The 144,179-nt window shown below is 40.5% G+C and overlaps 3 protein-coding genes across 4 annotated transcripts in view; all 3 read right to left on the bottom strand.

Moving 5' to 3' along the window:
* SCAF11 (SR-related CTD associated factor 11) overlaps positions 1-31,787 on the bottom strand; it is a 34,814-nt gene extending 3,027 nt beyond the window's left edge. The window contains exons 1-15 of one of the 2 annotated variants that reach the window (XM_044422897.1): positions 31,399-31,787; positions 22,891-22,970; positions 21,159-21,319; positions 18,935-19,012; positions 17,219-17,310; positions 16,636-16,703; positions 15,737-15,783; positions 11,913-12,016; positions 10,709-10,795; positions 9,460-9,566; positions 4,851-7,826; positions 3,009-3,352; positions 1,928-2,146; positions 933-1,052; positions 1-376 (exon numbers count right to left, since the gene is read on the bottom strand). The exon at positions 1-376 is cut by the window's left edge and continues 3,027 nt beyond it. In XM_044422897.1, coding sequence (XP_044278832.1) covers positions 248-376; positions 933-1,052; positions 1,928-2,146; positions 3,009-3,352; positions 4,851-7,826; positions 9,460-9,566; positions 10,709-10,795; positions 11,913-12,016; positions 15,737-15,783; positions 16,636-16,703; positions 17,219-17,310; positions 18,935-19,012; positions 21,159-21,319; positions 22,891-22,951 — 4,593 coding nt within the window. In that variant the 5' untranslated portion in view covers positions 22,952-22,970; positions 31,399-31,787 and the 3' untranslated portion in view covers positions 1-247. The remainder of the gene's footprint in view (positions 377-932; positions 1,053-1,927; positions 2,147-3,008; positions 3,353-4,850; positions 7,827-9,459; positions 9,567-10,708; positions 10,796-11,912; positions 12,017-15,736; positions 15,784-16,635; positions 16,704-17,218; positions 17,311-18,934; positions 19,013-21,158; positions 21,320-22,890; positions 22,971-31,398) is intronic. The other variant, XM_044422899.1, reaches the window with a different exon arrangement.
* Positions 31,788-60,939: 29,152 nt separating this feature from the next.
* SLC38A1 (solute carrier family 38 member 1) lies at positions 60,940-111,716 on the bottom strand. The gene is made up of 16 exons (XM_044423083.1): positions 111,395-111,716; positions 96,255-96,412; positions 90,851-90,926; positions 89,806-89,921; positions 78,561-78,634; positions 76,992-77,084; positions 75,722-75,803; positions 73,668-73,750; positions 71,428-71,486; positions 71,220-71,336; positions 69,539-69,618; positions 65,860-65,960; positions 64,295-64,413; positions 62,817-62,958; positions 62,623-62,720; positions 60,940-61,336 (listed from the first exon to the last, which is right to left on the bottom strand). The coding sequence occupies exons 2-16, from the start codon at positions 96,371-96,373 to the stop codon at positions 61,259-61,261; spliced, it is 1,437 nt and encodes a 478-aa protein (XP_044279018.1). The 5' UTR covers positions 96,374-96,412; positions 111,395-111,716; the 3' UTR covers positions 60,940-61,258.
* A 15,061-nt stretch (positions 111,717-126,777) lies between these two features.
* Positions 126,778-143,262, bottom strand: SLC38A2 (solute carrier family 38 member 2). The gene is made up of 16 exons (XM_044422937.1): positions 142,909-143,262; positions 141,699-141,938; positions 141,295-141,376; positions 141,054-141,169; positions 137,285-137,358; positions 137,094-137,186; positions 136,822-136,903; positions 136,182-136,264; positions 135,592-135,650; positions 135,283-135,453; positions 134,455-134,534; positions 134,250-134,350; positions 133,024-133,148; positions 132,437-132,581; positions 132,233-132,330; positions 126,778-131,095 (listed from the first exon to the last, which is right to left on the bottom strand). The coding sequence occupies exons 2-16, from the start codon at positions 141,815-141,817 to the stop codon at positions 130,997-130,999; spliced, it is 1,527 nt and encodes a 508-aa protein (XP_044278872.1). The 5' UTR covers positions 141,818-141,938; positions 142,909-143,262; the 3' UTR covers positions 126,778-130,996.
* Between the last annotated feature and the right edge of the window lie 917 nt (positions 143,263-144,179).

Here is a 144,179-nt window from a genome sequence, read left to right as displayed (position 1 = left end):
TTCAACACAATTGTATATTACTAGTGAGAGGGCACGCTCCTTTATTCTTTTTAGTTTCTCTTTACATATCCTTTTGCAAAAGGATAAAGAAGTTGCAGCATTAATCTATATTTATTTATAACAAAACATTATACACTATATTGAAAAATAATTTTATCAAAATCAGATTTCAACCACTATTTTTAGTTAATAGTCCATGTCAAAATTGCACTTTGCAGACATCTTGATGGCATTTTTCAGTCTACACTTATTTCCTTTCCATAGAAATAGGCTCTTCTGGATTTTTCTTCCGTGAATGTTTATATTTGTCCACATAAGCTTTTACCAAATTTGCCACTTTTGCGGAATTCACTTCCCCACTCTTGCTATGACAAACCTAAACAAAAATGTAAAAGGGTAACCATTAAAGAATTATTTCAGTCAAACTATTCTAAAAATCAGATAAAAACAGAAATATACTTGTGCAGAACCCAAACATACAATGCAAATGACCCTCAGAAGTATCTGGTCCGGAATAAGTTTCACCGTGCTTATCTAGCTCCTTAAGGAAATGAGTGTAATGGTCATTAGATAATGATGTGTAGTGCTGTAGAAGCAGGGTGGTTATGAAGGTTTCGGCATGAAGGTGGAAAGAAAATGCAGGAAATACACCTTAAGATGGAAACAGCTCAAATTTGCACACACTCTCCAGTCTAATAGCAGCTAAGAATTCTTTAAAGGCACAATCCTTTGCAAGTTTAGACAGGAAGATGTAAAACTCCTGGCCTGGCAAGCTAGGCTTAGGATTGTGCCCTAAGTGGCTTAAAAAGCTACAGCTGCTTCTTTCATGACTGATAAAAAAACCCTCCTGTGCAAAGCATTTTACAGAACATTCACTGCTAAGAGAATCCAGATCGCTAATTATTTTCAGAAGTTAATTGAATATCAATTACCTTATCTACTGCTTTTCTTACAATCTCTTTATATTCTTCTTTAGTAATGTCTTTATTTTGATAGAAAGGCTTAATAGCTAGCTTCACTTCTTGTGCGGCTTTTTCCTGAATTAACAATTTCTGGAAAATTAAAATGTGCATGTTATTTAGGAGGTCACACATACCAACCTTTTCTTGAAATCACTGAAATAAGCATAAAAACAAATAGATAAATTTACTGAAATCCACACCGACAATACAACAGCGTATTCTATTCACACAAGGACTGGCCCTGTGTGGCCTATTTCATCTGTGGGGAGTTTCGTGTTGTGCCGAGCATCACCAGACACCTGACTTGCCATGGCTTGTGGTATCATGTGAACCCAGGCAGCAAGTATTGTTTGATGGCTGGAAAACTCTCAGAAAACTCTAAAACAGGCCATGGATTGCCTGAGTCCTCTCATCCTCAAATAACCCCTCCCATTTGGGCCTGCAAAGCATGACAAGCTGCAGTAAGCCAGGAACCCACAGATGCCATGCAAAAAAATCATCCTAGGATGATCCAGCACAGGATGACTGCTCCCTATGAGTAAATCAAGTCCCAGCAGACCATTGTGGCATGTGAATAAAGCCATCAACTGATAAATGACTGCACTAAAATCGCAGTACCAGCTGCCTCCAAGCAACCTGACAAGAAATCTTATAACATGTGAGTCCTTTGTTCTTCTTTTAGGCAGCTAAGATTTAATAGAGGTATGTATGAGCAGATGGGTTAATAGCTCACAGGCTTCTTTGGAACATACTTCTAGAAATACAGAATTTTTCATATCGAGTTAGATATTGGCTAAGTCAACACAATAGTTGCCTGAAATTCTATGATTTCTTAGGAAATTTAAGTGGAGACATGCAGAGAAGCTGATAGATAGTGACAGTCTCTCCATGTCTGGGGCAAATAAGGTTCACTCTCCCTTTTAACACCCTAGAGTTATGCAAACTGCTTTTGGCTTTGAACTTGCCTGGTCTTTCTTGGAGCTATCCGCGCTGGCTTCCACTGTTACACTTACTTTGCTTTCAGCCAATTTTACAGCAGCATTAGAGGATTTGATGTTACTTGATGATGTTGCATTACCAGAACTTGGTCCCTGAAATGTTTCCATGCTTCCCAGAGTTGCTGCTGGAGCAGGCAAGAGTGTCGAACTCATGTTGTTGGCAACATGAGAAGTACTAGGAATGGCCTGTTTTAAAAAGTTATCATAAATGTGCATGTTAGTAATTGCACACAAAACTACTGCCTAGCATTTTTATCAACTATCCAAAATACACTAAGTACTTGGGGGCATCTAATGTGAAAGCACTTCCTATAGTTTTTAAGTGGAAAGAACTCTGTCACAGGTTGCCCCAACATGGGATTAACCTATTCTGGAAGATGGAAAAGGAGAGCAGCCCAGGAATAGTTCCTGCCTAATGGGCGAACAGAATTTTTGTGCAGAGCTGCGTTATCATACAGAACCCATTCAGCATGACCAATTTGTCAGTGAACATGCAGGCTCAGGTATTTTTAAAAAATATTTTTACAAGTATGTGAAGGGAAAAAAGAGACAGTTTGCAGAAGTGATGACAGAGAGACCTGAGCTTACTTGCTCTGTGAATGGAAAAAAATCAACTTTGCACCAGCTACGTCAGGACATAGCTCACCAGGTGTGAAGAAGAGGGACAGCAGTGATAGGGCACTGCTGTCCATAAAAACACTATAATAATGTGAGGAGGAAGAGGATAGTAACAGGCCAGAGACTTGCCTACACAGGAACAGAAGGAGCAGGGATTTGTAGCTGATGGAGATCCTCCAACCTGCTTTTACATCTTCTCAGCTCCTGTATTCAACAATAATTTCTTGGGCTCAAAATTCTTTACTTCTAAAGGCATACCTTTTGCACTGAGCTCTAGTTGTTGGAACTCAGGGTTCCAGCAAAAACAAAGTAGACCTCAGAAGCCTGAAGTCTTTCTTTCCTGGTCATTGTTTTAGGAAAACTTAAGATGGTTGCTTGACTTACAGTTGCTTCTAAAACACAGTACATATTTTACAACTAAACGGTATACCTGCAATGGTTTTCCATCCAACTGGGGAGCAACATAGTTAATCTGCTGGGATGGTGGCGGAGGTGGTGGAGGTGGTGGTGGTCCCTGAGACACATTGGTTGAAGCCGCTACCTGGACGAGAGGCACTCCTGTATGAAGATGCATGGGCACTGGTGGAGGAAGGTTAAATGGATTGTGTTGTATGTTCATAATTGGAGCAGGAACACCCATTGGATATGGAAAGATACTCATTGGCTGATGTTGTGTATTTACAGGTGTCATTACATTCATCTGAGGCTGCAGCACATTTATTGGTAGTTGAGAACTATCACCTTGTTGATTGGCTTGGTCTTTGAAATTTGGATCTATCAGATGGGAGAACATTTAAGAGTGTAAGTCAATAAAGCATTATAAAAACCATCCAAAGGACACATTGTTCATACATGCTATGAAGTATCAACTTTTAAATCCAGGCCTCGATTTCCTTTTCCCCACAATTGTATTAAAGTTACTAGTCACTTAGAAAGACATCTGATTTGTTAGTTATTATGTCATTCATAGTTTTTCTCAGATGGGATGGCAAATATATATGCTTGTGCGTGTGTGTGTATAAATAAAACCAATGGTAGCAGGAACAAAGCATCGGTTAGCTAACAGAACTTTTTGCTTACAAATGCTTTCAATATGCATAGCAAAGCTAACTGTATTTGCCTGAAAACAGAGGAGCAGTCCAAAGTAAACACACAACTAAATTCTCAAACACAACTATGGCTTTTGATCCTTTATTGAATCACCCCTTCTTCATACATAGCCATGAAGACTATGGATTGTGGAGCGGTTCTTTTACTTTATATGGCTTTGACTTCCTGAATCTTAAATAGAGGACAAAAGTGTGGCACTATGAAGTTTGCTTATTTTTTCATTGTTATTTATCATACACTGTACAAGTTTATGAAATGAAGTGATTTCAATTAAGGTATCTGTTAACAGAATCAGGGTGCTAATCCCACACCTACAGACCTCCTTGCCAGTTTTTCTAGAAGGATTTGGTCACAGAAGTGGCTCTGAGGAGGAAGAGTCAGCAAAAATCAGTTTCTATTCCATTTTCAAAAGATAGACGTGTCCTTTTCTTGAGTGGAATACTACTACTCACAGAATACTAAAGAATGAAGTTAAAAATAAATTGTTAAAATGCTGGGACAATAAAAAGTCTTCATCTGGCACTGAAAAGAATAAAAGGTAGGAGCTGGGTGCACCTCTTTGCGGAGCTCATTCCGTAACTGGGGTACAACAACCGAAAAGGCCCTACTCCTGGTAGCCACCAACCTCACTTCCTTTGGAAGGGGCACCTGGAAAAGAACCCCTAAACATGACCGCAGGGTCTGGGTAGGTACATATAGAATGAGGTGACCTGTCAGATAACCTGATGTCAAGCCATTTAGGGCTTTGCATGTTAGTACCAGCACTTTGAATTCACTTCAAGACTTGCTTTGCATTGACTGAATCCCAAATCTGTTAGAATCAGCCTGATTCAGTTTGGCATTCATATAAATCTTATGCATAACCTTAGTTTAAGCAACTATATAATCCATGTATAGCGTATATAATAACCTCATTATATTATGAAGTCAATTTCTGAAGAGATGCATTAAAGAACACAAAAATCCAAATCTTAATGAACACTTGACATGGAGTATGCATTAATAGGGGAAGTGAACAGGAAATTAAGCTACTTAAGTTGAAGGGTTTCACAGAAATCAAGGTTAGCCAGAGATGTCTGGTCTTCACAGAACTTCAAAAAATAAAATGGGCATTTCTGTCCACCCTCCCCTAAAACAGTAAATTAATATTTGAAGAAAATACCTTGCTCAGGCACTACTTCTTCTTGTTTTGCCCATGAAGACTGTGGGCTGGAAGAATTTCTTCCTCTCCTTGAATAATAATTCTGTACATCCGCTGGTAAAGTCTTTCTTACAGCCCAGCTTGATGCAGATGTCCATCCCGACCTATCAGCGGGTGTATCAAAAGAGATGTCTTGTTCCGCCTTACGTTTGTATGGCTGATGGTCTGGAAATCTGGAACTGTCATTTCCAGAGCTATTTGCATTCCCTGAATGGGGCTTCCTAGCTTGCCAGCGATTTTCAGCCTGGTCTCCATACATAAAGCCGCCTCTGCCACGGCCGCCTCTGCCACGGCCACCTCTGCCACGATTTGAATTCCAACCAGATCCAAAGTTTCTATTCCAAGGAGTCCCTGAATTATTGTGCCTATTTTCTTCCCACTGTTGACTTTTAAAATTGTCTCTTTCTCTGTTCCTCATTTCTGGAACTGAATTTATCCTTTCCATTACCCAGTCTGGATAATCTTTCCTATACTGCTCAGAAGAATATTGTTTGTCATTATCTTTGTTTGCACTGTCCCTCTCTTTTTTCATACTCTCTGTCAGCTTCTCCTGCTCATTTCTTTTATATCTATCATTTCCTCTGGGACTTCTCCAGTTGTCATTTGTCCACCGGTCTTTCCATCTTGGAGGTGAATAGCCATCCCTCTCATTTCTAGGAAATGAAGGGCCTTTACTTCTTGGCCTGGATCTGGACCTAGATCTCGATCTTGATCGAGACTGTGACCATCTCCTCCTCCTACTCTCTCTTTCATGATCTCTTCTTAACCCATCTTTATCACTATCTCTATCCCTGCTTTGAGATCTACATTTGTGTCTTGGAGAAGAATCTTTAGCTCGTGTCCGAGAAGATTTCCTTCCTTCTCTCAGAGGATCCCTCTTAGGAGAACTGGATGGAGATCTCTTCCCATCTTTGAGAAGATCCCTTTTAGGGGAAACAGATGGAGATCTCCTACCTTCTCTCAGGGGTTCTCTTTTAGGGGAACTGGATGGAGACCTCTTTCCTTCTGTTGCAGGATGACTGCTTTCATCATCTCTTTTTGGAGAACCAGATGGAGATCTCTGCCTTTCAGCCACAGAATCTCTTTTTGGAGACTGTGACAGAGATCTTTGCCTTTCTTTGGAAGTATCCCTTCTGGGAGACCGAGGCATCCTGCCTTCAACCACAATCTCCCTTTTGGGAGATGGAGATTGAGATCTTTTCCCCTCTCTTTTGGATGGAGACCAAGTTGTCGATGGAGAATGAAATCTTGATCTTCTAGTTCGGGTCTTTTTGTCTTTTTTATGTTCTGAGGAACCATCTGTTTCTTCTTTCTTGTCAGGACTTGAAAAGGATATAGAATTTTCAGTATGATGTGCTAAAGAGTTTGCCTCTTGCACTACACTATCACTCACTATTGGCTGATCTATCAGAAATTCATTCTGGTCACTACTAAATGAGTCACATTCCATAGCTACTATCTCATTGTCATCTTTGCTCAAATATGTACTATCTTGAGTATCTATCTTGGATGATGTACCACTTCCAGATTCCTCTCTAGCCCCTTCTAAAGATTGATTACATTTATCTTCTGATATAACATTTATTAATAAATCAGTACCTTTTAGATTTTCATTATCTGCATGGATATTTGCTTCTTTTTCAGTTTTAGTATCTTCTATCTCTAATGACACTGGAAGCTCCTGCAAATTGTCTGTGGTATTATCTAATGGCTCCTTGACTACTGTGTCAAATTCTATTCCTTCTTGCAATTCATTCTCAGAAGAATGACTAAACAATGGCTCCTCTGGCATTTCATCATTAGGACTCTCCGAAATCTCACCTATTGCCAATGATTCTGTTCCCTTTAGTAATTCATTTCTAGAACCAGACACTGGCTCATCTGCTATTACCACAGTTCTTTGTTCCTCCAGGAACACATCTCCAGGATCAGAGAATGGCTTGTCTGCTATTGCCGTGGATTCTGTTCCTTCAAGCAATTCAGTTCCAGGAACAGAGTCATCTGATATTGACATGTGCTCTGATTTCTCCAGCAATTTGTCTCCTGGACTATCCAAAGGGCTATCTTTTATTGCCACAGGTTCCACTTTCACTGGCAATTCATTAGTAGGACTATCTAATTCTTGAGGCTGATGTGCAAGTGCTATTATATTGTCAGACAATTTTTCTCTAGAAACATGTAAAGGTTGATCCACTTCTTCAACTGGATTTTTATTGTATGGCTTATTTTCAAACACAGTGCCACCTTTTACTTCACATTTTTCAGTGCCTCCCTCCAAAGTGAGCAAAGGAGGATCCTGAACATATGAAGCAGCATCTTCCTCTAGGGTGAGCAAAGGAGGATCTTCAAAACAGGAACTATTGTCTAAGATGTCTGAAGTATCTTGCTCTTCAGCGGGATCTCTTATAGGTTCTTCCTTACATTCAACAGAGTCCTTGGAGTTTTCCAAGCCATTAGCAGACTGAGTTTCCTCATCATTTTTGTGACTAAAGCCAGAGGTGCTATTTTCACTGTCTGGTAAATTGCTTTTATCTAGTAGCAGAGTTATTTTGGTTTCATCTGATTCATCAGCATCTACTAGATCACCGGATGTCTTTCCATACCGTCCAGAACTTCTGAGTTTCTTTTTAACTAAAGGTTCCTGTTGCTTAGCTCCTCTTTTACCCTTCCGTTTTGGAGGTAATTTCTCAGATTCTGTACAAGAAGCACTCACAAATGAGCTACCATCACCACTAGCATCACATCCAGAACTACTTGTTTTTGGTAAACTCTGTGATTGACTTGGTGTTTCTGTTTTAGCATTCCTGGCAGATCTTCGCCTAGGAGTAGTATCTGAAACTTTCCTTCTTGTTCCTCTTGTGCCAGCTGTACCGGAAGTCTGTTTTTTTTCTTCTCCTTCCTGGACATAGGTAACAATATGTCCCTTTTTTGAAGTTCCTAATATTAAAAAAAAAGTAATATATTGTGGTATGGTAAACACATTTTTCCATTAGAAATGCTCACAATGATAGAACACTTCTTTATTCTGGGGCTATTTCTACATTACCATGGGTCAACAGTTTTATACACATTTATTTAGCAGTTTACTCTTTCAAAAAAAGATGCTCAGGTCAAAATTTTGAACAAAATTTAGATGGCTTAGCTGCTGTTCACTGTTTTCTAAGCCCTGGAATTAACAGAAACAGAGACCAACCCTTATACATCCTCAGGGTCTGCCTGCAAAGATTATGCAAAAGTTTAAGCACTAACAGCTACTCCTATATGATGCCTGCAGAAGTTCATACCAATGTGAAGACATCTAGGGTGAAGTCACCAGTTTGCCCAACACCGAGGAATGACTAGCTGGGATCTGATTTCTAGTCCCTGCTTGGCCATGGAGCCAACTGGGTGACTTTAGGACAGTCACAAATTCTAAGCCCAGCTTATCTCACAGGGTTGTTGTGGGGTAAGTTTGAGAGCAGGATGAAGAGAATGATGTAAGCCACTTTGAGTTCTTTGTAAGAAAAAAGTGGAATATACAACTAATAAATAAATAATTGCATGTTTATACAATTCATGCTCAAAGAGGGATCCATTTTCTTATGAATCTGCTCATGTTTCCCTTATGGCTCCATGTGGCTACATTTCTAACCTCTCTTATTCATCAAGTCTAGCTCAAGAAATACTTTTTTCATGAAGAAAAAGTGTCACTTTTTTATTAACCATTCCAAAATCTCAAGAAACACTTTTTTCATAAATGAGCAAGTCCTCATCCCAAAAGGAATCAAAGCCCAAATAAGAACAAAAACATTTATCCTTATTAACATTATGACAACATAATGACTGCCTTTCTGTCTATTTCTATTTCATAGAATCTTCATTAACAGGAAAAAGATGAAGTATTTAGAAAGGATCATTTTATAGATTGAAGAAGTGATTATATGGAAGAACTGATACTGTAATTAAACAGCAGCCATTCCCTGTGTCTATGGTCTATATACCACTGCCATTAACCAGCCTACAGTGTGCCAATACGCAACTATGTTATTATGATTACAAAACAGGATATAAGTCCTGAGTAAAATTGTTTTGAAACAAACAATTTCTAATTCATGATTCCGTCTCAGTAAGTCCATAAGATAAACATAAATCTTTATGTTTGGGCACTTACTTAAAGGAAGCTCTACTTAAAGGGTTCATGTTACCCAAGTCTGTATCTACCAATTTGTTCAGCTGTGTAGTCTACACAAATGTTCAGAGTTATGTATATTTAGCATTGTTCACACCTAGCTTATCTGATTTTTTAAAATTTTACATTATGTGGCAAGGAGCAAAAATAAGAGAACTGGGACCAAACTTCAACTCTGCATATACTATCCTAACTGCTCCACATTCCATTATGTTAAAACTCTCATATCTAAACATTTCTGAAAGTTACTTTAATGTTTTACACCAATATACAAAATAAAGTCTTACAATATATAATTATTTTGGTTTTTCTATTTTAATTCTGTAGTTTTTAACAGAAAAAAATTAACAGTTTAAACATTGCTTTATATAAACTATAAATAAACTTACAAAAAAAATTTACCAAAGTTTTCCAAAGGTGTAGTACTTATTGAAAAGACAGCTCCCACCATAACAGTGGAAACCAGAAGACAGGCTGTCATTTCTGTTTCACAGGGCATGGAGGGAATTCTGTAAAATTAATTCACACATAAAAATCAGAGTTACACAAAGAATTCCATAGGAAAAAAAAAAGTCATGCATTGCTGCACACACACACATTCCTTCTGTTTAATACTGACAGTGAGATAGGACTGCCTTAATGACTTAAGGATTAACCTGACCAAACTCTTTTTGGCTCAGAGGACTTGGACTAATATGCCTGAAGTAGAGCTGGGGAAAAGGAAATAATTTTAGTTTCCCAGATTTAAAAAATACCTCTTTGCTTTTGTTTGTCTAGATTATAATACTTTCTTCTCACAAATACTTGATCCTCCCAAAATTAGGTTTATGCATGATGTCTACCAGAAAAAAAAACCAGATAGACAGACACCTATATTCAGCTCTGGCTATAAAAACTAAGACATTCCCAAGACAAAACAAAAACCCCTTTAAATATGCCAGTCAGGGTTATATTTACCTCATGAACATGACTGCCATGGTAAACCAAGGGTATGTACTTGCTTTAATGGGGTTTTGCTTTGTGCACTCCCCATCCCTTCTCTGCTTGTCCTGCAGCCAAGGAGAAGTCTAATCACAGTTTTTATGCTGTCTGGATCCACAATTGTGGTTTGTTTCAATAAGCCAGTTTCAGAAACTTTACTTGGTATTCAGTGTTTGGCCTACTTAGAGGAGATCCACAGAAATGAATAGGACTTAAGGCTATATTAACAGTGGATACAGCCCCAAGGGTTGAAGTTGGCTGATTTGAGATTAACTATGTTAGAGATAAACACACTTTTTTGCTCAAGATACAATAATCAACATTTAACCAGAAGGAACCACATCCAAACTCCTTCTCCCTGCAAAACAGAAGGAGAGGAGATGGTGTACCATTCAGCATAAAAACTTGCTACAGCTCTTACCTATTTGTGGATGTTGCATTAACTCATTGTTTAGCATACTAACATGGCCAAAATACTTTTGTATAGCAAAGGACATTTTGTGCACAGTCATACATAAATCAAAGTTAATTAAGAACAGTAAAGGTAAATTTAAACATTGGTTGATTGTTTTTAGATATTGTGACTACAAAGCATAGTTTCCTTGCTGGCTCAAAACATTTATCACTTTTTGCTTTTTTAAAAAGGTCCTAAATCAGGCGGTTGTTTTACCTTGTCACTCTAGCTAGTACAGAACATGACAGCTCCAGTTCTCTTCTCTTGTGTCCAATAATTGTGTCAATTTTGCTGTTCTCTATACTGGAATATAATTTTTAAATATAATTGAATATAATTTTAAGCCCTTCATTTTATATACATATTTTGAAAGGCTAAAAACTAAATATAAAAATGCAACAACATATACTTTCAGGATGAAAGAATACTTAGCATTCAGAGCACTTTATATTATGTTCTCAGTGAGTCTCATTAGTCCTGTATGGGGAGCTGGTATGGATCTTCCTACAGCAGAGATAGTGGTCTCACTTGGACACAAAACTAAACCATAGTTTAGCGCTGTGAAAATGATCAGCAGTGAGCCTCTGGCTTGTGTGGTCACCCCACCTCCCTCAATTATCTGTTCTTTTAAAGTACTAAGCTAGCTGGTAAAGAAGTTCTTCTTGCTGAAGAGTTCTTGGGTTTGAAGAACTTGCTTGTGTGTCATGATGCCCCAGAGCTACCCATTTCTTATCAGTTCATCTAGAATACGCAGGTGTAACATATTCTGCCTTGTGCTATAGTGCAATTTACCTAGATTCAGACGACACAGCAAGCTACAGTTAATCTGAAATGGAAGCTCCCAATGTTCTCCATGCAGTTCCGCTATAGGGGGAGAGGGTAGTCCATGAGCCATTATGTCTAAACATAGCTACTGGCTTGCTTAGGCCACCTAAAGAGTTTATAGCAGAGGTGAAATTTGAACTAAACAATTCCTGACTCTCAATTCACACATCAATAATGTGCTATGTTACACAAGTAAGAGTTTTTAAAAGAACAGATATAAAAACCATTGTATTTCCAAATGCATAAAAGTGTTCTAGAGTATTTCCAAGGATGTAAGTGCAGATTAGGATCCAACTGCAACATTCTTTTTGCAGTAGATCAATGCTAGTCTTCCCCAACCTGGTGCCATCTGTTTGTGGGACTGCAAATCCATTAATCCTCCAACTAGCACGCTGTGGGAAGGAGTGCTGCTGGGAGTTGTAGTCCATGCTTTAGGAGAACACCAGGTTGGGAAAGGTATCCTACTGCATGATGCATTGTTGTCTGTCTGCAACCAAATGAATAAATCAACTTTTACCATTTCACCAAAAATGGAGCCATATTAACATTTACAGATCTACAGTACAACAGTCAGTATAAACAGATTCATACTAACCACTCATTTTGATGGTTTGGCAATTGTCCAGGGAAACTACTATTAGGAGAAAATCTACCACAGAAGTTACTTCTGAGTCTGTTTGAGCAAGTCTGCCTTCTGGGCTATAAAATAAAAATTTACATTTAATACAACACTACAGCTGATATCTGCAAAAAGAAAGAGGAATTCTAGATTTAAGAACATTAAATGAAAAGCTGATTTGACTATTTTCTGGTCACAGAAGTGTAAAACAGCCCTGACAGTCATATAGTCTCTGCCCTGAGATGCAGACCTCCATATTCATATAATGTATTTTACTTACTGGGATCAAGATTTGCTTTATTGCTACGTCTAATAACTGAGATGGGTGACAGGAATGCAGGCCAGCAGGGAAAAAGCATAGCTCAGGGACAAAGCCTATCTTTGGCATGCTGAGGTCCAAAGTTCAATCTCTAACTAAAATGCATCATTTAACATGGGAAAGATCTTTGCCTAAGACTCTGGAGAACCCCTGCCAGTCAGAATATACGTATTGGGATAATGAATATTATTATGGATTTCCTATCTAGTTGTAAACCCAGTTTTTAAAAACTCAGTTTAAGACTCATAGTAAGAAAACATACAATTAAAAATAAAAAGTGGCAGTATTTTGAAAAACAATCACACACATCAATACCAAGATGTACTTCTGCTCCCCATAACCAGGATGCCAAATTTTAACAAGCTTTCTGTACATTGTGTTCCAGTTCTCAGCTTCAATCTCATTCCATTCAAACAGTTGTGTTATATGCCAGACATTAATGATTGATTATCTATATAAAAGAGTGTGAACATTTTCAGTCTATAACGACCTAATGTTCACAGCAGTTACCAAAACAGCTAATAACGGATTTTTAGAAAAAGCTAAAAATAACTGATGTTGTTTGTGTCCTTCTACCATTGCAAAGCTTGACTGATTAGCAAAAGAACCATAATTGGTAGAGATGAACGTCCTTTCAGTTGATTTTTTTAAAGAGAGAGCGAATCTATGGACAACTGTACAGGCATTATGTTACTGGACAACAGTTGTGTTAATGGAAGCCAAAATGCAGCATGCTGCTACATCCTAAAGTTGTATTCATTTGGCTTTTAAGGGCACAGTCTTATAGAGATGAGTATAAGGCACCAGACTCTTCACGTTCTTTTCTCCTTCTGCTCTAGATGGCTGTTTTCAGCTGTCTACTAACAGTATTTTAGAAAGGCAGGGAAAGAGGCTGGGTAGCTTAAAAGTCAAATGAGTACACCGTTAGAACAGATTTGCATTATTGAACTCAACTGTGTGTATGTTAGGAGAATTGTGGACCAAAACCAGAGATGTTATTAGGGAAGAATGCAAAAAGGCAATTCCTGTAGCAACAAAAAAGATGACAGGCAGATGACAGAAAAAATACAATTGCTAAGGACAGGTGAGAATCAAGAGCAAAAGGTGACAAAAATAGGGTCAGAATCCTGAATGAAACTTCTCAGCAACTATCATATAGAGACAAAAAGAACTATTACAATGATAGGAACAAAGTAACAGAAGAGAACACTAGAGACCTTTTCCAGAAGTTCCAAGAATTCAAAGAAAAATTCAAGTCAAGATTAGGAATGCTGAAAGACAAACGGGGGGCACACTATCTCACCAAAAGAAAGTAAAGAGAAGGTGGAAAAATATACAGAACTATATAAAAGGGATGAAAGACTCCTTCAAAGAAGAATCCCATGAGGAAAAGCCTGGAATATTAGAAACTGAAGCGCAAGCTGCTCTGTAAGTACTTGGAAGGAATAAAGTACCTGGAGTAGAAAGGATACCAACAGAGCTATTTCAAGCTGTCAAAGCTGAATTTGGACTGAATCGGTCCAAAACCTAGCAAGAATATGTTATTTATTTATTTATTTATTTATTTATTTATTAAAACATTTTTATGCCGCCCCATTCGCCGAAGCCTTGGGGCGGCTTACAACAATAAATTAAAATAACATTTTAAAATATATACATTAAAATACAAATATATGATATAAAACATACAATATAAAACAAGCCGCCCTGGCCAGATAAAATTCAATAATATTAACATTTAAAATACTGCTTAAATAAAAAGGTCTTCGCCTGGCGCCGAAAAACAAATAATGACGGCACCAGGCGGACCTCTCTGGGGAGCGCCTTCCATAACTTAGGCACCACCGCTGAGAAAGCCCTCCTCCGAGTAACCACCCTCCTAACTTCTTCCATGGAGGGCTCCCAGAGAAGGGCCTCTCCCGCCAATCTCAGGGGGCGGCTGGGCATATATGGATGTAAGTGCTCCTTCAGGTAACCAGGACCCAAGCCGTTTAGGGCTTTATAGTCAACAAATACGGAAAACAAAACAATGGCTCACAGACTGGAAACATGCAATGTACATTCCAGGGAGGATAGGAAAAAGGAGATAAAAAGTGGGCAGCAACTGCAGAACCATTGTACTAATTTTCCATGCAAGCAAATTGATGCTTAGGGTGTTGCAAGATAGATTATTATTCTCTATTGAGAGAGAAATGCCTCACATTCAAGCTGAATTCTGGGGGGGAAAGATGCACTTGTGATCATATTGCTTATATAGGTTGGCATATAGGCATATATAGAACCACATAATTTCAAAAGATCAGTCTATGCATCTTAGACTAAAGCAAAGCTTTTGACTATGTGGATCATGGAAAGCTATGGATGGTCCTGAAAGAAATGGGTGTGCCTCAGCACTTGAATGTCCTGATGGATGACCTATATTGTGAAGCTACTGATAGGACAGAATACAGAGAAACAGAACAGTTTCCTAAAGGCAAAGGCATCAGACAAGGGTCTATTTTAGCTCCCTATCAATTCAATCTGTATGTAGAGTATTTTATATGGAAAGCTAGACTAGGATCAGAGGAAGGAGTGAAAACTGCCAGAAGAAAGGTCAATAATTAATATATACAGATGCTATCAACTTACTGGCAGAAAGCAGCAATGAACTGAAAGGACTCCTGATGAAAGTGAAAGAAGAAAGTGCAAAAGCACCGCTGCAGCAGGATATACAAAAACAGAAGAATTACACAACTTTATTTTCAGCAAAGAAGACACTGACATCGTGAAAGATTTTGCATACCTTGGCTAAGCCATCAATTCAAAGGTAGACTGCAGCCAAGAAATTAGAAAACTGGGACTTGGAAGAACTACAGTGGAGGAACTAGAAAAGGTCATCCAGCGTGAGGGAATTTCAATGGGGACCAAGGACAAGAGCATCTACCCTACTGCATTCCCAGGCATTATGCATGGGTATAAAAGCTGGACATTGAAAAAAGCTGCAGGAAGAAAATTGATGTGTTTGAACCAAGGTGCTGGAGGAAAGCTTTGAGAATAATTTGAACTGACAGAAAGATGAACAAGTGGGTCCTAGATCCTATGAAGACTGAACTTTCCCTAGAAGCAAAAATGAGAACAATGAAGCTTTCACGCTTTGGGCATGTCATGACAAGGTGAGGCTCACTGGCAAAGGCAAGAATGCTAGGGAACGTTGAAGGCAAAAGAAGAAAGGGAAGGTCAAACAAGCGACAGGTTGACTCCTTAAAGCAAGCCCCAGCCTTGAATTTACTACAGCTAAGCTTGGCTGTCAAGGACAGGATATTTTGGAGGGGATTCATTCATAGGGTCATTCATCAGATAACAATTACTTCACAGCACACACCAACAACATGTAAGGGAACATAGCCACAGGAACCCAAATACATTTTAAAAGCGTTATATTCTAACTGGAAATTGTGATTATTATTTTTTACAATTTCTAAGAGTAAAATGTTGAACAAACCTTGCTTTTCTTCACAGAATGTTTATCTTCTTCCTCATTTGAAGAATCTTTATAATGAGAAAAATGCAAACTCTCACTGATCTCACTCTTTTCAGAAATGCAGTAATTAGTTAGCAATTTAAATTCATTTCAAGTTATTTTGCAAAACTTTATTACTGCAAAGCTCAAGCAGAAAACCAAAAGCTTAGGAAGACTGCCCCACATCTTTTTTGTGTTCAGGTTAATCACATGGTTGCTTGAACAAGCCAGTGTTCTGGATTCACAAGCTATACTTTGCAATCTACTAAGTATCCTTGTCTTTATTTCCCCAAGCTAAAAAAAGCCGATGACACTCTTAACATATTATCATATTGGAATTAAGCAGTTAGCTTTTGTACTACCATTCAAATATATTATCTAAAATACATTAACACAGCCATTACCCTAAACTTTGTCACTAAATATATAATCTGAGCAGCCCAGTATCTGGATCAGTGGATGGGAAACAAGAGGAAGAAATGCATTAATTTTTCTAGAAATTTGTATGAAATGAACTGAGGAATTTGGACAGGACCCACATGTGTATGCAGAAATGATGCCAAAATGTTTGCCTATTTGCTTCAAAAGACATTTGTGTGTGTATAGAGGTGTCCCAATACTGAAATATTGGATAACATGAATACACAGAGAAAAGAACTCTGTGAGTACCAGAACACTTGGAGTTATCTGGAGCAGGCCTTTGTTTCTCATCTCTTCAAACAGGCTGAAATTACAAAATGTTTTGATATGCTGAAATCTGCTCAAGATAGTTAATTTGATAGCACAGCAAATAAATACCAAATATATCTAAATCACAAGCAATACTTATTTTAAAAAAATTCAAAGGAAGGCCAAGATGACAAGAGAAAATGCCAACTTACTGCGTTTTTGGTTCCAGCCTTTACAGACAATTGCTGGTAAAGGTCTTCTGCTTACATTTTTTTGTTTTCTGAAAACACATCAGAAAACCAGTTATTTACAATTCAGTAATTTTGTACTTGTTAATTATGGCTCTTGACCCCATTAGGAAGCTTCTAAAGAGCTTTAGGCTGCAATCCTATTTTCCTAGCAGCAAGTCCCACTGAACTCAGTAGACTCCATTTCTGATAAGACAGAGTAGGACTGTATTTCCAAAGAGCTTTAAAATCTAGCATCTAGGATTATCTCTTCGTCTTCATGAAACCGAAAGAATTCTCCAGCATTTTTTTGCAACAGGCTGTACCACTCTCATCTAAAGTTCTGATCAGATCAGTATACATGCATAACATTACAAAACACATTTGTTCAATATTTATGCAACAATGTAGAGATAACTCGAACAGTAAAGGAATTGCTTAACAAATTGATTGAATAGAATACTTTGCATTTCAGACCTATGTACAAATGTAGACTAGACTCAGGTGTTGCAAACCTGAAACTGAACTTTTAAATATTGTAAGCACATTTTATATCTGCATTGCTTACCTTGTGCAGTTTTTAATATTCAAAGGGCAGTACTTGCCCTCACCACAGCTATGTAGGTCATCTTTTTTGCTTACTTGTTGCTTTATCTGAACCTACAAGGAATGTTAACATAATTAGTCTTCTCCTCAACCATTTCCTTTAATATTTATGAATTAAGTCAGAAATGTGGAAACATGTTCTCATTTGAAGAAAATGAGCAAAGCAATTTTTAAAAGTGCTCTAGAGCACAAGCTTGAATTGCCAAGAATCTGACTGAAAGAAGAGCATCCGTGGTTACTGCAGATAAACAACTTATTACCTGCGTCTGGTCATTTTAAATATCTGATTATTTTAAGGAACTCCAGTGAAATAAACAATAACATTTGGCTATACCCAACCTGCCATAGAGTACAGTCCTATGCATGTTTCAACAGAAATAAAGCTGGGAGTTGTAGAATCTATGTCTATTTAAACATAACACAAATCATGTTGCTTGTTAGTATTTATTCAGCTCTTTCTACACCTAAAAGCCAATGATTGAGTCTGACTTCATAAGCAGAAGACAGAAATTAAATCATAGAATTTAAGAGTTGGAAAAAACCATGTAGTGACTTAGTTCAAATTTCCTGCTCGATGCAAGAATCAGGGTCCCTGACAGATAGCCATCCAGCCTCTGCTTAAAATACTGCCAGTTAGTGATGTGGGCCAGAAAATTTCCCTGGGCTTTGTACAAGAGTCAATTTCTAAAAATTATTTTAATAAAAGTCATTGGCAACAAGACAAAGGAAAGCTTAGAAAGCTGGACAACATATTTTAGAAAGGAGTTCCTGAAAACCAACTTTCCCCTCTTCGCTCAGTTGTCTTTGAAGTTCTCATTATAACATCCATTTGCGGAAAAACCTTCTGTGGCATCAGTACAGTGAAGCCGCTGTGGGAAGCATGGAAGTTGGAAAATTGCAAGCAGAAGGATACTAATGCCACAATGAGAAATCTTTAACATGAAGGAACTACCTTGTAACTTACAAGAAGTTAATATGAAGAAGTAGTGGAACAACGCAATCTGAGAAAAAAATGTACTTTAAGAATTCTATAAGCAAGCAAATATGTTTTAAATATATATATTAGAATAGCATCTATATTGTTTTAAGTTTTAAAAAAATATTAAGCACTTTATCAAAGTTTTTACTGCAACTTTGGACTTTTATTTCTTATTTAAAGTATCTGTATCCTGCTTTTCTTCTTGCACTTGCACTCAGAATGGCTTACACATATAAATGTACACATATAAATGTATACTACAGATGAAATATTTAATTATGGGCCTGAGCCTACATAATGCTTCCTTTGGCAACTGTCATTTGGAGCAGCATAGTGTTCTTTCTATTAGGAAAAGAGGAAACAAGCTCACTTTTCTGGCTGTTGAAGACCCAAGACTAGAAAAGTTTTTAAAAAAAACTTAATTCCCTTTTGTAGCAGAAACTTTATGGCTCGTGAGGAGATTTGTCAAAAAATGAAGAATGACAACATTGGGTTGTCCAATCTAGGAGAAGAAGAAGCCACCAGATATACAATTCAACATTAGTACCATTTTCAGTACAGTCAAGCTGTTTACAAGCAAGAAGAATCAGATATTACTTTAGCTTATATTCTTTATGAATAATAGAATAATTTAGAATCAATACCAGAAGGAACAAAATTAACTAAGTAAAACTAAACTAAATAAAACTTGGAACTTACCTTTATACAGTCTTCCAGTGTGTTTAGCTTATATACAGCTTGAAACTGTTTTCGGTCAACTGGACATGAAGCCCTGGTCTAAAAGAATGTTTTGTTTAGTTTTCAGTATTTCATAATGAATATTTAAAAGTTTTAAAATATTTAGCATGTATAAGTTTAGGTATAGCAGATTTAACCAAACCTGGCCGGACACTACTTTGGGATCCCCTGTTCAATTAAAAATGGGCTCCAGATTAAAATTTATTTAATCAGTAAATCAATTAAAGTATCAACTGGCAATATTTCAACTGCAAGATTGCAACTTCAACAGCACATTGTTAATGTTAGGGCTAATTCAGAAATACTAAGGTTATCTTTCTTCCTAGCAAAGAGAGGTAATTTGTTGTTCTCACATAGCTATATTAGGCTTTCAGAAATATTAGATTTTAAATCTCAAACCAACTAGATCCATTAACAGAGATAAGTGATGAACTAAAAATGTTTCAATCTGTTGAAAGTACTAAGTGAAAGTGAATGCAGACAACCATGAATGAAAGAGGAAAGTATGAGCATCTGAACACACAAAATTCTAGAATGGAAAACACAAATAAAGAGCTTATTTCTACCACTGCTTCTTCCATTTTTATAAACATAGGGCTGAATCCAGATCTAGAGACATACAACTGAGCTGGCAGAAGCAGACCATCCCACTCTCCTCCTTTAAAGGAGGACTGGGAGAGGAGAAAACACTAAAAAAGTCAGGAATGCATACCTTTTGCTAGAGGGACTGTCATAAGAATAAGAAGAAGGCAAGAAGTCCAGTATAGAACATAATGAAAGCAGCAAGGCAGATAAACTTATAATTCAGGAAATGTCTGGGTTGGTGCAAGTGTGCAATTGCACCCTGATTTCCTGCATGTCAAAATCTGTAGGGTAATCCATGCTGCCTTTATTGCAGTCGTAACACAGAACTAGCCCAGGAGAAATGGAAGGACCAGGGAGAGGTACACAGGAGTGAACCCTTACAATGCCAACCTACAATACATCTTCCAGGCACTTGCATACAGGCTGGAAGTCAGCTAAGCTGATAAAAGTTACAAACATATACACATATGCTCTTTTGGATTCATCTGTCCCTGCAGCCAATCCTGATTCCCAAACTGCAGTCTGCTTCCAGACTTTTCACACAGTAAGCAAAAGCAATCTACACATAACTGCTAGCCAAAATGAATAAGGTACCATACTGACAAGCATGGGGAATTCCATGTCACAGTGCTTCTTCTACCCTTGGGGTTCATTTGATTGTACCTTTAAGTGAAAAGGGCCAAATGGTTTTATCATGACCCAAGATAATAATCTTAAAACATCTGAAGCAATGCCATTAGCACAGAGAGCAGTTACTATAGCTAATTAGAGTAAGGCAATGGAAAGCTTTTAAACTATGGGTTTTACTGTAACTATTTTAGTTCTAAACATCTAATCAATTAAATAAATTCATTGACTGATTCATGGTAGTCTCACTAGAGGTTTCCAAGAGGCCAGCTAAGCATCTATTGCAATACTGTTTATCATTATTAATGATTATTGTAAATTCTCTACAGCCCTGGATGTTACTTGATTATTCATCACAATGTTTATCTCACTGAAAGCAACCCAGACGTTTCATACCATAAGACTTGATAAACTTGAAGAAATGTGCACTGCTAGTGCAATAAGAAAACTGTGTAACAAAATTGCAAGCAGATATGCCATTGCCAAGGAACACTGTTAACAGACTGGAAAGCAACAGCAGCAAGGAATCAGGAGCAGAGTATAATGCCTTACATGTATTATGTGGGAAATAGCTAATTGTGAGAGTTGATAAGAATTACATCCCAACATCATTTGGAGTAGCACACATTTCATATCCCTATCTAGGAAGACACATGAAAGTATAACCAAATACTAGAGCAGCAAGAATGGAAGAGCACTTTTAATAAATGAAACAACATCCTAGCTTCCACTGTAGTGAAATTTGAAAGCTGAAAAACAACTTCAAGCATGCCCAAATAGATTTTTTCCCTATTTGAATATCAGAGTTCTGTCAGTATTATGATGCTTTTGAGAGTCTCCCCTTTTTTCAGAACTGGTTTGTTATGCAAGCAAAACTAGCTTCACTATTATTGGATGTCATCCAAGATAAGATGAACAAACTGAACTACATATTAAGACAAATTTTTAAAATTAAAGCTGTTTTTCAACTTACTTCAGCCCATTTAAGGATGCAGGGCATGCAAAAAATATGACTGCAGTTTTCAGGAAAACCAACTTCTTGCTCTGCCAGGCAGTTTAGACAGATGGGACACCTATCATCTTCATCTGATAAAATGCTAGAAGAACAGGAACAGTTTTCTTCATTTTCTTCACCTGTTATAAAATACAGACGTGATGAGTGGTTTGAAGCAGTAACTTTCAGCATTTTATATCACGTACGCAACTGAGTACAAAAACTTGTGATTCTAAAAAGTGAATCTTTACTTATCTGCAAAACATGTCAGAATTTGAAAACAGTAAAATCTTACTGATCCTAGCCTGGGGTACAGGATGCAGAAATCTTATTCTGATGTATCCAAACATTTGTTCTGACCAACAGCCAATCTGAAATTCATAATCAGGGTATATCTATGGTATGTATTAGCTGTGCAGTCCCTGCTTTGGCAGTGAGATGCAATCTATGCTGATAAATAGTGGTCAACGTACTTATCCACAATAAAGTTACTGAATCCTATCTAAAATACAGCAACATATATTTCCATGGGTTAATAACAAATAATTGTGTGGCTAAGAGATGAAGTTAAACATACTCAATCTCTTAGGGGGAAATCCAACCAAGACAAGACCTGTAATCATCCAATGCAGAGTGACAGGAGCAGTGGCAGCAATTTCCCCCTCCATGCTTCCCAGCTGTTTTTGCTAGACAGCTGTTTTTGACCATCTAGCTTGGGTCCTTTGGAGTGGGAGGGAAGCAGGCTGCACAGGATACATTGCAGTTTTCTCTCCTCCCTGCCCACCAGAATGACCCCTTTACTCCCTCTCCTAAAGGGGTATAGAAAGGAGGACAGAGTATGGATTCATTTCAAAAGCTAACTTAGCAAGTGGTAATAATCTCTTGCATTACAGATAACTTCTCACAAAGTTGTGATTTATAGATCCTTCCTGAGTGTGACAGGCAAAATCTCTAGCTAAAAAAACAGAGCACTCAAAGAAACTTCAAATTTTCCTCTGACAAATACTGGATACAGCAAATTCACAGTAATATTTTGGGGATCTACTAATATTCAACTTCCCGCTTGGGTTACTGTAACGCATTCTACATGGGGCTGCCCTTGAAAACGGTCCAGATACTCCAGCTGGTACAGAACAGAGCTGCCAGTCTGCTGACGGGAACCGGCTGTTACTCTCACATAATGCCGGTCCTCTATCAGCTCCACTGGCTCCCAGTTGAAGTCTGGGCCCAGTTCAAGGTGCTGGTTTTAACCTATAAAGCCCTGAATGGCTTGGAACCAGGATTCCTGAAGGAACATCTCTTCCCTTACATGCCCTCACGCCCCTTAAGATCTGCAGGAGAGGCTTTGCTCCGGGAGCCCTCTTTAAAGGAGATAAAAAGAACAACTACCTGGAGCAGGGCCTTCTCTGTGGTGGCACCCAGTTTATGGAATGCGCTCCCTGGGGAGGTGCACCTGGTGCCGAGTTTATATTCTTTTCGGTTAAAACCTTTTTATTTAATGGCTATTTTAAATATCAACTTTATCATTAACAGTCGCTTTTTTGTTTTGGTTTTTATATAATTTTACTGTTACTGTTTTATTGCTTTAATTTGATGTTGTAAGCTGTCCCGAGATGCCGAGGCATGAGGGGACGGCATATAAGTCTTAAATAAATAATATTTGGGGGTGCTCCATTTTATGATCCTATAAGAATATTTATATATTGGTTACCTTCCGAATCTTCATATTTTTCATCATCAGAATTTTGCACACATTGCTTTCTGTTCTTCATTTCTGTTATGAAATACAACCTGAAAAACATTGACATTAGTGATTAATAAAGCAGACAGACTAACATCACACTAAACTCTGTGAGACAAACCTTATTTTGGACCCTCGCCCCACACCTCCTGGCTGGGGAAAGAGAGGGGGCACTGCACCACACCCGCCTTCAGAGGAGGTTCAGCTGCCTATCACAGGACCTTTTGAGGGGCTCAGCGCATTGGGCAGCCTGCACCACCACTTTTGGCCTGTCATCATCACCATTCCCCCACCAGACATCACTTTTTTATTTTGTTGTTGTTCCTGTGCATATTTTTAAATCTGTAAACTGCCCAGGAAGTCCAGTGACTTAAGAGGCAGTATAAAAGTGTAACAACAACAACAACAGAATTATTATTGTTCTATTTTTAATGTTTGATGTTGACTTTTTAAAGACTGAAGAAATATAACTGTGTATATTAAAAATGAGTACATTTCTTTCTCTAATGCAACCTTCCCCAACCTGCTTCCCTCCAGATGTTTTGTATTACAACCTCCAGTATTTCTGCCCATTGGCCATGCTGGCTGGGTTGCTGCAGTTTGATTTCCAAAAGTCCTAAAGGGACTTGGGAAGGCTGATATCTCAACCAAGTTTTTGGAGTAGAGATGCTCTTAACAGACTAAAATCTAATTTATCGCCAGTAAAATGTTTTTTCCAGAAATTTTTCTAGCGTTTAATTTTTCTCTAGCAGTACCATTTCATAACTTGGTTAGTAAAAAGGAATTTATATCAATTACAACATTAAGCAGGCATGAAGTTTCAGAGTTGTAGCTAATGTTTTTCAGTTGGTTATACTAGCAAATATGTAAGAAAATACATATATATAAATGAAACACATCAATGTCTTAAAGTGAAATGAACTAGTAAGTAGCGACAACAAACCTGAAGGTATCTCAACAATCCTGGTGGAAGAAACTTGAACTGTACTGAAATAGATGAGTGGTTCTCAATACATTATGCACAGTTCTTTGTGATGTTAAAATTAATTAATGTGTCAAGAGTTTTCAGGATTTTTCCTTTAAATGTGAACAATATAAGAGCAACATCTTCTATTTTATTTATTTAAATATTCCAGTAACATTAGTGCCTGCTTGCCATCAGCTATGTTTTTGTGCCCACTGTGGAGTGACACAGCTCCCTACAACCCACCCCCTGCCCCATCATGGTATCCCCCCCTTGTTAAGTGATGAGAGAAATGGTGCCCGGAAGAGGAAGAAAGGGGTGGGGGGACAGCCAGTGCACTTGCATCAGAGACAAGGTGGGGCCTGTGCCAGCAGCACCTTCACAACAAGCTTGGGCAGCCTCCTGGGCAACTGCTGAAGGGTGGCTGCCCAAGGACATCACTTGTTTGGTGCCGGTTTAGGTATTGACTTTCCAACTAGAATTACTGTGGGTATACTGATGCTATTTTTGTGTAACTTTTATATTGCTCCATCATATATATATATATTTTAGTGTACTGTTTGCTATTGAGTATTTTGTAATTAAATTTGTACACTGCCTAGACAGCACATTAGGCTATGGTGTGGTATAGAAATGTAACAACAACATTTTTCTATACAATATAAGATTTAACCATAAGTTTTCCATAACGATGTCTGATCCAAAATTTTATAGACATCTATATCTGTATAGATGCAAATAACTAAACACTCTTAAAGTAACTCTCTGAGTTCCAATCCATGCATAAATAGAGAGGCGCCACTTGCTAATGAAGACAACAGGCTGAAATGTGATCTGTGGCAGATAATTTACTATAGTGCAGAGTCTGGAAGATGCAAAAACAGTGGGATCAATAATACATCATAAAAATAATAGAAGCCTCCATATTTTTTGTCATAGCATGAACAGATGGAAATACTAGTAAATAGAAGGTAGGCCCTTTTCAGAAATGGGCCTTCTGACTCTGTCCTGTATATGCCCTCCAGGTCATTAAAAACATTTCCATCACACTAACATCAAGAAAGGAAGCAAGACAAGCTGGGGGAAGCACTCTTCTCATTTTTCTATCACCTTTCCCACAAAGCACTAACATGTACTGTGTCTTCAGCAGAACAGTAAGAAAGAGCAAGGAAGGTTCTGAGACAACATGTAGATTAAACCGGTCACAATTTTACTGGCAATAGTTTACAGAGTTTAGCATAGTATAGGCCGACAATTTCACTTTCTAGCAGCTCAACTATTGTCAGAGCAATAAACTGGCCTGCACGCTGAGAAAAATATTAAAGGCTATCAGAGAAGGAAAGGTTCTCCCTCTGGTCCCCAGTGACTCAGCTTTTTGGTGTCTGAACAAACCTTGCAACACTATTCATTTCTTCATTCAATCATTCATTGTGGAAAAATAACATCCAGATTGAATAAGTGCTCAGCCTTACTGGCTACACATCTACACTCTCCCGCAGTGCAAAACAGGGGGCCAGCAAGAAACGACTCTACCTACCAATATAACATGTCCTTCTGTCCTTCAAAAAACTAATCCACAATAAATATCAGCTACCAGGTTTAACAAGAGATTACCAGCACCTTTAAAAAGGTCCCTTTATTTTCTAATTAAGAGGAGAGAGTGACTCCAAACTTTCTAAGAATTCAATTTCTTTCCTTACTGCAGAATTTCTTTCTTTTCTGTTCTTGCTTATCAAAACAAAACACACAGCCTAACTGTGGATCATGTGAAAAATTAGTTTGATTTGCACCACAGGAAGCAAGTAGGTATCTCCCACCAGAGGTTTCTAACCAACTACAAAAGAGTACTCAAAACCTTTCATGGAGAAGGTCCCTTCCTTGTTTTTTCTATGCATTCACAGGAAATAAGTTTGCATAATTCAAGAGCATACTGTGTATCTTTGTTATGACTTAGTAAAGCAAGAGAAGCAAGTGTGCACAGAAAATTAAGGAGCATTTCTTCTTTTTTTCATGCTCAAGTCCCAAGCGCAACATGACTTTCGCAGTTAAGAAGTACCCATGGCAATAAATAATTATTCCTAAATGTCAGGAATACTGTCCTCACCCTATCCTCACTAGGTGGGCAAACACATACTATTTGTCTGTGGAAAATGCTCAACATCAAAATCCCATTGCTTGAACTGGACAATATAAGAAAACACTACATGGCAATGCCTTCTTATGGTTCCTTCTCTAACCTGATGGTTCCTGGCCGCTTTACCAACTTCCCTTGCTTCTGGTGGTACTGTTCCTGAATGCCAATTTGTGCCAAAACAAAATTTCCCTCATTCATGATGGAGGAACTAGGAGAGGTTGGTCTACTCTACCTGTTCCCTACTGGGTCCTCAGTGTAGCACTTGAGGCCCAGGGAAAGGGCTTGCTTTGTTCTATAGGGATTATATCTTCCTCTCTAGGCTTCCTGATTGAGTGTTTGTACCTTGTGCTGGGTACCCAGGCCAGAATAAGGATTCTGTTGGTGTACTGCTCATCAGTCTTTGATTGAACTGATGGAAATAGTCTTGGATTTGGTGTTGGGCACCCCTAGAATTATGGTTCTGGAGCTTCCATACTGAGGTTGCAAGATCTAGGGTGGTTCAGCAATACATGACTGCCTTGACAACAATGGGGTTGTCATCTGTCCTGCATATGTAAAAGAATACATGCTTGTTTTTATTTTCTTGACCATGGTTACCTGAAAGTGGGGGAAACTAACATCTATCCCATTGTCTTGGTAGGATGACCTATCAGGGTGGGTAAAATTAATTTTTTAAAAAAATTAAAAATTGGGGTTTTGATTTAAATTGGATTTTTAAAATAAAATTATTTTGAGGAACCATTTATCTAAAGACAGTTTTCTATTAAAGATAAATTACAGTCCAACGGTTATTCATCATGAAATAAGGATTAGTTTTTAATTATGTATCTTGAGGCTGTATACTCATACAATGTTAATTTTTTTGGTAAATGAATTCCATTAATCCATTCAAAATGTCAAGCTCTGCCAGGGGTTTCTGTAAGATTACTGGGCAATTTTTTCCTATCTAGAGGATATTATCACAGATGCTTTGTTTTACAGTTCTCAAAACTGTGAATTTGTGTCTGTAGAGATCACATACCTCTTCTTCACAGCAAAAATGCTATAAAATAAACACACATAGACCTTTACCCCATTGATCCTTTGCTCTATGTACACAGAATCAATCCCTTACCTCTTTAGTGCTAAGTTTTAAAAAAATCAATGAACAGAAGAAGACTGTTGGGGTAGAATAGATATGCACAAGAAGCTAAGTGTGTGTGTGTGTGGGGGGGGGAAGCAGTAAAAATGAAAGTGAACCCCTTTGAACAGAATACTCCACAAGTCTTTGTGTTGTTTTGTGAAGTTTATTATATTCTTTCCCTGGAGAAAACCTAGAATGGCAGAAGGTTGTAACAACTACAGGGGGTAGTGCTGGCCTCGAAAGAGGTATTAATTTAGCCATTCCTGAAAAAACCTATTATGTTTGTTTTGATGACGATGTTAACAACTGTAGGTTAGTAGCCAACATTTCCTACCAAATATCCTCCTTCTTTTTGTCTAAAGAAGCACTGATCTCCTTCAGGGGATCATCACTGCATACCATGGCTTATTTAAACAGAGATGAGCCGTAGCACGTCTGGACACCAGGTTGCCAATTCAAGGTCACATCATGTTTTACACTGTCAAAGGCTGGTGTGGATGGCTCTACAGCATCCACTTTTGGCACTGTGTGGAGTTTGACCTAATATGATTCTGGTCTTAAACCAGAATCTGTTTTTAAAAATGGGAATCTACTATTATTTATTTAATAATTACATTTATTTACCACCCCCATAGCCCAGAGGACTCTCTGGGTGGTTTATAATAAAATACAGTATTACTGTATTCTAAACACACAGCCACCCACAGAGAGAGAGAGAGAGAGAGAGAGAGAGAGAGAGAGAGAGAGAGAGAGACAGAGAGAGAGCGCACGCGCGCGCTAAGTCATTAATTGAGTAGATTTGTAAATCAATCCCTGGGTGTTCAGAAAGGCTTATAGCTGAGTGAAATTGCACAGTGTTTCAGCACAGCTTTTTCCTTCCTTTCTTCATCTGTAGTCACGCAGAATGACCCCTCTGTCTCAAAAGTACCTTACTCTTGTCTCAGTTGACAGTTTCTTGCTACCCCTTCCCCACTGTGAAAATGCTGTCTGGAGAATGTGCTGGGCCAACCTGACTTACGTCAAGTATTGGAATTCTAAAATTCCGGGAATTTTCACAGATAAAGGAGGTTCTCCTTTACAGACAATTGACCCTATATGTAGAAAAATGCAAAAACACATGCAAAAACAGAAAAGGACACGAATGAAACTAGTGAACTCATTCCCAATCCCTTGCTGTATGGGTAAAACTTACACATAAGAAGAACAACCAAATAGAGCTAGACTCTCACCACCACCTTAACAACCATAGAGTCTGAGACATAATCCTTGCATACTTTTTCCTACTACACTGAAAGGAACTGTAAAGATTGGTTCTGTCACACTGCCTTTCTACAGTCAGAAAGTCAGCACTTTGGCTGCAATCCCTATATATCTTTTATTTATGTAAAGAAGATCAGGTACCGTGTGCTGCACTTCTGCTTGCCGAAAGACACTGTGAGGCTCTGATCCTTCCCTTCCACAACTTTACGCATTCTATCCCACCAAGTCCAAATTTCAAGGATCAAAGTGTGTTACCTTAAAGATGTAGCAGGTTCTTCCCCCAGCTTTCAGTAAAACTAAGTATATAGAATCTCATTTAGATTTGAAGCCAAGAATGCAGTAGGTCTGCCATTATATTCTGAATGTCTTTCACACCAGTTACAGCTTGGTTTTTACAATATGTTGTGTTTTTTCCAAGATACACAGCCCTTTCGGTGTGTGTGAAACTAATGGTACTGTTTTGGGGGGAGGAGACAATGAGTTGAAGGGAGAGGTGCTGCAAGAGGAAGTATCCTGGTAGACTTCAACTGAACAGCAGCAACTCTGAGAAGAAGATAAACCCAATCAGCCTTCAGCAGGTTTCCTGCTTCTGTCAAGCCCCCATTCCAACCGCTTCTCTCCCTGGCCTGCAAAATGAATTAGAGAACAATCAAAGCTGCTTCTCACCTTGCCCCCCTGTAAGGAACAATTAGATGTCTACTCTGAAATAAACCACATTATCTTCCATAGTGCTCACTCAGAAGTAAATCACATGGACTTCAGTGACACTTATTCTTGGAAAAATAAGCATATCAGACAGGCTTTCAGAAACTACTTTATAGTGGAGAGGAATAGGGATAATGATCCCATGGCTCCCATGGAAGGTGGAAGCATGGTGCCAAGCGGCACCACAGCCTTCTCCTACCCATCTTCTTCTCCTTCTCAGTGATTTGTTGTGAGAGAAAGGAGGAACTGTCCATTTTTTCCTTTTTAAAAAAATCTCTGATCCAATGATTGCTCGTTTGCACTTGTACACAGCTCATTCAACAGGAAAAATCCCTTTCTTTCTTTCTCTTTAGAGAGTTGTTACTTTCCAGACATCCCCTTTTCCAATTCTCCTGGAACTGCATTTGTCAGCAACACAAGATCCTGTTTTCAACACAGTGAAAGCTGTACTGTATTCATGAGCATCTACCCAAAGAGTGGTAAATACTCCTTAATAAACAGAAAGAGTTTTAGTGAAGATTCCCTTCTAGATGCTTTTTTGACAATGTTCAATGGGGACACAGGCAGAGTGATTCAGACTGGGACCCAAGTAAGGGAGACAAACACTTGAAGTGCTACAAGCAACTCACCCCCCCCCCCCACACACACACTAGGGAAACAATCTGTAAACATTTGAAAAATTCTGGCATCAGAATCAACCTAAGCATGCACAGCTTAACTTTCCCAGCACTTGTGGCCATAGGCAGGAAAACCTTAACTTTTGAAACACTGCTGAGAACTTCACCAAACCAATGGAAGCACACCTTCCTGACAACCCTGAATGAAATACATCAGCAATTTCCTTCAAAATTTGAAAGAAATGTAAGACATACTCTTCTACAAACTGGAGCAGAAAAGGTTAATATGCCTACTTTAAACACCTTCTGTACCTGTTGGACTTTTTATCAGAACAGTTTTAAATTTTGTATAATGATAGAATTCAGTAGGTATATCATGGATACCAAAGTTCTACAGGTGTCATGTTTATATTCAATAGAACTATGAGGCTTACAATGGCACTACCTTATTTTTGCAATCAAATCAGAAATCACTCATACCATATAATATCCCAAACAGCATCTTATTCTATGATCATGAGCATGTGTCATTATATTCCTAAGCCATTTGCTACCTCTGCAAATTTAGGCAAAAAAGAGGCTGACATCTCCCAGCTTATTACTGCCAACAATGTGCAGGGATTTTTTGAGGCTGAGATGCAACAATTCTAAATCATGTATTTCAGGAAACAGAAAGTGAAAGTTTTCTGTATCATACATCTGCTTTACAAGATCAACAGTTAATAAGTCCTCTGAATACATCTTCCTTTCTCCTATCTCTTTTGTATGTGTACCAATTTCAAGGAGATAAATGTGATAGCTTCAACAACTTTTAGATAATGACATTCAATCATATTTGCTGCAGTTTTCCTTCCCTGAATGTCTTTCAAAATCACAATATCCAGTTTACATCACTCTAGAGCAGTTCCCACTTTTTAAACTCACCCTTATTTGTAAAAGCATATACAGATAATTTCTCCTCCACCCCTTCTACCAACATTCTTCTCAGGGTTTTGCACAAAGTCCATTTAGAGAGACCACAGATTCATAAAGACAGTATTATAGAAAATCAGGGCCTCCAGTCAGTAGACTTTAGTGAGTTATTGTGAGTCCTTGTGTGCCAGCTAAACAAACAAAAGAATACGCAGGAGAAAGTGAATATTTCACTAGAAACAGTAATAATGTTACAACTCCGCTCCGAATTACTCCTACATATCAAGAGACCGGAGAGTTTAGTTAAATCAGCTCCTCCCCGGAATTGTGTCTGCTCGTAACTTTGTAACATGTCTTCCAGTCCAGGGGGAATGCAACTTTCGCTGCTGCAGCCAAGCGATATGATTGTTTCCGAAACACACACACGTCCTATTCAAAAGAGATTTTGCGAGTTTGCAAAAGGATCTTCCTTTCCCCTCCCCTCCCCACCCCTGTGGACAAGGCGAAGACGTTTACCGTCCCTTCGTGCCCTAGCACCCTGAGAGACCTAGACGATGCCAAGGTGTTCCTGGCCCTGTTTCCTCACATGGCCTCGCTCGGCCGAAAGAGAAGATGCCGGACAGCCTCCGTGAGGACAAGCGCAGCCGGCGGCCCCGACAGAGCGCCTGCGCCTTCCCCTTTGTCTCCCCTTCGCTCACGCACACTAACCGGCCGGCCTTTGCCTTATTTACTCCCTTCTTCCCGTACGTTGAAGTCCGCTTACCTGGCGGCACCTTACAGCGAGCGAGCGAGCGAGCAAGCGAGTGAGCGAGTAAACGAGGCAGGTCGGCCTGAGGCTCCGCTACTGCGGCCTCAACATGGAGACTCCGGCCCTCGGCGCCTCCGTGGCGCGTCTGATATCTCCGGGCTAAAGGCCTCGCGCGAAGACAGGAAGAGGAGGAAGAAACAGGCCGCTTCTCCAGTGCGTTGTACTCAGAGCCCGCTCCCCCGATCACATGTCCCTTCGCGGCAACGGTAGTCGAACAGCAGAACGCGAGAGCGCGCGCGACCCCCTTCTCCTACTCCCGCGGCGAGAGCAGCCGCGCAGCCGCGCTACCCAATCACTTCTCGCTGCAGAGGAAGAGCGTGACAGACTGGCAGGCGCGCGGCGCTGCTCGCCATCGAGACGCAACCGACCGGCTCCAACGCCACCCAGAGGAACTCTGGGAAGGTCCTCCAGTGCCCGAGTGAAGGACTGGGCGCGGGTGGTTGTAGAGCACATGCGCAAGAACCACCGTGAGCAAAAGAGCAGGCGCTGACGAAAGCGTTATGTAATGCCGCAGTATTTGGCCAATGCTTGGAGGGCGAGGGTGTTTGTCCCCGAGAGGCTGAAACCAGCGCGGAAACGGCCATTCTTCTGCTTAATACATCCACCACGTTGTTACGCGTGCAGTCCCGCAGTTATGTTATAACCTGTCGCTGGAAGGCTTTTCTCCGCGCGCACGGTAACCTCCGTCAGTCTCCCACAGTTCTTAAGGGCGCAATCCTCTGCAAGGTTAGACGGGAACAAGGCCTACAACTCCCAGCATGCCCCAGCAATGTCTAGCCTTGATAGGATCGCACCCTGTTAGTGCCTTGTTCCCGGTGGACGTCGTGGCGGCTGTCATAGGAAATAACTTCATTGCCCGACTTCCGAGCGAGAGTTATTCGAGTTAGAGCAAGTAATCAGGGTAACTGTGCAACAGGAGTTTTAGCTCTCCAACCAAAGAGACGGTAGGAGCAGCCTACCAGAGCACGCTTGGCGTGGAGAACAAGCGACAGCCCGCATCGCTAGTGAAAACGCTCGGCTTTCCCCAACCTGGTGCCCTCCAGATGTTTTGGCAATACTGGCTGAGGCCGCTGGGAGCTGAAGTCCAAAACATCTTCCGAGCACCAGATGAGGAAAAGCTGATAGTAAACGAATAGCCTCTACGGTGAAGAGCGGCTGCTACTCCAGGACGATGTTCCTTGTGTTTGACTATGAGAGGTTGACGCCCCTCGAAGAAAGGGCTTGCAGCGGCAGCTCACAGCATAATTTAGGGACCAAGGCTAGCTGTAGTCAAAACGGGAGGCTGACCTGGGATAAGATCCATGAACGAGACGAACTGCATGAATTTTATTTTTAAGTAAACGTCCATAGAATTAGATTTGAATGTTTCAGCTTCTGATAGTAATCCCACTGATATAAGCATCACTTCCTGCAGCAGATGGAGATAGGGCTTTACAGTATTACTTAGGACACAATCCTATGCAAGTTTAGGCAGACAAAAGGCCTACAACTCCCAGCTAGGTATGCTGCATGGAGTGTGTGCAACTCTGTGTGAAAGAAAGTGAATGTGATTTGGCTCTGAAACCAGGCATTTTTGGAAAACAGTTTCCATACACAAGATCAGGAAAGCATGTGAAATTGCAAGTAATTTTTTGGTTCAAGCTGAAATGTGAAGCTGAAGCAAACAACCAAACAGAAATGTGCACCATTTTCACCTTGTTAACAAAATAGCCATAAGAGGTAAGAGTTGTTAAGCATTTTTTCTAGTCTCCTTGAAAACTATGAGGACAGGCTGGGAAACCTGCCTGTAGAATAGTTTCCAAAAAGCATGCACCAGTTTTTATTTTGCTGTTTCACTGCTGAAGAGAGATCTCAACAATTTATTTTTCATATTTCTCCATGTCTTGAATGTGAGCATAGGTTGCATGGTGAAGTTTCAGTATGAAATGTTGAATAGTGTGCTGAAGGTGTGCAGCAATTTTCTTTCCAATATCTCAGTCTGGCAGACTGATACTGCTTTACAGTATGTTTAACATCCACCCTAGGAATGGTAGAAATGGGGAAGAGTCAAGCTAGGATGAAGAACTGAAAAAAAAAAAAAAAAAGATGTGCACAAGGAATTTTAAAATGCTAAACATAAGGAAACCTTAGATGTAAAGTTGTCAGAAGATATTAATCATCACAGAACATTGTTTGAAATGAAAGCTATTTTTGAAGCAGAGAAATGTCTAAGCTTAACAAAACAAAACTATTTTCAAAGAGTAATAAAACAATAAGATATTATTCTTTAATCTAAAATAAGAGCAGTCTAAAAGAACAATACCCCCAATATATTTATCTGAACTTCAGATACAGATAAAGCATTTGATAGTGTTGAACATGAGAAACACTCCATTTTGGTGATAATTTTTTAAAAGTTAGAAGAATAATTTATACAAACCCCAGAGCCAACGTAACTGTTAATTGCCAAATTCAGCATTTTTGAATTTAAAATGTGGTACAAGGCATGGTTGCCCATTATCAGCTTTATTGCTTGCTATATGTATAAAGTGTTTGGCAACATAAATTAGATTGAATGAGGAGGGCATATATGGGCGCATGCGTTCCTTTAGATATCCAGGTCCCAAGCTGTTTAGGGCTTTATAGGTCATAACCAACACCTTGAATTGGGCCCGGACTTCAATCGGGAGCCAGTGGAGCTGACAGAGAACTGGGGTTATATGAGAACAACGCCCAGTCCCTGTCAGCAGCTCTATTCTGCACCAATTGAAGTATCCGGACCGTCTTCAAGGGTAGCCCCACGTAGAGCGCGTTACAGAAGTCTAATCGGGAAGTTACCAGCGTGTATGTCACTGTCGCCAGGCAGTTGTTCTCCAGGAAGGGACGCAGCTGATACCCAAGTGAGTGCCTTTGGCCAGAGGTAAACGCCTATGTAAACAGATGAACTTAAGATTTATTGCTGAATGACCAATCAGAGTACAGATACAATACACAAATAACGTGCACACGTGATAATGAACAGACATGTTTCATAATTCAGTATGTTGTGTGTTGTAATGGATGTACTTAATGCACTCCTGTGTTGCCACTCCTGTCTCATAAGTCTTCAATTAACACTTGATTTAATGATAGATTTAAAGGGAATAATATTTTGACTCCCAGACAGGATGAGTGTAAAAAGAAAGAACTATTCCATCGAGTACAAGAAAGGAATCATGGAGGACTTTCAGGGCAGAATCTTACGGCTTTTGTAAGAAAAAATAAGACAACACCTGAAAATAAGCCCTAATGTGTTTTTGGAGCAAATATTAATTTTTGGAGCAAAAATTAATATAAGATCCAGTCTTATTTTTGGGGAAACATGGTATATCAGCTGCCTTGAAAGTCTGAGATAAATATAGGGATGTGCATTCTTGTGAAATTTCTCTGCTGCAATCTTTTCTATGTAACACCAAATTCCAACTAGCTGGAATCATATAGCAGAATAGTCTAGACATAAAATTATGGCATTTGCAGGTGTGAATTAAGGTGGCAGTCCTATACCCTTGTCTGATCTAGTACATAAAATGGGAACAAGAAGATCTTTCTTTTAATATATTAACTTACAGTAAGTTTTAACTTACATTTTAAATTTATCACTCCTTAACTCTCAGCTGTGTATTACATACTGTATATTGTGTGTTGTATATGTTATTGTATATATTGTTGTGTGTACAGGGACTGCAGGTGGCGCAGTGGTTTAAACCACTGTGCTGCTGGGCTGGTTGATCGAAAGGTCGCTGGTTTGAATCTGCACAATGGGGTGAGTTCCCGTTGCTCTGTCCCAGCTCCTGCCCACCTTGCAGTTCAAAAGCATGCAAATGCAAGTAGATAAAAAGGTACCACTTCGATGGGCAGGTAACAGCGTTCCGTGCACTTTGGTGTTTAGTCATGCCAGCCACATGACCATGGAGACTGTCTGCGGACAAATGCTGGCTCCCTTGGCTAGGAAACGGAGATGAGCACCGCCCACTAGAGTCAGGCATGACTGGACATAATGTCAAGGGAAAACCTTTACCTTTTTACATTGTTACGTATTCTATATATTACTATTTTATTGTTGCTATTTTACTCCCATATTGGTTATTTTGTTTTATTGCTGTAATCCACTTAGAGAGTCTGATGAGATTTTAAAAATGGATGCAATTTAGTATTGATATGACTTGTTTACATTGTTTGGACATTAATACATTTAGACCCTTTGCAACATTGGTGTAACATTTTTGAGAAGTTATTGGACAGCATATTGTATTTTGGAAAAATTAGGATTAATTTGCTTGTGCCATATAGGTTTTGGTGCTATATAAGTTTTATTTATAATTCTGATTCTGTGCAATTTAAGTGGTTCCATTTATCTGTATATTTATAATAAAGAAAAAAATAAAAAAAATTATCACATTTGTAACATCTTTGATAGAGGCCCAAGTATTCCCAGGAATATGCTGACCAATGCTCAGGACAGAGAGAACCTGGCTGCTCATGTTGGTAAATGTGCTCTGGTAATCTCAGGTTGGATTACTGCAATTTAATGTACATGGGGCTGCCTTTGATGCTAAGCAAATGTGCATAACTCCATCACAGCAGTTAATTTGAGATATTCTAGGGCCTAGCTGCGACTATATTTCTGAGCTCAGTTCAAGGCACTGGTATGGACCTTTAACATGGAGCTACCTTGGAAACCAGTACTTGTTGGATCATCCAGTCAGTGAGACTGTCACTTGAGGCTCTCATCTGGCACTAGAAGAAAGCCTGTTATATGTTGTCAACTTATCCATGTAACCCAGCATCATCCTCATCTCTGGAATGCTCTTTCTAGGGTAGCTTGAATGGTACCTGATGTTGATGTCCTTTGGGTGCCAAGTGGAGATTATTCTAGAGCTTTTCAACAAACCTGCTAAACCGCTATACCTACTTTCAGTTTTGCTGAAGAATTAAAAAAATGAGCACAAGCCAAACAATTTTTCCCTGCTTTTCTACTGTATCAGTCTTGGTTGTGCTGTGCTATAGCCAAATAATGCAATGACACAGGAAGGAAAAAAAGTTTTCTTTCGCTTTCAGAGATGACAAACTTTTCTATGCATGCTATTTATAGTGCACTCATCATTCTCTACTTGCAGTTGTTAAAGAACACTTTTGGCAAGGTTGTTTTTGTTTTTTTTTAGAATAGAGAAGAAAGGGATATTTCTGACTGTGAAAGAAAATTCTTTTTCCACTTGTGTATTTGTGCTGTCTGCCAAACTACAGGGACACCTCAATGTTATGCAGTGGAAAAGCAGGAAAGGAAACATTTTTCATGGAGTACTTGGCTCTCACTTGCATTATAAACAAAGGAACATAGAAACAAATGGAGCGAACACACATGTTGGCTCTGTCCACTTCTGGGGAGAGCAGTTTTTGTGGTGTCCCTGGTTAATTTCTATATTCATTTTCACAGTAGTTAAGAACTGCTTCTCACTAATGTTGGATGTATGTAACTGTAAGTCCTTGGGGACAATTCACACTCTTAGTAACAAGGATGAATAATTGCTGTGAAGAAAAGCTTTTCTGTGTTTAGGCATGGATAAAACAGGCTGCAAAATAATTATCTGTAATTTATGTTACATAAAATGCATATTTCCTGGCTTGGAAGAAATGAGATGTGTATTGATCCCCCCCTTCCACTTAGTGCAACAGGAATCAAGAATGTACACTGCTGTTCAGCAACTAGTAGGTGCCATGAGAAATGCACACTGTTGTTCGAAAGACTAGAGGTACTATGAGAAATGTGTGAACTGAACTATCTTCTTGGGTCAAAGACACTTTTCCTTCACATCTTATATAACACTGCTATTGCTCATTCCAAGCCCTTTACATAAGAACTATAATTGAGCAATCCTATATTCCACATTGGAAAGGGGAAATATGCTGTTGTTATTCTAGTGTGATGGACACCAAAGTCTATACTATATTGACCACAACCTGATGCCCTCCAGATGTTTTGGACTACATTTCCCACAATTCCTGGCCAAAGCCTTTGCTGGCTGCAGCAGACTGAAGCTGTTGTTCTAATCCCATGGAGGGGAACATGGAAAGCTGTTGTATCTGCTCAATGAAGGGTGGGTTGGGGGATGGGGGTAAACATGCCACTCAGAAAAATCACCAAATGTCAGTCACATTCACAGTATCCACTGAAATACTGCCTATCAGGTGACAGCAACAATGCCCCCATGCCACCTGGATCTAGGAGGAACCAACGGAGTCAGGTTGACAAGTCTTCAGTGCACCTTCCTGCAAGACAACAGCCATTGTTGCATGTGCAGAAAGGAAGACGCTGCAAGCTGTTAGTCCAAGGAGTCATGAAGCACTGTATTATTGCATCTGGGTCAAAGGTAAAGGAAGGAACAGGAAGTATAAGAGCAATGCGATATTGCCACTGGTAGTTATAGTAACTCCATAACATCTCCCCTCTTTTACATATGATTCAACAGTGTGTAAACAAGTAGACTCAAAACAGATCTCAAACAATCTTAAACATAACATACTGTACTATTAGTAAATAGGCTACAGATTAAGTCTATCTGGAGGTCTTGAAACTCGGCTGCTTCACAAGGCCACAGGGATTTTGCCTGGTGAAGGCTGTTTAGTTCCAGAAGGTGTTGATAAGAGACTGTCCTGTTTCCTGACTGGTGTGTTTGGTACAGAAGAACTTACTGGTATGTGCGGTCGCATTATTTCGTCCTCATTGTTTCCTTCAGATATGACAGTAGCCTTGTCTCTATATTGCTTACTTGGTCCAGCAGGACTAGGGGCATTGAACACCTCTGGAGGATCATGTGCAGGACTCTCATAAGTTTGTGAGGTGGGTTGTTCTGCCACTCGCAGATCCACTCGATTGCGATGGTAGAGACTGCCATCCACATCCACAACATAAGAGCGAGGGGCAACCCTCTGGACACAGGTACCCAGTCTCCAGCGACCAGTCCTGTCGCCAGGAAGTGGCTTCATACGGATTGGCTCTCCAATGCTTAGTTCTGGTAAATCTTTGGCAGACATGTCATATGTCAGTTTGAAGATTTGTTTCGTCCGTCGCAATTTCTCCAAAACACCTGTAACCACACAAGGTTCGAGCAGTTTGTTAGCCACAGGCAATGACGTCTTCAGTCTCCTTGACATCAAACACTGTGCAGGACTACTGTCCATGCCTTAAGTTGGGGTGTTCCTCCAATGTAGAATGGCCTTCCATGGGTCACTACCATCATACTTGGACTTCCTGAAAAGGTTCATATCCTTAGCTTATCAGGCTTCTTTACAATCACCATGTTGCTAATCCAATCAGTTGGTTCGGTAACTGGTGCGATATGACCATCAGCCTCATACCGGTCAAGCTGTGCCTTAACTGCCTGCTTCAAGGCCACTGGCACATTGCGTGGTGCACATTGGACTGGAAGGACACTCACATCAAGGTCAAAATGAACTTCCCCCGGAACTGATTCAACAGGCACTGTAAAAACATCACCAAATTCCTGTAATAACAGTTGTGTTGTCAAGGGCCGTTTAAATTGATTGTCCATCGCATTGAGCTCTGCAGGGATGGAGAAATGCATCAGCCCCAGACGCTCGCAGTTTGAGCCAGATAACAGTGGCTTTTGGGAAGCTTCCACAATTTCAAACTCTAGCTTGTGTGTCGGTCCACGTACGACACATTCTGTCCTGAACAGTCCAAGAGATTTCATAATTTCGCCTGAGTATAACTTTAGTTTGGTGTGACTTGGCAGTAGAGATACTTCCGGTGCTAACGTCATTTTGTCTCTTAAGCACATCACATCACATGTTGCTCCCGAATCGAGCTGGCAGGATTGAGGCTTACTATTTAATATTAAAGTGACACACCATTTCTTTCCTCTGGATTGCAGAGCACTGATTAATTCACTGCTGTATATCATTTCAGCAGTGTGTGGCTCCTCCTCATATGCAGGCACATCCTCCACAGCGTGTAATTTCCCAGATGACACTTGTTTTTTACTTGACAAGCAAACTTTAGCGAAATGATTTGCTCTTCCACAAGACCTACAAGACTTCCCATATGCTGGACTGCTCTTTAATTCTTTGATGCACAGTCCCACAATATTTGCATGCTGTAGAGTTGGCAGTATTTGCTCTAAGCATGTGTTGCTGTCCTTGCGGTTTGCTTATGTGCCGTCGCTGCATTGCAACGTTTATGCTGTCACTCTGTCCTGTTCCATCACTTTCAGATGTCTGTCAGTAAGCTCTGCTGTACGATACGTTTCAATAGCTGTGTTTAGCATTAAGTCGCGCTCTCTTAGAAGACGCCTGCATGTGCTCTCACTAGATATACCAAGAACAATTTTGTCCCTTATTAGTTCATTTTTCAGGGTGCCATATTCACAAGTAGCTGCTTTTTCTTGTACATAAGTAACAAACTTGTCAAGAGATTCTCCCTCCTCGTTTGCAGCATCCAAACACATATCTTTCATAAATGACATTTTTAGCAGGTTTGAAATAAGCTACTAGTGCATCCAGAATGGCTGTAACATTCTCTTGCTGATCTGCTGAGAGGTTCAGATTGTGCTTATACACATGCCTGCATTCACTGCCCATGACTCTTCTCAGAGTGGCTGCCTGCACTGCCGCAGGTTTCACATTCAGCCCTGTAGCCAGGGAATAATCCTCAAATTCAGCTCCGAAAGTTTCCCAGTTGCTGCTACAGTCCCCACTGATTTTCATCCCCTCTGGGGAAGGTATGCAATTCATGGCAGCCATGCGGTCGGTAGGCCTCATAGCCCTCCAGTAGCAGAAAACGCACAATGAATGGTCTCAAACAGTAACTCACAAATCAGTGCTGTGTCCCAGGGCTGCTGCACTCCAAACAAGAGGCTCTATCCAGATTCAAGTCACTTCTGACACCATGTTTCATGTACAGAAAGGACGACGCTGCAAGCTGTTAGTCCGAGGAGTCATGAAGCACTGCGTTATTGCATCCGGGTCAAAGGTAAAGGAAGGAACAGGAAGTATAAGAGCAGTGCGATATTGCCATTGGTAGGTATAGTAACTCCATAACAGCCATCACAACATCACAGTCTTACTTCTTTGTGAAACTACCCTGCTAGGAGTACAGACCTCTCTCTCTCCTCCACCCTTTCCCTACAGCCCCTGGACACAATTTTCCCCTTGATCATGTAGCACCAGGGACAATGCCAAACTTCTCTTTGAAAACGTGGAACAGCTTCCTAGAATCCTGAAGAGGCCTTTCTTTTAAAAGATTAAAGAACAAAAAGAAAAGAGAAAGACAGACGGAGGGAGGGAGGGGAAAGGGGAGATAGTTAAAAAGGAATTGGATAATCTCACATTACTACATTTGCTAAGAACTTCAACTATACAGGGAAAGCACAGAAACTATAAATTAGCTTGTCCAAATTATGGCAATGTAACATCTGTTGGATCTAAGTCAGGACTTGTTATATGTTCAGGAATTATGTACATGCCATATTCAGCCCATGAATCAAGTAATTTCAATGTGGAATTAGAAGTGCTGAAGAAAAAGAGAACTACCCTATACTGTACTGCTGTATTTTAATTTTATATTTATATTTTAATTTATATTATATTTTAATTTATTGATGTGAGCCGCCCCGAGGCTTCGGCGAATGGGGCGGCATAAAAATGTTTTAATAAATAATAAATAAATAAATAAACTTCTAAGAACTTCTAAGAACACAGACGACAAGAGAAGAAACTGTGTCTCAACAATATTTTTTCTAATTACCAATTATTCTCAAAAGACTGTTAAGTAGTTTCATCACAACCTAAAACTCCCACTATTAATATAACAGTGCTGGATAAAGTTAGGACAGTGAAAAAAAGTGATATGCCAGTAAGTGCTACTGGGGAATATTCCAGATCCATTGCAATGCTATTGTTATGGATGGATGCAAAGCTACACTATCAGAATAAAACATTCATATTGTCTCCTGTTACTTGTTGAGACAAATAGCTAGAGGTGATTTTTCATGAAGCGGATAATCGAAGCTCTGTTGCAAGAATACTGCCACAAGGTGGCAGTGCATCATATTTTAATATTCTAATGTCTATGTTCTTTCAAACCTGTACAGGGTGAATCAGAAGTTTAAAATTTAGCTAGTGGGGATGCGTATGGGTCATAATCTTGTGATCAGCCCTAAAATTATCAGTGTACTAGTGACTGGATAGACTGGGAGTGAGGGGTGGGGGGTACTTGGAAAGGGTTATTATTCTGATTTGTGGTCAGCTATACTGGCATGTGTTTATAACTTGGTCATAAAAATATAAGCCAGTAAATTAAACTCTTTAACCAAAATGCTGCATTTAAAAACAAGAGAAATATAGTCAAAATGAAGCACCTTTAAATCCCATTGATTTTTGGTAAGCAAGTGCTTAATTATCCCACTGCATTCAGTGAGTCTTTAAAAGCACTTCACTTTAGCTGGATCATGCCCATAACTCAAAGTTTGCCAAAGTGAGGAGCATTTAGATTTAAGAAGTTGGAACATTTGAAAGCTTTGCACAACTGGCCTTGCTGAATAGCATCTATTTGTCCAACCTAAATGGGGGAGACAGGGCTTTGGATATAAAGAACACTGAAAACAGAATATTCCTAATATCAGATACAGATAGAGGGAAACAGCCCAGACTGCCATCTCATTACCATGAGCAGGAAAAATAAGGCTAAACTGAAGAGCATGTGTTTGGGCAAGAATGTAAAATGAGCAGTGCACAAAGCCATTGCAGGCATCACCTTGAACCTTCTGCATCGTTTGCTGGGAAAAAAATTACAACAGGACTGCCTGGTGGTTCCTTGCTAGTGTTATTTATTTATTTATTTAGAAAATTTCTATGCCGCCCCATTCGCCAAAGCCTCGGGGCGGCTCACAAAGATGTCAATTAAATATAATATCATTTAAAAGCATTTAATATTCTAAAATAGCAACCAAATAGTATACACACAATTGAATAAGCAAACAAGTATATGGTTAACAAACAAATTCTTTATGTCTGGTCTCTTATCAGAGATTGTGTTAGTAAGGGAGTCCCTTTCCTTATCTCTCCCTTGCTATAGTCTCTGATCAGAGATAAGGACTGGGTTTCCCTTGCTATAGCTGGCACTAGCAAGAGATATCCCAGGCTTGTGTGTGTGTGTGTTTGCACTTGCATTGGTTTGTGTGTGTGTGCATGTGCTTGGGTGACCCCTGAGTACTGACTGATGCATTAATTTATATTAAAGGAAACTTATTTTCCTGTACCTTACAAGTTTTTCCTGAACCGCTCAAAAATGGTGTTAGAGCAGAACAAGCAACATCCTGAACAGGGGATTGCTGGCCTAGGCCTTCCTCTATTATTTATTTATGTATTTATTGTATTTACATCTCACTTTTCTCCTGTTGTGGGACTCAAGGTGGTGACATGTGGTTCCCAGCTGGTCTTCCCTCCAACCTCAGGCCAGCCTCAGACTTGCTTAACATCAGTATGGTGGCTGCCTTATGTGCCTTCAGACCACACACTGGGCCTCTAGAACAGAGGAGATATGCATTTGCAGTTAAAATAAGACTTGTAGTTTGAGAGGCATAGGATTTTGTGCTTCTCTTGGGAAAATCTTAGAGTTCAAGTCCCAGAGTTCCTTGTGTGAGCTATAGAAGGAGGGACAGCTGGGTAAACTGATCAGGGACACTGATCTCCCAGGGATGATAGGAATCAATGCTGCTGGTAGAATCAACAGGCTCACAATATGTGTGAATCAATGTCAGGTTCACACACTCATTTCCAGTGAAGTGTGCATAGATGCAGAGAGTTTTGCACACAGCCAGTGACTGTGGCAAAAACTGAATTCAGTTTCAGCAAGCTAGCTCTCATAAAAACTGCAGGCAATCTACTATGGTACAAGAATGGTTAGGCCACCATTAGATTAGGCAATTCCAGGCTATTTATCTATCATGGTTAGGCTATTCTATCTATCATGTGCAATAATATGGGCTTTGATGAGCTATCTGATGATTTTGCAATGAAAAGTGTTGAGGGAGACTTTCAGGTGAATTCACATTTATAAAATATCTGTAATCCATTGGATTAATGGTAACAATCAAAGAGCTCATTCTTTTCTTTAGAAATGCATGATAGTTAACAAGCCTTGTAAAATCCTTCTTGACAGCAGTTGAAGAACAAAATGTAGCAAAAGTATTGGGTATTTGGGGGTATGGGAGAAAAGCTCAGTGTAGACCATGTGTACTTTCAGAATTAAAATAGAAACTGTGTGTATGGGATGAGAATGTGGACTTTGTGTGGATGGGGTCTTTGTAAATTTGTACTGGACTAAAAAAATATTCCACACAGATATCCTAACCATCTAGAAACTTCTCTCATTGTTACATAGATTTTGATTAGATAATGAAGATAATAATCAAAATGTGACTTCTAAATTATAAATCAAACAAGAAAAGGTTCTAAAAAGTACTTGAGAACCACCTTCAAATTTTAAATTTGACCTACTATCACCAGGGACAAAAAATGTTACAACAGAACTCTAAATATATATGCTGCCTACAAATAGATTCCATGGATTTCAGTTTAACTCACTTCCATATGGGTTTTGTTGTGAGAAATGCAGCCAGAAGAATTAACTAGATTTTTGGCAAGTGTCTCATAATAGGAATGGATGATTGACATGATCCTTTTGTATTTGACCATGAGAAGATCATTTTGTATCTGGTTCATGAGGAAACAATTGTTTGCTAGAATGGGCCTTTCTTTCTGTCATTGTACAACAGTTGCACCTCTACCTCATGACTAAATACCAAGTTGTTACAATCTTGTACCTTCCAGAACAGAAAATTCATCCTAGTAAAAAGTCTCTACAAAAGTCAATGGCTTAAGACCAGTTGCTTAAATAAGCACAATAGAGGAGAACCTTCAAGAGTGGCAAGTACACAGGTATACCTCCAGTGGTGTCAGCATTTCTGAGACTTTTGAAAAGGGCTGGGTTGCTGTGTCAAGCAGATCCTATTGCGGTTGTGGAAACAGAACTGATGCTGGTAGACACAAGTACAATACCTTCCCAAATGAATGACCCAGGCATTGTGTATGAACTTAAACGCTACCTTAATTGAGTGCAGAGTGAGTTAGAATGTGAATGATTAATGACCTTGGTTCTACACCGTGGGCATGCTAATTCTGCAGAGAAGTGGGCCAACTCATATTCCCTCGAATTTGGGGGCAATCCACATTTTATAAATTGAAATAGACTGAATTCATTATAGGGAGGAGCTGGATTATTTATGCTTAAAGTTCAGTGATCCTGTTGCTTTTTTAGTGCAACTTTAGGAATTGTTACTGAGCAAATGCATGCCTGAAATGATACTAAATTGGTAATGCACACGTTTATTGTTGTGCTAAATGTGAAAGTAACAGTTCAAATGTCAAGGTGTCTTTTGTATATGGTTAATGTTGTAGGTACAGGAATGTTGAGGTTTCAATTCCATGTGTATTCACCTGGGAGTAAGTCCCACTGAACTCAGTGGCCTGAGTTTCGAGAAGACATTCATAGGAATTCATCTCTAGAGATTACAGAAGTGCTTATCTGAGCACTGGCCAGTTTGTGGGATGGATTTTAGTTATTGTAGTTTGAAGACATGAACAGAACAGTCACAGGTATGAGGCTAATCATTTGCTCTTGCTAATTGCCTACCATGGTTTGTATAATCTCGCAAGACTGGGTAGCTGCAGTGAGTGGGTAATGTCTCATTAAATGAAGCCATCATAGTTAGTTAAGCCAGCCAGTTAGTTAACCAGTCTGGCTGGGTTCAGACAACATAACAAGCCACCCTTGGGGAGGAATGCTTGCCTCCAGTTTGTTCCCATTTTCCATTGCTGCAGCATCTACAGATGATCGAAGAAGAAAGAGAGGGATGTGACTGGGACTCTTCTCTCTGTGTCTGCAGCTGCAATCCTGGGCAATGGGAGGAATGCCCCACCTGGCAATGGCCTTCCAGGCTTTTTATGTCTCCAGCTGTGTGGTGGCACTAGCATCCAACAGAGTGCTGGCTCCTCTGGGCAGGGCAAGCTGCCCAGCACTTGCCTTCATCCAGTGGAAGGAAGGAAGATCCATTTCCCGCAACACACGTGGCTTCTGCCCACACACCTGCTGATAATGGGGGGTGCAGGAGAGTGGGATTGGCTTCAAGCGATCCTGCTCGCCCCCTAACTTTCCTGGACCACATGGGAAACCGCTGACAGCTGCGCAAAGTGCCACTTGGGTGCTTTGCTGGCTGCTATCAGCTAGAACCCCTTGGCTAGAGAAGCAACGCTTTTGGTTTGGCCATGTTGTCCACTATGAACCATGGCTAGTTGGGGTGCTTTATAAGCTTGCCCAGGGTGGCTTAAAAACCATTTAGGAAGCAGAAGATGATCAGAGGACATGCTAACCGTTCCCCCATCCCATGGCTGAGTGTCTCTTGCAAACCCAGTCCATGACTTATTGTGTTGTGTGAACCATTCACTGATGACCTTTCTCAGGAAAGGGATGGAGTAGGGAGTGTGACCCAGCTGACCCTCCTGGATTTCATACTGCTGGCCAGTTTCTACTGGGGCAGCTCTGGGGCTGCCTGTTTAACTGCAAAGAGACACTTGGTGCTTTTTCAAAGTACCAAAACGGTCACTATCAGAAAGGATGTGGGTTGCATTAATTACTATTTAATTATACATTGTCCTCCTGTGTATTATAACGGGAAGTCCCTACTATATCCTGCTAATTTTAGCTGCTTCCTTTCAGGTGTGTGTGTGTGCCTTTTATTTTGTTTATGCAAAGCTGACTCAACTATTTCATGCAAGGCCATATGGCTGCATTTAGAATGAAGCATCATGCACATGAGCCAAAAACAGTGTAGGAGGAAGACAATAATCTGTAAAATGACTTCATTCACCATCAATAATGTTATTGCAAGAAGACAACAGAGTTGATTAGAATCAACTCATACAGCTTTTTCACCCAACTGCAAATGATTGTGTAGGGAAGGGAATTCTAGGAAAAGCTAGAATCTCTCATAGGCCAGTCCTGTGACAGAAAGATACATATAATGTCATGTGTACATAATGTTCTGAGACTACATAATGTTCAGGCTGAGAGTAAATTTTGAACCACAGACTTTACTTCTCATTGACTAAGCGTAGCTGCCCATTATGCTACACCAGCTATAAAACTAAGTGGAGTAGAAGTTTTGTAGAGGCCAGTATGGCAAATTATAAGGATTTTATTCAACATTTTTGCAGGGCAATCTACCATGAGCTGAGACAGATGCATGTAAGCTTACAAACATGGGGGTCTTGCGTGCATGAGGCAATGTCCACCACACTTCACCCCATGTGTTTACCCTAGACAGTTGTTTTTAGTTACCTACATTTAGCACTGAAGTGGGGGGATTACTTCCTGTATCAATGGTACTTGTATTTTTAAATACAATATGTATTGTCTTAATTCCAATATTATTGTGAGGATGTGCTTTGTGTAATTCCTAAGGGACATTTGAGGGCATCATTACTCTAGAGACTTCTGTTTTAATTTTATCCTTTTATAGAGCATGTATCCGTATTTTTTGGTTGACATGGTTGTAATGGTTGAAAGCTGAAACAACAAATTGAGTCTGCTCTTGGGCTAATTGTCAAACAAGCACAAGCTGGGTGTTGCCAAAAAAAAAAAAAAAGGGGGATTTGGATCAGTTATGCAAAGGGAGTTCAGATATACCCACCTTCTCCTTTGGACAAACTACTAGGAATGAGTATAAAATGTCTGTAGCTGATTATCCCAATGGGGTTTTCTGAAAATCAGGTTGTAATAATGAAGTGAATAGCACTTTCCTCTTACAGTAATACATCTGGGTTGCATTGCAACTGCTGGGACATTATATACAAAGAACTGGACTGTCTGATATGAATTGCTCATGGCAGTCAAAGTCCCAACAAAGATCCTGTAGACATAAGCATTGCTTAATGATGTTTCCTGTTTATACTGTATCTTCACTTCAATGGGAGAACCCATTCTAAACCTTTAGCCTTCAATGAACATTGGAATTTGTTCCCTAAAGCCACAATACTATGTATGTTTTAAAAGGAAAAAAAAGCCTACAACTTCCAGCATGCTTCAGGTGCTGTCATTGTATTAGTTCCAGTAAGTTCCCACTTACATCAGTGGCATACAAGTCCGGACTAACTTTGCCCATTAATTTCAATGTTTGCAACTCAGTTTGCTTGGATACAAATCATTATCTGCAAACCACAGAATGAAAAAGTGAGAATTGGTTCCTTGCCTTCCTTACCCCAACCCATCCATCCTTTTCATTCTTTTTTTCTTTCAGGATCGGGGAGAAGCATAAGATATGCAAGTCAGAAGATAGAAGTGATGGAGGAATGGGACAGACAGGAAGAATGAGTTGATAGGTGTGACTATGAATGGTTTGGAAGTGGATAGCGGCAGCATAGGGTGGTCTTGTGCCATCTTTCACAGAGGTCAGTCCTCTATTTGAAGGATTGCCCAAGACTCTGTATTGAAGGCATCCACTCTTCAAAGTGCTGTTCAGTCCAAGTCCGCTTGAATGCGAAAGAACCATTGGAAGAAAGAGCGGGGGTTGAAGCTGCCCATCAACAGCACCTGGACAGACTGAAAAAGGCATGGAGGTCACCTCTTCAGTCTTCCACACTTTGGTGGGTTGCATTCCCATTTAAATAATAACAATAGTTTCTAAAATTGTATCCATGTATATAAATTACCCTGTGAAAAAATTATGCACACTGAACTCCTTTATTTTTGATGATAGGTGTCCTTTTTATTCAGAAGTGGGCTCTCTAAAGTGTTCAACAAATTGGAAACCACACAAAGGATCCAAAAGGCAAGAGGGTAAACTTGGCTTTTTCCTACCCCATAGTGTTACTAGGTATGAGGCTGGGCAAGAGGCCTTCTAATTCAGCCTGCTCATTCCCACCACCTAAAAAGAAAAGGAGGGAAGGAGAAAGAGAGAGAGGCAGCAAGCAAGCAAATATTTGTTCTTATTGCCTGGTAAACAGTGTGGCAGACATTTTATGACCAAAAGGAATGGTCAGAAGGAAGAAGAGGATCCCAGTGGTGCCACTGGGTAGAGATGTGGAAGCGGTAGTAGCTGTTCTGCTCCTATGTATAAAAACATTTTAAAATTCACAACACACTTCACACAAAGAACCAGTTCTTGCACATAGCCTGTTGGTGTGTCATTTTCCTCCAACATAATAAACTCTGACCCATAACTCATTCCAAAAAACATGTTCCAATGCTTGTTATACATCATTAAATGAGTTGGGCAGTCATAAACACCCCCACACTCCTCTTCCACACTGACAGAGCTAGAACTGATAAGATTGTGTGATATGTAACATGTCTGGATTTTTTGACCTGGTTCTTCAGCCGGGCATAACAAAGTACTGCTTAATACATTTGTGTGGTGCAGAATTTAGCCAGAATGAGTCAAAGGACTTTGAAGAACAAGTAATAAGAATAATTTAACAATCCCCTTTCTGGTATTTGGCAAAAAGAAAGCTTGTTCTTATTGATAAGTAGGCATTTCCTACCTTCTGTTTGTGCTGCCATTTCTTCATGGTACCTAAAGGATCCAGATGGACTTATGTAATCATGCTATCAGTATACACAAGGACAGAATTTGTTTCCAGAAAAAGAACAAGGAGATGGCAAGTTCTTTGTTTTCCAGAACAACTACAATTCCCCTCCCCACCTGCCTTTTCACTTTGCAAATAACTGCCAGCAGGAACAAATGAATGGTCAATGAATGGGACAATCACTGTATCACAGCACCAGTGTTCAGATATCACCAATAAACTCATCTTGCTGTTTAAGGAACATTCGTTATACATGAGTTACTAAGGGAGGAATTAAGTGAGTGACCGTTCTGTGATGCCATAGCCTAATGCTCCCAGAAGAGGTAGTTGAAACATAACATTAGTATATAGACAGATCTAGTATGATCAAGACAAGAAAAGGGGCCACTGGTCTTCTTGTTGCAGATGTCGTGCTGAATCTGTCTGGAAAGAAATAATGTACTGGCAAACTTTGTCAGCAACAGGCTTTGGAAGCACAATGTATGGTGCTCCTAGCTAACCGTCAGACAGGAGAGATTTGTCACCATGGAAACAAGGATTTTTGGGTTTAAAGGGAATCTGCCAGACATAGAACCATTGATACTGCATGGATACTAAATGCACACAGATAGCCTTAAAGAAATACTATTTCAGTGTTTTAGCAGAACAAACCCCCAGGGTCAAGATGCAGGGAGAAGAAGCAATGAAGAATAAAATAATGTCTTTACATGGTTGTAATCAGATGAACTTATTGATGGTGTAGAGGAATGTGATATAAGAAAGTGAAGAAAATATAGGCTGGATTTTCAAATTAAAGCTTGGCATTAGAGGGAAGGTTTAGTTTATTGGAAGGTGACAAGACCAAAGTGAGCTTCACTGAGAAGGAATGTATGGAATCCGTATGTATGTTAAAGGGTGTGAAATTGGGTCATGATGAAAGTAAAACACCATAAAAATATGGTATTGAGTCTGCATAAACCTCTCCATATTGTGCTACTTATAACAGATGAGGTAATTAGGCTTTCAATCAATCAATCAAAGCAGGTGAACAAACAGAAAGGACTGGGAGAGGTAAATGAAAGAGGTTCTCATGGCTTTCAGCCCTGCGACCCTTTCTGATGCTATACATTCTATGATAATAATAGAATTTGTAATTGCCAATGGGAGGAGAACGTTTTTGTGAAGTGGTGGAGGACTCAAGTTTCTTACACCTACTTTGAAAACGGATGTAACCAATGCCCTGTACCTACAGGAATACGTGTAAAAGTTTCTGGCTTAGTGATGCCATGATATGTGCCTGAAAATATTTGTCCACCTACAGTAGGTGTCCATCTATCCTAGGACAAAATGATGGCTTCAGGCCTACAGTGCTCCCTTATTGTCTTGAGTGTTACCAGTCATAATGTGAGGATATTCACAGAAGTGCCTGATGTCTCCTTCTAGGGTTTCATGTGGGGAATAGTGTTTTTTATTTGAATCATTTCAGGGCTCTCTTTTATCTTATCAATGCTTGCACTGCACAGGGGATGGTGCCTCTGAAGGAGTTTTGAAGGACAGCAGCAAGGGAGAGGGCCCTTTCAGGGCCGACTCCCTGATTTCAGAATTACTTTTCACAATGAGGTCCACCTGGCACCAGCTAGTTATCTTTCTAACACTAGGCTAACATTTTCTCTACACACAGGCATTTGACAACATATGATAGGGTTTTTTTAACAGGTCCTTGGATAATTTGTTGTTGGTTGTGCAAAAGTTTTATATTGTTCTGTATGAATGGTTTTGCATTAAATTATGCTATTATCTTATTAGGGGTTAATTTTTGTAAAGTGCCTAGCTGGCTATTGGACAGTATAGACATGTGATGAATAAATGGAGTCAGGAAGGAGTTGGTCCCACCACCTTCTGCCATGCCTGCCTTCACAACAGCCATTGGAGGCCATGGGAAAGCCTAGAAGAAATCCTGGAGATGTGCTAGTGAAACAGCTTCCCCATCCTATGCCATTTTCACTGTGGCCAGGTGGAAGCAGGGGCCGGCCTTCCCTTATCCCCTTCAGTTGACCACAGTGGGACTACTTCAAGGCCAGGGCCAGTGCAGCATTCTCTAGATTCCACAAGCATACCCAGCGAAGGAGAGGGCTTTGCATCCAGCAGGTCTATACCCATCCTCGATATGCCAAGTTTTCCCCACCAGCACTGGTGGAACATTGCTGTCAGGAGGTCAATGCTGAAGGAGCTTCTACTGGTGTACTGGAGAATCTCTGGGAATGCTAGAGTCATCCTTCCAGCAGAGCAGAACAGATGCTCCTTCTTATGGTCCCTCAGCTGGTTCTAAGATTTTCCCCTTAAGTCCCTACTTTCCCCTCTATAATGCAAATACTGCTTCTGAGTAGTTAGCATATCCCACTTGGGGCACCTTTGAAAAACTAACTGTGAACAAGCACTGAGAGGTAAAAGAAGAGCCAGCACCTCCAGTTTCATTTATTGTTATATCCTTAGTTTCAGTGGCTCCATGGAGCAGGAAGACTGACTGATGGCAGGCTGCTAATCATGAGCAGTGCTGCAGGAGGAGGGATTGGTGGTCGTCCAGCTGGAGAGAAGGTAGGCAGGCTGGCCATGCTTTGGTGAGGTCTCAGCCACTGCTTACCTCTGTGGGATCCTGGTTGATGCCAGGCTTACTAAACTTAAGGCTGAACTGGCAGGTGGCTGGTCACCTGCCAAAGGTCCACACCCCAATGGGGACCGACTGAGAACAGTCCCCTGGAATTGATTTCCTCTTTCACCTTCACCAACTGCTTTCTCACTCTGGCCCAGACAACAGTGGTGGTGACAGGGAGCAGCAGATGCCTCTGTATCCTTGCTTATGGGCTCCCTGCCTGGGGAGCAGGCAGAGGATGCTTATTTATTTATTTAGAATATTTATATGCTGTCCCGTCGCGAAGGCCACAGGACGGCTTACATAAATAAGAATAATATAAAACATAATACAAATGAATTTCAGATCCACCCTGGCTGCAGATTAAAAACATTTATAATCCGATATTAAAAGTTATTAAAATATTGTTGGAATAAAAAGGTCTTAACCTGGCACCGAAAAATAAATAATGACGGCACCAGGCGGACCTCTCTGGGGAGCGCATTCCATAGGCTTATGATGAGAAAGATGATGAGCAGCTGGTGACCATGGCAGTGAGAAAGTGGACTGATGGAGGGAGGGAGCCCACTGAGCTGTCCTGCCTAAGAGCGCTCAAACCCTGGAGCTGATGTTAGTTGGAAAACTAAAACCTTCAGGAGTTAAAGCAGTAATCATGAGACCTCTTGGCATGAAAAATGGCCATGTTCCCAAAGGCCATAAGAGGGCAACAGCTGACCTACCATGATGCATTCTTTTCCTCTACATTCTAAGAAAGGGCTCTTCTAGTTGCAGCTAGTCATTTTGCAGATGTTTTCAGGATGTAGACAAAATGACAGAAATGCACAGCATGTATTTCCTGCACTTTCTTCCTCTTCAAGCCATCCTAGCCAACCGTGAGTATACAGGGAACAGCCAAATTCGTTGTCTCTGGTGCAGTAGCCCAATGGTCTATCCAGTCCATGACCAGGGGATAAATGAGAGCATGAAGTGGTAAGAAATAAAGCTCCGAGCTGCCCTTCATTTTCAGGTCACAGACACATGTGGGCTTCCAAACTTATAAAGTACAGGCGATCCTTGTGTGAAATGGAACAGACCCCTGCATTTTAATAGTCACTTTTGCTTGTTTCCCTGGATTCTTCCCCAGAGGAAATGTGAAGAACAAAGACATTTCTACTTCTTTTCTCTGTTTCCATCCCTTGGGTGCAAGGTGCCCTGTCAGTCATATAGCTACTCCACTTTGGCCAAGCAGGGATGATGAGCACTCCTTAATGCAGATTCAAGCTTTTGGATCTTTGGACACCAAAACTGAACTGAACTGACAGTCTCTGCACAAATAAATTTATTCCTGCTCACTTCCATCCCCAGCTTTTTTTACTTTGTCACCATTATAATTCTGGAAGGGAGAGAATAATTTTGTAGCTGTCATTGTTAAATAACCAGAGGTTAGAAATCCTTGATCCCCCTCCAATCAATTTGACATCAGTCATGGTCTATCTTCTGTTCAGCCAAGTTTTAAAGCAGACTTTTCATATAGTATAAAAAAACTATATTGAGAACTTTGAATGTATAGTTTTATTTACACATAGAATCATTTACATATAGAGCATTAAATATGAACAGCACAGATATTGTTGGCACTTAAGTTAGAGCAAAAAAGAGAAAGAGAAGAAAGTACTAATAGCTCTTTTTAATCACGCGAGTGGACATCACTCAGAAGTATACATAGTTTAGGATGTTAAAAATCTGCTTTAGTATAAACAGTATGAATTCAGTTCTTACAGGGGGAAAACATTGCTTTTTAAATAGATCCTGTACCACCAGAGAGAAGTAATAATGCAGCTTAGAATCCTTTCCTCTGAAATTTGTGCTCTTGCTAAAATCAAAGTTTGTTCAGATTCATTTGGAAAGAAAGTTCATTTGAAATCAAAAGGACATCATTTAAATTATGAATAACAACATCCTTGAGGCATTAAAACATGTTACCCAAGGACTTTGCAAAATTTTAAAAAACAAAATCAAGAAACAATTCAGTGGATATGATTTTTTAAAAATTCTTTGCTGAGGGGCACAAGAAGTGTATTATTTAATAAAATAATACAGTCCAGTTCAACTTAAAGGCCTGGATCATGTCCTGATAAATCAATCAATGCTGGTATTATTAATTATAATCAATCAATCACATGGTGCAAAAATTCCTCAGGACCTATATCCAAGAGTGCTTTTGACTGTTCACAGCACCATTTTTGCTATAGGCTGTGATGCAAAGCTCAGGACAGCTCTGGAATGCAGTTCCCAAGGCCTCTTGCCATGAAAACTGCAGAGTCCCTTTTTCCTTGGGGCAAGGGGAGCACTTCTTCACACTGACAGGACAGTAACTACAGTAACTAAAGATGTGTTATTACACCCTGTCTCTAGAAAAGAAACATACATCTCTGTGAATGCTGACACGTGCAATAAGAGAGGAATACCATTTGTTTTCCTCATCTTATTTTTCATTGCCCCACAAATTGCTGACTGCGAACAGCCCCATAACATTAATGTAGTGTGGTATGTGTCTGTGTGAACACTCTGGTTGCACTATTGGCCTCCAGTGGCAATCTAACATTGATAAGGCTGTTGTTCCTGTATATGTGGAACATTTTCAACTGCTTTGGGTTGCATCTGCTTTGGATCACAGCACAAAACATTAAGGGCACTGCAAACTATTCTATATTCAGATAACATACAGAGTATATACCAGTTCAGAGGAAACTCCGGTAGTTCACTGGATTGTGCTCTGAGAGATGGGCTACAGCAAACAACACAATTATAGATGCTGAAGATTTGTTTTAGGAAACTCTCTTGCAGGGTAGATAGGAACAGGACTGAATGAGACAGGGCAAATATCAGTGGAAGCTAAGGCATTGATGCTACTATTCACATTTGGCTACAAATACTTTGTATTGTTCATATAGACAGACTGCCTCAACACTTTCATTTTATGGCGTACACAACTGCAAAAATAGAAGCATCCTATTTATTTACAATATATATATGTACACACTCGAAACATCTCCTACAACAGAATACAACTGCATAGATTCTTTTCATTGCTGTTAAAATAAAACCAGATTTGGGGATAGGTACTGTATGTGAGTATCCAGGTCCCACCAGCCCTGTATTTAATAAGAGTCATTCAATGTTATCATCTTCATATTTGATAACAGAATGCCTTAGACTTAAAAACCATGGACATGTTCAGTTCAACAAAAAGAGAACAGAAGGAAGTACTTTCCTGAAACCAAGCAAGACTCACAAAGTGTTCCTTTCTGAATAGGGAAAAGTCTGCATTCACAGGAGATCTGCGAGATTTCACTACCTTCTATCATGACATCAGAAATAAGATTGGGGAATCTTGTCTTGTCTTCATCTCATTCAGATTGTATTTTTCTGTTCTAGTAATAGTGCAATATAATACGTAAGGTAATAGGGAATAGATTTTCTATCTGCTCTTTTCCCTTCCGTTTTCCCCAGGGACCCACTATTGCGAATTGTGTGTTGGGAAAATGTGATTTATGTTCAGCAGATATGCCTAAAGGGGGTGGTGAATGAGAGGAGATATTTGGCAACAGAGCAGTGGGGCCAGTGGGGAGCACATAGGCGGTCAGGAAGGGGGACATGTAAAGCCTGCAGGCTGCTGACCCCTGCTCTACAGCAATTGCACATTGATTGTTCTAGAAACCAACAATTGAAAAAGGTGTGTATGATTAGCTCTTCAAAGGCATCGATCTTGCTGAATCAACCCAAAGGGCTATCTAGTCTAATAGCCACAAGGGGGAAACCAATGCCTCTGGGAAGTCTACAGCAGGCTTCCCTTCGCTATTTGCTTTTTCCTGACTGGTATGCATGAGATGATCCTCATGGGAACACTGTCTCCAAACGTGGTGTTGCTGTTTAGTGACCCTAGCCAACAGCAGTTGCAGACCTATGCCCTCGGAATAGTTCTCACCACCTTACAAAGACTATGGGTGCATTTGCTTATATTGTTTTGCCATGTTTTGAGTGTGTGCCACTTTGGCCATGAATTGTCTTGCAGATGAGCAAACAAACCATATGTTATTTCCTTCCATTCTGTCATGTTTCTTTTATATCAACCTTCAGAGTAGTTTCTTGCTGAGCACCTCCATTTCATAGCAGAGAGCAGCAGAAACAAGCCAGGGACAAGCTGGCTCAGTTTTGGGTTGAGACATCATTATAAGCCATAGTTTAACCAAGCTCAACTTTGTAAATGACCAACAAACCATGACTTCTTTTTGTGCATTATAGCTGGTTAAGAAACCATTGCTTGTTTATGAGGATGGATTTGGGTACAACAAGAAGCCAAATTTCAGCCAACCACACCATGATTTAAAGTTCTGTGCTAACCAGACCCTAATTGCTCCTGGTCATTATCAAAAGACACAAAAGGACAGGGAAAAGGGAGATAGAGGCCTGCTTCAGACATCAGAATAACCTAGAGGTTTTTTATTTTTGTTTTAATCCTGGGTTTTTGTGACTGCTTGTTTTTGCCACCCCATTCTTCCTAGGTTGGTAGGACCCAGAGTTCGTACAACATGACAAGCCGTAATATTCTTTTTGGGCTGTCATATTGTCCAAATCTCATTGTGGTATTTCACAATGAGGTAGGTTTGCCCTTTAGAGGCAAAAACAATGGCCCATTTTAGGTTTTGCCTATACCGCAATGACTTGCTGTTTCATCTGAACCTGGAAAATACAACCCTTCATCATACAAAAGCCAGAACCAGATGGCTACTTGGCAGGAAGGGCCCATTGTAACTTCTGCCAAACAACTGGCTGGAGAGTACTGAAAGATGCCATTTTGTGTGGCTGTCAGAGACTCCCCGCTCCACCTGCCCCCTGCTTTAAGTATCTTCTTCGGGGTAGGAGGGGCAGTCATCCAGGTGGAGCTGTGGAGGAGCAATGCCACTCTGCTCTCACTCTCATGAGCAGGAGGGGGCAGAATCAGCTAGGAATCAGGGCCCAGTTGGTTGCAGCGCTGCTAAGTGAATTCCCCCCACTCACTCCCATGTCTCTCTCCTGTTCGCCAGAGAGGTGCCATTGCTTTGCAGGGGTTGAAAAACAGGAACGAGTGCCTCCTTCCCACCCCATAACCGCTGCTTGTGGTAAAGACACTTAGTCAGGCATCGGTTTGGGGATGCCTCTCTCACGAGTGGAAGCAATACAGGTGGCCATTAGGGAAGTCAGCCAGGTAGTATTGCCACTCCCTGGCCACTACCGCTCTGCCGATTCTCCCCCTCGCCCCACTTGAGCACATGGGGGCTTCTCTCAGGTGCATGGGTGGGTGGCAGCAGGGGAATTAGCTGAGAGGAACCACTCCCTCCTGCAGCATCTCCCTGATGATCCCCACCCTCTTGGCCTTTTGCTTAAGCATGGATCTGGCATCCTTGCCCCAGCAGCCCTCTTTGAGGCAGGAGGCAAGGGTGTCTGATGTGCTTCCTCATCTTCTTGAGCCATGAGACTGCTGCAGCGAGCTGAGCTCTGCTCACATTTATGCCTGTCAAAGAAAGGAGCCTCATTCCTCCCTTTGGGAGCAGGAAGAAGATGTACCTCCATGAGCCTGATTATCTGACTGGCATGTTGAAGAAAAACAGCACGAACCATGCCAACCATGCAGGGTTGATTGGTGTGACATGTAAGACCAGCCACTGCCTCTTAAGCGCAGTCAGAGTGAATAGGCAGAAGTCAGATTTGCTTAGTCCTGGTCACACAAGAACCTAGGGCTGTTTTAAGAAACCCAAGTTTTTTTTAATGATGCCTAAGCCAATACTAAAGCTGGTGAAAGGCAGCCAGAAATCTGGCAACTTAAAAATCTCTGTGTATCTTGGATTACAATTTCAGATTAGGCTGGAAAATCAATATATTTCTTGGATGATTGTACTTGGTCTGGTATTGTGCTGCAGCACTAAAGCAAGCAGTTATTTCTAAAACAAGGAGAACCAATCTATCATTTCACTGAAGTTACTGTACTCAGTCCTCATATCATGGTCCTAAGGTGGTCTCCACCAGCATCTGGTATGCTCTCCACTGATAACTGTTTGGATATTTATCTGCAAGTCTACAACAATATTGAGGAGGATACCAAAATAGTCCCTTATTAGGCTGTTTTATATTAGGGTCTTTTGTGTTTAAGACAAAAAAAACCTTCCTAAGTCAGTCCAAACCCAGAAACACCTTGCATTTCATTCAAAATCGCCAGGTGGCCAAAATGCTAGACATTGATGAGAAACCACACTTCAAATCCTTGCTCAGAGAGAGAAAGTTCCTTTTTTCTCTTGGCCTCATTTCTGCCTTTCTAAAATAAGACTATTGCCGAACTACTTTATAGTGTGAAGCAGGTAATATGCAGCACAGAAGACTTCAGAAGTAGCAAGTTAATAATGAAGCACTTTGCAGGGGTGATAATACAACATTCTAAAATAGCATATTGCAATAAGAGGCAAAAGAAATATAAAGGCAGTTATGAAATAGTACTGATAGATAGATATATTTTGTTAAAAATGTACAAGTGGTTGAATATCAGGATAATCAGAGCCTGAACCAGATAAAACAAATGCTGGTCGGCCCTGGATTATAATCAGAAATTCTCATTATTCAACAATAACAGGACAATCATTATCATCATAAAAATATAGGTATCTGTACTCAGTGGCAGGCACTAAATAACTCAGGCTGCAACTCAGAAAACATGTGCAAGCGCTTTGAACAAACAGTGGGCTGCCCTACTTCTTCCTCTTTTTTAAGCAGACTGCAGATTCTTTGTTTAGTTGGACTCTACTCCTGAATTACAGGAGTGGTTTTTCAAGCAGCACAAGAGCCTCCAAGCAGCAGAAAACACCACGTGACTCTGCAGATTATACCTTTAACCTATGATCCTGTACACACTTACCTGTGTGTAAGAAACATTCAAATGAATAGGATTTCCTCTTCAGTAAGCATGTACAGGATTGTACTGTGGGATACTTAAATGTTCTCTTCAATGATTCCAAAACAAGTCTGTTGTGTGGGCACATGCTCATTTTACATTTGCCCCCGAGTTTTGAAATGAGTTTTCCTGCAAGGTACCAAGTTTGTTTATTACATTTATATTCTACCATTTATCCTTTTAAGGAACTCAAAGTGGCATACATAATTCTCCCCCTCCCCTCAATCCTCACAACAACCATGTGAGGTAGGTTGGGCTGCAAAAAACAGGGCAGACTCAACTATAAGGAAGAATATTAAAAAGGAAAGATATTTGACAAAAAAGTGAGAAAAAGATGGAATTAGACAGAGCCTAGCTACATAATCCATGCTCTGGCGACCTCTTGTATGGATTGTTTCAATGTGCTGTACGTGGAGCTGTCATTGAAAACAGTCCAAAATCTTCAACTCAGTCAAACAGGGCAGAGGGATTGTTAATGGTGAATGGCTTATGAGAACATATTGTGCCAGTCCTCTTTTAGCTGTACTGGCTGCCAGTTGAAGTCCCATCCCAATTTAAAGTGCTAATATTAACATTTAAAGTCCTAAATGGCTTGGGGCCAGATTATCTTACGGAACACCTTGTCTCTTATGTACCTACCTGGACCCTAAGTTCATCCTCAAAGAAACTAAGGAGGGTGGCACCTGGCTCTGGAATGAACTTCCCAAAGAAGTGTATCTGACACCTACTCTGTATTTGTTTCAGCACCAAGTGAAAACCTTTCTATTTTCCCAGTTAACTTATTAACTATAGTTTTAATATTGACTCTTATCCTGTACTGCTGCTATACCTCTGTGCTGACTTGGTTGCAATTGCTGTGGTTTTATTTTCTGATGCTATTAGAAAATCTTTCATGGTTCTGTGTTTTTAACTTTTATTACCTGCAGACAGCTTTGACTGCTGGGCAGTATAAAATGAGATAAATAAATTAAAAAACAATAAAAATGAACGGAAGATAGAGCAGACACCCAGGATGGGATCTTTTAGGTCAAAAACAGCACCCTAAGCTGGGCTCAGAAACAAACTAGTAAGCAATACAGATTTCTTAAAGTCAGCAAAATATGATTGTGCTAGCTAGTGCTTTTTTAGTAGCAGCAACCTTCTATTCCATCTTTCAGGGCAGTCTCATGCAGAGTACATTACAGTAATCTAGAAGTCATGGAGTGAGTGAAACATCTGAATGGAAATTGACAGTGGGTGGATGCAGGTGCTTAATTTCCTAAGTGTTTGATTTAGTACCAGTAACTCAGGCTTGAAAGAGGTTATGCCACCATCTTAAAATGGAAGAGAACTGCGCAAAAGCCAAGAAATCGCCAAATGCTCTACAGGAAGAAATGGGAGAAAAATATAGGGCCAGAAGGTTCGGTATGGCCTTCTGGAGAACCCTAGAGGGCCAAAGGAAGCCCTTCACCTGGCTTGATTCTAGAGGTTTTATTTAGTTCATAAAGCAACCAGCGCGTTTGAGATCGATTCAGGCGTAGTCTTTAGAACAATGGTCAGCTGGCCTTCTTAATGGGGACAAGTGCCTGGTCTTGCCTCTAAGCTCCTTCAATTTCATAACCATTTGTGATTCACAGAAGGATCCCACTTTTCAATGGCCAGTGTCTATACAAATCTTGTCATTTGCAGCATCACCTTCCAGCAGTTTACCAGACCAAGTACTCATTAAGAAGTTGTCAACTCCACAGCTCCAAATTGATATCAACAATTGTGTAATTGCCAGCAGTCTACCCTGTCAGTGCCTTCATATCCTCAGGGAAACAACTAATTGAACATAAACTTTTCACACAAAAACACACACACACACGACACTGCCATGGATTATAATAGAACTTAATGTACAAAGGCAAATCCCACAGGGGTGAATTCCTAAGGCTAAATTGTGCACAGGCATTGTCTACTGATACCAAAGACCCTGCAGCGTCCATCTGTGACCAACACTAAAGGTGCAATCCTATGCATGTTTAGACGGAAAAAGGCTGACAACTAGTTAGCAATGCTAGTTGGGATATTCTGGGAATAGGCTTTTCTTCTGTCTAAACATGCATAGGTTATCAAATGCTATAGCAGCATACTTAGGTAGATGCAAAATTATTTCCAGGAGTAAGAAGTATTTTTGATCATTGCTGGATAACGGATCTTACTTGAAAATAAAGTGATATAGTTTGCAACTATATGACCAAGATAATAACGATTCCCCATCAATTTAATGTCAATTACCACGCACGGAATACATATGACCAATGAACAAGTCTTTGTGCATGTAAAATTGTACTATCATAAAAAATTAATACTGATCCAGTAGCTTGTGGCAACATAGAAAACAGCATTAAAAATTACAATGAAACAACTAGAAAATACATCCTACTAGTATTTCATTATTGTGATTTAATGTAGGAAACCCATAACGAATGGACATATTGACAAAAATGGCTACTGGTGATTTTGGTGCGTAGCAAAATGGAAATGTGTTCTCCTCAATGTCTCATGAGTGTTTAGTGATCTTCTTAATTGACCCAGTCATAGATGACAAGAGGAATGCTTATCAGGGAAAACAATATTCCTAATGCCAGAAAGAGTGATGCCTGGAACCAAAATAGGAAAGTATGTTAGCTTACAGAACAGATTTTGGAAAGGCATTAAAGCTAAGCAGAAATTTCTTAACGATAAAAACAAAGAAATGAACAAAAATCCTAACACACATGGTTTGCTCACTGGTTTGCCAGCTATTCATGCAAAGTTGCATTTTATACTAGTTTCAGTCTGAAAGCTTAGCTAGAACGAATTTCAGCAGAAGACACTGGAAAGCCAAACAACCTTCTTCCAGTCTAGGAGGTCTCTGTCCAGCAATTAACCGCATGTGGAGTGGGCCAATGCCTCTGACATGAATTTCCATTTTCAGTGGCCCCACTTTCTCTTGGGCAGAATGGATACTCACACCACAAATATGGTTAGTGCCACAGGGATGCAGCAGTGGGGCCGACTGATGTGCTTCCCCATTCCACATGGTACTAATCATGTGATTTGGAATGCCGAAAAAAGGGCCACGGATGCCACATAATGACTTGCTCCTGCAGGAGCTCCAATACAGGGAGAGCGTTTTTTAAACCAACCTCTCACGCCTAGTGTGACCAGCACTAGAACCTTTGGCAGTATTTTCCTATGGGCCTCTATGACTGAGTGGCATGCATCTTACAGATCCAGTTTATATTTATTTAACAAACTTATATGCCACCCCATTCGCCTCAGCCTCAGGGCGGCTTACAACATAAATAAATATCATAAATATAATAAAATACAGTTGGAGACATCCTGGCCAAAGTTGTTAAAATCAATTAATAAAATCAACAATTAAAATGATGTTTAAATAAAAAGGTCTTGGCCTGGCACTGAAAAGCAAATAACGACGGCACCAGGTGGACCTCTCTGGGGAGCGCATTCCATAGGTTTATCAGTAGTACAAATATCCTGATCTAACTGCATCTTGTTAACAAACTCTAAGATGATGCTATAGACTTTGTAAGTGTGGATCTGGCCCCTCTCCATACAGAAGTTTGTTCATGTAGCACTTCTACTAGTGTATCAGAGTGTACATTGTGCTAACTGGAATGGCTCTCTGGATTTTACCTTTGTTGTGTCTTAGAAACACAGAAGCAGAACGAGTCAGAAGGGGTCTCCTGGGCCATCTAATCTGACCTCTTGCACTGGGCAGCTCCACTCATGACATGCCTACCATGTGTATGTCCAGCTTACCCTTGAACATCCTCACCAATGGGGCTTTAACCAGCTCCCGTGGAGGCCCAGTCCATACCCTAGGGGTCCTAACCATCAGGAAGGCATCTTGGTAAGTATGCAGTTCAATACAACTTACCCAAATCCTCTGCATCAGTCTGGATCCATCTTGGTGTGTAATTTTTAAATACAACGATGAAGGAAGAATAAAAATCAGCATATTGGCAGATGTTACCCCTACAACCAAAGAGATGAATCTTGTTATAATTCTGCCTAGGCTTGCCAGAAGAGAAAACAAGCATTTGTTAATCATATATAATTAGAATACTGTACCTACAACTCCAAAAATATCCTTCATGGAAGGTATGAAAATAACTAACAAGTTAATGATCACCAAAAGGATCAACGTAACCCAAATGTGACGGAATAAGTGGAATTTGGTTTTTCTAGCAAGTTCAAATATAGAAGAGCGCACCTGTGAGAGGAAAAAAGAAGACAACTGTCAGACAAATTTCTGCAAATTAGTAAAGGCAGCTAATCTTCTTGATAATTTCTTCCTTAGTTTTGTATATTGCATTTACATTTCATTTCAAAGTCTTCTGGAGGACGTGTGTGCATGCATGTGAGAGGGAGCGAGGGAGGGAGGGACGGAGGGAGAATTGTTTTCATTTTCAACAGATGCTATTTATTTCAGCTGCAGGCTTTTTATATTAACATTGTTTGTTCTAGTGTCAGAATTAATTACCCTTATGCCAAGGCTGAACTTCATCCATTTTCTCCCACAAATTAGATTTCCATGATGAATCAAATACGGAAGGATTAAAAAAAAAAAAAAAGAATCGTGCACCAAAATTTGTAATGGTTCAGCCTTTTCTGGCTGTTTGAGCCCATCCCATAGCACTGAATGGTCCAATCAGGAGTATAATGGTCTAGGAATTCAAAGGAACACAGTCCTGCATTTCATACGGAAGTGCCATGTCCTTGGCTTCTCTTCTCCCACTGATCTTTTGTGCCATTGGTGACCTCCAGCCCTCAGTAGGCCAATGTGAACCCACCGTTTCTGCTAGTGGCTCTTTTTTGCAAGTGCTCCTCTTTCAGTAATTTAGCATTAAGAAGAAAGACAGGCAGCTGCCCCTCTAGGGACAAGGACAATAAATACAGCAGGAAAACACTGCAAACAAATTTACGAAGCCAATACTTGCTGAATAAATCTACTCTCTGATATGGTACAGTGGGCAAGCAGGTAGTATGTTGTAATAGGGATCATATGCTCATCAGACAGTCTGCATGTGTTGCTAAAGATGAATGGTTATAAATATGTCTGCTTTGTGGGTATGACAAAGTAGATGGCTGTAATGGAGTTGAGAAGGAAAGCGGTAGGCAAAGAACACCCAAGCTGCAGGTGCTCAGTGTATTTGTGTGGGAGGAACACATGCCAGGAGCCAGGCTGATCTTGCAAGAAATGGCTTTCTTGAGTCAAACAAAAGTAAAAAGACAATGGATTATGAACGACTCCCTGAGCCTAGAGCAGAAAACTATTCCACTGGGAGAAAGTCAATAATTAGATGATTTACTGGAGGTTGAAATTAAGAGTAGCTACTGGTGTTCTTAATCTTATTATTATTTTGCAGGGCAAAAGCAAAATTATTGTAAGCACTGCTTTTGTTTCATTGGGAATTTTAGGTGGGTTCAGGGGGTTGATGCTAAGCTGTAACCCACCTTCAGCTGGATCAGCCCTAAATGAGCAAGCAAGTAAGAATTTGATCGTTACAGGAACTAGAATTATATTCACAAAGGAACAGGAGACTTACAGTGAAAAACAATACAGGGACGGTGAGTATGACTGCAGTAATGACGGCGACGCGAACTGTTAAGATGAGGATATCACCTTTACTCTTGTACTTGTGGAGGAGATTTGACTCCACAGTTTCTGCAGAGAAGACAATGAGAGGGTTACTTCAGCAGTCTGGCAATTAATAAACAGAAGCTGCCGCTTAGCAAGAGCCATCACAAACAACAAAGGATTAATGGGTAGACAGCAGGGCTGCAGAAGAGGCAAACGGGATGGAAAACAGCATTTCAAACCATTCTGCATGGATCCCTGAAATTTGAAATCAGGTTGCAACCTGATACACACTTGCTTAGGCATAAATCCCACTGCTTTCAGTGGCAGCTTCTTCATGCGTAGGTGCAACTTGACAACTGCATTGACCCTGAGTGGCGAAAGGAAGCCACAAAACAAGGGCTTAACTCAGAGGATTTGCCTTAGTTCCATTAAAATCACCTGGTTGCTATCAAATACTGCAAAAATACAGACATTTTGTAAGTAAAGTCGTGGAATCATTATATTTTTGGAGATTCTAACACAGTTAAAATGACATTAAAATGATTTTCATTATGTTCAAATTACAGGATTATTCTAAACAATGTAATTCCAAAGGTAAGAAGTGAAGGTGATCTGTTCTTGAACTATAAAGCTATATGCAGGTGACTGCTTTTTTTAACAAGAAGCTTAACACTATAACAAAAAAAGGCAAGCCCAAGAACATCTGAATAGGAGTCCTTATCTAGGACCCCTTGTATGATCCTCTCCCATCTGGGGGAAGAAGCAAATGAATTGAAGCAAATTCAGGTATTATTGTTGAGGCAAAGATCTCCCAGCAAGCAGAACTCCGCCCACTGTGGTTTGTTGTATAGTTAGGCTATAACACAAGCCTAACAGCTGGCATGTAAGGCCTCTCCTGCACCATTCACACCATCACTTGCCAGCCCGCACAGGCACGGTCCCACTAAGCATGAGATAGCTGGACGCAACGCTCCAGTTTGTGCACTTCCTCTGCCCTCTTCTTCCCATCAGCAGAGGATGTTGCTGCTAGTGCAATAGCTAGAGAAATGCCATCTTCAAATGATGACAGGATACCCAGTGCATGGGAGGAGAACAAGGAGGAAATACCTCCCACTCTTCCTTTTTGATAGAAAAACAGAAAGCAGGAAGTAGCATAGGCATGGCTCTGTTCAGGAATAAGAATCTGAGCTGACTCAACATGCAGGGACGGGGAGGGCTAGGATCTGTCACCCTCTACCTGGAAAGTACAATTTCCTAAACAGGAGGCCCTCCTCTATCTACAGAAGTTCTCCATGCAATCTGGTAGTTTGCAAATCAGAGTTCCAAATCATATGGAGAGCTTCCACCAACAGAAGAGTTAGCTTCCATGTGCACAGAGCAACAGAGACACACATTCAAACAATTCTGGTACCTAACACATGAAAAAGGCTATAAACCTTAGTATTGTTTTCAATTCTTGCTGAAACAGTGTAGTAAGGAAAGTGGTACTATTTCAACTTTCATACACATTAGCAAAAATTAGTTACGTACCATAAAAAGTCAAGTAGCCAAAAACAGCAGTCAAGAAGTACATGACAAACATTGCAAAGAAAGAGATCTTTGAAACCATCTGCATCCTTTTTGGGCTACGACTGCAAAGGAAAAAAAAAAAGCAGCGGGGAGAAAAGGAGGTGAATGAATTATTTGTACTTCAATACACACTCCAGAGTATGTACTTTGCTACAACCACTGGTATCGGTAAGAAGAGAGAGGAATGAGAAAGGCTCGTAGAAAACAATTTGTCCATATCTCAGTTTGCCTTCTCCAGATGGAAAAGACTGAAAAAAACAACAGCAACATGGTTCCTAAGGTTTAGAGAGGTTACAGAAAACAAAATGGCAGTCCAGTGAATGAAGGGCTTCAAATCCTTCAGTGTTTCAGTTCAAAATCTAAGTGCTCCAGTTATGTTGGGTCTAATCAACCACCAAACAGTCAATAGTAGCTATTGCAAGTTTTAATTGGCTACCATCTACTAAGGAGAGAGCAGCGGCTCGAAGGTAAAGCATCTGCTTTCTTTGTGTAATGTGTGGGTTTAAGAACGTGTACCTCCAGTTAAATATTTTGAACAGCTGGCAATGGACAAATAAGTCTATTCTAGTCTGTACCGGTTTTACATATGTTCATTCAAAACTCTATGCCATCCTGTTCCTACACTAATTTGTAGATTTAAAAAATGTACATGAAAAATCCTATTTAAAGACATCTTTTTACATCTTCTCTCACAAAATTCGCATTTCTAAATGTGTCTTCCCCTAAATAGCCACTTTGAAAACACATTTTCGTAACCTAGTTGAACTGAAAACTGTACCAGAAAATTCAAAGAAGCATGCAGTCTAGTGGATAATTATGTTCCAGTCTGCATATTAGTCCAGGAGCCATGGACTCAGTCACTGTTTATTCAGAATTCATGAAGATCAAATTGTTCAAGCATCTTTAGAAACAAGAATGCTGGAAGGGGCTGCCAGTCTTTGCACAGAGCATTTGGCTATATTGGGATGGGGGGGACAGGCCTCAGTCTGGCCTTGTAGGGTTCCCTGATGGCCCTACCCCTGCCCTTTCCCCTGGCCTCACCCCTTTTCCTCCTCTGCCAATTGGTTGGTGGCTTCCTGGCTTTTGTACCATTTTCTCTCATTCTAAATGAATGAAATGCCTTTTCTAGGCATACTGGCTGAGGGAGCTGTAAAATAAAACATGCTGCTGACTTTGGTATTGTGCTTCTGCCCACCACTGATGTAGTCTCCACCCACCAAATGTAGCCTCCAAGACATCTCCAAGATGGAATTAGGCCTTTGCCTGAAAGAGGATCAACAGCCCTGAGCTAGGTGGCTAATTAAAATGGTACAGTTAAGTAGTTCCTTATAGTCAATCAGCATCTCCTTGTAATTACAAATGCAACAGGTTAGGTCTAGGGCACCTGCTGGGCCCTAAACAATAATGACATTAGGCATTTTCCAGTTCTGCTAATTACTATGAAAGACTAATGTGGAATCCCCTGCCTTTGGTCCCCAACCTCTTTGGGTCAGTGGGCACATTTGGAAATCTGAGTGTTGTGAGTTAGTTGCTCTTCCAAAATGGTTGCTATGGCAGGGACTTCTCTGTTCGTAAAATGGCAAGTCACATAGTCACATGGACTCATTTCCCAGAAGGCAAACATGAGACCACAGGAAATAGAAGGTTTGCATCATGCGTTGGGTCCGCTGGAAATATTGGGGGTTCTGTTGGTGTATTGTCCACCCAGTAACCCAATAATTTCCCTACCTGTCTCAGGTGTCATATTGAGGTCCCCCGGGCTGTTGGTCCTGGAGGTATCAACATCCATGCTAAGGCTGTGCTGTCTGAGATAGCTTAGGACTTCATGGACTCCATGACAACCATGGAGACACATGTTCCAACATGTTACTGACCTAATACATGTAGCAGGGCACACTCTGGATTTGGTTTTTTCAGACAGGCAGGGGAATAGTGATCTGAAGGTATAAGAATTTGTATCAGGTCCCTTGACACAGTCAGACCACTGCCTGCTGCCATTTCGACTAAAGGTGACTTTCCCCAGAGGCCGATGGATCCAGATGGTTTCCAGAGGGATTTTCCCGCTGTTATGACTGGTGGTCCTGTCAAATCCCTCTGGAATAAAGAGATGACCTAGGCAGTTGACACTATCACCCCTGAGTGCCCTTTCTGTAGTACAGCTTATATGGCTCCATATTATACCCTGGAACTGAGAATGATGATATGAATCAGGAAATGGCTTGAGTCCACATGGCCAAAAGGCCCTAGTGAATACAATTGAGCCCTGGTATGTGCTTCATGTTGATATATTTGAGCAGCAAAGACACAATAGCTGACCACCCCATTCACTTTTCCATATGTTGCACCAAAGCGCTGTCTAGGATTGTCTGAGGCTGGCCCCAAGGACATCTTGCAGCCATCTGAGGCCTGCTGTAATATATTTGCTAGATGATTCCAAGGAAATATCTCTTGTACTTTCCAGGACTTTGAATCCAAATGTTATAGCAGTGGGATCAGGTAAGAAACCCAGAACACAGTCTGGTCTGGCTGTTTTGGAAGAGTTCCAGTTAGTACAGCTCAAGGATGTTGACATGGTGCTTGTACAGGTTTGTGCAACTATGTCTATCCTGTATCCTTGCTCCTCTTGGCTAGTGAAAGCCAGTAGAGAGGAAACTGTTCACAGGGCAAAGTGATTAATGCTTCTCTGTGAGAACGAGTGGTCCCTGGATACCTGAAACAAGTGGTGGAGAGACTGCTTCTGAAGAAATTCTCCCTAGACTCAGAGGAATGCAACGATTTCAGTTTGGAGTTAAACAAGCAAGGTTCTTGACCGGACAGAGGCCAGCCAGCTGCAGGCACTTTCAGATGAGACGTTGGATCAGTTTGGATCATACAGATCCATATCAGTCATGGGCGAGGCACACGTGGATGGTAGGCTTCAGAAGGTGGTGTTTCTTCTAGTTATTCCAATTTTTTAAATCTGATTTAAATTTTATGACGTTTCAATTGGGTGTATTTTATATTGCATTTTAGTGTGCTATTGTTAACCACCCAGAGAGCTTTGGCTGTTGGGTGGTTTGTGACTCTATCAGATTTAGCTGTCCTTGAGTCAGACAATAGTTATTAGCTATAGTCTAACATCCTTTCAGGCAAAATGATTGTTAGCATTATTTGTGTTGCTATAAATATCTGTGCAGATATGAAGAAAGCTCCACAGATGTTATGCTGGGTCTCAAGGTGCACCTTAAAGATGCAATCCAAAGCATGTTTGGTCTGGAAAAAGTGTTACAACTCCCCGTAGGATCTCTCTCTCTCTCTCTCTCTCTCTCTCTCTCTCTCTCTCTCTCTCTCTCTCTCTCTCTCTCTCTCTCTCTCTCTCTCAACAGTTATAGGATTACATCCTAAGTGACCTTTGACTATTGGCGCATATAGAATGAAATTATGAACAATAGTATCGATTTTGCTTGTTTGTTGCATTTTTTCCTGATAACTAAATGTTCTCTGGATGGATTACAAAGAGTTTTAGATAAAACTGTGTGTGTGTACATCCTGCTGCTTTCTCAAATTGAAGCTGCAATAGGGTTGCAAAGTAGAATTTGGGTCCCATGTTATACAAACAAAATGACTCTCTTTAGTAATGAAATAAGAAAAACAGTCTTACTCCTTCAATTCGCTGTAGATTGGCAGGACTGAGGGATGGCACACAAACGCAAATGCAATGGTGGGTAAAGCATACACAGTCTGTTTAAAAACAAAATGAAAATTGAGAGTCAGGAGAGATAATATTTTCCTTTATATCAACTGTGATTAGAAACTGTTTGCCGTTTGACTCCTTGCCACCATAAACTATGAAACATTAAGAACAGGATTTGCTCTTGGTTCCAGAACCATTTTAGACTGTAAGGGAGAGGTTCTTTTGTTTTTTGTATGGTATTGAGCAAAGTTTAGTCACTCTATAAATGAGTAAACACTATTTTGCTGCTGCTGCTGCTGCTGCTGATGATGATGAGGAGGAGGAGGAGGAGGAGGAGGAGATTGGTATCCTGCCTTTTCTTTTCTTCTGTCAAGCGATCCATGGCCCTTCCTGCCAAGTGGGGTCTGCCACTTGAGTCCCAATCCAACACTAGTCACTCCTACAGCACATGTAGCTCTTGTGCTAAAGTCCTCCAGGCAGCTAAGTATTGTTCAATTTCCTTTATTTGCATTAGCTGTATACCTTTGCATAAATTAGCTAAGTATTTAAGGTGACTACCATTTCTGTAGCCAATACTTTTATATTTCTGCTGCCCATGTGTTTGCTTCATTAAACCTCACTGCATTTTCTTTACTGTATATGGGTTAAAGGGTTTTCCAGTACTACAATGAGGAAAATTCTAGAATGGGAAAAGGATGAACTTGATAAACACTCAGAAGACAAATATCAAGGGATTTGTACTACTCTGTCTGTCTAGGAATACTGGAAGAGTTTCCATGGGTCATTGATTTTTCATTCCCCTTTCAAAAAGAAGAGGGATAGCTCTTCAGAAGAGCTTCAGAAGATTTCTTATTGCTAAAAAATAAAGAAGGATGCAGTGCAAACTTTAAAGTGGCAAATACTATCAACAGATTATCTGTAAGTTCTTGATGTTTAATGCAAATATAAACCTAATTTTAAAAATCTTGACTTCTTCCACTCCTTTCCCAAAGACTACTCTGAACTGTTCGCTGTCCTTATAGCACAGCAATACCTAAGCTCCCTCAAGATATATTTTCCCCTCTTTTTTGCACTGAGCTACATGAATGCAGACAGTTCCTGGGTTATGAATGAGTTCCATTCCTAAGAAAATAGAAATTTGTCTTTAAGAAAATTTGTATGTAAGTCAGATCAAACATAGTTGGCCTTCATATTCATGGGGGTCATGGATACACAATCCCCATGATAGTGGAAAACATGCAGGTATCTCTAGGCTCTTTCCTCACCTAAATTCACCATTGCCTCATCTTTGCAGCAATGAAATGCCAGAGAGGTTTCCCTCTCCTGATGGGTAGGGCAGGAACGTATGCTTTGGAAACCTCCTTCTCTCCCCTTCCTCTCTTTATGATGATGACAATTTTCTGCAGTATTTTTAATTAATAGGCTTTATGGCAGTTCATTCATAAGTACCGGTTGTTTGTAACTCTGATGTTCATTACTCGGGAGCACCCTGTATTGATCAAAATAATCCAAATTCTTTGAATGCCTCCATCTTGGAAACAAAACATGGGCAAAATGGCATTTGTTCTGACTGAAAATGAAAAAGATTTTTCTCCATGGTCTGGAACTGCTTATAAGTGCTATAAAACGACAGTTGAAAGACACATACCTTGGAATTAAAGGTAATGTACTTTGCCTCACATAAATCAGTAGAGTTTAAAAGGAAAGAAGCTGTTGCATTTGTCTCCTGCAGTCGGCAGTGCTTTTCAAATTTCTTGTAGATAACCTGGAATAAAGAGCCACATTTGAAAAAGTTTCAACCACTGAACTTAAATTAGAAAGTAATGGCTCTAATTGAAATACCTGACAAAACTTACCACTATGAGAAAAAATACCATGCAAGTCAAGGAAAATCCACTAGTGTAGCCAAGATACCCTGAGAGAAATTCAAAGGACAACATATTTTTTTACTCATTCTGTTATCACGTTTACTGCTACAGATTAAGCTCAGGCATGTTAGAACTATTTTAAATATTAATATGACCCTTATATGAGCTATATAGCCCCTTCAAGGTAGTTTACAAACTAAAGACATATAAAACAAGAGAGACAAAATACAAAGCAATAATAATGCTTGCAATTCTGCAATACCATCTAAAACCAATAATATAAAAGCAATTCTTTAAAAACATTTCATTTAAGCACCTTCAACTCCAAATTAATCAAAGCATAAATGAATATTTTACATAAAACACACTTTTGATTCATTACATAAAATTTAACTATATCAGTGTATCCGCTCTTTTTACCCATTTTTAACACACTTCATGATGGGTTGGTGTGTACACCTACAGCCTCCTGACTGTCAGGGTATGTCTGAATAGGATTCCTTGAAGTCAAGCATCTGCTGTGTCCCTTTGCAGGGCCGCCTCTCTGAGATGGGGCAAGCTGGTGTGCTGGGGGCGGTGAGTGGTAGAAGGTGAAGCTATCTCTGTACATAGACTCCTATCAGCACCCCAGCCACCTTCCCTGTCCCTGTATCTAGGCAGCCAAAAGTGGCCTCCAGACCAAATGCATGGGGCACATCAAGCAGGGGTGAACATCACCCTCCAGTCACTGGATGCATGTACACCTCTAATTTGAAAGTTTAAGTGCATGAAGGGCTTGGAGGAGGCACCCTAAGTGAATCTCCTGTGGGAGGTTGTTCTATCCTGCTAGGGTCACTGCTAAGAAAGCCCTGTCTCTTGTGCCCACAAGCATGAGACCTTCCAGGCTGGGTCCTGAGGACAACCGGAGGCCATCTTAATAGCGGGGAAAGTTCAACCAGGGCTCGGTGATCTTCAAATAACCTGGAGCTTTTCCAAATGAGAGTATCAGTTGTCTGTTGATCTGCTGTATCTGCTTGCAGCTTCTTTGCAGAACTGAGATTTGAGCTGTATACAAAGAGCATGGCCTTTCCTGCTTTCCCTCTAAATAACCTCTAAGTGGCACTATGGGACAACAGAACAGCACAGATATACAGGTGAGGAAAATTTCTTTGTTTGTTTTCACAATGAAAAGCTGCTTTTCCTCTGCTCTAAAATATAATTGCCAGAAGTGCTTGCCAGACATAGAACTATAACTGGAGGGTCACTAAAAAATAGACTAAAATAGTCCAGCCTGGATGTAACTAGAATATGCACAATAACTGCAACATACATCAGGATAATGTATTAGGAAACAGGTGTGTCAACTTTTCTCTAAATATTTTGCAATGTCATTTGAGACATTGTGTACCACCAAAAGCTATGGAAGAGTGTCTGTGTGTGTGAATCCTGGCTCAAAATTCAAAATTCAAGCTTTGTCAGATGAGTGATTACCAGAATTATTAATTGATGGGAAAAATTGAAAATGGGATCACAGAGGGTTCTTGCTGGCAAAAGACAATTCCATTGCTACAACTTATCCTATCTTCAAATGGACAGTGATAACTGAGCTGTCACTAGATGGAGAAAACCTGTTAGACAAAGCCTGTTTGCTTGACTTTAGGCGAGAAAGGTTGCCTGAAGACTTGACAGTAACAGGCGGGTAAATGCTCAAGAGCAAAATGCTGGAAGTTTGGGAGAAACCAACAGTAGAGAGTTAGCGAAAAGGATAGTGAGGAATGACTATGCCAGTTTCTTAAAAGTATTCTGCGCTCTTTGCTAGCCTGAGGCTTTTGTCCCCTGCTCCTTTTAACTGATTTTAACAAATACTTACCTTCGTTTACTTATTTTAAAGGCAAAATCTATGCATCGGTACGGTGTGTGTTTTTCTTCTTTTTTTCAAATCTAGTGTATACTTTTTGCACTGTCTTGGGGAGCAGAAATCTTTTCTGGGCATAATGAAGTTCAAAAATAGAACATCTAAATGAAGGCATTATTTTGTCTCAGGTTCAGACAGCCAAATGTATTCAGACTGTACCAAATTGTAATGTAGGCTACTTTATTATAGAGTCCCTTTGCATAGTTTATTCTGTGGCTACAGAGTCACCTCAAATCAGAGTTTATGCATACCGGGCTTAGAATGCACCTAAACTATATTTTGGAATACAGACTAAAAATCCTACTTCGCTCTAAAGAAGGTAATTTATCCTTACCTAAATTCTTAAGAAGGCACAAAGGAAGGATTATACAGAACGTCACAGCTACAACAAGAAGTCGGCCATCCACATACCAAGCTCTGCAAAACATTTTCAAAAATGCAGGTATAACATTACTTCCTCACTCTGCATTGCCGCATTTTTCTACGGACAAGGTTTTATTGTTTATGCCTTCTGAGACTAGATATTCAAGTGAGACTGAACAAGCCTTGGTTGTTCTAGCTGGTATAAGTAAGCAGACAGTTATTATTCTACAGCTGTTTTTTTGTTGGATCTGAGCTGTAGGAGTCTGCAAATGCTGTATTTTCATGAAGTTACTAGAAGTGGTAAAAGCGATGCCAGGGGTGGAGGGCCAGCCCATGCCAGCTGGCAAAGGACAACACCCAGGCTGAAACTGAGGAAAGGATTGCTCAGCGGGGCACAGTTCTTGCTGTACAACCCAAGCTGTGGATTGTACTTTTTGAAACTTAATCAGCTGACAGAAGAGATAAATGGAAATCCAGGCATCTGGAGATACAACAACACATGAATCTATGGCTTGCCTCAAAACCCCTTTAGCAATAACAGTGTGAAAATAGAAAACCTACCACCTACAGCTTCCCACCCTCTCCTTCCTTTGGGACCAAGTCACCCAGACAGCTAAGGGGAATTGGGGCTGGTGCCTTGAATGTAAACATCCACCACAGGCAGAGCCAGAGCATCTTTCAACGAGATGATGCAGGAAGATGCCTGCCCATTCAGCAGAGATGCTGAATCCCTATCACCCTCCCTATGCCCATGTGTGAGGATTGCTCATGCAGAATAGAAAGCCTAAAGAGGCCCTCTAGCCCTGCCTATTGCCTCTGCTTGCCAGAGTGGCTTCTACAGTTTACTCAGAGCCTACATGTCTTCTAGCATATGTGGGATCTGAGACTTCGATTTCCCAGCACCTCACATGTGTGCAGAAGTATGTGTGCCTCCTGCCTCTGTGTCAATGAGACCTTGGACCTCATGGAGAAAGCATGACCTAAATCACCGGACTCTCTACACGTTCATTTAAACTGAAATTATGAGAATAGTATCTGAAAGGGGTTCAGTTGCATAAACCTGCAGGAATAGAATACATATTGCCTAAAAGAGCAGCTTCTGAAGTGTTAGGACAGGTAAGGCGTGGCCCCCAATTTAGCCTTTCCCAAGCTGCGTCTTGACTGGACGAGAGAGAGAGAGAAAGACATCATTGGCTTCCAGTGCCACTTGCCACCAAGCCCTTTGAATATGGACAGCTAAGGGACTAGCCCAGGCTAAAGCTTCCATCCCAAGGAGAAATGGAATCCATCCAAGGAGAGATCATGAATCTTGATGCTCAGAATGCATGTACCTGGTCCTCAAAACATGTAAGTGTGCAGATGGGTCCCCATTTCCTCCAGGCACATTATTTGGGTGACCACTGTGCTGCTATAACATATGGGTCTGATCCAATAACAGTTGAAAAATTCAGACAGCAAATGGCTCTGGCATCTTTTAGTTAAACTGGCACCAGGAGTCAGAAAAAGGTATTTCAACAATGCAAAGGATCAGAGTAACAATTTGTCATTGTTTTGTTTTTTTAAAACCCCCTACAGTGGCACAGAACTTATCTATTTCCGTTCATCTTGTCATTACTCTTTCATTCTGTTTTTCTTTTCCTGCCTTTCATAATGCTAAAAGACGGCTTGATATAGTGTTCAAATGCAGCATGGCAGCAGTGCATATAATCATTATCACATTGCATTTATATCCTGATTTTCTTCTTCTTGCAAGGAACCCAAGAGTCTCCTCCCCTCTATTTATTCTCACAATAAACCCTGTGAGGTGGCCTAGGCTACGTGTCAGCGACTGGCCCAAAGTTAACCAGTGAACTTCATGGTGAGTGGGAACTACAATCCAGATCTCCCGAGTTCTAGCCCAACCCTCTTAACCTTTACATCACATCAGCTCTCAGATAAATGCTTGAAGCACTGCATGCAATTCATGAGCCCCTGCCTTCACCACGAGAAATTAGTCAAGTCAGCAAAACCATAAATTAAACTTACAAAAAATTATCTTCTTCTCCCATAAGAAACTTTATGGCAGAGGGTAGTTCATTTTTAACTATGAAGAGATAGCTCAGCATCGCTGGAGAAAACAAGGTCTTGTTAGAAAGGAAACATAATAAATCATGATGGAAACACAGTGATGTACTTAGTTTTTCTCTGTACTATCTTCAGGGTCAATCAGATAGGACTTTTGGGAAGAGTTCAAATGAATGAGCATTTTGACTGCACATGTGGCCCCTTTGTAGGAAAAAAAGAAACTTGTTCTGAAGCATTTAGGGATGATTTCTCGGTTTGGGTGAAATAATTATAGTTGATTCAAGACTTCCTGGTTTATGTGCTGGTTCACATGAAAGGCGGACCAAAGGGACTGTGTATGCACAAAAGGCTCATTCATACCTCCTTTGATTAAGTCAACACATGATCATGAAAACACTGTTAATGTATAGTCAGTATGATCCCCCAGCACAAAAGACACACCTGTGGGTTCAACTTGATGTCCAAACTAGGAAGCAGTGGTTTAAGTACTACTTACAAACCAGAATTGCAAGCAAGATTCAAGCTAGCCTTTGTAATCCTCATTTGCAGGAGCACTAACGCAACAGCTTCCTAGTTTCCGCAGCACTGGAAACAAATGAGAGGCAAGAGGAGACGAAGCTCAAGCTCCCTTTGGACCTGAAGATTATGTCTATCCCTGACCTCTGTGTAGTTCAGTTTGACTCTCACAGGTATGTATTTTGAGCTGTTCATCTCTTAAAAATACACTTGAACACTTCCCCCTAGGTGTATTTTGAAGAGATAAGAAAAATAATTAATCACATAGCACATGTTTCATATTCAAGAATCATAGCTATAAACAAAATGAAGTCCCCTGAAGTAGCTTTCAGCCACAATGACCTTCGAACATTACCCCAAGATAGTCCTATAACAAACACGTGCTAGGGCCAGCACAATCCCAGTATTGTGGGATTGTGGACAGTATTAACGTGAGCTATACTAGGTGATGGGTCCTAAAAGCACTGGCCAGGCTTCATCTTGCCCTGAAACACACTGTACTCCCTTTATCAAAAACAAGACATATGGAATAAGACAAGAGGTTAGTCCAATTAAGCAAGACAATTAAGAACAGCTGCTTCACTGAAAAAAGTACACCCCAACAAATATTTATTTTAATGCAGGGAGTATTTTAGTTCAGCCAAGTACTAAAAAGACTAAACATTACAAATACACAAATCATTTATTCCCCCCGCCCTTTGCCCTCTTTATTTACCTCCCACGTTCTGAAGAGATGTCGCTCCAAAAACAATCACCTTTCCTGGGGTGCCAAAGACTTGCTCACCAAGTTTTTCATAAACCATGCAACCTGATCAAACCAATTTGAAGAAGAGTTGAACATTAATCGTGACCATGTAGAATGAAGTCATTTACAATTCTTGCACATTCAGCAAATTCCCTCCTTCATGCTAACGTTTCCACTTCCTAGGTGACAAACAGTACATGGATTAAGACAAACACCTGGGTTAAGAGCAGCTCCTTTACAGGTGTTTTCTCACAGGGCCTTTTCTTGTTCTTCTCATAGGGCTTTTACTTTTTTGCCTTTCTATATGTTCCATTACACAACCACCAGGTGGCAGTGTGGTATAGTGGAATAGTAGAATTGCAAGCACTTCTCTTAGCATGATTTCCATACTTTTCTTGGCCTAAAAAAGAGCCCTGGAAGTGGTTGCAAAGCACAGGAGAGGTCTTGGAAAATGAGATCATGTAAAGCATTTGTAAAAAACCACTTCTGTAAGGGAGGAATCATGAGCGCTCAGTAAATGCTGTATCTAGAGAAGCCTATTTGTTCTCCAACAACAAAAGTGGAGAGCACAAAAACAGTGAGGGGGTGGTGGTGGATGCAGAATACTCATTTCCTCCTGTTCATGTGATTCTAAGAGCATGGAGGACAGGAAGCCCAAATCAGGCTTTAGAAAGGAAGAGTTCCAAACAACAAAGTCATTGTGACTTCAGGATCTATTTCATCCTGACCCTGGGTATTCATAATGCTTACACTTGAACTTCTCAACTTCTTTACTAGGAATAAGATTCAACAAACAATCAAAATGAAAAGAGCTCATGTCCATGAATAGGTATTCTAATTCTAGAGGAACACAAACATTATCTCCCACCTGATCACAAACATTTATAATGTTGTTTTTGCAAGCCTGTGTAAAAAATAGACTAGGCTTAAAGGGTCCCATAACATTTCACAGTGCAGCCACAGGATATAAGAAAAACACTGCTAGGTGAGACCAGTGGTCCATCAAGTTCAACATCCTGTTTCTGATAGAAACCAAGCAGATGCTTTTTGGAAACCCACAGAGACCTGAACAAGAAGCTCTTGCTTGTTGCTGAATTCTAGAAGTTATATTCAGCAGCATACTGAACAGAAAACTTGAAAAGAAGATCTCTATCTTGCTGGGGTCCCAACATGGTGTTCCTAAGCACCAATGTACCTTCAAGAGCTACCTTCTTCTTCCCTCACTGTTGATTCTAACTTCTTTAATGTATTTTCCACAAAATGTACAAACCATTTCACTGGTGGGGAATAAATTAAAACACAAAATACAAAACATTCCACTTATAAATGGGTGCTGAGCCCCAGTTTCTATTCTATTCCCCAAACATTTTCTACTCTGGTCCTCTGACTATTTTGACTGGGCAATGGTAATGGAAGGAGAGGAGGGAACACTTTTGATGGCTCTTTCCCTTATGACTAACGTAGGGAAGGGGAAAGCTCAGAACCTTTCTTCTCTCCCTTTCACTACTATTGAATTAATACCACATTCTTAGAAATTACCTGTTTCCTTTGAACATATTAACAGCAAGTTTATTGAATAAATAGAAAGCAGTGTCACTGAAATCAAAAGTAACCTATAGGAAAGAGATAAGAAAAAAAAGAATTCTTGTCATTGTGGTAAGCCAAATGATTGCATGCCACTAAAAGTGGGATACTGACTGAAATATTAGTTTGCTTTAAAATCATAAGTGACTTCTTTGTGGGAGCATCAAATGTGTGCCTTTTGCCTTCTCAAAACCTCAGTGAGAAATCAAACAGGACAAATATCTTAAAACTTGCATGTTCACAACTCAACATTTAGAGCTTGTTCAAACAATTACAGTTTGTAAAAAGACCCAAATCAATTATGTGGCTACTTCCTCTCAATGAAATTGGCATGATGGAATCTTATGCATGCTTGTTCAGAAGTAAATCCCATGGGCTTAATCCCAGGTAAGTGGGTACAGGATTCCAACCTATGTGATTTTGAGAAACTTGGAGAAATTGGTGATTCTCTTATTTAATTTTTGCAATCCTCAATAGGCAACATAAACACTGTCAGCTCTAGAAGTCTGGCTGAACCATTTTCACTGAACTTTTTGGGAAAACCATGTTTTTTAGAAGTCAGTGAAGAAACTGATGTGATCTATCATTCTAAACAACTACTTCTAAAGTTAAATCCAATGTTAGTTTCTACTTGAGCTGTATGAAATAAAGTATTTTTTAACAGGAAGGGAAACTGAATTACAATGCATTTCCTTATGTAATTCAGAACTGTTCCAACAGGGCTTACTTCATGTATGCATAAAATTGCAATCTCAGAGATGAATTCAATAATTATGATTTTTAATTATGTTTGTAATTAAAATGATGCTAATTTGAAGATCCAGCTTGCCAATATTGTTATAGATAAAAGTTAGGGATGTGTAAAGAAATTTGTTCCATCAAGATTTTTTTACGGATTTACCCGATCCGCACCTCCCGGAACCGAACGCGGAAACGGATGTAATTTGCGGTCGGAAATCCGTACATTTCCAGGCTTGCGATGCATTCTGCGAAAGGAAAAAATGCATTCGAGAACATGCACACATTTGAGAAATGTGCAAGAAACACTGCATACATTTCTAAAGTGCAGACAAACATGCTTTAGTGAATGGGGGCATGTGTCAATTAATGCTTCTATTTCAAAAATGTGCACAAAAATACATTTAGATTATTTGTTCACAAACCAAGATAAATTTGGCATGGGATGGAGTTGGAGCTGCACAAAAGAGAAAGTCCATCAAAACCTAAATAATGTGAAATAACTTTGTGTTACATGATAAAGACGGGATAGTGACAGTCACTTGAGAATCAGCAAGAGGAACGTTGTAAATTTCTCTTGCCATTGAGACGTTTTCCTCAAGGTTTCAGACTTTTGATTTGGCTGAAGAGCAAAAGCTATCTCAGCAGTAGTCCTGTGAAGGTGGCTTGCACAATTAAGACCAAGGAGACCATTTTAGATGGGACAGGGACGAAAACAGATGGCACAACATTCAAGCTTGAAATGTCATCCAATGAGGACCATGGTGAGGGTTAGGGTTCTAGTCTGCTGCTTGGATCAAGAGAAGATCTTGTAAGGATAAGGCAAAAAACAATGGTCATATTCCAAATAAAATAAACCATCTGCAACTGAACAAATACAGCATTGCATGATTTCTCAGAGATGTAGAGGGATGGCTAGAGTTAAGGGCAGGAATTACTCATACTTTGACATCACAACCATGAAAAAGAAAATGACTCATGTTAAGAATTTTGTTAAAAAGATGGTATACTTGGATCACTGAATCATTATCCATTATTTTCCTTGTGAAGCATTATAAATTCTTGCCATAAGCAAGACAAAGGCCTATGTTCTTTAAAACTGCATTAGTTAATAGGAAAAAAATTATTTTGTTTCCTCCCTTGCCTGCAAGATCCTCAGTGAAGTGGAAGAACATAAACCAAAACATTTATGGGACCATTTATAGGATTATGCTGTTAAATTAGTGCCTACGTCAGCAAACAATCCATGAAAAGGAAGCTATTGACTTCATAGTCTAGGATGTGATATTAGCCTAAAACCAGTGAAGGGCACAATCCTATGCTTGTTAAGATTTTTAAAAAGTCCTACAATTTACACTACATCCTAGCTAGGAAGCTGGAGGATGATGGGAGTTGCAGGACTTTTTTCCTGTTTAATTATGCATGCATTTGTCCCCTAAAGTGCTTACTTAACTTATTGCTCAGCAGCTAAATTTATTAGTTGACAATGTTTTTATCTATCTTTTAGATGGATGGTGCTAAATTTTAAACCAGAAATTGTTGCAATAGCCAAAATATCAAAAGTTAGCAAGACTCCAACCTTACATGTTGTTTTGTTAGAAAGGCCAACTGGGAAATAGTGTCTTAAAATGTAGTATATATTCTTTCCTGAGAGCAAAATACTTTGTGCCTAAATCTGGGATGGATTAGGAAATGTTATCCAACATATATTTTGCTTAATCCTGAGCCCCATAATGTTTAGATGGGGGATTTTAATGCCAAAATTGTTTCCTATTATTATAATGAGTTTTCCGGATTTATCTCATATCTAGGTTTAGCTGCCGGAACAGGATATCTGTACACTAACTGAAGGCAAGCGGAAAGATAAACTGGCTGATTTTTTAAAATTTAATTTTCAATGACAAGATCCTGTTTTGGCCTAACTATTTATCCATATGATTAACAACAGTATTTCGCTAATCATTATATCATTACATTGCATTTATATCACACCTTTTTCCTCTTCTACAGAATTCAAGACAGTTCCATGTTATTCTCAAGAGCTGAAATCCATTCTTTAATTGCAGTGAAGATAGCAAAGCCAATATAAATTATTTATCCATCACCTTCCTAAATATGGTATCAGAAATATTGCAGGCTTGTAACTGGTACATTTGAAAGACTTGCCCACATCAAATTTATCAGGGAAGAGCAATTTGTATTCTAAAAAGACGGATAATATAGTTGATCCATGTTTTGCTTTGCTTTATTTAATAACAACACAAATAAGGAAACCTGAGTCACCAAACTTTCTGGCTTTTGTGGATTTAATGGGAATCTCTGATCTGGTGGACGGGGACCAGTTGTGGGTCAAATTATGGTAGAATAAAATGCACACATTAATGTACATACTTGAAAATCCAGGTGGTTGGTTATCTGGCAGAATTCTAACTGGTAGAAAACTTAAGCAAGGAGGCCTTCTGGTGCAATTACATTTTTATGTAAATAGGATTGCAGAATTGCTAAAAAGTTACAGATGCCTGCCTCCCTGATCCATTTCAGGGGCTATAATTCCAGTGTTATTTGCATGTTGGGGCCATGGCCCTCCCCATTAGGCTAAGACTTTCATTGACACTGTAATTTTAGCAAGAAACTAACCAGGCCAAATGGAACCTGACCACATTCTGCCTTTCCATTGCACAGAACACTGGATTTGGTATACTGCCAAACTGTTTAAACATCTGAGGGTTCAGCTTAATGGATGTGCCTCTTGTGACAGGCAAAAGCTGCATTCTGACTCACCACCTCCACAACCATTCATGACGTTCTAAATGTTGAACATGACAGAGTTGTTTGGTGTCCCAGACAATCTGCATGGGAAAAGTCATCAGCCATATTTTCTGTGGAATTATACAGCATAAATGAACTAAAGGCATACAGTATCCATTTATGAGAACTCCTTTGGGCTTCCCAAGTAGTATGCCAGCTGCAATACTATTTGAAGGAAAGCTGGGGTTCCTTCTCTTAAGGTCTGAGCACAAAGAACAGTGCTCGTGGATTGGCTGAAGCTATGGCAGCAGCCCAAAACCAAACATGCTTACTTGATAACTGGGTTCCATAACCTGGAACAAGTACCACAAAAACTTTACAAACCAAGTATGATGAGTATGTGTGCACATGGGTTGCTGTGGCAGCTGGTTACAAAACAAGCCTCAGTGGCTTATTTAAACTGTGGCACAAACTGGGCACACCCTTTGCCTAACTACCTATTTAAGTGTAGCTTACCATGTCATCCAGACACAAACAGCATGGCTTGTCAAAGGGGGAAAACAATCCTCAGTTAACCCGAGTACTGCGTTATTTGAGGAGTATTTCCCTCAGTGTTGCCAAAGTTTGGATGACACTACAAACTGCCCAGGAGGATAATTTGGCGAATGGTGCTTGGCATGCACTGGCACATGCCCTGGTTTGGACAAGTCACTGTTACTGTATAACATTGACCATGCAAACTGGACAGGAAAGGGTCCTAGTAAGAAAAATCTTTAGAGATTTAAACACAAAGGCAAAGGCAAGAGTTGCATGCTCTTGTAATGATCTCTAGTCAATCTGTTGTACTTTGTACTCAAGCAAGGAAATTAATACATCTGTCAGATGTTGTAATGGCACTTTAGATAAGCATGATTCCTGTGGGAGTTGTCTAAGAAAAAATCCTCTTCTAAGGGGTATAACATGATTCCAGTAGCAGATAGATCATGGCAGCACTTGGATGTTAAGATTATTACAACAGGAACAAGACTGGATGTGCCCCAGCTCCATTTCTCCCTTTCTCTGCTCCACTGCAGCCCCAAGGAAGTGACTGAAAGTTTTCTCTTCCAGTTTCAACTAAGCACCATTTGCCATTGTGTCTGAACCAGGACCTGTGGTTAGTGTTACAAAAACAATTTAGGAAAACTAGGCAGTGTGCTAAATCTTGGTTTGAAGTTGACTTGGTAACTAACCAGTTTGTCTGACTTTGAAAATAACAACAGCAGGTAGCTGAAAATGAATGAAAGCACTCTCTGAAAATGATCTCTCCTCATGGCTACATCAGAAAAGTGAGGAGAAAGAAGTGGGGAGGGAATATTCCTGAAGCTTGTGATGTTGTGCTCATCCACAATTTAGCAAAATGTATGAACTTGTTCAGCTAATACTAAGTTCCTAAGTTGCTATCAGTTTTACTCAGAGAGTAAAAACAGGCTGTGATGCTATATATTGCATAAGAGTTTGCTCTTGGATATCTAATGGCCAAGCAGTTCTGTAAATAGGATATTTAGAACTGCTTAGTTATGCTTCTGCTTGGCTCATCAATATTTTACCTGGGCAGGAAGAAAAGAAAAGCCCAGCACTAGTGCTTGGCCACAGATGCTCATGAAAAAGCCCGAAACAATAAATTCTAAAGATGATAACAAAGCATCTAGTGTTAAAGCCCTAATGGCCTTGCAGGATGGTTTTGCAGAAGTAAAACGTTATAATCTAATCTGCTGTACTTTCCTGCCCTTACAAGCTCTCACAGGTTGCTGTGTGTGCAAACTTGGTTTTTTTCCATGGCTTCCAATAAAGAAGCATGAAAAGACTGTTTGTTATATGGGTTGCGGTTGAGACACACAGACTACTGCCAGTACCATCCCATGGAGTGGTATGAAAATATGAACAGCACTGGCTTTCTGCAAATTCAAAACATTCACAGGGCAGCCAAGAAAATTCTGCAGTGCCCAGATATGTCTCATGTTTCATATATTAAACCAGGCTAACAAAAGCATTTTTGTCAAAGTCCCCTCTTAAAAAAAATCTGGGAAACTAATTCTGCCTTAGAATAGGAATATGGAGTATTCTCCTTCATTTATTATCGAGTACTCCATAAATGGAAAGAGAAACATTGCACAAATGATATTGACACTTAATTGACACAAGTTTCCTTCAAACAGAATCCTGATCTTCTAGCATTTTCATCACTGATGTTCTGCTGTTCACATGTTTCTGAAGGATATTTACAAAGAACTAGATCTCACTTTCTGCTAGAAGCACAAAGGTGTTGCTTTTATTCTGCAAATGTTAAAAAGGCATCACACATATTAATGAGAACAAATAGGTCAGAAGAGGCTGTAGGGTTTGCAGAAGTTTGAAGTCGGCATTCATAAACTTGAGAGAACTTGAGATAACAGGGGCAACAACAATTAACAGGTTCAAGGCCGCTTTTTGAACATTTCATATTATTCTACTTTTTTATGAATTCTTTCAAAGTGGCACAGTTCTTTCTCATGCTGGAATGCACAGTAGGTTGCCAACATTTTAACCAGCCACCACAACGTTAGAAGGTAGGTTGCCAACATTTTAACCAGCCACCACAACGTTAGAAGTTGCTTTAAGTTTAGCTATCATCAGGTCACAGTACTTATCCATATGCTAGTCTTATCTGTAGATTTCTGTAGATCAAGCTACAGAAAAGGTAAATGCAAAAGCTAAGGTGGTTAGTAACATAGTAACTGGGTTTGCAAGACAGAAAACCCACTGTGGGCTCCTACCCATGATAGGTTGTTGTACTGTGTGAAACTAGCCTGGTTCCAGCAGTGTGGCTTGCTTCGAGGCAGCAGCCTACTCTGACAATCCACACCTTATTGGTAGGGCTTGTTGCGTCCATAATGGGTTCTTGTGTTGTTTGAACCAGTTGACAAATGACACTGTGGATGCCGGGGGTCAACTACCAAACCACTTGGCAAGGAGCAGCTGCCAGCGCTAACCACCCTACAAGTGCCAAAGTGCACTTCAGGACAGTTGGCACTGGTTTGCTATCCTCCCTGCTATGACTGAAGCTGTTTTCAGGTTGCTGGGACTTTCCACACTTCCACCTTCCACACTTCCACATTCCAAAAGACAGGGATCTCCAGATCAACAGCCAGTTTTTTTCTTCATCCCACTTTGACAGCCAAGTTGCACCATGAAGGGGCAGTCAGATCTGTTTTAAAATGCAAAATAGTTTTGTACACAATGTGCACAAACAGGTTTGCAATGGATAATTTCTGACTGGGCCATATCTATTTATTAATACAGCCTGCCTTTTTTCCATCAAGGAACCAAAGGCAGCTTACACAATCCTTCTATCCTCACAACAACCCTGTGAAGTAGGCTTGGGCTGACACTTTGTGACTGGTCCAAAGCCACCCAGTGAGCTTCATGGATGGTGGGGATTACAATCTGGATCTTCTGACTCCCAATCCATTTTGAGAGCTAGTGGGTTCCCTGGCATCTAGTCATTTGGAGCTGTCAGTGACTGTCAAAGCAGTACTCACAGAAGCTGGCTCTCAAGCCCAGAGATCTTCAGCTGTGGCGTAGTAGAAATGTAATAAATAATAATGATGGTGATCATAATGATAATGATGATAAAGCCAGCTTTCACAATTTCTGGAAAAGGTGAGGGGAAGCCATGGCAAACCAAACTGACTCACCATCACATCAGGTCAGTTCAGTCCTGCCATGGCATCCCTTGAGAGATTCAGACTAGGAGGAGGAGGTGGACAACCCATCGTGAACCTGATCGCCTCTGGTGCTCGGAGCCTGTGTGCAGAGCAACCTCTCCACCGTGGCTGTTGGAGACATACCAATGTGCCCACTGTCTGAACCGGCTGAAGCAGGTCACCTGGAGCTAATTGTCTGACAGGCCTGCTTCCCGCGGCTTATGTCAGATGACCTGAATGAATTCTCATTTCTCTGCCTTCTACTAATCTATACAGCTTCAGGGGTCAAGAGGCAGAAAGCACAGGACAAAGAAATAACCTTTTCCTCCTGCTGTTCTGTCTCTTCCAATCTTCCCCTTTCCCCTCAAATAGTTCCAAGGCAGTCATGAATCACAGGATACAAGGATGAAAGCAGAGGAGTACAGGGGGAAAATGCAGGAAACCCATGTCCTCCCACTGGGCTAGTTTGCATTGCACAAAAATCCCCTTGTGGGGTGCTTGATGCATGCTCGCTGCCATTTTGACAATGCAAGCTCCAGTCATAGCCTGTCACATGATCTGAATCTGGGTAGCAGGAGTTATTTGAGGGTTAAACTACCATTGCATAACCCAGGTTATTTAACTGTCAAATAATCCCCACAGACTGGGTTTGGATGATGCAGCGAGACACAGTAACTCCCTAGCAGGGCTCCCACAGTCACACTGGGAAAACCAGTGCTGCATGGTGGTCACAATGCTGGACCAGGGCTGGATCTGGGAGATCCATGTTCTCAACCTCCATCCACCATGAAGCTCAGTGGATTACTTTGGGCCAGCTACTCACTCTCAGCCCAAAATATTCCACAGAGATGTTTTTGTGAGGATAAAAATGGAATGGAGAACTATGAAAACCACCTTGAGTTCCTTGGGAGAAGGAAAAAGGTGAGATATAAATGCAAACACATGCCCTAAGGATCAACTAACCCACGGTGAGCTGTCACTCACTGGCTGGGTTCACACAACATGGCAAACAACCCACGCTGTTTCTTTGGTATGCAAATGTTTACTTGAATTGACCAGCCAGATGATCATGTGAGATACCCAGGCAGAGCAGTTCCCAAACCCCCTGCTCCAACCTCCCAACCTCACCTCACATCTGAGCAAGCAAAATCCCCATCCTTTCCCTATTCTTGCCTAAGGGCTGAAGCAGCCCTTTCCCGCTTGATCCAACCTGGGTCTGAGGCAGGTCTGCCCTTCCTCTCCTGAAAGAACCTGCGTGTCTGCCGTGCTGGCCGGCCACTCTGGCCCCCACAGAAATGTCACTGAATGAAAGCAAGCAGTTTCACTGGGATTCCCCCTTCTCTTTCCAATTTTCATGCTGCCTCCCTGTTTCCAAGTGTAAACACAATTCCAGGTGCGAGTTTGGCAGTGCAAGAACACCCACACTTCTTGAAAGCTAAAATATGAGCCTCTCTTCACGACAAAAGACACCTTTGATATCTCTTTGCCTCCAACTCAAGAACCAGGCTGGGTGGAAGAGAGAAGCATCCCATGCATTTGAAATAGCGTCCCACCATCATTAATAAGGTGTTTTGCCCAGGCAGGTGTCTTCCAGACTGTGTGAACCTGGGGAATGCTGCTCAGTACTTCAGGTGAGCACCAGGCGGAAAAAAGATCTCAGAAACTAACTTCTAAATTCCAAATCTCCTTTCAAATTCTTCTTAGACTGCAAAATTTTCTGCTAGACTGCGGGTTATCTTGAGTATCCTGGATCCCACGCTGAGATGAAGGAGATGCTTTGAAAAGTCTTTTTTCACCAACTGTAGCCCTGAGGTTGCTACACAGTGCACTAGCAAACATTGTTAACTGGAGCTTGCCTCAGAACAAGATTTTTAGAGTGTAAAAAATACCACAGATCCTAAAATCACATAAGCTTGGGATTCATCTTTATTTACGAAGTAGTTTAATGCTCCATCCTAACATGCAGAACTATTTGATACTTAACAACTCAGGACAATAAATCAGAATAAATAAAATGGTATTGCACAATTGAACTCCATTTTTAAATTTTTCCAGCTTAATACCATACTTAATGTGTGAAGCAGCAGCTAAAGGCACCAGGTGTCAAAGAAATGGAAGGGAGCTGTGCAAGAACACTATTTTACTCTTGCACAGCTACTGTTAATTGAAATGGGCTTGCAAAAAATGATGTTTCCCTGGATTAAACCCATACAAAACAATCTAATCAATGTTTGCTCAGAAGCTAAGTCCACCCATTTTAATAGGACTTGTTCCCAAGAAGTATGCACATGATCGCAGCTGTAATCTTATGTTCTGAACAGTTTTTAAAAATCTCATTTACTTAAAAATACAAAATACCTCTGTGTGCAGTTTGAACTATTTTTATTCATTTTAGGGCTGAGGCAGGGGATGGCACTGGTCCATTTTAATCTATAAAATCTGTCAAGTTTATGAGAGACCTCTTTTTCAGGGAAGCCAAAGAACTTTGCTCATAGTGATTTTTTTAGACACTGAAGTCACTGTTATGTTCCTTCTCACTTTCTTTGGCACTTCTGGAAGATTGAAATAATCTGTTTTTATCACCTCAAGAAATTCAATCTTAAATGTTCACCAAGCAATTAAAACTTCTCAGGTTTTCTTCTTCGGCTGTTGCTGCTGCTGCTAAAACAAAGCAACTGATGAAGAAACTGATGTTTTAGTTTAGACAGCTTCTTTCCAAAATAATGAGCTGGGGTCTACCAATGCTCCATAGAAACTGTATGAGCAAATGACCAAAACAAGAACAGTGGGTACTGATGGAATGTGCCAGCAATAAGTTATGTGTTGGAGCAGCATTTCCCAATCTAATGCTTCCCAGAGATATTAAACTAGAGTACACATCAACCCCAGCCAACATGGCCAAGAATTGACTTACAGTATTCCCAGCATTCAAATATGCAGATGTATCTCAATACATTTTTCCTGATTAGGATGGGCATGCAGATGGTGCTCATGGTACAGCACATGCTTTGCATCCAGAAGGACCCAAGTTCAATACCTGGCAACTACAGGTGGGGCTACAAAAACTCCCACCTGAAACCCTGGAGAGGTGCCACCAGTTCATATAGACAGTGGACTGGCATCTAATTCATTATAGAGCAGGCTTTAGGTACCTATGTTTTAAAACAACATAATGGAGCGTGTTATATTGGAAACTCAGGAAAATGGACGCCTTTATTTGTCTTACCAGAGAGGAGCAAACAGTGTTTGAGAATCAAATGCTCTGTTTTAGAGACTTGCCTCACCAAAGTCCCACCATTTCTACCAATGTAAGAAGAGTCATACTGAATCAGCAGCAGGTCCATCTAGTCCAGCATTCTGTTCAAACACTGGCCAATCACATGCCTATGGAAAACTCACATGACCAAGTAGCCTTCCACCTATGTTCTCCAGAAACTGGAGCTGTGATTTACTAAGCCATGTAAATGTCAGGTTCTAGAAGCAGATGTCAAGGGAATCAGCACAGTGACATTTAATACTACGTTTATTCTTTGAAACCTAAAGTAATGTTAACTTGAACCATTTGTGCTTATCAAGAAACAGTGCTTATCATCCTTCATATAATGCTACTTATGAGAACAGTCCAACACCTGAAGCAAATAAAAGGTTACAATCTCCAAAGCTGAGCCGTAGCTACAGAAGATGCAGTCATAAGATGTACCAGGGAAGAACATGCCACACTGTTTGGGGTTCCATGCATCTTTCTCTCATGCATAATGGTTCACAGGATCAAATTATAAGTTCTAGTAAGACTGTATGGCTTTCCAGATATTGTTTGTCAAAAACTTCCATCTTTCTTGACCACTGGCCATACTAACTGATGGAAGTAGACCAGGGATGGGAACTCAAAAGGCCCACTGCATTTATTAAAATGTGTGACTTGAGCATGCACATTTGTAGCCCATCCAAATTAATGATGTCTGCTTCAACATGAAAACGCCAATGTGACTTACGAAAAGAGCAGGATTCCTGTGTTGGCCAGTGCATAAGCGAGGCCTAATATTCCACTGCCCATGATGGCATTGCTGAGATTGAAGACAGACATTCCCAGGGATGTCGTTCCTGCAATCTGTAAAGAGTTAGTGAGAGAGAGGGAGAAAGAGAGAGGATAAAAATAGTTCCAAAAGCTATAGCACATTTTTAATTCTAAGTTTTATTTTCAAGTTGTTTCACCTGCATCCTTGAAGGATGTTTTTTCATCCTTCGTCTTGAGTCTGATATTTGGTTAGTTGTCTGCCAAAGTTGTTGTTGTTGTTGTTGTTATTATTATAACATTTCTATGCCGCCCCTTGCCGAAACCTCGGGGCGGCTTACAACATGATAAAATACATTGAAATACAATAGTACATAATAAATTACCATTAAATACAAAAATAAGTTCAGTGGCAGCAGAGGAATTATGGACAACTGAAAGACAGTGATGGCATAGGAACAGAACTGCATGACAAGAGGAGGTTACATATCCATGCTGGCCAGTAAAGATTCCACCCCCCCTCCCACTGCCTAACACTTGTAATGTTTCACAAGGTGTCCCTACAAGTAGAACATTAGCATGGAAAGTTATTTGTATAGTAGATGTCAGGCATATGTACTATACTGGCTCGGAGACTCATTTACCTTCCCAACTGAATTTCAGTCTCTTCCCTGGCTCAATTGCAGTTGGGACTAGCCTCAGCCACAAATAGTCTGTGCCATTTATTGGGAGAGACACACCATTAGTCAAAGCTCCATGCTTACACAGAGCTCTTCTATGAGCAGGGGTTTCTCATTCATTTCAGTGGAATTGGTACAAAATTAGAGACTGGGGGAGTGGAAACATGAACACGATCTTGAGCTTCTTGGAGGGGAGGTAGGGATATAAATGTAATAAATAAATAAATATGGGCAAGCTGTCCAATAAATATGGAGTGGCTTCTGCTTCCTGCTTCCTGATGAAACAGACATGGATCACCTACATGCACATGAGGTTAGAGTGGATATCTCAGAAGGACAACCTACATATTCATCGCATTTTTTCTTTTCCAGGTGGCTGTTGGTTAGACTTCTTCTGCTCTCCCGGTCTGCAATGAACTTGCTGGGGGGACAAAAACACACCACACAATAGGATTGTCTTCAGCATGATAATACCACATAGCAGCAACAAGGCATTAGTGCTATATATGATCTGAGTTATTGATTTTTCTGCCATTCCAGCATCGGTTTGTACTGTTTCAGTGAAGCTGCCTTGAACAGCATTATATGAAAAAGTGGGGCAGAAGTAAATGAGTTATACAGATGCAACATGAGCTGATACATAAGAAATGATTCACAGAGTGGAACCAGCATGAACAATTTAAGTCTGAAATACACACACACACAGAGTCATATACAGCTTTCCTGTAGGAAAACTTTTTCCCCATGGCTTTTTTACAAGAGAAGAAGTCTTCCCCAGGCCATTTTCCTGTCTGGAATTTTAAATAGTCACTCCCCGCTCCCCAGTAAAATAAACGTTCATATACTTGAACTCATATAAAAAGGGTCGCCCAGTGAAACTCATCTGCAGCGACAGTGGCAGTGACAAAAGAAGCATCTCACAAAACATGCCCAATTCTTTTCAGTCTTCCCTTAATGCATTCAGTGAACCCTTGCAAGGGAGAGTGGAACTGCACTCGTGGGCGCCCTGGCCCATACTTATGCATTCAGCAAAGGATGTGGAACGTGGCTCTGTGCCCATTTGCACACCGAGGAGCTTCCACATGGCTGCGAATCCAGAATGCACAGAAAAAGATGAGGACAGACTTGTGCTGCTACTGCTCAGATTATCCCAGAATTTTGGATGTTACACAGGATTTTGAGAGGCGATCCTATTACATCACAGGCACATCCTTTTCTGCTATGTCTGACGGGGTGACTTATCACCTTCCTTCTAGAGAAAGCTGCTCAAGGTGTATGGCAAGAATCTTAAAGGACATTCCTTCCATCCTTTGGCTTCATCTTTGAACCCTCATCCACTAGTAAAATTAAGTCTAACTGTGTGTAAGGCCACATGGCGCACGCTCTTCTGCTTTTACTTTTGCCTTTAGTTTCTCTGCTTCTCTTGTTTCACTTCCCTTTCTATCGCTATATTGATTACAAGCTCCTCAAGGCAGGAACTTGTCCTTTTGCTTATGCGGAAAGGGAAGGTGCAAGTCAGTAGTTCCATAATGATTCCTCACTGCCTCAGCCTGCTCTTGCTGTCTCTTCTTCTCTCTTACATTCTCTCCAAGTCTCTTACAGTGCAGTCCTATGTTCATTTAGACAAAATAATGTCCTACACTTCCCAGCATTCCTCAGTCACCATGCCTGGCTAGGGCACACTGGGAGTTGTAGGACTGTTTTTTGTCTAAACATGCATAACATTGCACCCTGACATTCACCCTTCCTACAGTGGGTTTTTAGGAAGGGCTTACTCAAACTCTTTTGATGTTAAAGTGTGATGTGGAAAGCACAAATGAACTAACTGTATAATCAGGAAAATTACAATGGTACCAAGACACTTATTTTCATTCTTAAATGCTTACTGCTGCTCCCTGACATTTAAAAGTTTCTGTTTGCATTAGACAAAACAGGACTTCATCATTCCAATTTAGAACTGCAGAAGTTATAGGTCTGTATATGTAGTCTAGGAAAGCTGGAAATTAGACTTTATTATTTTGGTACACCAAAGGAACTATAACTAAATTTTCAAAATACAACCTTACCTTCTAGAAATCACAAAAAGCTCAACTGAAATTACTTGCTTTAAATTATATAGGTAAATGAAAATGAGTTCAGTTTACTACTTAACCTGAAGCTACAACAATAGATTTTTACAGTTCAAAATACTTAAAACACCAAAACACACCTCATACAAAGTGTTTGTGACATTAATGAAGTGTGCCATCATCACTGTTCATAAAGTGCTCAGTTTATCGCAGATTCTCAGAGCAATTTTGGATGTTTCACAAGATTTTTAGAGACAGTTCAACAGGAATAGCAGGTATATCCTGTTACCTATGGTCAATACAGCCCAGTAAATGTCAACTGAGCCTAGCAGCAGTTCTCATCTACAACATCACAGAAGAAGAATGTCCTAGTCTTTATATCCTTTGACGGATATGCTAAGGATTAAACCTTGAGCCTTATATATGTGCTCTAGAACACTTAGCCCTTTTCAGAAGGCACTTAATGAAACTTTGTTGACTCATCCACCCATTTAATGGTAAAAGAATAGTCCATGAAACTTGCAGATTGGAAGGAGTGATGCAAGATTGCATCAGATCCTTTTCTCAGTGCAAAAGGAAGCAGAGGCCTGGGGTCAGGGAAGAGGAAATGACATTACACAGTGCTAGGTTCTCTTAGCAACTTTTGAGAGTATAAATTCACACATCCAGATGTAACACTGGACTAGACAGATCTTCAGTGAGCTCCAGCTATGGGTGGGTGGTTGTTGATAATACAACTATGAGTCAGAAATCCTTGCAGATCGATTGCAAATTACTCAAAGATCAAACACTGCAACTAGATCCATCTTCTGCCCACCTTTACTCCTATGATACAGCCATATAAGTATTGATTGAGGACAGCCTGGTAAATGCATTTAATGACAGGTTACCTGCCGCCATTCATTACAATGATCACATGATGCAAATATAATAATGCATTTTTGGGCACAATGCTTTACACGCCAAAGAAGCTTGAAAGGGCTGCCTCCCAAAATACTTTAGCTTACAGCTCTTCTGCCACTTCACAAACCTTAGCAGGGGCATTCCAACCTTTTGGAATGGAGGGGGATTTGCAAAAGCCAGGAAACCACTAACTGATGGTCAGGGAAGAAGCATGTGGTGATTTGCAAACTCCAGAGGACTGGACTGAGGTACAAAGCGGGCTGGCTTTGGCTCATGGGCCTGAGATTCCATAACCCTGATGCACTCTTAACTGTATACATTAAATCCCACTGTATGTAGGAAAGAACTCACTTGGACTTACTTTTGAGTAGACATGCCCAGGCTTACATTTCATGTTTGACTGGGTCATATTAAATACAGTGGCCTCAATCCAAATAACAATGAAAACAGTTGAATGGAAGTGAGCCATGACTACGGTGCATCATTGGCTTCAGTGAAACTAAGAGCACAACCCTGTGCATTTTTACAAAGAAGCAAGTCCTACTGAATTTAGTGGAGCTTTCTTCATAATTATGGTGTTTAGGGCTGCGCAGGTGGAAACTCCAACTCTTTGCATGCTGCCTTAGAAGCAAGTCATGTATTCTTATTCCTAGATAATTGTACATAGAATTGCAGTGTCAGTTGTACATACCTTTAGCTGGATCGGGGCCTGTAAGTATAAGAAAAGGCAGCACAAAATAATTAAGATATTGGGCTTGATCCAGAAAACTGCAAGCTAAGTTCCACCTGCACAACTGAGTTTCCTGTTGCAGAACATTGCAGCCTTCAAGAACCCTATGTGATGGCAAATGTGAGACTGCAACAGGATGGGGAAATGTGAAGAAATCAGGTAGGGCTGCTCTGAGGATGTAAAACTTTCTCTCTGCTTGCTTAAGGCACCCTTGGATCCAAGCCAGGATATATTTCTAAGTACTCAACTTTGGCTAAAATCAAGGCATTTCATAAAATCAGATTCAATTAAATTTCTACAGCTACATTTCTCCCTTAAAAGCAACTTGTATGATCTGGGAATATAATAATAGGATTCTTCTACCAAATAAGTAAACAAAATGTTTAGCAATAGCTTTTATAACAATTCATAAAGCCAGAAAAACCCAGGACACAGGAGGAAAAATATAAGTATAGATTAGCTTGCCTAACTCAAATGTAATAAATAGCACCAGACCATCTGGGACTGTATTTTTCTGAATGCTGGTAGAGGAACACTTGTTGAATGGTCGTCTTACGCAGTCACTATAAAAAACTTCCTTGTGCCCATACAACAAGAATATCTAGCAGATACCATTCTTCCAACTCCTCTGAGTTGAAGACGTTTCTCATGGCATTGCTCATGCATGCAGTGCTCACATTCTGAAGAGGCACCGACTGAGCAATGTTGTCTCTCACACTCTTCGTGAACTTGTAAACTGAGTTCCTGCTTTAGAACAGGAGATGGTGCAATGAGCTATCAAAAGCAGATGGACCAGTCTTAATCTAACACAGACTTATCTGAAGGAGAATTCTCTGCACATACACGTGCCTGAACATGGATGCTTAGCTTATGGAAATATGGAGATGGGCATGATTTGTAACTTTTAAAACCCTCCCTGAATGTACCAGAATCTAAGTGTAAACCAACTTGAAGAATTCTGTAGGATGTGAATGCTGGTTCTCCTACATATGCACCAGGTCTAAGAAAAAGGGCACGGCACCATTTGATCTCTTTTGGTCAAAAATGCCAAAATGCCACCATTCTGATAACTGCAAAGTATTGTAGCTTATGATGTCCAACCCTGGGCAATTTGCAATTAAACTTAACCACAGTCTCTTCAAACAAGCCAAGTTCAAATCTAGTTTATGAAGGTGATTTAGGTATATAAAACACAGTTTAGATTAATCACAGTTTAGGGTTCAGATAGGATGCTAAACTCTGGTTAACCTAAAATGGAAATTTCCTCTTCTGATCCCCTCACAGCTGTGTGGGAGAATAAAAAGAAAGAGAACATGCAAACCAGAGTCTTTCTGTGGCTCATAACAGCATGCTTGGGTGGGCAGAAAATAGGCTGCCTTTACTGGTAGATCTCTGATTGTTCTAAAATAGATCTTCAGTCGTTTAACAACAGTGACAATTATATGACTGATTCCCCCCACCAGCCCCATCACACTACTGAATTTTAGCTTGGAGTAACTAGGTTTTGATGTGGCAAAAGCCTAGTTCAGTTCTGCTATTTCTGGGCTCAGTATCTTTAGCTGTGAGAACTTTTGCTAAGAATGGTATATACAAGCTATAAATAAATAAAATTATCTTCATACCTGGCTAGAGTTGGTGGATTCTGAGATTCTAATAAAAAAGGAAAATAGGTTCCACAGCACTAAATCATGGGTTACCATTATGTGCAAATACAGCCACTATGCAAATATTTCCCATATGTCCAATTTTATTACCTGAAGTAATGTTTGAATGACTAGGCATCTTTAAGTGCTGGCTTTTTGGTCATATGCTGCTCTATAGATTTCTGTTAAGCATAGTGACATTTAAAGGTTGAATAAATTAATATTCTATGCTTTTCTAATGTGAATGACCAATAGAGGATGAGTATAAAATTCAAATTACATCTTCCAATGAAATATGACTCAGGAATGAATCATTCATGAGCTGTGCTTCAAGTCAGTTTCAATGCTGCTATTAAGCAGACTGTTTTTATATGGTAAAGCAGGGGCAGTGGAAAACTACTTACCTATTCATCTGGCCATTTTCTCCTTCAGTGAAATCATTAGAATCATTGCTGATATTGTCATCTTCTGGGACCCTCATATTTTGCATCTCAGTTAATTCTAGTCCTGTTTTGAAAGACATCTTGATTTAAGGTGACTTATCCTGATGTTGTTTTGATTTCTGGAAATTAGAAAAAGATGGGGGAGGGGGAGAGAAAGTCAGAAGAAAATTGCAGTCTATAAAGAATAGAGAATAACAACAGAATTGAATTTCCAAGATTTCTTCCACTATTTTTGAACTAGGACCCTCTACTGGGTTAATGCTGTCAATGGCCTAAGAATGTATTTATTTCTACTATCAGTATCACTTCATTGAAAGACTTGAACAGAGCAACGAGAGTGATGGAAGGCTGCAGCTATTGCCTTCAGGGATCTGTAGTTGTATATAAGGTGAGATCTAATTTTTGATTTGAAATGTGATGCCCAATACATCTGGGTAGATACTTTGATAAAGGATGTGAAATTCTCAAAATGCACATTGTTGTTCTTGCTGCCGACGCTTCAGACAACCAACATGGTTCTCGCTGCACATGTTATCCTCACATCAACCTTCTCATTTAATGGATACCTTTATTTGCTTTGCTGCTTCTGAATTGCCTTAATAGAGCGAGGAAGATCTGTGGAGGCCGTGCAAATGTGCTTATGCATCCCGATATGCAGTGCAGTAAATCTGCTACTTTGCCTATCATCTCGTGTGCTATTAAGAGCGGCAAAAACTTTTATCAGGTGTCATTTCTCCTATCACTACGAACAGCCCTGCAATGGAAAAATGGCTTTTGGCAAGCTTCAGGACACAATCTCTGTCTGTTCTTCGATATCAGTCTCTTCCAAGATCAGGAAATCAGAAGAAACAGATGTACGCAGAACTATATAAGATGTTCTTTCTCTGTAATGTTCAATCCTTCTGAATAAATTCTGCAACACAGGCAGATCTAGGAATATTTGCCTAGCTTACATGGAAAATAAAATCAAGCTTTTTAGCACAAAATTAAGAGTTCTATGGGCTCATGTTTTTTAAGAATATTGTTACTGCTGACTCTACATGGTCCTTAATGGATTCTTCATGAACAGTGGAACTCCTTCTGGGTCAAACCAAAGGTTCACTTAGTTGAGTGTTACACTCCCATCCATGGGCCAGCAGGTGATGCTGGAGAACCATAAGCAGGTCATGAAGGTGATGGATGCCCCCTGGGGTGTATTCCCTTCAATCTTGTATCTTGATTCAAACAGGTCACTGTTTCTCCATAGCTGTTGATCAAGTCTTCAAATTCAGCTTCAGATCTGCACCATAGGTTAGAAGATAGTGGTAGGGTTGTATAGTGGTTAGTGATGGACCGAGATGCAAAAGACTGGGGTTCTACTCTTCACTTGGCTATGAAGTTCTGGGTCAGTCATTGACTCTCAACCTAAGCAACCTCACAGGATGATGGACAAATAGAGAGAGGCAGACTTTGTAAGTTGCCCTGGGTTCCTTGCAATAGCAAATAAGGCAAGATAAAAAGTACAAGCAAGCAAGCAATCTGCATGGTGCTTTTTCTACTGTCGTAAATGCTTCACCTGCATTACTTAATTGTTATCTTTACAACATCCCTGTAAGGCAAGTCACTGTTATTGCTTCTCATCTTGCAGATGGTGCTAGCAAGAGATACTGGAAGAATGGCCTGCGTGAGCTCACAGTGAAGACAGATCAGTGGAAATAGGGACTTCCTGCTTCACAGCTTGGTAACTTAGCCATGATGCTACACCAGCTGCCCACATGATGCAATTTTCTCCACAATTGAGCAATGTGGCACCAGCTGTACATTTCAAACAGTGTGTACCAACATTTAATTTTAAAGATTAGTCTTTTGGGCATGCATACCACCTTCTCTCTCACACCACACTAAGGACAAACCCATTTTCCCTAGTTTCCAACAGAGGGAAATTTTTACACAGCATCAACTGGCTGGTCCTCGCTTCAATCACACAGCACTGCTCACTCTCCTTTTCTCAGAGGTCTGTGCATGGCTCTGCCAGTGTGTCAGTCATGAACCTGTCTCTTCTCTCCCCCACAGCGACCCAGAGCAGTTTTTCAAGCCTAAAGCGCTTTTAAAAGCAAACACATAACAAACTACCACTCACATACTTGAGCAAATAAATGCAAAGGCTTGAAGGAAAAAGAAAACATTCCCTCTGCCACGTCAGGTGACCTGACATGGGGAAAGGAATAGGCAATAGACTGACTCTAACTCATGGACTTGAAAGGGCAAAGGTGGAGTGAAGCAGGGTGAAGCAGAGTTCACATCAGCCTATGTTCCTGTCTGCGAGCATGTGCTCATGCAGAACCCGTTTTTGAGCAGGATAGTGAGTTTCTGAACTTCTAACAGGGGGATATTTGCAACAAGGGAAACACATGTAATTTATCTCACAAACCAACCCCAGATTATTCCTCAGAGATGAAGTTTCTGTCCTTTTCTAAAAGGTTAGCCAGAAACTATACACAGCTCTTGATCACAGAAAAAAATGAGGCCAAGCCATCTTTCTGTATTTTATTGTGTCTAAACAGTATATGCTACTTTCCCTCTTTTTATAGCAACCTTCTGTCCAAAATAAACCCTAAACAGAGAACAGAAAAACCTCATGGAATTATAAATCCATAAATCGTAATAAAGCCATAATACAAAAAGTCAGTTTCTTTTAAAACAAATTCAAGTAGGAACAGTATGAACAATTTCCATCTTATCCACTTAAGCCTCAAAGAAGAATAGTTGTGTGGCTATAAATAGGGAGGTTATGCACATATTCAGCATTTGCTGAAAACTTTCTCCTGAGCCTCTTCTCTTGTCCCTTCACCAGATGCCCCTGGTGATATCCAGCTTAGAAAACCCTTAGGAATGGGGAATGTGATGCTGGTTTTATCTCTGCCTGTGTTTTCCATCAGCTGCACTACCCCACATTTCTGCCTTCATCTTCTTCTCCTACATCTTGGGCCTAGGACTTAGGATAAACACCCTGAGCAAGAAAGGAAGAATTCAACAGATTTTTCTCACCCTCAACTCAAAATGGACTTGCAAATAGGTCCAGGAAATGAACCAGATGGTGGAAGGGAAATGTTACTAGCTTGCCTGCTGCCACAGACCACATTAGTCATTCGCTCCTACTGTCAGGTATAATTGGGGCAGAGAGAGTGGCAAAGAAACAACACCTCACTGGATCTATCCAAACATCCTTTTGCTGCATCGATAGTCTTTTTTAGGATCATCCAGGGCCTATTCCAGACTGGCCCCAAGGGCATTTTAGACCCACCTGAGGCCTGCTACTGGGAGCATTAAAGGAGAAAAAAATGTTACCTCCATTGGGACTTAGACTCTGGTGCTGGAGTCACTGAATTAGGCAAAATCCTAAGAGCACAGCCTGTGTAAAGAGTAAAGTTTTCCTGGATGAGTTTCAGTTGGTACAGCTCAAGAATGTCAACAAGATGCTTGAACAGCCATATCTGTACTAGATATTTGTCTCTCCTGTCTTCTAAAATCTAGTAAGGAAGAAGCTGTGCCAGTGAGATGTGCAATGCCTCTTCACAAGATTGCGGGGGGGGGGGGGGGTTCCATGCCTCCCCAAAAAAGCAGTAGTGAGACCACTCCTAGCATCATAGAATAGTATAGTTGGAAGAAACCAAGAAGGCCATTGGATCCAACCCTCTGCAGGTGCAGGTCACCAAATGACACCATCCCATTCCTCTCAGGGCTAAGAAGATTTTAATAACTTTAGGCTGGTGGTAAATATTCCTTTCATGAGCAGGTGCTGGCCTGGAGTTCTTGAATGAGACTGAATATAGGGACCCATTTCAATCAGGGTCCAGGAAGGTTTTGGCATGGAAACAACCTCGTTTGCCCTGTAAGATGAGCTGTGCCAAGCAAGAGACAGGAGAATGTGACCTCTGCTGACACTTCTGCATCTCTTGGTGGCTTTCAATATTTCAACTATAGGGCAGCTGACTGAGCTGGGAGTGAATTGTAGGGGTTCCACTTCTACTTGTATGGGCAACTGCAGTAGGTGATGTTTGGGAAATACTGCTTGGCCCTTTGGGGTCTCTTGTATGGGATTTCTCTAAGGTAGGTCTGGTTCCCTATACTATTTAGCATCTTCATGAAACCATTAAGTAGGAACTCTGGCATTCTAGAGAAACTGAATCAGCTAATGACATGCTACTCCATTTCTCTTTTTCATCTTCTGCGTGTGAGGACGTGCTAAAACAGTGCCTGACTGTGACAGTGAATTGGATGGAGGTTATCAAAATGAAACTCAGTCCAAACAAGAAGTTATTATTCTTAGAAGGAACAGGTCCCTGACTCCTTCAGCCATTTTTGTCACTTGAGGTTCTGGTGGCCTCACTGGCAGAGATTGCCTTCTTCCATTTCCAGCTGGTGGCTCAGCTATGCTCCTTTCTGGACAGAGATAGCCTGGTTTCAGTAATCCAGGCTCTGGTAATCTCTAAACTAAAGTAGTGAAATTCACTGTACATGGGGCTGCCCTTGAAGAAGGTTCAGACACCACTGCTTGTGTGACATGAGGCCAGACTAATAACCTGAACCAGAAGATGGGAACATATAACACCAATTCTGGTCCTCCGTAGCAGCTATGATATGCTTCTAAACTCAGTGCATGGTGCTGGTTTTAATCTAGAAAACACTGCACGGCTTGGAACCACAATACTTGATGGAACTGCTCCCCTGGACACTGTGATCAACATCTAGGGCATTGCTCTGACTGCTCTGTCTGAGAGAAGCTTGGTTGGAGGCAACAAGAAGGAGGGCTTTTTCAGTGGTGGTCCTACAATTATGGAAAAAGCTTCCAACTGAGGCCCACCTCTTGCAGGCTGTACTGTCTTCTTGGCACTAAGTTAAGACAGCTGTTACATGCCAAATCATTTAATAGCTCTAAAATAGCATGTGGAGGAGCTTATATCAGCTATTTAACTGGGCTTGTTTGTCGTAACTTAGTTGTTTAAATTTGTTGTCAAATTTTATTGTTTTTTTTTCTTGCTATCTGTATTTTATATTGTATTTTATGAATCGTTATGAAGACACATAAAATAGAGAGCTTCAGCGATTGGGTGGTATAAAAATAAAATTATAATTATAATAACAAAAATAAAGAAAAACTTTTCAAAAGCCTAACTGCTACAGATAGCCAGGAAGCTTTTTATTAAAACTAACAGAGGTATGCAATCAGTTGATTGTTCAGAACTGTAGTCTTGGACCAATGCAGCTAAAAACTATTATTACAATATTGGAAGAAGAATTTCAAATTCCATATAGAATTTCAGATTCTACAAGGAAATAGACTGAGGACCTTACAAAGCTTTCAATACAAGAATGTATATAAGCACCAACTTCAAATGGGTACTTATATTGATATTTGATCCACTTTTGTTGATGCTGATGTCTAATTACTATAAAAAATGTTTCTAACAGGTGGCTTTTAAACAAATTTAATAATAAATAAAGTTGTATGCATTTCATATAAATCCTCATACTATGGATTTAAGGATAAAAACAAAGCATTTTACATTGTACATTTACATCCAAGAAAATTTTAAAAACCTTGGATGCCCACAAGGCCAATGCTGGGACCCTTCTGTGGACATCATTAAAGACATTTGTGGCTACCGGATTGGGAACCAATGATCTATGCAATGGGAACCTTTTGTGTTGGACTACAACTCCCATCCCTGCTGGCCATGTTGGCTGGGTATTATGGGAGCTGTAGTCCAATAACATATGGGAACCCACCAGTGAGAAAGGCTCTCTTATGCAGCAATAAGCATTGGTACATTATAATGTGCCACAGAACTGACTGACAAGAAAACTAGTCACCATATATTATTAAATGTTGATTTCATTTAGTGTGGCTATTTGTGGTAAGAAAAGAAACCTCATACATAAAAGTATAGGACAGGAATTCTGGAACAGTTCCTGGGTGTTATATAACTTGAAAATTTTCATCATCCTTCCCACTGGATTTGTTCCCACCTGGCTTCAGGTAGATTTTAAAGTTGTGTTTTTAGAAAGTGCTAATTTCAGTGGTAGAAAATGCTGGCAAGCTGAAATTGGATTCAGTTTTACGTTCATAGCGAGACCAGTCTTGGCAAAAACTTCCTTTACGTCTCTTGGTGAAACAGCCAAACCCAGAGTTGTGTTTCACATAAACTGCTTTCTTTACGTTAAGACTGAGATATGATATGTTTCCTGTGTGTTTGAACCTCAATGCCGCAGCTTCACCTTTCCAAAAAGAACACTGTGACCAGAAAGAGACCAAAGACATTAATAATAAATAGTGAGCATAGAACTGGGAGTATAAAATGTTACTTTTAGCAGCAACACTTAAAATGTGCCATCCAACCAAATATCAAAACCTAGAAAGAAAGAATGTTACCAGTAGTGACACAGTTTCTAGGACACAGTATAAGTTAGATATTCTCAGGACTTTGCATAGCAGAAAATGATTTTTTGAAACAATTAATTGTATCCAATTCAATGAAGGTAGGCTTTATGAAAAACAAGTCAGATATCTAGATGGAGAGATTTTTTGGATGAATACACGGACACAAACCTGAAGTTTAGGTCCACTTTATGCTAATGTAAATTATATAAACTTTTTTGGCACTTCTGTTCTCAGGGAGGATAAAATTTTGATTTTCTTTACCAGGAATTAAACAGCATAGGATGTAGTTAAAAAATAATCCAACAACTCCCAGAATTTTCTAGCCAACATACAACTGCACTATTCATTGTTGTAAGCCGCCCCGAGGCTTTGGCGAATGGGGCGGCATAAAAATGTTTTAATAAATAAATAAAAAATAAAGTAGACTAAATATTCACTAATAGCTCTAGCGTTGGTCCCTTCTGTGCTTCTACTTCTTTGTAAACTTTTCTCTCCAGAGAAGACCAGGAACAGATGAGGGAAAGATCCACATGAGAGGCAATGAAAAAACACAGAATGAATGGAAGAATGTGAGAAAAATTTCAGCAACTGTCCAGTAACTCCAACTAGTGACAATGACGGGCTCTGTACTTAAGTTTCTTTCCCTGACATTTATTTTTAATGCTAAACCTTAATGCATTTGACTTGAAAAAAAATGAAAATGGCCCTAAATATGCTTAAAATGTATTTAACTTGCAGTTGAAGGAACAGGAATTATAGGGAAGAGAATCCAGATAGGAAGATATTGCTTCCAGAGAGTCACAAGCCCTGTCATTTCTCTTCCTAGAAATTAAGCACCAAGCCTCCATGATTATGCCACTGGTGGAACAAGTAGTGGGCATATATATTCTTTCTCTGTGGTGGCACCCAATCTATGGAATGCGCTCCCCAGAGAGGTCCGCCTGGCGCCGTTGTTATTTGTTCTTCGGCGTCAGGTGAAGACCTTTTTATTTAAATGTCATTTTAATTGCTAATATTATTTATTTATTTTACATCGTTGGCCAGGATGTCTCCAATTATATTGTTTTTATATTATTATTTATTGTTGTGAGCCGCCCCGAGGCTTCGGCGAATGGGGCAGCATAGAAGCTTTCTAAATAAATAAATAAAAATAAATATTCCAAAAGGACATGGCTTCTAAGCTTGTATAGGAATAAGAATGCAAAACAGGAAAAGCTGCCAAAAAGGAAAGGTAATCCGGTGCCCTTCTAACTCCAAAGCCCCTGGTTTTGCCCATGCAGGGCGCGGGGGTCTTATGGGAGGTGCAGCCTGGAAAGTGCCCAGTTTCATTTCCCTGGGGATATGTGCAGGCTTGCAGTCACAAGCCTTTTCAGCCCTTTGCACCTGTTCTCTATATCCTGTTTGGCCACATCATGTACAGGATCTGTTGTAGCTGTTTTCACTCTAAGATGTTAAAACAAATGAAAATGACACAAGCTTGGTTGTGATCTGAGGAGGGTGGGGTCACATCGTGCATGAATGGAAACTCTGGTTTGCTGGTACAAGCTGGATAAATAAGAAAGAGTTAAATTCTTATTTGACTATTCTCGCTGATTCATAACCTAGCTTTGGGGCAGTCACATGAATCATCAAGGGGAAAATTTAAGCTCTCAGTTTGCTGTTACTGCTCTAACTTTATCTTTGAAAATTGAACACAAATATCTGTGTAACTGTGATACATCTCTCTTCCCTCTGAAAAACCCTTCTGAGTTAGTCAAGCAAGGACAACTTCAATATGAAGTAGAACACCAACAATATGCAGACCCTACGCTGTAGGGTTTGATTTTGTGAACTGAAACTGTCTTTGGTTTCCCTATTCTTGGTATCCAGCGTCAATATGCAACTTGAGGAAAAGTCAAGAAGGAAAAACTTTGCAGTAACCAAAGACTCTTATTTCTTCAACACACTAAACAAGCGTGAAGAGATGGAGCCACCCCTAGATTCCAGGAGCCCCATCATCTCCTTGACCATTGTTGTATTGAGTATGTAGCAGTTTCATTACCTAGATGCACAAGTCATACCTTTGCATACATGGGCATAATCACATCTCCTTGCAAATTAAGACCTACCAAAACTAGCAAGTGGAGGCAGGGTTTGCAGACCTACAGCCCCAGAACTGCTTTGTCAACAGGGTCACCAGTACCATCTGCCACTGCCCTCCTTCCAGGCTTCCTTTGCGTTTAGCTGGAGTTTTCACAGTAATTGGGGGGGGGGAAATGAAATTTTCCTGATCGGTACTGTTGCCTGTTAAAGGGCAAACTGTTTTGGGGTGGCTTGGGCTTGAATGGCCAATTATGACCCATTGCCTTTAAACAAAGTCCTGCCCCTGGTGGAGAAAGAAGCTGCTAGACCTACTGATAGGGATTAACATGTGTGCCTGAATTTTTGGACTGTCCTGGGAGTCATGGATAGGAGGGCTAGAATGATAATTGCCCGAAGTTCAAAATGCAGCACTAACACACTGAATGCACAACACTAAAAATTAACACAACACTGACTGATAAGGCCAGTGCATCAGCTTTACAAATGGAAGTGGCTTGTCCATATGATTTTGTTTCTGCTGCAGAGTGGAAAGTAGAGTAAATAACACATGCTTATGCCGCCTGGGGCCAATGCCCCTTACATCTCCTGCCCAAGGAGTTATCCTGGGCTTTGTACCCTGAAATTTGGTCCTGTAAAGAAAACTCAACAGAAACAGAAGAAAGTACTGTAATTCCACATTCCTTGCTTCTGTCTCTGTCTGAATAAATCTCAGTTTTGCTGCAAAAAACAGCAAATGTATTCTGTAGCAGTTATGATGTCACAGATCAATACTGCAATAATGTTTAAAATGAAATATAGAAGTATGGAAAAATTTTCAGAGAAATATTAAAATGGAAATTATTTTCAATTGATATTTGTAAAATATTGGGGATATTTATGTCCATTTCATCCTCTTGAGCATTGCCTGCCAATTTACATTGCTCTTATTCAGTTCTTGCATTTGCAGAATGGTTGTTTTATGGTTTTCATTTGTTCTAAAATGCCAGTGCTACCAACTAGCCAACAACCGTTGTTACCAGCAGCTGACAAATTAAAACACATTCTATTAACAAATATAAAAACCTCACTATATTACCTAAAAATATAGAGCTAATGCAGGATTATAGAGTTTGTTAAGAGCTACTGTAAGGAATATCAGACTTGCATCCAAATCACTTAAATATATTTTGATGACGCTGATGTACTGAAATGTTAAAATAATTCCATAATGTTAGAACTGTAGAACACACACTTCTCTAAGGACCTCCTTAATGCTTTTCATAACATTAAATAATTTGGATTGAAGTACTATTCCTCTAGAACAGAATGAACTAAAATTTGCTTTATGTGCAAATTTCTTTATGTGCCCTTACTTTAAAAGCCACATTTAGGAAAATCTAAACACAAATATTTGAAAGGGATGCAGAGGGAGAAACAGAAAGAGAAGATACTAAAATATGGTTAAATAGATGGTTAAATATGCCGTCACCACTCTCATCTCTAATCACAAAAATGTAGTAAAAAAGATAAAAAATATTGGCAGGGCTATTGAATGGAGGAGTTCAGGAACAACATTGTGGTTTTGCATGTTCTTCTTTGTCCTTATGCATATTTTTGCTTATGTGTGTGTTTTAATGGGTTAGATAATGTTGCTTGATGCAGCACAGTTTATTATAAATATTCTACAGTTCTGAGAAAACTAGCTTTGTTTTGATAAATGCCCTAGGAAAAACCTTTTGCAATTCAGTTTTCAGTATTAGAAAGCTAATACTGTATGTGAGGCTGGGAATTATGGGAGTAGCAGTATAAGACATCTGAAGGACATTGAGTTGAGGAAGGCTAATCTAGTTGCTTTCTTAAAAAGTTAAGTCCCACTGACCTCTATCTGATTACTGTATCTTGCCTTCTTCCATCACGGGGCCCAAGAAAACCTCCAAAGAATATGCAGTCAAACTCCCATGTAAGCACTTAGCCATCCCAAAATGCTTGGCTTCACCAAGGTTCTGCATCATAGCCTTTAAGTTATGCCCTGAGTCTAAACATATGTGTCAGATTCAGAGTGTCAGTTGTGGGTTGGAAAAAACCTCACTTCAGTCCTGCCCTTCAAATGTAACAAACTCTTGTTTTCTGAAGGTGGAACCAGAACTTTAATCAGCAAAAGATTAATGACCTTAGGCCTGCATTTGCCAAGACCAAAGTAGGGGCAGGGCCCTGAAAGGAGAGGACTGACTGGATGGACATAAAGCTTCCCTGGTCTTATTGATTCTCCTGCCTTCACAGCAGATGATGGAGAGCAGATTGGTATTCATGAACTTAGGTATACAGAGAGAAAGTCTGAAGATTAAGCCAGGGAGTAGTGACCAAATATGAAATTCTCAATCTTACTGACAAACTGAAAGTTAATAAATCATCAGGGCTAGAAGGTTTCCACCCAAGAGTTCTTAATGAGCTAAAATATGAAATTGCTGACCTTCTTTCCAAAGTACTTAACATGGTCTTAAGATCAGCCTCAGTACCAGAGGACTGGAGAATGGCCAATGTAACAGCAATTTTTAAAAGGGGTCCAGGGGGATCCAAGCAAATACAGTCCACTTAGCTTAACATCTGTTCTGAGTAAACTGGTTGAAAGTGTTATTAAAGACACAATCAATAGCTCACAGAGGGAAAAGCCCTGCTGAAAAAGATTCAACATGGCTTCTGCAAAGGCATGTCCTGTTTCACTAACTGATTGAAAGTTTCAGTAAGCACAGGGACAGGATAATCTGGTAGACATTGTTCACTTAGACTTCCAAAAGGCTTTTGACAAAGTCCCTCACCAGGGACTCCTCAGCAAAGTTAGCAAACATGGTATAAAGAAGGGATCCTCTTATAGGTCAGTAATAGAAAGCAGAGAGTGGGAATAAATAATTTCTCCAACCACTGAGGTCCCATGAGGTTACTGTTAGAACCACTGCTCTTCAGCCCATTCATACATGATCTAGAATTAGAAGCAAACAGTGAAGTGGCCTAATTTACTGATGGAATCAAACTATTTGGGTGGTTAAAACCAGAAGAGACTGTGAGAATTACCAAAGGGATCTGTCCAAGCTGGGAGACTGGGCATCAAAATGGCAAGTGCATTTCAATGTAAGAATGTTTAAAATAATGCATGTTGTGGCAAACAAATATAGAGTATAGGCCAATGGGATCTGAGCTAGCAGTGATTGAAGAAGAAAGGGACCTGGGGGTTGTGAAGAACAGCTTGATAAAAATGTTGGCCCAGTGTGTGGCTGCTATGAAAAATGCAAACTTCATGTTAAGTATAATTTGAAAGGAATTAAAACTACCAAGATTGTATACAAATCTTTGGTGTAATCACTCTTAAAATATTGTATATAGTTCTGGTTGCTGCTCCTGAAAAAGACATCTTTTTTCCCCTGAAAATCTGGAAAGAAACCAAAGAAGGGCAAGAAAAATACTGAAGGAGTTGGAGCAATTCCAAAATAAGGAATGGTTACAAATGGGATTGTTGAGCTTAGAAAAATGCAAATGGGAGATTCGATAGAGGTGTTTAAAATTATGTATAGTGTAGAGAAAGTTTCCCCCCCCTCCCTTTCTTGTGATACTAGAAGCCAGGATTACTCCAGGATAATAGGAGATTCAGGGAGGATAAAAGTACTTCTCACAACACATGATTAAAATTATGGGATGCACTGCCACAGGAAGCAGTGATGGCCACCAGTTGGGATGGCTTTAAAAAGGGGATTGGAAAAATTCATGGAGAAGGCTATCAAGGACTACTTGATAGTCTTGCTGGCTAAATGCTACCTTGGTCTCTGTGTACAGCTAGGGCAGGCAGTATCCTGCATGAGGGATCCTGTGGGCAGCCAGTTTACCACTAAGTAAGCGGTATGCTGGACTGGATGGACCATTGGTCTGCTCCTGTATGGCTTTTATGTTCTGGAAAACTTCCCCTGTTTTCCCTAGAATCACTAAACTAATTTCCAGTCTTGAGGCCTGGTTGGGAATGAAAACAACAAAAGAATGTTGTGTGGATACTAGCAGGTGACTGAAAAGAAGATAAAAGGTTAATTTACCCATTCGTTCTTCCCTGGAATTATTCCCATTGTTTCTATTGCCATTATAAGGGGGGAAAGTTGGTAGGGCAGAAGAATTAGAACTGTGTGATACCTCATCTTACCATAAATAGCTGGAGCAGTAGCTGAGATTTTAAGAATAACACATTGCCTTCACGCATTGCACTTCTTAAGTGGCCAAAGCACTTTACACTGTCATCTTTCCAGCAGTCAAATAGCGTAGGCTGAAATTCCTATTCCCATGTGAATATTCCCAATTAGGACAGGAAGGATACTGGTTTGCCAAATGCCATCCAGTAAGTTCACAGCAGAACTATAACTGAACTAAGGATATTTTGGCTCAACCATTCCCGGAAGTTGTTGCTTACTCATGAGAAAGCATGCTCTGATGAACTTATTCCTCACATGTATTTCCTTGGGCAGCTGAAACTGCCTGGACAGGTTGTGATAACTCAATGCCACAGGTCATGTTTTTATGCATAAGCATGAATGCATCAGCATATGCCTTAAGCACAAAATGCTGGTATTAAAAAGCAAACAAAAGGCTTAAAACATTGCTTCACTCTGAAACTATTACTTTATCCCAAAGTAAAATCTGTATTGAAGTCTAATAAAGGAAAATTGAAAGATGAAGAGTGAAATTCACCATAAATATGTAAGCATTTTCAAGGAAATTAGAGGCCTGTAGAAAATCCTCCAATGCAGCATAAGCAGAAGAGCTTGGTACAGCCTGGGCATACAGCAAAAGGCCCCCAATAATATTAATCATAATTTCTGCATACCTGACTTTTATTCTAATTTGATGGCAATAAATGACAGCAACAGGTTGCTTTGCAAACTAAAAGGAAGACAATCCTTTACATTGTAAAGGTGCCCCATGATGTACAGTAACCACAAAAAGAAAAGAAATGGCTTCCTTGTGTAGAAACAAAGACTTGGAAAAAATACTTGAAATCATAGCGATGCATGCTGGGGCTAGGCCCACATTCCTGGCATGCCACAAATTCAAAAACTTTTTGATTCAGTTAAACAAGAAAGTTAAAATTAATTTAAAGACCATGTACCATGTACAATTATACCTTCACCCAGGAATGTCCTACAGAATCCATTCTGGAAAGTCCAGTTCAATTTCATTGCAAAGATGAATGAAATCATTTTACTTTTTTAAATATGAAACATGGTTTTAAAATTAATAGTACAAAATGTTGCCAGCAGAGCTTTAGAGAAAGGAGTAGAAAAGGGGAGTAACTGAACTTCTGGATCTCAAAAATGAAATTTGAATTTGCTGCTAAAGCAACTGCAGCATCTTTAATTGGGACATGCCTTGTTTGGATCTGAGTGGGTTGCAACCAAGCCTGGAAAGAGGGCTTTAAAAAGTAGGAAAGAAAAATCGTCTATTACTGTAATAAATACACCATTGCACAAAATGTTTCTAAGCAGGAAATAAAAAGCACTCTACCTTTTGTCCTTCTTACTTTAAAACAAAATACCAATAGTAGAATGTTCCACTTGGGGAATAGTATCCAGGTAGTCATAGTTAGAGCAGATGCATTAACTTCAGAAGGTCTTCTCTACACTGGGCTAACACAGATGCCCTACTTCATTCATTTCTCTTTTCTTCGAGCCACGTTCGTATTTGCCCACATTCTCGTTTCCTCCCACCACCAAAGACTTCTTTTTCTCACCTTTCCAAAGGATGTCGGGGAAACCGAATGGCAATTCCAACAGCGAGGGCTGAAGCAAGGGCAGGGAGGGACACTGCAGGTTGGGCTCCCCTTTTTTTCGTAAAGCGAGGACAAAGACTGTCATCCTGTTTTCCGCCCAACCAGCAGCCCCCCCCCCCGCACCGCGCCTCTCCAGCACGCTTGGCTGCGAACCGCGATCTAGTTAATTTTGCAGCAGCCTAGCTTTTCACCTCGATCCTCCGTAACGTGGCCTGCATCGCACGCTCGCTCTCTTTACCCTTCCTCTCTCTACGATCTCACCAGCGGTTTTTTTCTTTCTCTCACCACGGCGAAACTTTAGTCATACACAGCGCTTTCCTACGCGCCCTTTTCTTTCCTTCCTCTCTGCTCGCTTTCTTTTTCAGTAACGAGGCAGAGAGCGACCCGTACGCGCTTTGGCTGGCCGACAGCCAAGAGCTCAAGGCAGGCGGTAGGGTCGCCTCTTCCTCGGACCGGGCACAATAATGTTCCTCGCCAGCTCCGGATCAAGGGGTGCCCAGATCAAAAACAGGGCTATGCGCAGCGTCTGCGCTTGCAAAAAGGCGCACACACGAGGGATGGATGGGCGGGTGGATGTCGCTGCACGCGGCTGCGAGGTGGCCGGCGGAAAGCACCGGAGGGAAAGGAAGAAACGGGGAAAGAAGCACGCGCCTTTCATGAACACAGAGGGAGACACACACGATTCATTCTAAGGCTCATCTTTGCCCAGGCGCCCGCCTAACAAAAGCGGGGCTTGAGGAAGCCCCCATCGGCCAGCCACGCGTCCTTCCCAGCTGCGGCGAGGAAAAGGCCTTCCTTGCTCCCGGTTGCCTAGCCTACCTGTTAATCCGACCGATTCTTCTTTTCCCCGCCGTGTCCGTACCAGAGAGGATCTCAGCCGAAGGAGCCTCGGCCGTGCGCCCCGCCTTCGGTGCTTTCTGGGAAGGGTCGCCGCCGCTGTCCTTTGTTAGAGCGGCTCTCCCGCTCGTTCTCTCTCTCCGGCAGATGCGGGCTCGGCAAGAGAAAGCGCCTCGCCGGTTCTTAGCGCCGGACTCGGGCGAGCAGGGCGCGCTCTTTCTTTCCGGGGCTTGGAGACAATTAAAACCGGGCGGCGGAGCGGGAGGGAGAATGAATGGGCACGAGCACGACCTTCACTTCCCGCCGCGCATCTAGCCGGTCCCTCCCCGGCGGCGGGGGCGCCTCCTCCCCGCGCTGCTCTTCCCGCCTCCTGTGTGGGCTCGCCCTCCTTTGCAGAGACGCTCCGGCACACGCCTTGGCTTTTCTCTGGCCGCTTTCAGCAAGGCGAGCGCAGAGCTTCGGCCTCTCCGAGACCTGCGAGGCTACGGAGCCAAGCTTGGCTCGCGCGGCCCGGCGGCCCGCCTCCTCCCTCGCAGGTGGCCCTCGGGGCGGAGACCATCTGCCCCGGGGGAAATCTTTTGTACGGAGCCCGAGCGGGGGCTGCCGCTACAGCCCCCCCCCCACGGCGCAAAAGCCGCGCGGATCGCGCCTGGGGCTTCCGGTGCGGGCGCCGCTTCAGATCTAACGGAGGGGGATATGCCCACGCCGTATTTCGCCCCTGGGAGGACGCGTCGGCGGGATCGTCGCAGCCTTGTGGGGTGCCCGCAACCCACGCACGCAGGAAGGCATTCAAACGGCTGCCTTGTGCGCCTAAGCGCATTTCCCCGGCTTCCCACGTGTCTGTTGCCGTGAGCTGGGCAACGCAAGCGCTCTGCCTTCGTGCCGGCAGAAGAACGAGGTGGCGGCCACACCTTCATTTCATCTGTAGGCGTTCCTGCTTGTTGAGCCGATTCTACCATTGTCTGCTTGAAATCAGGAACGTCGAAACGAGCCTTCGCCTTCTCGGTGCCCTCCAGATGCTTCGAACTACAACCCCCTTCCTCCCCAGCTGTGGGTGTTGCGGGTGAACCCATCTGGAGCACCCCAGGCGAGGGATGGCTAGCTTAGGGGAAGCCACTGTTTCTGCATGTTGACAGAGGAATGGAACCTTGCACTAATTATGGGGAGGGCACGTAGGAAGCTCTGTATAATAACCTCGAATTCCTAAGTCCGGGTCCCTGCCACCTGCAGTCTCTAAGGGGCCCCAAGAAAAGCTTAAGGAACCTGGGCCCTGCCTCCCCACTGTAATTCAAGACCTTGCTGCAAGGAAATGACGCTTGCATAAATATTTGCAAAGTCTAGCTTTGCAAAGTCTAGCTAATTTGACAAATGTTTAAGGAAAAAGTGGAAGATCATTGCAGTCCAGTCACCGTGTACTACCTGCGTAGCGTTTGCCAGCAAGGTTCAGGAGAAGTTCTTTCATTTTGGTTTCACCGGCACACGAAAAGGAAGGGGTTTCAGTGGTCTTTCATTAAGTTGCTAAGAGACTGCAGCCACCGCTGTCTCTACCTGTAATCTGTAATCTGATTTATTACATTTCGTTTCACAGTCAGAAAATACATCAGTCTACAGATCACAACACCATTTTTATGGGATTGTAAAAGTGCATAAAGACAACAGTAAGAAAAATTAGGAGGAAAATAGCTTTCAAACCACACTTCAAGCATTTCTGAAATGCGTTGCATCTAGATGGCATCATGACAGTTAGAAAAACAAAACTCAGTGGAATAAACTCCTGTATGGATTTACCTGTAAAGTACTAAAGCCTCTGCTATATTTTTAATCCTGCATCTCTCTCTCTCTCTCCCTCTCTCTCTCTCTCTCTCTCTCTTTCTTTCTTTCTTTCTTTCTTTCTTTCTTTCTTTCTTTCTTTCTTTCTTTGTAGTATATTTGTTGACTGCCTGATTGTTAAAATGCTTCTATTTTCATGACTATTTTAGAGTTAAGCTCAGCAATGGATTATTTATGGGTCACATATAGATTCATGGCTCCTTCCACAGCCCAGCAGCTCACATGGATCCAGGCATTCCTGCCTGGTGGGCTTAGAATTCGTCTGTTGAAAAGCTGGTTTACATGCAAGATATTGGCTTTCCTCAGAAGAATTGGACTCATTTCTGTGGAGCCAGAGGGATCACACAATCTGACACCAAATAGGTCATGTGACTGGCGGATGGAAGCAGGTGACTGAAGAGGCTTTGTAGAAGTGGCTCGAATTAATCCTTAAAGCAGCCAGGGAAAGGTAAATCTGGCAGAAGGGTATGAAAGGGAGGTTAGTGGGGAGAATGCAAGAGTGCCACGCAAGGGCTGAATGTTTTACCTGAATCCAGTCAATAACGTAACATTTGCCCAGGCTTCTTATTTTCCTCATCACCAATAAATGAAAACAGTGTATGTAAAATAACAAATGTGACCTTTGATGCAATGAGGCCCAAGAAGACCAAGAAAAATAAAAGAGACCAGAGCAGTACTCTGTTTATATATGAATATTTGTTTGGCTAACTCACTTATATGATGACTTACTCTAACCTTTAGCTACTCATTTGTGAAGTGAGAATAAAAGTACAAGTACCAGAATATACATTTTTAAAAAAATATCCTTCCAATAATATGTGATTAAAATAAATGGCTAGGCTGTTCAAAGCAGCCTAGTTGCAAAGCTTGCACATGATTTATACAGTAAATTTTAAAAAGTTATACCATAAGAATGTCGGGGAACATTTTAAATAAAACATGTCACCCCAGCTGGTCCTGAAGCTGTCATTGCACAAATGGGCTGAGGTGTGATGCATATGGATGGCCAGGATCAGATACTGAAACAAATCAAGTTCCACCAGAGGAAAGGCTGGAGAAATGGCCCCCTTTGCCTTTTGCATGCCTGCTGTAAAGAAGGCACATGATAAGCAAAGGAGAGGGAAGTCCTGGCCCTCAGACCCAAAAGACAAACCTAGGCAAACTGTTCCTTAACTATATCCTCACTGCAGCAGGCGCATCAGGTGCACCACAGTGTGCTTGCTTTTGCCCCAGCCTCCGGCCTCAGGTCCACCTGGGCTGCAAGGGGAGCCTGAGCTTGGTGGAACAGTGCAGTGCTCACATGCAGGAGGTTGTAGATTCAAATCTAGAACACAGTGCATACTAGAAAAGGTGCAGAGAGATCCTCATTCAATGGATTGCTGTGTGGTCCACTAGGCATCTCTTGCATTGGCCAAGCAACCTTTTTACCCTATTCTTCCACCTGGCAATCTATGTATTTGCATCCTTCTTTGTCCCCACCTCATGCGCCTGGCAACAACACTCCCGCACTGCTATCCTCTGCTCCTTCACAATGGAACGAACCGGAGTGAGCAGAGTGGAGCAGTCATGGGCCTGATCCACTAGCCCACAGTTTGTCAACCCCTCCAGAATTCTGTCCTGAGGCCAGCTGAAGCCAGATCACATTAGGACGAGCAGGCCTCTACCTTCCAGTCCCTAGCAACAAAGAAACCCCACACGCCGTCTTTTATTGAAGGCTTCTGGATGGAGGAGAGGGTGAAAGGAAAAGGCGCATCTATGGTGTTGCCAACCACTGCCTGCATAAGGGTTTCTGTGCCTCACGTAGTGGCTTAACAGGCAGCAACATAGCAGGGCATTCATGACTCTAGTTCTAGCTCCGTGCTAAGCGCTCATCATCTGTTGCATAATTATCTGCAGTAGAGTTTCCCAGGAACAAGTTAACAACACCACAGAGGAATAGCCCAGAGGCCCCTGGTCATTGCTGCTCTACCTTCTACAGTGGCAGCGTATTCTAAGACCAGCTGGATTGCAGGAGAAGCCCTAGCTTTTTGGTACTGATCCAGCCGGTAGGCAGCTGCCATGTTTTTTGGTCCCATAACCAGCATAACTTGGTATAAGGTTGCAACCTAAAATACTGAGTATATTGGACTGGATTTTGTCTTCTCTACAGGTTTAAAAGCAGAGATAGCTTTACAAGGGGATGAGGGTGGACAGATTCCGAACCAGCAATTTATAAATGGTACCACTGTTCTACTGCAGCTGATGGAAAGGTTTCCTGGTGCTGGAAGAAACAACAGAGGTCAAAAGAAATACAAAGAACACGATAACATAAGGAAGCAAGGAGGATCAAGTCTTGATGTACAGGTAAGCAAATTCAAGTTAGTCCACTTTTGACAGAACAGTTAACATTTTAGTTTCATTGGCTCATAAATTTAGGTTGATGAAATAAGAGTGAACACTGTGTTACCAGTTTATTGGTCTGACCTAACCTGTCAGAGGAGGTTGGTTAGTTTAGGCAAACAAGAGAAAAATGGCAAAATCCTAGAAGGCAGATCTGAAGAAGGGCTTCTGGCCAGAAAGTCTTGGCAATTGGTCTTAAGAGGCAGCAAAAAATCAACAGAGGAACTGATGACCTGGCCAGAAGGAAAACTTCAGGAGAAAGTGAAGCAAGCCTGCTATTACCAGATTATTTATCTTGATAAGTTGTGACATAGAGGGACATAGAGATAAGAGCATTTTAAAAACACTGTATGCTTCCAGTGAGTTCCTGAACAGACGGAGTACTTCAGGTCAGGTCCTATAGGACATTCTGGGTGAACTAACTGTGGTAGAGGCAACACAAGTCCTGTCCAATTCCCCCACAAGGCTCCCATGGGACATTGGGTTGTGGTGGAGGTACTGGATCATATTTGGTAAACAGGGTTGCATCCAGTAGAATCCAATATTACTCATTTGGTAATACTGGGCCAGGCAAAGTCTCTCCTGGTCAGGCCAGGTGAGATTTTGGACAGGTCATTGTCATTTACTGGCTGAAACTCAGGGAACAGTTGTCTCAGCAACATGTAGGAGCTGAAGTCTTGTCTGGACCTAGGATTCACCTATTTTTAATAGCCCAGAGAGCCTCAGCTATTGGGCAATAGAGAAATTAATTCAACAGCAACCACCACCATCACACTGCTTTCTCCAAGGAACACTGTATCCTTTAAAGGGCCACTGCCCAAATCTGTAGCCATTGGCTCTTAGGACATGGTGTCAATGGGGACTGCTTCAGAGGGATGCAAGCAGTCTGATAAAGCCATGGTCTCTGTCCTGAAAAGGTCCTTGATTAGCAGATGATAGCTCACTGGATGAAGCCTAGGCCAAAGGACTATTTGAGGCCAGAGAACATGACTGGTAATTGGCAACTAGGCTTTAGTAGAAACTGAACAAGACTAGAGAAATAGCTTCTTCCATAACAAAAACCAAGTAACCAGTAATGTCTCCTGATAACAGCTGACCTTATGAGCATCCTCATCTGTAAAATGTTTCAAATAAATTAGTTTTTACAACTTTTAACTAATTCTGAGGTTTGCTCTAGCTAGCTAACAGGAAAATAACTATGTTGAGAAACACTTCACTGTTAAGCTTTTGAAGGGATTATTCATGATAGGAGTACCAAAATTGTGAGAGGAAGTGTACTAACAGTTCAGGCAGCTGGTCCCAATCGCCTTTATCATTTGTTTCTCTGCCCAAAGGCCTAAAGTTTTATGTGCACAGTTTTCAATGAAAAGTGTCACATTTTGGAATTGAGAGTTAGAACAGCTGCAGTGAAGATTAGCTGGAAAAGTCCTCATATAAATGCATTTCAACTTCTTGATCGGCTTGCAGCGTTTAGAGATTTAACAAGATGCAAATATTAGCCCTGCACATAGTGAAGCAGCTATCACATTGATGATTTATCAGTGAGTTAGATTCTATTGCTGTTTGACTCCAGCATATTTATTTTAACACCATGTCTTACGCTGCAATATAATGACACAACTCTTCTCTTCATAATTATACCATTGTGTTTTATTAACCATCACATGCTCATTCATAAAATTCAGGTTTCTGTTGATATGTGTTTTTCAAGTAGCTTTCATGCAAATCTTCTCACTCATCTAGTTTCTCAGGAAGAAAGCACCTTAAAAGAATTGGTAAATACTGTGGAAACATGGATTGATCTGATGCAAATGGCACAGGGTGGAACAAACTTCCCCAGTCTAGCAGTCTCCATGCCTTGGGACTACAGGCTCCAGCATTCCTGAGTATTGGCCATGCTCATAGGGGCTGATGCACCTTGAAATCTAAATCATCTGGAGAGCCCCAGGTTGGAAAAGACTAGCACAGAAATGTTAACATATGGACTACTTGTCTTAATTTCACTAGGGAAAATAGTCTGTCTAGATCACCCTGGACAGCACATCCTCATCCTCATCTGGATTGAAGGCCAACCTCTACGTGTCTCTTTAAACTTTTTTTAAAATATACTTGCAGGCCTTCCAGTTCAAAGTGGTGCTGGGCTAATCTTTCTTTGTTTCCAATTAACATGTGCATGCCTATTTTTGCTTGCAGTGCGGACCCAGTCCAGATCCCTATATTGTAGTTGCTTTCTGCAAAAGTTTAAAAAAAAACCTTGGGTGCATTTATACATTTTTGCCATCCCATCTAGTTTGGACTTTAGACAAGCAGATTAGTAAGAGACTGCCCAACATCAAGAGTGAATCTAGGGATTAACAAGTACAAACCTGACACATTTAATGATATAATATGGTGCGCTTGGTTATTACATATTTTGGCATTTTGATCTTAATTTCTCTGAGTTTTATGGTTTATAGAGAATTCTAAGCCTTAGGAATGTTCTAAACAAGCATTTGAACAGTTCATTTAAATGAGCAGGATAAAAGAATGTATTTACTTATATTATTGTTATTGCTTTTGTTAGTATTATATTTATCATACTTAATCCTATCTTTTCCCTGCAGGAACCTAAGGCGGCTTTCAGAATGCTTCTCTTCATGCTCTCCTCACAACAGCAACTCTATGAATTAGGTTAGGCTGAGACTGGCTAACGGTTTGAGTGACTCACTCAAACTGTGGACTAGAACTCAGACCTGTCAAGTCCCAGTTAAACACTCTAATCTTTCTACTGCACTGGTTCCATTAACCCTATCTGAGGCATTCTGCATGTATCAACATTTCAAGGAACACAATTTTGTATCAAGGATAAAAATGGAAATGCATTTGCTTAATCAAGTATTTTAAAGGGATGGTTTTTAAGATGCTAAATAAATGGCTTTGTGTGATACTTTTAAATACTTTTAAATACCAGTGAACTTGTTCTCCAATAATTTAAAAGCAAGCAGGGGTACTGCTCTTTTCCTTCGAAATGTTTTTATCTTTGGACATAATTGTTCATTTGGGTACCTTTAGAAAGGATCTTGCTGAATCAGGTCCAGTAATACACATGCATTAATTAATAGGGAAAATGCTTAGGGGTTGTAATAGTCTGTGTGCTGTGATAGACTAGACAGATTTTGCCTTTTCAGCAGAAGCCCACCCACCATCCATTAGCAGCAGGCAGCTACGCTCTTCAATTTTCAAGGAACGAATTCAAGGTCTGAGTCTAAGCCTCTGGGAAATAATCAAAGACTTCTCTTCCACACACACTCTCTGACTTCCCTGATTGATTTAAGAGAACTGGGCCTAGTCAGATAAATATAACAAAGCAAGTGTCTAGCAAACAGCCAAGAACTACATAAATTGGCTGTAGCGGTGTGCAGCATCCATAAATCTTACATATATAGGCCTTTCCAATATTCTTTTCAGACTCACTCAATTGGGAAACTGGCTGATTTAGGGCAGAACATAGTTGTTTTTCCTCTCCTGCATGTTCTTTTGCTTCCAGGGCTGGCCTTACCTTAAGGTAGAGTGAGGCAGTCACCTCAAGTCGCAGATGCTACTGTGGCAGCCATCTATCTAGATATTCCTTCTGCGTTCCCTGACTATTTCCATATATTGGAGGACAAAACTGTGTATGATGCACAGCTTTCCTGCCCCCCTACCTTGTTGCCTCAGCTGTGGGGTGCTGGGCTATTGTAAGTGTTAAGTACAATTACCTCTCCAGCTTGCTTCTGCACACGGAGTAGGGAAGGGAATGCCACCTTGTCCTCTGCCTGTGGCAGCAAATGTTTGGGCCAGCTTTGCTTGCTGCAAGCAACCAGCTGAGATTTGGATGCCACTGGGGAGGGACGAGGATTGTGTGTTCTCGTCCTCAGGGAGCAGTACACTGAACATATCCTTCTCTATCGCCCGCATACTCAAAATACTCAAAAGGTAAGTGCAGACAGTACTTGTTTGTAAGCCTTTGCCACACTGAGATCCAGCCACCTTTGAGACTCCTTGCTCAGTGTAAGGACTTACTCCTCCCTTCCCTTCTGCCAGACTACAAATCACAACACCTTTCTTCTTCATCGTCTTTGTCTTTGTCTTCATTTTTGTCTCCTCCTCCTCCTCCTCCTTTCTTCGAAGGACAAGCCCTTCCAGTGGTACTCCTTTCCTGGCCTCCTGTAGCAAGGGTTAACCATCAGTTTCACATAAAAGATGTTAACCCCAGGTTTGGAGATGCCTGCCATCCTTCTGTCTCTTTTTGCTGGGAAGTTCCAGGTTGCCCAAAAAAGGGAAAAACAAAGGAATCCAGAGCAGATTGCTAATGGAATATTCATTTCCCTTCTGTCTTGGCATGCAATGTTTTCCTGTCTCCTCTCCAGTCCCTCTTTCTTGCCTGCCTTCTTTCTGCTACTTCCCAGAACTTCATGGCCTCCTCTTGACAAGACTCAGCTCTTGCTGCTGTTTTTTCACTCTTTCCCAGTTATGCTAGACTATCCTGACTGGCTCAAGGCTCTTCCAGGTAGAACTTTATTTCTTCTATATCCTCAGGCATAGCTGCTTGAGAGTTTTCAGCCAGAGCATGAGGATCACTTAAACTGTGAGTCCGGTTCAGGCTACTGAACTTGAACTATCTGGAATTAGAGGTGGGCGGAGAGGAGGAAATATGTTGATTCCACCAATTTGTTTAGAGTAGTTAAAAAGATATGGAAGTCAATTCAGTGAATGGACAACAAAATGTGATGCAGACTGAGACATGAAATCATAATTCCTTGTATGTACTGATGGAATCTGATCTAGTTGTGATTGATCAAGGGAGAACTCTTGGGCTGTGGTGGACATCTTCATGAAAATGGTAACTCATGTATGTGATTGCTGTGAAAAAAGCAAATTCTGTGCTGGGTATCATTAGAAAAGGAATCAGAAGTGCCAGTATCATAATGCCTTTATCCAAGTCTGTGATGGAACTGCAAGGGCTGGTAGTGATGATGGCTGTCAGTTTGAGTTGTATCTTGCCTTTATACAAAAAATTAGTACTCAAAATCTGGATTAGTTGGACCTAAGTCTCAGGAGCTGACTTTAATCCAGAAAATGTTGGCATATTGTGATGTATTATTTCATATTATGTATATAATTTGTTTTTAAAATATGGACATCTTGTTCACAGTATGCAGGTTCTTTAGGCAATGTCATTCTCCAGGACTTTTTCAATTCTTCCCAAAATTTTTTGCAGGATCTTGTGAACAGAATACTATATTTATTTTTTCCTTCTAACTACAGGTCCTTAGGCTTTAGACTCAAGAAGGTGCAGGTAAGACATGGGACAGTTTTAACCTAGTACCATCCATTTGACTAGCCCTAACACAAATAATAAAGTGAAATAAAGTGCTGACAATCCCTCCAATTGCTAGAATAATATTTCAGCAATTTTGGGTGCCATGCAAGCAACTAAATTTAAAGGACATTGTTTCTTGTGTATCTTGGCCAAAATAGATGCAATAGAACAGAGAGGTAGTTGAATTTCTTTGATGACTTGGGGGTATCGAGCACATGAATTCAGGTTACCCCTAACCTTATTTTTCTGGGTCTCAGAACCCCTAAAGAATAATGCACATGGAAAGGATGCCACCTAACCGGCTTTTCTAGGTGAGGCTGACACATTATGGTCGCATGGTTTTGGCTATCGGAATCTTGGTGGGATTAAGATAATATCCTCTGTACATATCTATTTTTCTGTTTTCTCGCTCTACTTTGCCTTTCTATGTGGTCCACTATATAACCTCTAGATGACATGGTGATACAGCACAATTTTGCAACTGTGTTCCATTCCTTCATTTCCCAAAATACTGAACTTGCTTTGGTCATGAAAGACCAGCAAAACTGAGAAGTGTGGAAAATATACTGGAAGATCATAGGCACCTACAGTATTGGCAAACTTCTGTGAGCACACAATATCTCATGCAGTGGCTGTGGCTTTTCAGGGTTTTTCGAGCAGGAGTTTTTCCATCCCTACCTGGAAATGCCCGAGATTGAATTTAGACTCTCCTGCATGTGACACATTTTCTTACTCCTGAGCTACGTTCCCATTCAAGGTTGCACTCACTCTGTAGCAGCAAACAAAACAGGTACCTCTGTGATACCTGTAGTGCTTTATTTTTCAAAAACATTATTGAGGGAACATAAATTAGGGGGGATCCAGATCTGGGGTGGGTGGTGATGGGGCCCTCATGGTGGGTGGTGCCAGTGAATGGAACCAATACAAAAGCAGACCAGCATATTTTCAAGCTATTGTTTCCAGTTACTAAGGCCAAACTTAATGTTCTGATCCTGTATGGTGTAGCTGTGCACAACAGCTTTTCTCATTCTTGTCTGAGTGTGCTTTGGGTCAGGAGATGCAAATCCAGGAGTGCAGGTTAAACTTTCTCTGTACTTATTTTCTTCCTCCAAAGTTCAACCTTTGGTGTGGGGAGGAAATTAAATGCAGGGAAAAGAAGTACTCAGTGAAAGGAGTCTCTCTCTCTCTCTTTCTCTGTGGATTCATGCATTTAGTATGAGCCTTATGAGAGGTTTTCAGAATAAATGGTTTTTAGAAAACCATTAATTGTCAGTGGAATGTTAATAGAACCAGGAGAAGGGGGAAAAGCCTTCCAGGGAAACTTCAACGCAGGATTTGGCCTATAGGTTGAGGGTCTGCATGCTTGATTTAGAAGGGTTATTTTTATTTTCTTTTAAGGCTCTGTGTGCGTGTGTGTGTGTGTTTGAGAGAGAGAGAGATAGAGAGATCTTTTTTCAAGTCTTTTTTCCCTTAAACAAGCATCATGGAATCTCAACTTTAAACAATGTTTGCTTTCCGATTTTGAAAGGAACCAACATCTGAAGTTCAGATGATCCTGCTCTAGCTATAAATCCCAGTGCTAATCCGAGTCATAAATCTAAAAGATGATGAATACATGTGCTTTGACTTTGCATCTGTCAAATTCATCATACAAATCTGACAGGAAATGAACAAGAAAATAGTTCTAAAGTACTGCCTAAAATGAGTGAAAAATGTGGACTTTAAAATATATTTTTGTTTGATCCTCTTTAAGGATTAATTTTCCATTCAGGATACATGTCTTCTATATATAGTAAAGAAAGATGAAAGACCAAAACGATAATAAAAGGGACTATGATAAAATAAAATGCAAGTTATATAATGCATTTTTTCATGAAGGAATGAAAGATGTATGTAAAGTTAAGGGGCAATCCTATGCAAGGTGAGATAAGGGAGTGGGGGGAAGCCTACAACTCCTAGCGTGACCGAGGTAACTATGCTGGCTGGAGCTGTATACCTTATTCCTAGTCTCAATTTGCGTAGCTTGCACTCTTAAAAATACTGCTTATTGTTCATGGAAAGATAGGTTCTAGTTCTGTATATGCAAAAGACCAATGCCTTTGTCAATAAAAGACATCTTGGCATGTGACCATGAATGTATTTGCATGTGTTCTAAGTGAGCACAGGGTGAATTGGCTCCCATCTATCCTTCAGAAAAGCGAATGTATGTGAGTCCATCCTCATGTTGTATTCACAAAGGTGTCCCCTCCATTGAAGTCAATGGGAAAGCTATTGTGAGCAACAGAAGTTCATCTGTATATCTTTGTCTGTTTTATAGTAAAATAACAATAGATCTTAACTGAGAATAAGAACAGATCTAAGTAAATATCTATGTATCTTTATCTGCATATCCTGTGCAAAGGATGTGCTGGATTGAGGAAGTATGGTTTTGGGTCACCTTGCTTTGACTGGTTACAACAACTGGGACTGTTTAGCTTTTCAAAAAGGTAAGGGGAAAGATGATAGAAGTGCTTAAAATTTGGCCTAGTGTAGAGAAAGTGGAAATGAAGACATTTTTCTCCCTCTCCCATAATATTAGAGCCCAGGGTCACCCCATGAGCCTGATTAGTGGGAGATTTAGGTAGGATAAAAGGAAGTGCTTCTTAGTTACAACTATGGAATGCACTGCCACAGGAAGCAGTGATGGCCACCAGGTGGGCTTTAAATGGGGGTTGGACAAATTCATGGAGGAGAAGGCTATCAAGGGCTACCAGCCTGGCTGGCTATTTTATCAGAGGTGGCTTGCCTGTGTACACCAGTTGCTGGGGAGGCTGGAGAGGCAGAGTTCTTGTCTGATCCATCATGGCTTTCCTTATGTTCTTCTATAAGCCTCCCAAGAAGAGAAAAAGGGAGGATATAAATGCACTGTAGTAATAATAATAAGTGCATACAAATTCTTCTTTATGCTGGGGTTAAATGGCCTTCAGATTCTAACTAGCTGCACCCATTTTGGAGGATTATATTCACATTAAGTCTGAAAACGCATACATAAGTTCCTTGTTTTACAGACGGAGAAATGAAGTGTGAGAAACAGTGAGTGCAGGCAGCATAACCAAGACTCACAAACAGATGTTCAGGAAAGCCCTGTCTGTTGAAATGCATTGGGCATGTTGTTTCTAAAAGTGGTGTGACTATACAATTTGCTTTGGATTCAGTAGAATCATTGATGAAAATATTTCTTATTCTTGCCATGGAAGGGGGTTTCATTATCCATATCCATTATACTGGGGGATACTCTAAAATTACTGAAGATGGGAATGATACATTTTAATATCTGTATTTTACTTTCTGTCATGGCAATCTAACTACTGAGTTAAGTAGGATAATTTTTTAAAGGTGCACCTAGTATTCAAACTAGCATCAAGTGACCTACATTGGTTTATAAGATGAAATCCCAGTTAATTAAACAAATTAACTAATACCAGTGCAACTGTCTATCCAGCAGTACACATCTATGAATCTACATGAAAAGTTTGGAGCCCCCTGACACAAATTTGAGGTAAATCAGGGACATGTGACATAAAAGCCTTTCTGCTCCATCTGGCTGGTGGCCTCATTCCAATTCACAGATGTGTCCAAAATGTCAAACTCTTCATCATTATCTGGTATCATAAGTAAGTGATTTACCATTTCAGCTAAGGGTCAAGAAGTAAGCAGCTATAAAGAATGAATGGCTTGCCTCTAAAAGATGTTTCTTAGAGCATGGAGACGTGTTTTCTCCCAGACTTAAAGATGTCACAAATCCTATTTCATTAATGCATTGCATTACATTATCCAAAGTTATCTGGGCTATTCACAACATTCTATATAATGTTCAACCTTAACACAGAACAATTGAAAATAGCTGAAACAGTTAAAACAAGAATAAAACTAGCAGAATCTGATAATGCCCTCCCTCACAAACATTAGAGAATTCTATCATATGCAGTCAAATGAAATCTATAGAGAATAGAGGAAATAGAGGAAAATCTTAACCAGGCATTTGCAAATATGACAATGTTTGTGCCAGATGGGTCTCACCTGGGAGAACATTCCATAATCTCTTATTTAAAGGAAATATATTCTACAGCTGACAGTGCCGGAGAAATAAATGGTTCCCCTAACCCACCCACGTAGCTTTGCAGATCAAATAGGGGACCCATGCCTGGCTGTGAAAGGTGGCATTGTACATGGGACAAGAGATGATACGTCTCCAGCCTTGTCACTACTTTCATGCTTTGAATGGGTGGATGAATAGGCTGCAACAGTACACAGAACAGGGCTGTTAAACCAAAGCGCTGTGGTTCCAATCTGCCCCCTCAGGTTTCCGAGATGGGCACAGTGCCTTCCCTGTCCCCACCTTTCTTCCCCAATCAGTTGCTTGGTGTTTTATGAATTTTGCATGTTTTTCTCTCATTGTAAATAATCAAGATACCTCATACCTAAGTTACTGGCCAGAAGACCTTAAGCTAAATAGGTTGATATTTTTGGCATTTTTATCATTGTCCTTTTGCTGTTGGTCCTGCCTATCACTGGAATGTGTCTTCTGAGAAATTTATCTGACCCTCAAGGTTAAAGAGGCTAAATGCCCTTGAAAGAGAAGAGGAACAGAGCTCAAATACACTGCAGGTTGGCAAGGGAGTGCTCCTTGTTTCTACCATTTTTATACCCCCCAATAGCTGAGGCTGTATGGGTGGTTTAACAAAAGTTTAAAACAAGTTTAAAAAGAGCCTGCAGCCTAGTAAGTGTAACCTGTTCTATTTGATACTTTTATCCTTGGTTGTCCTTTTTGGTTTATTTCAAAAAACTGATCACAGTTTTGAATGATCTGATACCATAAACAAGGCAGAATGTGAATAAGATACATGGACTCGCATGTAAGAATTTTGGTTCACCTGCAGAGGTTTGGGGAGAACCAAGTATAGTTTGTCATATGAATTGAGAAGAGTTTCTCAACAAGCCAGCATATAGCAGCCATCTTTTAAGCATTTCTGGCTTCTTTGGAACTTAGTGCTGCTTCATTTCTCCACTTGTATGAATTGCAAAGTGGCTGCAGCTAGGTGCAGGAGAATAATTATGTTTATAAAGTTGGGGTAAGATTGTCCAGATGTGGTTCATTTTTATTATTTCATAGCTGCAAACTAGAAAGCCAACTTTTTCTTTGGAGTCTGCACATGTGTGGGCTTCATCTCTCCTGGTCTAATTCTTGAGTACCGTTCATCTTTTTTATTAGCAATTGTTGGTATGTTTTGAAAATAAGATGGTTCTTTATTTGTCACTGTAACTTTACAGTAAAAAAGATGGTTCTTTATTTGTCACTGTCACTGTAACTTTAACTGTAAGTTTCCAGAGGTATATATCCTAGGGAAGTCACTGAAACATACCCAATATAGTTGGATTTCTTATTTAGAATAATTCTGTGGCATTTATTTCTATAATAAGGACCAGTGTAATGCAGCAGTTACAGTGGTTGAAGAAGTGATACCAGAAATAGTTTCATGCTATTTTAACACCTCACATGTCTGTAGATTATATTTTCATTAAACCACCATTGCAAATAGTAACGTGTACTCTACAAATTAATTGGCATTCTGAAAGTATATTAGAAGGGTTAGAAATGCCTAACCTGGCACTGGGCAGAAGAGATTCTTTTTTCCAAGTTTCTTTTGATGGAGGAAGTCTTATTCCATCAGAAGGTGCTCTAGTTATATTTTGTAAGCCATCTTGGGAAGGCGTTGCATTTTTAAAACAGCCCATGTTATTTATACACGAATAAATGCCACACTTGCACAATCTCTAAGATTATAACTTTATTTTAGTTTGTTAAAACATACAGTGTTTCATTGAAACCGTGTAGCACTCTTTTTCAACAATTGCAGTTCAACTGTTGATCTAACAATACAGTGTGTATCTCTCTATATATATACATATACAATATATACAAATAATCATGCCTGTACATGAAGGCTTGATACATTGATTTGAAAATCAATCACTTAAAACATCAATGGCAATTGTACTCCGAAAACCTGAACGTCGTGGATCGAAGATACTATTCATTGCAGTGTACACATTTGTAATAACAGAGGTGCCCAGTCAGAAGCTCCACACGCTACAGAGATTCTTAAGCCCCTGTTTGAGTGGGGGGAAAACTGGGTTCACGCAACAAAGCCCATGCAGTCATGGACTTTTGCACTTGTTACAGTCTCTCTGCACATTGCCTAGATTACCAAGTATTATAAACTTAATTCTATGAACCCCAAAAGAGCTTTAGGCAGCTTTTTCTGCATCAGCAGCTACCTTTCCACCACATACCAAACTGCTTTTGAAACTGAGAAATGTTTTCTTACCAGTTTGTGATATGGAGTGGGGCGTATGGTTCATAGAAGAAAAGATGTTGACTAGCATGTGGCCTTGGGCTCACTTAGATTAGTGGATAACCAATTTTAGTGTCTCTTTGTGCAACCTGATTACACAGAATTTCAGTCTGGGCAACCCTACGGTTTCTCTGGAAGCTTCTATCTGATAGACCTTTCCTGGGTATACAATATGAATGAATCATGGACATAATGCATTAGCCAACAGCCATATAGTGAAAGCCTATATACAGAAACACAAAATCCCAAACCTATATTATATACAATACACCTATACTGGATATAAGTATATATACAATATACTTACAATATATACACACAATTTACATACAGAGGCTATCCATAAATACTGAAAAATAGGTGTCAACTTCAACAGGTTACTCTTCTATAAATAACATGTTACACTGTATGAATGAAACAACATGGAAGACAGTAATTTTAAAATGAGGTGACAAACAGTGGTTTAATTAATACTGAAACTACTAGTTCACATGGTATTTAGAAATCTCCAGAAAGAGGCGCAGTCTTCCACAGCATGCTACTCTCCAAAGGTGTTGGGCTCAAATTCCCAGCATCAGCCATGCTGGTTGGGAATGAAGGGAACTGCAGTCTTAACACATCTGGAGAGCACCAAGTTGGGGAAGGCTGCCCTAGTGGTACCCAGCTGCAGAAGCAGCTGAAGGTTGTAGTTACCAAATGGCAGAAAGCTGTGAGATTCACAGTGTACTGTCCAGATATCACTGGCCCAGCAATGATTCAGTGTAATTTATCGAGGCACAACAGTAAATACGATCACGTTTTTTTCATCTGTGACTCTTCCAGTTGTTAAGATGGGTGAACCAATGAAGCTATCTTTTTAGACTATAGCTTCTCCTTAGTGTTGAACAAGAGCTTTATAGTTGTTCCCTATCCCATACCAAAAGTTCTGGGCAATACTAGTCTTTCTCCTCCTGTTATATAAGAAGACACATTAACAGGTACAGAGGAAGAGCTGCCCGTTTTGAGCATTGTTCTACAAAACAAGGAATATCCAAAGCATTAAACTGAGTACCACTAGACTAGTACAAGAGGGAAAATGCATTTTTCATTAAGCTGTTGCAGCGGTGTAATAAAACCCTAATCCATTGAAGCCAGTGGTGGGTCTGAGATATAGCTAATTATCAATCAAGGCTTGAATAACTGTGATCTTTTGAAATTGTAAGATATCATCCTTCATATGCATTCATTCAGCATAGAACAAAATTTGAGTTCTCAAGTAAAAATGTAGTTGCTGGGTTATCTGGTTGCTCTGAGAATGAGGATAATCAGGGCTGTTAGCAAGTAATGTTGCCCTTTCCTGGACTTTACTTCTGATTCAAAATGTCAAGCCATTCACGACTGGCAAGCAAAAAATTAGAATCATTTTCCAGGAAGGCAGGTTCCCCTTGATACTGACTTCAATGGAATCTGTGGCTAGCAGTTGCCATGTAGTATACCAACATTTTTTTTTTAAATCCATAAGCAGATATAAAAACCTAGACACAATGGCAGACATCTGCCAAAATCTGAAAATGGGCCTCGACTTAAAATCAAATGAAAATGTTTGTTTGGTTAGCTAATTACATGCTATCATTTGATCCCTCCAACTCAACTGCTACTTCTTTAGATAAAGTGGTCTTCTAAATGATTATGCCAGACGGGCATCATTAAAAGCCGTCCATGGGGTTGTATGGTGCCACACTCTGCCCGTCTAGGTTATTAGAATGCCTTGTCTGGCAGCATCCATCTATATGAAGCAAGGCTGAATGCGCTCTGATGCAGGTACATGTCTTCAGCCTGGGATTAAAATAACGCATTGAACATGCATGGGAACAAAATGGGCCATGAGTCAATTTTATGCATCACCATGAAGGCACAATTCCCTTCCTGCCTTACATCCCACTCAGCACAATTCATGGAATGCCCTTGTCTGGCAATGCCAGGAATGGCAAAACTGTGTACCATCCCTTTGTCCCCACTCTGCCTTTCTGTGTTCTGACAGGCAGGCTGGACATAGGAGGGGTATACAAAACCACCATTCCTAGTAACGCCTGGTTTGCTGGCTGTGTACACCAGAGGGAGAAAGGCCAAGGAAAAAGAATAGTCCCTTATGTCCCATACAAAGTAATCCTTTTGCATACAGAGAGCAATCATACTGTTAATAACAAGGGTATACAACCTGCATTTTCCACCCTTAAAGCAAACTTAAGGCTTAAACAGCACAGAGCTATTTCAAAATGAACACACATGAGATGACAGTGTAGTCAGTCAAGGTTTTAAAAACACGAGTTGCATTAAGAATCCTAGTTGCCTGACGAAGAGAAATTTTGTGAGAAACACCAAAACCCGGTGTATTGTTACATAATTAGGAGTATCTTTTGTTCAAGAGTGAAACATAAAATAAATTAAAACTCCAAAAACGGATAAAAACCTGATGCTGAAAAATATTGTACAGCCAGTGAATACTGAACTGTTAGCAACCCATAATAGGACCTCATTCCAAAAAGTAAAACAAAGCCAAAATGTGTAACATTGTCAGTAATTCGTATGATGGCAGTAAGGGAGCTCTGTGTGAAGGATTAATAAGAACAATGGATCAAAGGGGTGACTGGGGTGGACAGAAATGTTTTCTCTAATTGCACTATTGAGTACCTCAAGAAGAAAAATGCTAACATTGCATCATCATTAAAAGATCAGTGATTAGCTAAATGCTGCTTCTGTACATCCCTCCTTAATGTTAAAGGGCTTAGTAGGGTACAGCTCTAATTGAATTGGATGCTGTGTTCATGACATACAATTCAACTGTTTTGACTGTATGAAATCTTTTTTGAAAACATGCTATTTGATCAAATGCCTAATTGAAATAGAGCATGATGATTTATGTTGATTGGATTAGATATATTAACTTGGAGTGTTAGTCAGAAATATTTGTTTGGTTTTAATTTGTTTTAGCATAATTAAGTTACATAGAGAATTCAGTTACAGATCTAGTCTTTCCAATTGGTCAACCTTTCATATAATAGGTTTCCAAAAATAATTTCTTATGGCCAAAAATATAATTTTAAGGGTATGCCTCTTTGGACAGGCAAAACATGTGAATTTTGAATACTGATTAAACATTCTGCCCTTATTTGGATCAACTTACAAAACATTTTCTTAAAGTCAAAATAGTGCTTCTGAGGTCCATAAAATTTTTGGTACAAAAATAATAGTGTTTTCCTTTCTCACTTTCAATGGTTAGCTTAGCCCCCTTCTGTAAACGAACATATTTCTCCCATCAATTGTTTCCATTAGGCACATTCAAGTAAATAATAAAAATACCCAAGTAACAATGACAAAAGCCAAACATGGCTTGATAAAATTTTACAGAGAGAGCTGTCCATTCTCTGGAATGGAATAAATAGTCACTTCCCTCAGCCAAAGATTCAGGTGGTTCGAAGTTAGCATCCATTCCCACTGTGCAGAATAGTTTCTTTTTTTCACAAAAGAAAGTTCACCTATTCTACAATCAGAAGAACCAGCATCAAAGAATCTGCATTTCAAAGGAAGCAGAACTGCAAACATGGGTAAGAAGTTCTTTCTGGGATGGTTGGGCAAACACAGGGGTCCAAAAACACAAAGTTAATGACCGTTAGAAGCAGCATTGCTGGTCCAGTCCAGAATGATCAACGTCATGCTTCCAGTCATCACAAAGATGCCACTGATCAGGAAAAGAGCAGCCTGAAAAGAGAGTTCACCAAAATAGTGAGAAATTGTTTTGTTTAAAACAAGTAGGACTTAAGACAAAGCACATACTATGCATTTTCATTGCTGCAGCTCCTATTGCCAAGGCAAACCTTTGATACATATAGTTGGAGATGTAGCCATGAAACTATAAAGAGAACTCAAGCTTAATGTGCAGTTTCTTTACACATGGGGTGAATTGTGCCTTTGGATAGAAACCATAATGAAGTGTCTGTTCGGTGCTAAATGCTACTATCAAAACCTGAATGTTATCGTATGCTTTTAGTTTCTTCAGATCTGGGTTATGCCCGATTAAAGTTATAAATCCATGGCACCTAGTTATAAATCCATCGCTTAGACATGATTTACTGATTTTAAGCAGTGTTTGCTTCCTTGTTACATATTCAAGGTCAGGACATTAGGCAGAGATATTACAAGAGATTTCTGCTTTAATTTTCTTTTGATGAATGAAACTTATTAGCAAGTGACTGTGAGGTTTACTACAGTTCCAGGTGAAATATTGCTAACATGCCATGGATGGACTCATATTTGATCAAAGTCCAACTGTGATGAGACGGTTCTGCAAGATCTGTGGAAGTGCAATGTTCAGCCATATAAAACTGCTAGAGCACAGATCTGTGTTGGAGCGGCCATGTTATACAAGTCCAGCAGAAGAATTTGAGGAAAGGGACATGAATGGCAAGAAACCAAGCAAAGCAATGCGAGTGCAGAACAGATACTGAGCACATAACAGATTAAGCCACTGAATTCATTGCAATCAGGTATATTCCTGTAAAAGAAAATGTTCCCTTGCCAGAATTCAAGATGTAACCATCTCAGAACCTGTCTTATGGAAAAATATGGTTTGAGATGCCTGATTATTTGAAGAGCAAATTAATAGTAGGAATTAGAATTCCTAAAATAATCATGGCCAGCAGACTCCCTAAACAGACAGAAGATGGGACTGAGAAAGCTCCAAAGGAGAGATCCATATCAATTCTATCCTAAGCAAGCTGTGAGCATAATAGTCAATCTAACACCATGCTAATAACTCTTAGCTCAACAGCTCAAAATATTTGTTTTCTATCAGTTATGTGGACATGTATAACCAGGAATACGTTTCCTGTTACTCACCCCAATCTTCTGTACAGATTTCATTGGTTCCTTCTTCACTAGCTTAATGTAGAAAGCTGAAGGAAGTATAAAGATCAGCATGGCAGCAGCAGAGGCACCTATATTAAACATGAATCAGAATATTAGTTCTCTATAATAATATTCAGACATTCTGTAAATCTTAATCAACAAACAAACCAACAACAAGAACAGAAGATCCCTTACCAATGAATCCAAATATATCTCGAATTGTAGGAACAAAGATCACAAGAACGTTGGTGAATACCAGAAGTGCGACTGTAATGATGGTATGACGCAACCAACTAAATTCTTTGCTTGCACACAACAACTGTGTGACGGAAGTTCGGATCTGGGGGAAAAAAAACATTCATTAATTCACAAAATTTCCTTAAGGACAGAAAGGAATTTCCTTCCTTAAAAACACTCAGAATGGTTTGTTTAAATGAGAGAAAAAGGCTTATGGGATGAATATTTAAAATTGGCTACCCCTTATGGATAAGGATTTGTTTCCTGCCAGATTGTTATCTTCCCTTTGCTTCAGCATAGCCTGTCACAGAACAAGGATCTCACTTGGATCCTAAGTGAAGTCCTTACAAGACGTTCACAGAGCTCAAGGCATTCCTTCCCTATTCTATGTTGTTCAAAGAAGGTTTGTTTTCCAGGAGGGTACCGAAAAACATCGTCCCATACAACCAGGTAAAATACCACTCTAAATTAGCTTGATTTCTAAACTAATATCAAAACTAGGGAAATAATTTGATTTCTCCTCTGCCTCTGACCCAAGTACTTACTGGAAAGATCACAACTGGCACAGTAAGAGTTACTGCCATCAGGACCGCCAGGCGCACAATAAGGAGAAGAATGTCAGTTCCCAGGACCATAGAATATGTATGAAGCAACTCTGGCTCAACGTTTCCTGCAAAGGAAATGGCATTTCAACCAAATGTTTTTTTTACTTTTAATATACACATCAATACAAGAGGAAAATCCCCATACATGGCTTAAAACTGTGTGAATATGTTGTATTGCAGGACTGAGAGTCAGGAAGAGGAATTAGTTTATGGTCAGTTTTGTTTAACAGTCATAAATGACAAATTCTGGATTCTGAACTGTACCAATAAAAGCCTTTGATATACATAGTCCTTTTTTACAATCCTTATCTAACGTTCTCACAAAAATGGGACTTTAGGTTAGACTACCACTTGTAACAGCTCAGTATCTCTGTTGCTTTGTTTATTGCTGAAGCTGCAAAGCCGTGTAACCCTCTCAGCTATCCAATGAAACTAGGATCACAGGTTACATAGTTTTACTCTGGCTTGTACAAGGGGGTAGTTACTGGAGGATGCCAGAAAGCAAAGAGGCCAGCAAAACAGGCGCTACAACTTTCCTACCCATGCTAAACATTACTCCTCTTCTTTATGTGTAGTAATTTACACATTTTAAACATGAAACTCAAGAGTTATACTCCATTGCCACCCATATTTATGACACAATTAACTCCTCTTGCAGCATGATCCAAAACATTTCTGCTCAGAACTATACCCTGAGCATAATCCAGTGGGCTCCTCCATATTGCCAATATACTTTAAACTGCAGGTCAGAACACTCTAGAATCAGTGGCTCAGAAATATATCCCAATAACTTTATGAGACATATTTTGATGCAGTGGTGTTAGGAATAGGGAACAAGCTCCTCCTGGCTTTTACCTGAAGATTAGATTTGTAGTTACAAAATTCAAAAGGGCACAGCCCACTATATGTATATTCCATAGTAAAAATGGGAAAAAAAGATATAGCTGCTAGATATGGATTTAAGGCAATGTCTACATTGGCCCTTACACACTGTCAAGTCCTACTGGTTTCAATGGGCAGAATTAAACACCTGGTGAGATTTCCTCTGCTGAAATCAAAATATTGCCAGGGTACTTTCTTTTGGTTGGCTTGTGTGTGCCCAAACTGTGCATAAAATGTTTTAAGTACAAAAACAGAAACTGAGAAACAGAAGGGACGCTATTTACCATAAAATGTCAGGTAGCCGAAGAGAGCAGCCAGAAGATACATGAGGAACATGGCAAAAAATGAAACATTGGATACCTTCATCATTCTTCTGCGGCTTCGGCTATTTCAAAGGAATAAATGTGTTATTACTTCTGAAATACATGCTTCCGTTCCTTTCTTACTTTCTATGAAATATATGGCTTACATAAGGTATGGAAGTCTTACCCTTTTAATTCTTCATAAATAGGAAGAATAGCAGGATGACAGACAAAGGAAAATGTTAGGATTGGTACAGCGTAGACAGTCTGAAAAACATAAAAATACATTTATGGGTATTTTTAATAACACCAACATAGCAGAAGCTAATCAATTTCTTGAACAACTCAAATTTACTGATTTTTTATCCCACTTATTCTTATGAAAAGGATATTAAGAAATATTCTCAGAATATTGTTACAGGGTTGCAGCTGGGATTTCAAGCTTACCATGGCTTCCCAACTAGTAAAGAAAGTAGTCTATTGGCTGCTTCTCCAAGGCTGACCTCAGAGACAGAATTTAATAGGCATTCTGGGTGATAAGGAGAGGAGAGGAGAATCACCAAGACTTGAGGCACCATCTTCCTCCTCCCTTGCCTCACTCTAAGGCATGACACAAGTACAGCTGGAATCATCTAAGTGTTTTGCTTGGCAGGAGGACCATTCAGGGAACTACAGACACCCAGACTGGATCATGCCCTTCCTGACTTCTCTAGCATTTCAGAGGCCATGCTGCACTCTGTATTTCAAACTAGTGGAATTTGAAAACGCAGTCTTTTGCTAAATAGCTTTTGCTTGCCCGTATTCTTAAAATCAGCTATGTGCTCAAGACAAAACACTCTCCAGTCTGCAATCATATTTTGATTTAGCTCAAGAACAATTAAAGACACATCAAACTGACTGCAGGTATACACTATTCTAATTAAAAGAATTTTCAACAGTTAATGAAGAGTCACAATCTCATTTCAAATAGGAATATACAGATTCTTTTGCCCTGTTTGCTTATATTGATCCTTACTTGTGAATTGAAGATAAAATACTTTGGTGTGCACATGTCATCGCTAGTTATATTCACTTCTGTTCCATGAAGTGGTGCAGCAGTTGACAGATTCGCTACAGTAGCATTTGGAGTTGCATTAAGAAAATCATGTTGCAATCCGCAAGGAAGCTGAAATTTCTTGCAAATGACCTAGAAATGACCACAGCACAGCCTTTTACTTTCACTTGATTTAAGATCTAATGATTGGCCTTAATGAAACATCATCTGTAATCTCCCCAGAATTAGACATCTGGAGCATTTAAAGTACACAGAAAGGGCTATACTTACAACTATAAGAAAGAAGACCATACACAACAAGGAAATTCCACTGGTGTAACCCAGATAACCTGGAATTAAAAAAAGTTTAATTTAGACCATGCAGATGATTTGAAAGATGATAGATCCAGTACCACATCCTGCACAATTCAAAAGTGGGTTTCTAATTCACTAAGATTTGTGGGAGTTTATATTTTTATTGGTAATGCATTAATTCAGTACTGGCATGCACTGCAAAGCTTTTAATCAAGCATGTGGGTTTTCATTTCCATTCTATTATTAGCCCAACTTGAGTCATGTGACAAATTAACGATTAACAATCCTACACATGCCTCCTCATAAGTAAGCCCCACTTAATTCAGCATGATTTCTTCCCGGTTAAGTGTGTACAGAATAATTTCAGGCTTACTATTTTGATGTGTCACATTTATTAATGTAAAGTGTTCCTACGGGCATGTGCAGATTGCCAATTGGGAGCTTTCAGCAAGCCCATTAAGCCATTTAGCTTTGTATGCATAAGAAAGCCGGGATGAAATGACAGTCATTGACATCATTTTACAGTATTTTATCCTAGTTTTACATAAAAATCAATACTTACTTACCTAAATTTTTCAACAGAGACAAAGGAAAAATGAGCACCAAGGACACCAGTATAACCAGATAATCACCATTGATGTACCATTCTCTGTATAAAAGACAATGGTCAAGTTAACACATTGCATGATTACTACATCTGCAATTTAAATAGACTAACTGGTACTCTACTGCAATAGCATAACAACAAATCGAGCACTGAATCTACTCTGAAGTAGTTGGTGCAGTCGGATTCCCTTTTCTAGCTAAGGATCTAAATGTTCATCCTTTGGATCAATTTATTTGCTTATAGCTGTCACGCGGGAAGAGATTCTGGTGCAAGTGATTCTGCTTTGCTGTCTTGCTTTGCAATCACAATTAGGTTACACAGAAGTCAGCAAGCCTGAGTTCTAGTTGCCAGCTTCAGAAGACAGGCAGCATAATCCTAAACATGTTTACTCAGAAACAAGTCAAAGTTCAGTGGGACTTACTGCCTAGTAATTATGCTCAAGCTTGCAGCTTAAATTAATTCTTTGAATTCACCAGAGACTAAGGCCATCATCACTCATACATCCTGCGGTAGCTCTTCAGCTGTTGCTACACCTATCCCCACTCCCTGGTGCTCCTGTATTTGCCTTGAAGCACTTCTGTCCCAGTTCTAAGACCTACCCGGTATCCTCTTCAATGTTCAGGAATGCCTTGATGACCAATGGAAGTTCGTATTTCACTATGTAGAGGTAACTGGACATAGCTGCAGAGAAGTAATATTGTAAGGTCATTACCAGCAGGAAACACGGCACACAAGAGTCACAAAACGTGTTCCATAGCATTATTTGAGGTTGCTAGTGGAAACATACTGTGTGATAAAGTTGTTTCATCAGAATATAGGGGAAAGCTATTTTAGAGCAGAGTGAAAAGGATAGGAGCCTGAAAATGCTTACCTCCAATGTTCTGCATTGTAATTGATCCAGATGCTGCAAGTTTTCCAGCCATGCCAAATGCCTTCATTCCCAGTTGTTCATATAATAGAGAACCTATCATAATGGAAAACAGAACAGTTCCAAATATGTAATTTACAGAAAAGTGAATGGGGAAAAGTGAATTTCTAATTTACAAATAGATGTTATCCTACCTCCTTCATTGGCAGTCTTCAACAGGAGGTGAACAGAATACAAAGAAAATATTGACACAAAGAGTAGAAGAATTCTAAAAACAAACACAAACATAGCTTTTACTTTTACTGAAGTATATAAATAAGGTGCAGTAAGAAAATACAATCAAACAGATGGGGCTTTATCCTGCAAACATATTCATGTTTCTTCCATGTATTTCAATGGAAATATTTAAGCATGTGCTTATCCCTTTCACTGAAATCAATGGCATTTAAAAAGTGTTACAATACACTTTGTAAGTGTTACAAGACAATGCAGCCCTCTATGTACTAACTGAATGCAATGGGATTTACTTCTGAGTAGACTGATATAAGATTATGCTGTCAGTGGTTTAAGCATGGTTGTTTCATTCTCAAAGTAAATAATCAAACCGAATGCACAAATAAATGTAATGGACAAAGTGGTGATCATTATCATGGGTCAGGTTAGAAGAAATTTCCAGCAAGGATTACAGAAGGCCCAACTGATATACCATCTATACTGTATTATCAGGATTTAAGGCAGTTTAGACCCTTAATAGATTAAGTCCATAAACTATCCTATTCAGAGAAATAACATCTAGCTGCCATTTCTTTCCAAATATTTCTGCAAGACATCAATAGGTTGAAAAGGGAAGAAAAATTCCACTTCTGCTAATTTAATATTCATAAAAATTGGTACCTGTAAAACAAGTTTAATCATTGGTACAGTTCCAAAAATTAGAAATTGTACACTGGGATGTGCTGAGAGTTGTGTGCCTTTTCTTTGTCTAAACTTGGTTTAGGATTGCACCAAAGAGTACTGACAATCTAAAACATGCTGGCATTTGAATCCATGTAAATATAAATTTGATTAATTAAAAGAGATATGTATGATCTTAAATACTTATAATGAAATTAATCCAAGAGTTTGGACTTCTTTCCATATAATGGACAGAATCCAGCACTTGCTGTAAGGTCACACTGTTCTAAGTAGATACAATTTGTTCGTATTTTTAATTTCCCTTCATAGCTGAATGAACTTAAATGCCAATTGTTATGGAATCACTTATATGAAACCATTTTCTACAATGTGCAACAGACACCTGGGAAAGTAAACTAGGATGTTCAATTAAATTAATGTGCTTAACATCTGCAACTAAAAATTAAACCTAAATTTCTGAACAAGGTACCTGCTTCTTTGAATCCTTCAAAGAAAATAGTCAGTTAACACTGCATAAGTACCTTTATTCAGAAATCTCACTTTGTTCAAGTAGAATTACACAAAGTAACATGTCCATAAGACACAGTTACTCAAAAGTAAGGTCTACTAGGTCCATTTCACTACTTAAAATGTTTGCCTTGAGATAAATTATGTTTTTCATGGAAAATTTCGTTTAGAAAAAGATAGCATTAGGAGTCTGGTGTAAAACTCACTGGTCCAGTTCACAAAATCACCACAGTCCATCCAAGATAGATTATGGCACATGCTGGTGGCCATTTTGTATATTTAGTCCCTGGCAGGGGGTTGCTATGATTGTCATGTTGTTTGGACCTGGGCAGCAGTGAAAGAGGTTGTCTGAGAGCTGAACATCAGATGGCCCAGAGTCTGTTGTAGGGCTGAATGTTGCTTTAGCCCTGAAATAACTCCTACTGCCTGAGGTAGGCTGTGGTGATCATGTGAACAAGCCACTTGCACCAATAAAAATTCCTCTGCTGCCTAAGATGGGAGTTTGTGTAAGAGCATTTTCTCCCGAATGTACAAGTAACATGAATTATGCTGATGACATTGTAACCACTGCAAAACTTTCTTGGAGCATGAAATGGCACATAAAAATTCAAAGTATTATTGTTCTTTTTTTTAAAAAAATGTATGGCACATTCTTTTGCTTATTTTTTCAAATATGCACCAATTTGCTTATTGATAGAATTAACAAAAATTGAATAAATGCCATACACCCAGATGTGTTTCACACTTCATTTGGTTTTGGTGGCAGCAGTAACATTACCAGCATACTGCATGTTGGGCTATCCCAGAGTGACCATCAGTGAGTCATTTTAGGAAACCTGAGAAGACAGAAGGGAAGTTTAAGTACATTAAACATACAGGTGTGCTTAAAATATATCAAGCGGGCCACCATCAAAAGAATGTAGGATGAAATACAGTATGAGTCCTATTATAATGGACTCACTGAAATGAAGACTGACCCTGAAGCCAGAGGCATGGGAGATTTCTGTGGCTAGAAGTGCAGGATCCACTTCCAAAAGCCTGGCAGTGCCTCGGCCTCTCGTCTTTGTTCTCTGGCACAAAAGACTTAAAATGGCTAAAACTGGCCATCCAAGTCTTTTGCGGACAGGAGCAGCATGGAGATGAATTATACCTCCATGCTTCTTGTGTCCTACACTGGAAATTTCATTCTTTGGAGCTCAGAAAGCTGCAAGCAGCCATACGGGATTGAATGTTAATATTTTAATCCAACTCCAGCTAAAGAATATGCATCCTTGAGTTACACACCCTTGTTTCACATGGGACACTTAACTGTCCATGGAGCTTGCTCCAAATAAGTGCTTTTGAGTTTCTCCCACTGTTGGTTTATGTATGCGGAAGAAAAACACTATTAAATCAACTTGAATTTGTTTTATAAAACTGATTTCTGACAATGCAGAAAAGTGGGTTTGGAATCACAAAAAGACCTTAATTTAGCCTAATATTATTTTAGTCCCCAAGTAATTTTTTACATAAAATCATACAAAATCTGTGTACAAGTTTGTAAAGCTTGGTAACCTTTCCTCCCTGGATTGAAGTATTTGTTTGGAAACAATTAATAGCTATACTATTTTAGCACTTGGAACTGTTTCACATCTCTGATAAAGGATTGCGCTGGGATAGAAACTGCCATGCTCATCCTGGCTTTGCTTTTTCAAGGGTATCACTCCTCAGTATACTGCCCCCTAAAGGAATATATATGTCATACAAAGAAAGCGTCTCCTTGTCCTTTCGTGCTGATGAACCAGCTAGAAATCTCATTTGTGTTCTCTGCATCACTAATCCCAAAGCACTAGCCTAAAAGGTGCAGTGGTGTGAATACTAATGCTGCAGTAAGAAGTAATTAAAAAAATAAGCACTGAAATCGACAAGTGCTCTCTGCTGCCAGGGACAGAAAGGTGGAGGCTGCACATCAGATTATGGAATTGCAGCCAAGCCTAGTTGCCACTCATTAGAGACGAAGAATCAGGGCATGGGAGTGTGGGGAAGCCTCCTCTTTCTCACTAGCTGGAAAAAAATGGTGATGTGTGGGAAGGGCTAATTTCCGAATGGCAATAACATGAATTGCCTGAAGACAGAATTACACCACTGCAGATGTCTTCCCCAGATTGCATAAAGTTAATACAAATGCTGACTCCCCTGCCTTAAGCTACATCGACTACATAGAAACATACCAATGCATTACGATCTAGCCAAAATTAAGCATTTTCAAGTCCCATATGATTTCAGCTAGCTTATTGATTTCAGTGGGTGTAAACATATGCTGATGTCTCCTTTTTTAAAGTCTATGGGTTTCAGAGAAGCTTTATTTTTCTTGGATCCTTCCTTTCAGATGGCATGCATCCTGTTCTGTCCAAGTCCTAACCACTGCACTCTAATTTTCCTTCTGTAAACAACTGCTCCAATTTAGGCCTGATTATGTTTAAATCTGATACTGCCAACATATTCAGAATCAACATGCAGCAAGAACATAATAGTACAATTTTAATGCATTCTAATACTTACACAAAGAGGGCAATCCCAGTATTTGCCATGGCATAGGAAAGTCCTAGAATGCCACTGCCCACGATGGCGTTGCTCAGATTAAACACTGACATCCCAAAGGAAGTAGTACCTGGATGCTGAGAATAAGAGGTGGGGTTGGTTAATCACTGCTTATGATCAGTTATTTGGGAATAACTTAATCCACATAAAGACTGCCTTCATTTGTGTGCTTATGTTAAAAAGATTACTGATAGATGCTTACATATTCCGTTTCATATTTCTTCTTCCCAGGATTGGATTCAAGTAAAAAGTTTTGGTTTTCTGGATCCATATCTGCATAATGGCTGTGAAAGCAGGGAAAAACAGCAACTTTAAGTATCACCATTGATTTCCCACATAAAAGAAGCTGTTGAAAACAGGTTTTAATTTGAATATAGATTACACTAATTGCTATTGCATATTCCCAAATACATGTGTTTATCTTTTAGGAGCCAAACAGAAAGATTGGAAAACATGTGCTTTCTTTTCCGTTTATTATGTAAGGAAACATTAAGGCATTATCCACTCTTAAGCATTTTTTAAGATCAGAAATTAAGGCTGGAGTCCACATCTACCCAAGACCATGATGCTCTAGAAATAAAAGCAATGCAGAGGAACCCCGCTGACCTCTTTATAGCAGCTGGTTTGGTTGGGTAGGAGTAGCTGAAGTCGTTGCTGTTGGAGCTGTAGCTGCTGCTGTCCTCGTCGGGAGTCGTGTTGAGCTTGCCCATTTCAGCTTTGGTCATGCTGGGATCCAGGATGCCTTCTTCGGTACCAAGATTAAGCAGGCAGGTTGCTTATTTGGGCTAGCGGCAGCAGCCTGGCTCCCTTTTGATCTTTTGTCCTTGGCTGCCGGACTTGCCTTGTCTGTGAAGGTAAAAAAAGAAAACGTCAATACTGCAGTAGTCTCCCGAACCGGGTCACGTGAGCAGCCGCTTCCCGTTCTGTTCACCATCGCTTATTCATCGCAGCCAGGAGAGTGGAAAAGTACCAGCACGGAAGGGAGGGGGGAATGGAGAGGCACCGGGGAGGAAAAGTACAAGAGAGCAGAACAAAGATAATCTCCAGCTGCAGCGCGAGAGCCCACGCTGCTGGGCGGGCGGGCGGGGGGGCGCAGCGAGGGGGGAGGCAGATCTGCGTGGGAAAGGCCGGGGGGCGCAGAAGACACGTGTTCTGCCCATCCACGGATCCCTCGAGCGCACATCCACCGCCCCAGTGCCCGCTTTTTCGGGTCGCATCCAGACGAGCTGAAAAAACACGGGGAGGCTAATCCTTGAATTGAGAAAAGTCAGGGATGAAGACTGGCGAGGTCCACGAAAACGGACTTTCCTGGGACTACGGCACAGGCGCGAACACACACACACACGCGCGAGCGCGATTGTCTGTTAGTTGGAAGCGAACCAACTCCACCCCTTCCACCTCTTCTTACCGGGAACTGAACGTGATGCAACCTAGTCCGTAGATTGTCACATTCTTATTCTGTACCTCAGCCACGAGTTCCTCCTCCATCCTTCCCAAACCTTTGCCTACTCCATCCTTCCCAATCCAGTCCATTCCTTCTGACTGAACCCACCCGAACCAAAAAAAAAAAAAAAGGAGGGGGGGGCTCTCCGCATTTTAAAATGGAAAAATACAAATCAGCCACCAGACTGCATCACGTCTGCCCGTTTTCCGGCGGCAGCGTGCGTGTGTGCTTTTAATTGAAGCACGTTCTTGTTTCACCGGGCATCTAAGCGGAGTCTCCCATCGAGAACCCCCTTTGCCCAAATCGAATGAAATCCACCCCCGAAATCCCACGCCCCGAAAACCCTAGGCGCATCCCAACGGAGCTGCTTACCTGGCGCGACGAAGCTTAAAATCGGGATGCTCTGGCGCGGCCAAGACTTCTTCCCTTTTTGGGGGGAATCACGAGGTTTCTCGCCACGATCGAATTTGCGTCTTCAAGGAAACCTTCCCCTCCAAAAATCCGTAGGATAGTTACGCAGTGGAAAAGGCTCCGTGGGAAGAACCAAACCAAAGAAAATAGAAACAATCTCGGGGTTTCCTTTTCCCTTTGTACAAAAGAGGTTAGAAAACAATAATTTACGGTTCTCCGGTTCAATTAAGGTAAACAAGACACACGCAGGAGGAGCGCGAGGTAAGAGGCGGTGCGGCGCAGGACAAGGGAGCTCTGCGCAACGGCGCGTCTGGTCTAGCGAGCGCCCGGCGATGCCTCCGCTTTTGAGGGCGGAATGCGCGACGTCACGGAGGGCAGGGCGAGGTTTCCACCGGCAACGTGGAGCCGCTTCTTTGTATACCAACACGCCGCTTCGTCGCTCCGCCTGCCCGGATGGCTGCGACACGGATACTGTTTCCCTCCCCAGAGCCCTCCCCCCCACTTCCCGCACAAAAGGCCGTCAGGCGCCCGGCGGAAAGCGCCGCCGCGCCTAACGCAGCTTCTCTTCGACGTGCTGGCAGCTTTGAATGGCATACCGCGGAAACCAGGACGGCTGTGGCTGTGAAACTCAAGCACCGCGCGTTGCGGGGGCTTTGTTGTATCCCTGCCGCTGGGATTCTCCCCTGGGCAAACCTCAGTTTCCCTTCTGGAAAATCGGCGTGGGAAACAGCCAGAGGGTAGTGGCACGTGTTAATCCTGCTCAGTGTATGCCCAATGAAACGAGTGAGATTTCAGTTCGTTGCAACTAATCCATGTCCTTCAGTTGCAGTGGGTCTACCCTATGGCAGACTATTGTGAGACGCTTCCCAGAATTAATGAGAAAGCAGAAGTTTTGTGGAAATGTGCATCAAACTGTATGACTCAGCATAAGAAATAATTCTTCAGAACCTCTTCAGAATACTGCAGACAAAAATTCAGTTTGTGGAACAGGGCTTCATTTAGTTCATTTTTAGACCATAGCAGAACTTGTAAATCCACAGTGCTAACATGCCATGCTAACATTGGGTAAAATCCAACATAAACCGTACTTAAAGTAGCTAAAATGACTAACGTATGTTCCATGCCTTTCAACTCTAAGTAGGGCTTAAATAGGATTTTATCCATTGTTAGAAACCATATGTGCCTTAAGGAATGTGAAAGGAAGGTACACATGGATTTCTGTGTAATTTTAG

Source organism: Varanus komodoensis, unplaced genomic scaffold (assembly GCF_004798865.1).
Source record: "Varanus komodoensis strain SLA01 unplaced genomic scaffold, ASM479886v1 scaffold13_1, whole genome shotgun sequence".
NCBI classification, from domain to species: domain Eukaryota; kingdom Metazoa; phylum Chordata; class Lepidosauria; order Squamata; family Varanidae; genus Varanus; species Varanus komodoensis.
The sequence above is the reverse complement of the archived record's forward strand: the minus strand, read 5'-3'. Positions and strand labels throughout refer to the sequence as shown.

Coding starts and splice junctions, on each gene's coding strand:
- SLC38A1 (XM_044423083.1), bottom strand. CDS start 96,373: ATGTCTTTCAAAACAGGACTAGAATTAACTGAGATGCAAAATATGAGG. Junction 89,922..90,850: donor AGAAAAAATGCGATGAATAT/GTAGGTTGTCCT, acceptor AACTCTTTACAG/ATTGCAGGAACGACATCCCT. Junction 62,959..64,294: donor TCCCTGTATTGTTTTTCACT/GTAAGTCTCCTG, acceptor TTCCTCTCACAG/GTGCGCTCTTCTATATTTGA.
- SLC38A2 (XM_044422937.1), bottom strand. CDS start 141,817: ATGACCAAAGCTGAAATGGGCAAGCTCAACACGACTCCCGACGAGGAC. Junction 136,904..137,093: donor TACAATGCAGAACATTGGAG/GTAAGCATTTTC, acceptor ACTTCTCTGCAG/CTATGTCCAGTTACCTCTAC. Junction 134,351..134,454: donor ATTTATGAAGAATTAAAAGG/GTAAGACTTCCA, acceptor CCTTTGAAATAG/CCGAAGCCGCAGAAGAATGA.